General features: G+C 52.3%; 7 protein-coding genes across 17 annotated transcripts in view; 3 read left to right on the forward strand and 4 right to left on the reverse strand.

Moving 5' to 3' along the window:
• The first annotated feature begins 2,871 nt into the window (after nt 1-2,871).
• Nucleotides 2,872-5,481, forward strand: Ier5l (immediate early response 5 like). Its single transcript, XM_021156834.3, has one exon. It carries the CDS (start codon nt 3,019-3,021, stop codon nt 4,237-4,239), a length of 1,221 nt encoding a protein of 406 aa, XP_021012493.1. The 5' UTR covers nt 2,872-3,018; the 3' UTR covers nt 4,240-5,481.
• A 24,935-nt stretch (nt 5,482-30,416) lies between these two features.
• On the reverse strand, nt 30,417-62,473 carry Ptpa (protein phosphatase 2 phosphatase activator). The gene is made up of 10 exons (XM_021186251.2): nt 62,193-62,473; nt 52,018-52,115; nt 50,104-50,190; nt 46,337-46,462; nt 42,834-42,951; nt 40,896-40,995; nt 40,205-40,329; nt 38,940-39,040; nt 34,915-35,022; nt 30,417-31,823 (listed from the first exon to the last, which is right to left on the reverse strand). The coding sequence occupies exons 1-10, from the start codon at nt 62,221-62,223 to the stop codon at nt 31,746-31,748; spliced, it is 972 nt and encodes a 323-aa protein (XP_021041910.1). The 5' UTR covers nt 62,224-62,473; the 3' UTR covers nt 30,417-31,745.
• Nucleotides 62,474-62,798: 325 nt separating this feature from the next.
• On the forward strand, nt 62,799-75,987 carry Crat (carnitine O-acetyltransferase). Of its 3 annotated transcripts, XM_021156665.3 has the most exons (15): nt 62,799-63,218; nt 64,567-64,703; nt 65,336-65,599; nt 68,357-68,475; nt 69,606-69,659; nt 70,383-70,548; nt 70,724-70,898; nt 71,468-71,646; nt 72,127-72,227; nt 72,434-72,553; nt 72,649-72,771; nt 72,864-72,999; nt 73,349-73,411; nt 74,319-74,456; nt 75,131-75,987. In XM_021156665.3, the coding sequence occupies exons 2-15, from the start codon at nt 64,677-64,679 to the stop codon at nt 75,344-75,346; spliced, it is 1,881 nt and encodes a 626-aa protein (XP_021012324.1). In that variant the 5' UTR covers nt 62,799-63,218; nt 64,567-64,676; the 3' UTR covers nt 75,347-75,987. The 3 variants fall into 3 exon arrangements, with proteins under 3 accessions (XP_021012324.1, XP_021012323.1, XP_021012325.1); XM_021156664.3 differs by lacking the exon at nt 64,567-64,703 and having other exon boundaries at nt 62,801-63,218; XM_021156666.3 differs by lacking the exon at nt 64,567-64,703 and having other exon boundaries at nt 63,155-63,335.
• Nucleotides 75,988-77,368: 1,381 nt separating this feature from the next.
• Nucleotides 77,369-85,548, reverse strand: Dolpp1 (dolichyldiphosphatase 1). Its single transcript, XM_021156667.3, has 8 exons — nt 85,327-85,548; nt 82,098-82,198; nt 81,796-81,880; nt 81,605-81,704; nt 81,363-81,461; nt 80,746-80,874; nt 80,337-80,426; nt 77,369-78,756 (listed from the first exon to the last, which is right to left on the reverse strand). The coding sequence occupies exons 1-8, from the start codon at nt 85,400-85,402 to the stop codon at nt 78,720-78,722; spliced, it is 717 nt and encodes a 238-aa protein (XP_021012326.1). The 5' UTR covers nt 85,403-85,548; the 3' UTR covers nt 77,369-78,719.
• Nucleotides 85,549-92,367: 6,819 nt separating this feature from the next.
• Miga2 (mitoguardin 2) lies at nt 92,368-112,513 on the reverse strand. Of its 5 annotated transcripts, none has more exons than XM_021154840.2 (16): nt 112,450-112,513; nt 108,975-109,210; nt 107,672-107,882; nt 106,351-106,463; nt 105,528-105,645; nt 105,080-105,216; nt 101,720-101,837; nt 100,736-100,836; nt 100,061-100,176; nt 99,596-99,668; nt 99,379-99,465; nt 95,875-95,973; nt 95,541-95,675; nt 94,831-94,884; nt 94,145-94,261; nt 92,368-93,922 (listed from the first exon to the last, which is right to left on the reverse strand). In XM_021154840.2, the coding sequence occupies exons 2-16, from the start codon at nt 109,068-109,070 to the stop codon at nt 93,716-93,718; spliced, it is 1,782 nt and encodes a 593-aa protein (XP_021010499.1). In that variant the 5' UTR covers nt 109,071-109,210; nt 112,450-112,513; the 3' UTR covers nt 92,368-93,715. The 5 variants fall into 5 exon arrangements, with proteins under 5 accessions (XP_021010499.1, XP_029324685.1, XP_029324680.1 ...); XM_029468825.1 differs by lacking the exon at nt 112,450-112,513 and adding an exon at nt 112,331-112,439; XM_029468820.1 differs by lacking the exon at nt 112,450-112,513 and adding an exon at nt 112,184-112,439.
• Nucleotides 112,514-117,810: 5,297 nt separating this feature from the next.
• On the forward strand, nt 117,811-132,431 carry Sh3glb2 (SH3 domain containing GRB2 like, endophilin B2). 5 transcript variants are annotated; one of them, XM_029472988.2, is made up of 13 exons: nt 117,811-117,953; nt 121,695-121,836; nt 122,348-122,476; nt 126,529-126,662; nt 126,862-126,954; nt 128,643-128,705; nt 129,635-129,784; nt 130,165-130,188; nt 130,560-130,649; nt 130,796-130,896; nt 131,176-131,190; nt 131,300-131,540; nt 131,811-132,431. In XM_029472988.2, exons 1-13 carry the CDS (start codon nt 117,891-117,893, stop codon nt 131,916-131,918), a joined length of 1,353 nt encoding a protein of 450 aa, XP_029328848.1. In that variant the 5' UTR covers nt 117,811-117,890; the 3' UTR covers nt 131,919-132,431. The 5 variants fall into 5 exon arrangements, with proteins under 5 accessions (XP_029328848.1, XP_029328857.1, XP_021039733.1 ...); XM_029472997.2 differs by lacking the exon at nt 129,635-129,784; XM_021184074.3 differs by lacking the exons at nt 129,635-129,784; nt 131,176-131,190.
• A 556-nt stretch (nt 132,432-132,987) lies between these two features.
• Nup188 (nucleoporin 188) overlaps nt 132,988-138,154 on the reverse strand; it is a 59,236-nt gene continuing 54,069 nt past the window's right edge. Inside the window, exons 35-44 of the mRNA XM_085835042.1 lie at nt 137,631-137,831; nt 137,422-137,514; nt 136,604-136,762; nt 135,383-135,520; nt 134,790-134,864; nt 134,462-134,704; nt 134,201-134,332; nt 133,907-133,980; nt 133,666-133,795; nt 132,988-133,555 (exon numbers count right to left, since the gene is read on the reverse strand). Of these exons, the coding sequence (XP_085691168.1) occupies nt 133,379-133,555; nt 133,666-133,795; nt 133,907-133,980; nt 134,201-134,332; nt 134,462-134,704; nt 134,790-134,864; nt 135,383-135,520; nt 136,604-136,762; nt 137,422-137,514; nt 137,631-137,831 (1,422 nt within the window). The 3' untranslated portion in view covers nt 132,988-133,378. The remainder of the gene's footprint in view (nt 133,556-133,665; nt 133,796-133,906; nt 133,981-134,200; nt 134,333-134,461; nt 134,705-134,789; nt 134,865-135,382; nt 135,521-136,603; nt 136,763-137,421; nt 137,515-137,630; nt 137,832-138,154) is intronic.

Raw genomic sequence — 138,154 nt, forward strand, 5'->3', positions numbered from 1 at the left:
CCTCCACAAGGTGCTGGCCGAGGGCCCTGCTCACTCACAGGAATACATGCATGCACACATAAGCACACGTGTGCACACACATGTACACACATGCACATGCAAGCACACACACACACAGTCTTGAATGGTCTCTGTAGCATTCTGTCAAATCATTGTGTGCACAAGCAGAGGTCTGCATGCAGCTGACCCCACTCCATCCATATTTATAAATCCTTACCAGGTGCCGCCCCCACTCACAGCCACACCTCCCCCAGGATATGCCCCCCACACACACACACACAGTTCAGCTGTCCTTTGCCTCCTTCAGTGGGAGGTTTTCTGAAACATCTGCAGCAGCTCCCCTGCCCAAAGCTACCTCAAAAAAGATCAAGGGGTTTTATTAAGCCAAACAACTGCTCAGCTTGCTGACCCCAGAGCCCTCACTTGAGAAGGAAGGAAGACTGAGAACAGGCTGCAGAGAAGATCCCCCCATGGGGCTACACAGGGCCCCCCAAAGTGGCCACACTTTGCCTGTCTGCACCCCTCACCAATCCCATCCCCAGTGCTCACACACACACAAGTGAAAGGGCCTTAGAGTTAGTTCAACACTCACCTTGGTACCTGGGGGTGTGGCTCAGTGGTGGCTCAACTGCCTCAGAGCGTGAGACTTCATCATTCCCACTGAAAAGAACTTCACCTTTAGTGGTGGCTGGGGAAGGGATTGGGGGGAGGGGGGTACCAAGCCCAAAAGAGGGACCTGATTTCCTAGTCCACCACCCACTTCCATTCCCACTCTGATTCCCAGGCTGGTCCCTAGAGCTATCTTCTATGTCACAGCGCTAAGAATGACTATGAATGTATGGAACCAAGAATGATATTTGCCTCCACAGGAGCTCTGGAGAACTCTGGTCCTGGGGCACTTGGCAAAAATAAATAAATAGATGGGTGGATGGATGGATGGATGGATGGGGCAGGGGCATTACATCATTCATCAGGAGCTAGGCCTGAGGAAGTGTACTCAGCCCCAGTAACATATTTCCAGGCACCTACAGAACTGGGTTCAAATCCTGCCACCACCTCTTTCAAGTCTCAAGTTTCTTCACTAAATACTGGGAAAAGACAGCATCCATTGTGAGCCGCAGACTCCCCCGGTTCCAGCTCAGTCCTCCCGGCTGTGGGAGCATCCCACCCCCTTCTGAACCTGTACACTTCTGAGAGAGATATTCAGGAGGTGGGCAGAGACACGGCTTTATACCCCCAGGATTCCTGAGGGTGCATCCCCAATGCCACCACGTGTGCTTGTTCTGAGGTTCCAGCCTCAGCCCCACAATGTAATCCTGGCCTTGCTGACACAGGGTGAGGAGAGCTGTTCTAACAGTTACATGTCCCCAGATGGCACAGACGGAGCCGAGCACTGTGCCCGGAGCCTGTGGTCTTAGACAAAGCCTCTTTAGAGCTAGTGGCTAAGCTTCCTCATCTGAAAACCTGAGCAAACTGCCCCCCACTTTTGACACTTGCCAACACTTACAGAAACAATTGGTGAGTGATTTTCTTGAGACATTGGCCAAGGGGCAGGGTTGCTGAGAGGGTCCAAAGACAGAAAGTTTCAGAAGAGCTCCACCCCCACCCCACCCCCAGCCCCACGCTCAAGGGCCCAGCCCTGGACTCTGCCTGGGCCAGTTTTCTGACCTAAGTACTAAAAGGAACCTTAAACGCGGTGGATGAGGCTTGCGGCTGGCATCTTGGGCCCCCAACACCCACCCTTGCCCTCTTACTCTCTTTAAGCGTCTCAGTACAAAGAGACTCTCAGGCATCGTCTCTCTTTTCTGCTGTCTGTCCTCAATTGGTCAGAATAACTCAGAATAAGAATCTAAAAGTGGAGAAGTCCTTGGCCTGGGTACTCCTGGGGCTCAGGGTAAGGACCAAAACTTAACAGGTTGCTCCACTCAAGGGGTCTCAAGCTTGGCCTCCAAGAACCTTAAAGGGAGAAATTCAGACTTTTCTGGTAAGAGATCCAAGCTAGGCACTTAGGGCTCCTATTGTCATTGATATTAAGTCAGGAAAGAAGAGGTCTCCCAAAAGAGGAGGGAGCTTTGGGCGGGTTCATAGCCCAAACCCCCACCCCCACCCCCAACCCGGGCAGTCTCACGATCACAAAGCTTCTCTACTAGAGATCAAAAATCACTGGGATTTGAGTCAAACAGAAAGGGAGGCCCTTCCGTGACCATTCCCACAGGCCCCTGAGCTAACACATCAGGTAATCAGGCCCCAAACCCTCTCTTCCAAGACAGCACCCTAGTTCTCAGGTGCGCCCCCCCTCAGCTTTTCTTGGAAGAAGGCTCAGCTCGTCCAGGTTGCCCCCGGCCGTGGCAGGTGGAAAAGAGGAGGCGCCGCGTGGCTCGAAGCGGGGGAACCGCGCGCACCTGCCGCAGGTGAGGCCCAACCATGCGGAAGGGGGCGGAGCCATCTCCGCTGCGCTCAGGTGAGCCGACCCCCAGCTCGCAGGAGCCAGGTCCAGGAAAGCTACGAATTTCGACGTGGCTCCCAAGAGGTGACCCAAAGCTGAGAGAGACTACCTCGGAGGCTCCTAGTCCCACGAGGTGCCGCGGCCCCAGGAGAACATTCGAGGCAACGGCGGCGTTGGAGGCCCGGGGTCCGTTCGTTATTTGAATAGCACAAAGGAACCGCCTTGGTATGATTGGCCAGCCAAGTGGTCCCGGGGCGGGCAGCGGCTGTCAGTCGGAAGGCTCTGCACGCTTCTATTGGCTAATCTACAGTGGGGCGGGGTGCTGCTGCCCAGCTAAATAGTTGGGGCCGGGGCCGGCGGAGGCTCATTGCTTTGGCGCCGTCTGGGGAGCGTGAGCCTGCGGGTGGCGCGCAACGCATGGTGGCGACTTCTCTCGGAGTGTCGCCGACCCGCCGACCGGGGCTCGGTTCCCTGTGCCTGGCTCGCCCGGGCGACCAACTGGAGACGCACGCAAGGAGCAGCATTCGCAGCACCAGAGGCGGCTGCTCCGCCGCCCGCGTCTCCGCGGGAGCATGGAGTGCGCCCTGGACGCCCAGAGCCTGATCAGCATCTCCCTGCGCAAGATCCACAGCTCCCGGACCCAGCGCGGCGGCATCAAGCTGCACAAGAACCTCCTGGTGTCCTACGTGCTCCGCAACGCGCGCCAGCTCTACCTGAGCGAGCGCTACGCCGAGCTCTACCGGCGCCAGCAGCAGCAGCAGCAACAGCAGCCGCCCCACCACCAGCACCAGCACCTCGCTTACGCGGCGCCCGGAATGCCGGCCAGCGCGGCCGACTTCGGCCCGCTCCAACTTGGCGGCGGCGGGGACGCGGAGGCGCGCGAGCCGGTTGCCCGGCACCAGCTGCACCAGCTCCACCAGCTTCACCAGCTGCACCTCCAGCAGCAGCTGCACCAACACCAGCACCCGGCGCCCAGGGGCTGCACGGCGGCGGCGCCGGTGGCGGTGGCCGGGGCGCCCGCGGGCTGCGCGGGGGCGCTCTCGGAGCTGCCCGGGTGCGCTGCGCTCCAGCCGCCGCACGGCGCGCCCCACCGCGGGCAGCACTTGGAGCCGCTGCAGCCGGCTCCTGCGCCGCTGCCGCCGCCCGCGCCCGCCGCGCTCTGCCCGCGGGACCCTCGTGTCCCGGCCGCTTGCTCTGCGCCCTCGGTGCCTCCGGGGGCTGCCCCTCCGACCGTCGCTGCCTCCTCTCCGCCCGCCTCTACAGCCCCTTCCTCATCCACTGGCTTCTACCGGGGCGCGTACCCGGCCCCCTCGGACTTCGGCGTGCACTGCAGCAGCCAGACCACCGTGCTGGACCTGGACACTCACGTGGTGACCACGGTAGAAAACGGCTACTTGCACCAGGACTGCTGCGCCTCCGCCCACTGCCCCTGCTGTGGCCAGGGCGCTCCGGGACCCGGTCTGGCGTCCGCCGCTGGTTGCAAGCGCAAGTATTACCCTGGCCAGGAAGAAGAGGACGACGAAGAGGACGCGGGCGACCTGGGAGCCGAGCCCCCCGGGGCTACCCCGTTCGCCCCCTGTAAGCGCGCCCGCTTCGAGGACTTCTGCCCGGACTCGTCCCCGGACGCGTCCAACATCTCAAACTTGATCTCCATCTTTGGCTCGGGCTTCTCGGGGCTGGTGAGCCGACAGCCGGACTCCTCGGAGCAGCCGCCGCCGCTCAACGGGCAGCTGTGCGCCAAGCAGGCGCTCGCCAGCCTCGGCGCCTGGACTCGAGCCATTGTCGCCTTCTAGGGACCCCCGAGGGCATGGGGACCCTGGGCCCCGCGGGGCTGGGGCCAGACAAAGACTCGGCCAAGGGGCGATAGGGAGCGAGCGGGTCCTGGCCACTCGGGGCTGAGCTGGGGACGAGCAGAGGCTGATGTTTTATAAATTGTAAAATAAAAAAAAAAATCTAAAAATCTTGGACTTTATTTTTGCAGAGAAAAAGCGCCTATTTAAGTATGCTTTGTGTTTCTCTTACTCTTTTCCCCCCCTTTTTATTGTACTGATTGCAGTGGTGTTTAGCGAGGAGCCTGCCACGTGAGGCAGGGCTGCTGCCCGGAGGAGGTGCCGGGCCGCCGGGGGCGAGGCTGGGTGCCCGGGCGCGCCGGGGGCGCAACGCAGGAGGGCGCGGGGCCCCGGACGCCGATTCTAATCAGTTGTCAGAGCCGGGAAGCCCGACGTTCTGCTCTCCTGAGTGCCTTTCTGGGGTGAGGAACGGGTCTTGTGAAACCCTGAGCAGAAAAACAAAGGCAAACTCTATCTCCAAAAGGGACGTTTCGGTCACATTTCCTCTCTGGGGGCGGCCTCCAAAGTTCTCAAAATGAGAAGGCAGAAATGAAAACACTTCAACTTTTTTTTTCTTTTCTTGCCGGGTTGGGCGTCTAGAACCCCTCCTCTCCCCGCCCCTCTGGCTCCGTCCTCCTCCCCCTCCTCCACCCGCCTCGCGAACTCGGGCGGGGGTTGGGGGGGGGGGGGACACCCTGACACTCTCAGCACAGTTGGGAAAGGGGTGGAGGGCGAGCAGGGCGAACTACATTTCCCATCATGCCCAGCACTGCGGTCCTCACTAAACAAAAAAGGAAGTCGATTCCTTCACCTGGATCCCCGGGGGAGGGAGGGGCCCGGACCGCCGACTGCGCTGGAGACTTTTCGCTTAGCTCCTGGTCAGCTCTAGTGATTGTGCGCGCTTCTAAGTTACCTTGTGCTTTAGCCTTTGGTCCCATCTCATGAAACCAGCATTGTTCCAGCCTGTGAGAACCCTGTCTCCGTCCTCAGCGCGATAGATTTTGTTTAAAAGCCTTTTGTTGTGAGAAGGTGAGGTTCGCTTAGTGCCCCTCTGGGTCTCTGCCATCAACACCCCGAGGACTCCAAAACAAGTTGCCAACCTTGCCTTCCCGGCCCTTCTTCCTCCTGTATTTTTGTGCATAATGAATTGTATCTCACCGGGTAAAACTGTTCAGGTTATTTGTTTAAATTTATAATCTTAATAAAAAGTCGATTGTAGAGTGTATGGTGGTTCTTTGCTTTCACATGGGCTTAGAGGTGAGAAAATCTAAACACACACACACACACACACACACACACACACACACGCAAGCAAACTCCAGCTTTCCAGGGCCATGGTGGAAACCCATGGATACCCCCATATCCGCAGGGCCAGGGTTGGAATTCCGGGTGTGTGTGTATTCTGGGGATGGAGCTAGGGCTGGGAGTCGGTATGTGTGTGTTCTGGGGATGGAGGCCGGTGCTACAGGTCTTCTCCATAGGCCCTCCTCACCAGCGGGTCTTGCACCCTTGGGAACCCGCTGCCCAGCAGGAAGCTGAGCCAGCCTCCAACATATTTCCATGCACCACCAGGGTTGCAAGGGCCTAGTTGGCCCCTAGTTTCTGTACCAGGGATACTTCTGGGCCACCCACACTCCCTGACCTGCTCCTCAGACCGCATGTCCGCACGTCTCAAACAAGCAACTTGGGGAAGTTTTTTTCCTTTCCTTTTTCTTTCTTTTCTTTCTTTCTTTCTTTCTTTCTTTCTTTCTTTCTTTCTTTCTTTTTTTTTCTTTCTTTTTTTTTTAAAGTTGAGTTTGTTATCACTGCTCAGTGCCACTTGGTGGTGTGCTGGCGGCGTCTCCCTCCCTCCTCGTGCCCCTCCCCTCTCCTTTTCTGCTCCCTCCCGCCCGCCTCTCTCTTCTGTGGATGGAGCAGGAAGGCTCCAGGCGCGCGCTCCCCTCTGACCACCTACGGAATGACCTCAGAGTGGGAGAATGTGCCAAGGCACCGAAGGAAGCTCGGGTTCTTTCCACTGGAACCAAATTCACATCTGGAGCCGCGGCTCCGACCCCAGGGCACACGGGTGGTTCCAACCTTGCTAAGGGGATAGGAAAAAAGAACTGGGGAGGCGTGGAGGACGGTGGGGTAAGATAAATCGGCAGCCTTTGCTGTTTTGGGGTAGCGTCTCTCTCAATGTCTCCCGTCTCTGACTGCCTCCCTAAAGATCTCTCGCTCTCACTGGCTAGCCCCCATGCTCCCCTTCTCTGCGCCAAAGCTCTCAGCCACCGGCCAGGCGATTCACTCCGCCCCACCCCATAAGTCTCGCTGGGCGAAAGGAGGCGCTGTCGCCCAGCGCCCCAAGCCCAGACGAGAGGCGGATGCTATTCACTCTCAGGGGGCCTCTCGGCTCGCTGTCGCGCGTGGCTAAGTTCTTGGGGACACTCCAAAACGTGGGGGTGGGGGAGGCCGCGAAGGTCGGCGATCTAGGTTGGGTAAGAGGGATGCTCTGGAGGTGTGAGTTACCGGAAGAAAAGACACCTTCACTCACCCACACACCCAAAGACTTGCTCTTGCCCTCCCACGGGAAGAGACTGGAGCTAAGGAGGGGGTGCATCTTTCCCCCTTTCCATATCCCCCTACAAGTCCAAGGAAATAGCTGTTGGATGCAGTTTTGAGTCAATCCAAGTCAGTTGCCACGGCTCCCCCTAGCGCCAATTGGAAGGCGCTGCAGAGTGTGCGGATGGGAGTGGGCGAGGCGCAGCCGGGGGCGGGCGGGCTGCTGGGAGAGGCAACACACGCACCGGCGCACCGGCGGCCTAACATCGCATCCCCACCCAGCCCTGGTCTGAGAGGGACCCTGAGCGTGGAGCTCTCCCACTCCAGGTCTGCGTGGAGAAGGGCACATGGTCGGACGCCTTTGTTGGGAGCGTGGAGCTGGGAACAGCGAACTCCCAGTGAGGGGCTTGGGACCTTCGCGTCTATCCTTGGGACTCGTGTAGGGAAGACGCGTGTGTGTGTGTGTGTGTGTGTGTGTGTGTGTGTGTGTGTGTGTGTGTGTGTGTGTGTTGGGGGGGGGTGTTTGGGTGCGAAATAAAAGCTCTGAGATCAGCAAGACTACAGACTAGGGTTCTCTCCTCCCTATCGGCGCAGGTTTTCTGAGCTCAGGACGTATTGGGTACATTGGGATCTAGTGAAATTGGGAGTTGAGGGGACGAGCTCAGAGAGCTGCACAAGAGAGGACCCCCAGCTCCGCTTCTGTCTTCAGGGCCTAGGTACCCTGAGCAATAATACAAAGGGTTGAGAGCCTGCTCTACAGGGGACACAGACATCCCCCCTGAAATAAACAACAGCCCAGATACTAAGGCCGGGCACCACACTGAGGACCACATCTGCCCTCCCACTGCCTCGGACACACGAATCTCCAAGCATCCTCCTCCCCTCATCCCCTGCACAGCCCCTGGATTCCTGTGCAGCATACAACGTGGCAGCCCACAACTCCCCGGGAGAGACTGATGCTCCACAGACACAGCACCCCAGAAACACTGGGGGAAGAGGTGGGGCTGTCTAGCCATGAGAGTCCTAGGCATGGGGTCACTGGCGTGGATCCGTCAGGTCCCTTCCAGCAAGACCAAGGATGAAGAGACTGGGGCTCCGCATGGTTGGCAGAAGGTGCCATCCAGAAAACAGAGGCTCAGCCCCTGGTCATCCCCAGCTAATCGACTCTCTGCCAGCATAAAACATACATCCCAAGGCAGGCTGCCTCTGATGCTGAGGAAGGGCTAAGCCAGTCTCTAGCTATGCTTGGTGCTAGATGCCAGGATGACAGCTATAGAGCCTCACAAAGCTTTGAGCTGCCCTCCGGAGAAGACTGGGGCTGGGGTTGCTCCGAACTCCCGAGAGGGCAACTGTGCAGAGAAACAGGATGCACACCAAATGCTGCGTCTTACTGGCTCTGTCCACTGGACGCATATCTACAAAGTGTGCGCTGGTTGCTTAGCCCCGGGAAAGCTCTCTCAATACCACCAAAGCAATAAATAGCCAGAACAGCAAATACCTCTGTGGATTACTAATTTCAACTTCCCAGCTACCCTTAGAGGTGGATCCAGCCTTTTGGAAATGAGAACATAATGTCCAAGGTCACAGCATTTGGGAGCCAGCCTCTACCTGTTGGAGCTCCCAGCCTGGTGGGGAGGTATTTGTACCCTTATGATTGGACTGGAGCTGGCAGTTGATCTGGATGTGGCTTAAAAGGCCAGATTGAGAATTCACAATTGAATGTATACTAGGCTACAGCATCTAGTCATGTCTGAGCTGGCTGACTGGAAGCACACGTTCAATGCTTCCTTCTGCAGGGTATAGGACAAAGGCAGAGAAGACGGAGTGGTGTCTGTGATTCACCCTACCCAGGATTCTCCCATTCCTCTGTCCTTTAAGACTTTGGGTAAGTGACAGCTTGGGCAAAAGGAATTGTGGCACCAAACCATTCAGTGGCCAGGGGTGCCACTGGTTTCAGGCACAGCTGGATACAGTCAAGAGATTTCCAAAATGCACCCTCAGTGTTCGGAGACTCCCTACTCTCTTACTGCAGACCAGCTTCCTGCTGCAGAAGAAGGCAGACCTGGCCTCCCAGATCATAGATTTGCTACCGGAAAGGGACCACCATCTTTGCTAACTCAAAAAAATTCCAGGGAAAGACTGTTGGATTCTGAAAGCTATGGCCAAGCCTGACAGTAGTTGACAGCTGTCACTGGAAGCTCATGAGCAGAAAAGCCTTTTCTCAGACCTGGTAAGTGCAGTGCAGAAGCTGCCTCCTGAGACTGGGGGTGGGGGATGGGGTGTGACACTCAGGGCTGAGGAGGGATTTTCTGATGGGTTTGATAAGACCTGGGGCTGTGCAGGGACACTTGGGGACCTGGGTATGGAGAGAAATGGTCAACACAGCTTGGAGAAGATAACCTGCTCTTGGCATGAGACCATCCAGTACCTTCCTGATACCTCACTCAGGAATGACCAAGGGCAGGAGAACTGCACACCCAAGGCAGAGGCTGGATCTTCCTAGCAGTCCCTAGGCTTCGATCCCAGGGGACTGAGTCAAGGACACTGCTTGCAAGGAAGCCATAGAGGGAACTCAGGCAGGGTCCTCCAGGACTTTAGACAGAGCAGAAAAGGACTTTGACTGGTAGCCAAGGATGTCAGGCAGCAGGCCAAAAAGAAGAGGGACCCTACAAGGCCAACATGGCCTCCTGGAGGGGCCCAGGGACACCTGCAACTCAGTATGATCTAATCACCTGTTCAGATGAGCAAGACTGAATAGGCCCTGAAGAGTTGAGACCACAGTAGGCAGGGAGGCTACAGATGGCTCTGATTCTGTGCATCTTCAGGTACACATCTCTGTAGACCCTGAATTTCTACAATAAGCATGTTTTATATTTAGAAGAAAAAAATGAACACTGTACAGTAGCAGAGAGAGGTAGCAAGCACCGTTGTTGATGTAAATGAGCTGCCCAGCAGAGAGGAGGGCACAGGGGTGTCCGGGCCCTCTGGGGCAAGCACCAGGGCTGAGACACACTGGAGGAAGCAGAGCCCAGTCTCTTTTCTTTCCGTTTTCTGGAAGCTGGGGCTCAGCATGTGCTCAGCAAGACTCCTCTAGTGTCCAGCTCTCCCCTTCTCAGCCCTGCCCAGCCCTCTGTGACTGCTGAGTGAAATATGAGCCAAGAAGACAAGTTTGTGTTGGGGGTGTAGTAGTTGCCTGGAATGCACAAGGCCCTGGGTTTGATCGCTAGCTCTGAAAATAAACAGATAAACAAATGGCTGGAGAGATGGCGCCTCAGTTCAAAGCATTTGCTACTCTGGCAGAGGACCCGGGTTTGGTTCCCACAAACCATCTTTGACTCCAGTTCTGATGCCCGCCTCTGGCCTTTGTGTGTGGCAGGCATGCACACAGAGCACATACATGCATGTAATCACACAGTTAAAGAAATAAACAAATGGAGTCAGGCAGAGTGGGATACAACTTTAATCCTACACTCGCGAGGCTGACGTAGGTTTTAGGCTAGCTTGATCTATATAGCAGGCTCCAGACCAGCCTATCTGAAACCCTATCTCAGGGGGTGGGAGGAAAACATTTAAAACATTTATTTCTGACCAGGCAATGGTGGCACATACTTTTAATCCCAGCATTTGGCGGATGGGGAGCAGAGGCAGGCAGATCTCTGAGTTTTAGAACAGCCAGGACTACACAGAGAAACCCTGTCATGAAAAAAAAAAAAAAAGGCTACATATATCCTTCTTTTTCTAGCCAAGTATAGAAGCCTTTAATTCCAACATTTGGGAGGCAGAGGCAGTAGAATCTTTGTGAGTTAGAGTCCACATTAATCTACCTAGAAAGTTCTCAGGATAAGGGCTACACAGTGAGACCATGTCTCAAAAAAAAAAAGTTTAAAAATTATTTCTTGGAGCTGGAGAGATGGCTTAGCAGTTAAGAGCACATATTGCTCTTGTAGAAGGCCTGGGGTTGGTTCCCAGCACACAGGTGGTGACTTACAACCATCTGTAACTCCAGTTCCAGGGGATCTGCTGTCCTCTGGACCTTCGCTGTTACTGAACATGCAAGTGCACACAGACACACACATACACACACACACACACACTCACACACTCACACAAATAAAACATTTTTGTGCATAGGAATGTTTTGCCTGTATCACGTGTGCCTGGTGCCCATGGAGGCCAGAAGAGGACATTGTACAGCTCCTTCTCCCCCTCTTCACCCCAAACTGTTTAAGAATAAGTAAAACAAACCTGCAAGCTTATCTGATGGTGACATTATGGAGTCCCCTACAGAAGCCCTGTGTGTCTGTGTGGCACATATATGCATTTGTGCTTGTGGCAGCTGAAGTTGGCACTAAGTGTCTTCATCAACTGTCCTTCACTGTATTTCCAGAGACAGGAGACAGGGTAGCCATGCCCCCTTCCCGCCCCAGGAGCTGGCCTCATCCACCTATAAGGCTGACTTGTTATGAGCTGCAGAAATCCACTGTCTGCACCACCCTACCCCACAGTTCTAGGGTGGCAGGCTGGGTACCCAAAACTTATATGGGTGCTGGGTCTGAAATCAGGTTCTGGTCACAGCAGGCACTTTCCTAACAGAGCAGTCTCCCCAGCCGCAGGAGGGACCCTCCTCTCCTCATTGTCACCTTTGAGCACATCCTAGTTCCCAGTGCCAGGAGCACTGTTACTCAGTGCACTGAGGCAGGTGTTGGGGAACATGGCAGAAGCTCTGAGGGAGCCAAGCTGAGGAGGAGGAAGAACTATGGACTAGGTGTCTAGCGACTCAGGGAAGGTTCTGGCAAAGCCGAACACCTATCTGCCTTAGCACTGAGGAGGGGCCAGTGCCCTTCCTTAACCAATCCAGGCTGTTTCGTCTGTAAAGCTGTGCAGAGAGAACAGTCCCAGGCAGCCTTGACTCTGATGCTCCAGAAGTCAGATAAATAACTATAGTCAGGCAGTGGTCGTGCATGCCTTTAATCCCAGCACTCGGGAGGCAGAGACAGGTGGATTTCTGAGTTCGAGGCCAGCCTGGTCTACAGAGTGAGTTCCAGGACAGCCAGGGCTACACAGAGAAACCCTGTCTCAAAAAAGCAAAGGAAAAAAAGAAAGGAAGGAAGAAAGAGAGAAAGAAAAATATCCATAGCTTCTGGTTTTTCTGATGACATAAGGCTTTGTGTCCATTGAGAGTTAGAAGCACACAGGCAGCAACAGCACATCACAAAGATACCTCACGCGGAGCATAGTCAGCTGGCTATAACACTCACTCAATTGATGAACATTCATTCACTCATTCATTCATTCATGTGTTTCTTGGGCACCTACATCTGCCAGGCATGAGGCAGACAGCTGAGGGCTCTGCCTCAGAGAACCTGGTGTCTAGTGGAGTAGACTGAAGACAAGAAGTAAACTAACGGGCTGGTGAGATGGTTCAGTGGGTAAGAGCAGTGACTGCTCTTCCAAAGGTACTGAGTTCAAATCCCAGCAACCACATGGTGGCTCACAACCACCCATAATGAGATCTGATACCCTCTTTTGGTGCGTTTGAAGACAGCTACAGTGAACTTATACTAATAAATAAATCTTTGGAAAAAAAAAAGAAGTAAACTAACTGTGAAGCAACTGTTACAGCAAAGTGACATCGGAGCTCTGGGCTGTTTGGAGGAGGTGGATCACGACATTCGGTGACCTGAGAAAATGTCTGAAACCTAAGCATCTCAGCATCTCAGCCAGAACTGGACAGGCTGCCATGAGTAGTGAGATCGGACAAGGACAGGGTTATTTTTAATTATTTTTTTATTTATGTTCTATGTGTATGTATGCACATGGGTGCACATGCAGAGATCACAGGACAACTTGAAGGAGCAGGTTCTCTCTCTCTCTCCACCGTGTGCATCCTGGAGCCCAAACTGAGATTGTCAAGACTTTCCCAGACGAGTTGAGTTATCCAGATATACACAGGGTTTATTTGTTGACTATGCAAAGTCCAGCTAAGTCAGATGTCTCTCTCAGTGACTCCCTGTTTCCTTTGCTTCTGTGTCAACACGGCCGCAGCCACGGTGGCAGAAAGTGAAAGTAGAGTCCTGGGTAGGCTCTGTGCACCTCGGGCTGACAGTGCCTCACCTCACCTCCACTCCTAGTCATTGGTCAGAATTAGCCCTGTGGCTCCGCCTATCCCAGAGAGGGCTGGGTAGAGATGCAGAGTTTGTGGTCAGCATCAGGAATCTCTATCACACCAGCAGATGGTGGAGGGCATGCAAGGAGGGGCTGACAGAGAGGGAGAAGACGGCCCTCAGAGCTGCACTGGCATGTGGGCAGGAGCAGAGTATGACAGGTGGAGCCCGGGTGTCAGGGATGAGTCTGGCTAGAGGTGTCATCCACCAACTGGAAAACTCTTTAGGGGGAGTGGGGAGAATCCATAGCAGCTCAAGCCTCTGCTCTGCCAGGCTCCATGGTTTGGGGGAACCACTGGCCTGGCATTTCTGAGCTTGCTTTTCTTACACAGCACCGACTGACTGAAGGGATCCAGCAGTGCCTGGCATCCAACTAGCAGTCAGGAACAACAATTCTAGGTGTTACAGGAGACTTTTCTTTCCCTGAGCCAGTGGGAGGGGCTGAGGAGTGAGCAGTGGTCTGGGCAGCTGCCCCAACCAGTTTTCCTGGTTGTACCTGGCAGGCTGGGGCTCCACAGAAACCTTGTCTATTGCTTTTCCTGTTGGACTGAGTCTGACACCCCTATCTCGGCGACCTTAGAGGGGGGAGGGGGAGGCCCTGGCTGTGTGCTAGATTCCTGCTGGAGAAAGCCACATTCAAATATGTTCAATGGCTGATGACTGGCCACCCCCTCTAGAGTGCTGGCCCCGAATCCAGACAGGTGGTTCCTGGTCAGTCTTGAGCCACCCTGCGGACCCGCCAAGCTCTGTTTATAGTAGGTAGCAATAAGTGATTTACTTTCTTGCCCTTCGTCCTCAAAGCTGGGATGCATGTGTGCAGGGTCCTGCACAGTGGTGTCTCACACACAACGCAGCGCCCAGCCAGAGAGACCACCATCTGGGTGGCCATCTCTTCCTGGGTTGTCCCTCTCCTGAAAAGTTTTCTCCTCAGGTTCTCCTGAGGTTGCCCTGCTTGAAAACTGTGGCTAAGAACCAAACCTCTCCTGGAGGGCCGCAGCCCTGCTCTCTTGTCTGCCCGTGGAGGGCCACAGCCCTGCTCTCTTGTCTGCCGGCAGAGACACAGTGGGCTGGTTTGTCCTTCCTGCAGATTGGTTGGTTTGCTCTTACAATTTGCCTATGGTTTTGTTTTTATTTGTTGTTTGATTTGGGGGAAGGGAGTGTCTCGCTATGTAACCCAGGCCAGCATCAAACTTGATCTTTCTGCCTCTACCTCCCAAGTCTTAGGACTGCAGGTATGTACCACCACACCTGGCCTGGTACACACTTTAAAAAAAAAAAAAAAGATTTATTTATTTTATGTATATGAGTACACTGCAGGTGTCTTCAGACACACCAGAAGAGGGCATCGGATCCCATTACAGATGGCTGTAAGCCACCATGTGTTTGCTGGGAATTGAACTCAGGACCTCTGGAAGAACAGTCAGTGCTCTTATTCTGTGAGCCGTCTGTGCAGCCCAGCACACACGTTTTTTTAAAAAAGGTTAAGGGTGGGTGTTCAAGTAGAAAACCCTGTGACCCCAACAATACAAATAATAAAATCATCTTCAGATTATAACTTAAAGATAAAAAGTCTACATCCATCAAGAAACCTAGGGTTCAGAGCTGGAGAGATGGCTGTATTGTGCACATAAGTGCAGTGGCCACAGAGGCCAGATCTGCTAGTGTTGGTGATTCTGAACCTCCCCAATGTGGACACTCAGAAGCTGGGTTGTCTGTAGGAGCAGCACATACTCTTAACCACGGCATCATCTCTCCATCCAGCTTTTTTTTTCCCCCAAAGATTTATTTATTTATTGAATGTATATGAGTACACTGTAGCTGTCTTCAGACACACCAGAAGAGGACATCATTACAGATGGTTGTGAGCCACCATGTGGTTGCTGGGAATTGAACTCAGAACCTCTGGAAGAATAGTCAGTGTTCTTTACTGCTATGCCATCTCTCCAGCCCCTATCTCTCCAGTTTTTAATTCTGTCTTTACAAAAGAAATTTCAAGCTTGGTGGTGGCACCCACCTTTAGTCCCAATGCTCAGGAGGCAGAGGCAGGCAGATCTCTGAGTTTGAGGCCAGCTTGGTCTATAGATTAAATTCCAGGACAGCCAGGGCTATACAGAGAAACCCTGTTTCAAAGTAAACCAAAGACAGAACAAAACAAACAAGAAGAGGGGGAAGGGTGGAGGGGAGGGGAGGAGGAGAAGGAAATTTCAACCATGTATGGTGGTGCACACCTTTAATTCTAGCACTTGAGAGGCAGAGGTAAGTGGATATCTCTGAGTCTGAGGCCAGCCTGATCTACATAGTGAGTTCCAGGACAGGACAGCAAGGGAGAGGTAGGATGGATTTCAGGGTTGAGATGGCTCAAAGGTGCCTGAGTTTCAATCCCCAGCACCGAGACACCAGGGAGAGACCTGGTTCCTGCAAATTTTCTGACCTCCACATGCAGTGCTCAGAAATACACACCCAATAAAAATTTCCTAATGTTTAAAAAACTTTAAAAGAGAGCTAGAAAGACAGCTCAGAGGTCAAAAGCATGTATAGTTCTTGCAGAGTTCAGTTCCCAGCCCCAGCAGAAGGGCCTGTAACTTCACATCCAGGGGGATCCACGCCTTTGGCCTCCTCCAGCATGAATGTGTGCAGGTATGCATGTGCGCGCACACACACACAAATAAATCCTTACATTTTTGTCAAGATGTGTGATTGTGGCCTGACTGAACAGATTGTCCATTTCAGGATGTCTTGAAGAGGAAGTAGTTGGTTTGGGTGACCAAGAACCTGAGACTGGATAGGGCGAGGGTTTAGGGACTCTTCTACTTAAAAAAGCTAGTGCTGCCACACCGAAGGTCCATGACGCACCCAGTCCTCAGAGAGGTTTCTTCTCGAAGTAGGCAAGGACTAAGAGACCCACAACTGCTTAGCACACAGAGTCAAAGCTTCTGGATCTCTTGGTCCCAAATGTAAGGTCTTCGTGAAGCCCTCCCCGCTGGGCAGAGGGAGGTGGATGGAGGAGGCAGATAGCCTGTGAGGGCCAGAGGGAGGAGGTGACTCCATGGACACTGTCCTCCAGACACAACAGGATTCAGGACTTAGGAATTCAGTGTGGCAGCACGGAAGGCCTGCACAGGTTCAAGTCAGATGGGGCTCCAGTCCTGAGAACAGGAAATGGACACGAACTCCCATCCCTACCCAAAAATACTAGTAGCAACTGAGACCAGCTTGCAAAGGGAAAGTTTTCTCCAGCGCTCTCATTGTTTATACTGACACTTCAGGACAGGCCCCTGACCAAGAGTAGTTAGTTGGCCAACACAAAACAAACTCAACAGCATTTTTGGAGACTTTTTTTGTTTTTTTTTTGGTCTCAAACTGCTTTGTTTGGGCATTTTAAATTTTTGTCTACTAGTCTTTTGTTTGTATATTTTTGTATGTGTGTGGTTTTGTTTGGGTGTTAGTTTGTTTGTTTGTTTTGGGGATTTTTGTTGTTGGTTTTGTTTTGTTTGGTTGAGACAGGGTTTCTTTGTGTAGCCTTGGCAGTCTGAGAACTCGCTCTATCGATCAGGCTGGCCTCGAACTCACAGAGATTGCACTGCTTCTTAGTGCTTTGATTAAAGGCACACCCGGCTTGTTTTTTGATTTTTGAGACAGGGTTTCCCTGTGTAGCCCTGGCTATCCTGAGCTAGTTTGGCCTTTTTTTTTTTTTTTTTTTTTTTTTTGAGACTGGGAAATGTGTGGGCAGGCTGGACTTGGGAGGAAATGGAAGGCATTGAGGGAGAGGCAAAGTGTGACCAGAATATATTATAAGAAATAAATGTTTTTCTATTAAAAAAAAAAGCAGCAGCAGCATTCAGTGAGAAATATTCCCCTTGTTCTCCATGCAGGTGATGACGCACCCTTAATCCCAGCTCTCGGGAGGCAGAGGCCAGCCTGGTCTACAGAGTGAGTGCCAGGACAGCCAGGGCTCTATGTCTTAAAATAAAATAAAATAAAATAAAATAAAATAAAATAAAATAAAATAAAATAAAATAAAATAAAATGTCTGTTCCCCTTTACTCCCTATCCAGGCCCTCCCACTCCATCCCACCCCCATATCCACCTGTCTAGCTTCCCACCCCTAACCCTACATTTCCTGGTGAGTTCCCTGGGCTGAAGGTTGATGAGTCCAGAGCATCAGCATGAGAGGCAAGCACCTTTCCTCTGGGTTTCTCCCTAGCTGTTTTTAGTTTGAGAGAGAGAGAGAGAGAGAGTGTGTGTGTGTGTGTGTGTTTGTGCACACATGTGCGCGCATTTTATATATGTCTGTGCAACGTGTGAATGCAGTGTGGGCTTCAGCCAGAAGAGGGTGTCAGATCCCCTGGAACTGGAGTTATCATTTGAAACACCATGCTAGTGCTGGAAACCGAACTTAGTCCTCTGGAAGAGCGGCCAGCACATTCAAGCAACTGAGCTATCTCCCCAGCTCTTCTTTATTTTGGAGATAGGGTTTTGTCACATATCCCAGGCTGAGTTTGAGTTCACAGTACTCCCCCTGCCTCTGTGGGAACAAGGGCTGCAGTCCTGTGCTGCAAGGATTACTAATGCTCCCGTCTGTAAGTCCCAAGTACCTTCTGGAGCCACAGGGACATGCACATGTCCCTCTGCCGACTTGGCAGATGGCCCGGGCAGAACCTGAATGAGAGGGAAATGAGCTTTTGGCCTAAGCGTGCTGATGCACAGGACAAGTGGAGCTGTGAAGCGTGGGCTCAAGTCAGAAAGGAACCCAGAGCCAGCCATGTAAAACCCTGCACTCAAGGAGGAGGCAGGGGGATTGTGAGTTTCTGGGCAGTGTATGCAGACAAGTCTCAAAAGAAAAAGAAAGAGAGGGGAGGGGAGGGGAGGGGAGGGGAGGGGAGGGGAGGGGAGGGGAGGGGAGGGGAGGGGAGGGGAGGGGAGGGGAGGGGAGGGGAGGGGAGGGGAGGGGAGAAAAGAGAAAAGAGAAAAGAGAAAAGAGAAAAGAGAAAAGAGAAAAGAGAGAGAAGAGAGAAAAGAGAAAAGTGAAAAGAAGGAGGGTAGGTAGATGGTAGACGGGAGTGGGTAGCTGAGAGCTGGATCAGGCTGGGCATCTCAGGTTCACTATGGCCTGGCCAAGGCACTTTGGAAAACCATCTTCTCAGCAGGGAAATAAGGAGGTCCACCCATCGGTGTTTCAACCGAGTGCAGTTGGACACATGATCTCACCGGCTCAGGGTTCTCTTGGTACTTCAGCCTCTTCAGCCTTTTCTTAGGTTTTTTGGCAGAAGCAATACAGCTGTACAGCCACTTCACGGGCCAATGCTCTGTGGTTACCGTTTACAAACCACTGATCCAAGTTTTCAACTTGCGTTTTGTTAATGAGGTCTAGAGCGGTTACAGAAGTAGCTCAGCCAGTATTCTGCTTACAGAGAGTACAAGGAAGCCCTGGGTCTGTTCCCCAACACCTCATAAGAGCTGGGTTGGTAGGCATACCTGTAATCCCACTCAGGAGGTGAAAGTAGGAAGGCTTGGAGTTCAAGGTCATCCTTAGCTACATTGTAAGTTTGAGGTCAGCCTGAGCTACATAGAACCCTATCTCAAATGTATTTATTTGGCACTGGTCTCAGCCCTGAAGCTGCCACACAGAGCTAAGCTGGTAGCCAGCCAGGCTGTGTCTAAACATGACATGAGCCTCCCACTTCCCTCTGGCCTCAGCGGCACTGTCCTGTGGTAAGCTGGACAGAATTTGTAGGAAGAGGAGGTTCTGGGGCTTAGGACATCAGCCTAGGGGCGCTCACCTCTTTCTGTAACCTGGCTGGTGTTTGTCTGTTTTGGTTAGCCTTAGAGCAAGCCTCAGAATACAAACTGCATCATTTCTGCTATTCCACCTGAACATTCGAGTGAACTGGAATATTTGTATATGAAGCTGGTGGTGCACAATAGAAGGTAAGTAAGCTGCATAGATAATATTCTCCTTCAGTTTTTCCTAATTTACAATGACAATGAACAGATCATTTAAAACACCATAAGGATTTTTAAGCTTTCTGAGTCTCCCCTCTGCTTTGCAGAGGGTCTTTTTCTCTGGGTATCTGTTACATGTGCTTCCTCATCCCCAATAAATGCCTTAACTAGAAAAAAAAAAAAAAAGCACTAAAACAAGTTTTGCTGGAGATCATGGGAGTGTCATTCTCCTGCTTTTTGAGTAGCAGGCCTTTCATTTTCCTTTGCACTGGATGCCACACATCATACCCCTGGCCCTGCCCCTGGCATCCCCAACAAGCCCTCAGCTCAGGATCCCTGGCAGATGGGATGCTCAATGACTCTCAATGGTATAGCCTGTACCAACCACAGTAGTAAGCCAAGGTCCTGCTAACTGGCAGGTCTGGGCAAATGACCAGCCCTAAGTTCAGGAGGCTGATGAGCCCTTTTAATGGCTTCTCTAGGAAAGAGGCTTCTATGCCCAGGGAGAAGGGTCTGCAGGACAACAAACCCCACAGTCTACCCTTGACTCCCTCACATTCAGTGTAAACTGAAAAGAACAAGCAGGTTTCAGGCTGGGGGAGGGGAGACTACAGTCTATGCTGAAAAGGCTTAAGGGGCCTGAAAGACCATCCTGCAGCAGCTCAGGGTATGGAAGTCAGAACTGGGTCAGGCTAGCAGACAATGGATAGCCAACAAGAGGGGCTCAGCTGACCGTGGTGCAGGTCAGAGACAGGCAGACAGATCTGGTTTGTAATTTGGAGGAAAGCACGTAGGGTCTGCCCAGGGGCTGCATTCCTGGGGTGATAACTGGATTTTAGCCTGCTAGCAGATCCCCTGCTGCAGAGACATCTAGAAGTGCACTGCACATGCAGGCCCCAGAGTAACTGATCAGCCAGGCCTTAACCGGTCTTCCCAGTGCCACTTCCATCACCCCTGAAACAGACGTGGTGACACTTTCTCTGCCTGTTGTGGGGATCCCATGAGGGCACAGAAGCACATCTTACTGTCAGCAAGATTTATCACAGCCATAGCTGCCATCTTGTCACTCTCGCCTCTCCAGCACCTGCCTCCTGGAAAGGCTTGCCTCCTCTGAGGCCTCTCTGCCAGGACCAGTCTGCAGAGATGGCTGCTGAAGCAGAGGAGAGGGGCTGCTGACCAGCAGGGCAAGCCAGTAAGCACCATGAGCCAGCCATCTTGGCTCTTCTCTGACACATGAGGTCACTTTTGAGCACTTAGCTCTGTATCTGATATGTAGGCTCAGTTCAGGAACCACCAGCTCCCGACAAGTGCCCAGGGGTAGCAGGCTAGGTGGCTCATGACTATAGTCCCTCAAGGCTTAGGTAGAAAAATTTCCCTGAGTTCTAGGTAGGGCTGGGCTACCGAGAACCTGTCTCCAAAACCCAAAACAAACAAAACAAGAAGCCTCCAGAGACCAAAATGAGACCTTCCAGAGCCAGAGCACATGCACAGGGCAGGAGCTGCTCCAGACAGGTCTTGTTCCTCAGGGAGGAGCCTAGCCCAGATGGGATGGCAGGCCTGTAATCTACAGTCAGCAAGAGCCTTCCTGTGGTGTCGCTAGGTCCCTGTCCACAGAGAGGCCTTCCACCTCATTCTGTAGTGCCCACCGCTCTCAAACACCTTCCCATGTCCCCAGAAGGCCTTGAAGAAAGGAAGTACTCCTGCAATCTGCTCCCTCCTTTGCTCTAAGTCCTCCCTCGGAGCTTCACAAGAGCAAGCCCTCTGTTTTTACCCTGTGTGGCTCCTCATACGCTCACCTCAGGCCCAGAGAGATGAAATGAGCCTGTACCAGCCAAGCCCCTGCCTTCATACTGACACCCACAAGGCCATGCTTGCTTATATAGGAGGAAACCAAGGCGCTGAGTGACTAATGACGACGCTGGGTCATACATCAGCCAGCCCATAGCTAACTCCAGGGCCCAGAGCACCCTTCTTTAGATTGAGTTGATCTAGAAGGGTTATTAGCACATCCTGCAAGCCCAGCCAGAGTAGCCGATCAGGACAGCCACCGAGGTCTAGGCTCTGATCACCTGAGAACAAGCCATGCATACCCTGCCTTTGGTTTGGGTGATTTTTATTTCAGTTCAGCAACCCCCTCCACATACACCCCTTTTTAAATTTTTAATTTTTTTTTTTTTTAAAAAACAGGGCTTCACAACGTAGTCCTGGCTAGCCTGAACTTTCTATGTAGACCAGGCTAGCATAAAACTCCCAGAGGCCAGGCAGTGGTGGCGCACACCTTTAATCCCAGCACTTGGGAGGCAGAGGCAGACAGATTTCTGAGTTTGAGGCCAGCCTGCTCTACAGAGTGAATTCCAGGACAGCCAGGACAATACAAAAAAACCCTGAAGAAAGAAAGAAAGAAAGAAAGAAAGAAAGAAAGAAAGAAAGAAGAGAGAGAGAGAGAGAGAGAGAGAGAGAGAGAGAGAGAGAGAGAGAGTGAAATAGAACTCCCAGAGATCTGCCTGCCTCTTCTTCTCCAGTGCTGGGATTCCAGTGTCCCTTTTTGAAAAACCCTAACTTGGTCTCAAGCAAATAATGAGAGCAAGAGGATTTGTCTACACTTAGACCAGGAGGGTTTTCTGGGATGAGCAAAGGCCCCGTCCTGATGGAGAAGTTGCCACTGACTGAGGAGACAGCACTTTAGCCACATGGGGCATGGCTTCTGGCTTATCAGCTACAAGTGCAGCCTCTGTGTGGGCTGCCTAGAGCCACAGACAATCTGTGTCAGATCCTCCTTACCAAACAGCTGTTGGGGCTTATCCTGATTGGCTCTGGGGCAGAGAATAGTGTGGATGAAGCTGGACGCACCACAGAGTCAGTGTTGGATAAAGCAGCCATGTTGTCTTGGCTTCTACCCATACCTCCCACTCCATTCGTAGGCAAGAGCCCTCACCTTGCAGACTGAAGCTGTGTCTGATGGGTTCATCAGAAGGCTCAGGAAAGCCAGGCTGGGTCCCTGGGGACATGCCAGGCCAGGGAGGCTTCAGACACACACCAGAGAGACATGTCTCTCCCCGACAAGAGTGTGTTGCTCCTCAGGACTCTTTTTTTTTTAAAGATTTATTTATTTATTGTATGTAAGTACACTGTAGCTGTCTTCAGACACTCCAGAAGAGGGCGCCAGATCTCGTTACGGATGGTTGTGAGCCACCATGTGGTTGCTGGGATTTGAACTCTGGACCTTCGGAAGAGCAGTCGGGTGCTCTTACCCACTGAGCCATCTCACCAGCCCTCCTCAGGCCTCTTTATGGGAGTTTTCCAATCAGTTTCCATCTAAGAACCAAACTAATGTGTAGGCAGAGGTCAAAGAAAGAAAAGCAGCCCTGCATGGAAGCTCAGGACTCAGAAGGCAGTGTGAAGCCAGTCTAGTCTACATAGGAAGTTCTGTGCAAGGTAGGGAATACAGTCCAACTGGAAGGCCTGCAATCTCTTTCTTTGCTGGGTCAGTGGTGTTCAGCATTTTTATAAGCATACTTGACAGCACGAAGCAGGCAGAATCCCCAAACCCTTGATTCCACAGGCAGAGTAAGCACGCTGCCACCTATCTCCACACTGGTGGACAGTGACAGAGGCCAAGGATATGGATTTCCTTCTACCAAAAGGGAATGTGTGTTTCTTGGTCTTCTTAGCTGCTTGCCCGACTTAACAGGCCACAGGCCTGTTACCAAAAGGAACATAGAAGCCCATCATCCGACAGCCACTGTGCCTGCTTCACCAGCCTCTAACAAGCCCTAACTGTTCAACACAAGGGTATTTCCAGTGTTTGCTTAGAGTAAGTCATGAGTCAAGGGCGGGCCTCGTCTGGCTGCTTCACTGCAGCCTCCCAGCTCCTGCAAAGAGCAGGGAGCAGAGGGCTCTGCCCACACTGGGCCAGTGGACAAGCTCAGTCCTGGCCTACATCCCTGGCTCCATGCATCCTGTTAGTCACTAGCCAAGAGACACATTGGGGTCCTCTTTTCCCTCCAGCCCATATCACTTCCACTTCAGGACCCTGAGAAATGTGTTGTCTGAGGTTCCCGGGGGACAGTGACAGTGGTGCATATCGCTGCCTCTCCCTCTCTTCAGAAAACTGCTGTAGCTTCAGCTGGGAAAGGCGGCACAGTCTCCACAGCTCGGTGTGCCTGTGCGTGGAGTGGGAGGGGCAGCTTGGTTTAGAAGGCTACATGAGGCCTTTCAATCAACTGAAGCCTGAACTGAGCCCCAAAGAACCAGGGGGCTCCCCAATGGGTAAAAGGTCAAATCAACCAGTAGTCAGAGTGAGCAGAACAGAGCAGTCAGCGTGGCTAGAATGTGGAGAACAGGAAGGACGGCAAACAGCCTGAGAGCCCGTGGCCTGGCTCTCTCTCTCCTAGGATCGATGGCAGCCCTGCCAGCCCTCACCAGCCATGTCCAACATACTGCCAGCAGCATCTCAAACCCAGCGGCCCTCGCTAAGTCGTCTTTCCTCAGAGCCTACTCTTTCCTCCCAAAGGTGATGGGACCCAGGTTCAGTGAACCCCTTCCCTCTTCTTCACCACCTAATCTCCCCACCTCTCCCCAGCAGCCCAAACCTCTCTGGCCTGCATAGGGTACCTGTGCCAAGGCATTAGGTGATACCAGCTTCCAGGCCAGCGCCTACCCAGATGCCAGGGAGCTCCCCCACTTCCTACAAACCCACAGAGGCCCACTACATCACTTTCTTAGCCTCCTGGCTGGTTTATGCTGAGTGGGGACTGCTGTGTGACAGGCTCTCTGGTCGACATCCTCCTCCCCTGTAGCTCACCTACCGGAAACAGTAAGCACCTTGCAGAGAACTCATCTAAACGTAGGGTTGTTTTGTTTTGTTTTTCAAGTCAGGGTTTCTTTGTGTAGCCCTGACTGTCCTGGAACTCACTCTGTAGACCAGGCTGGCCTCAAACTCAGAAATCCGCCTGCCTCTGCCTCCCAAGTGCTGGGATTAAAGGCATGTGCCACCACTACCTGGCTTAAACTTAGTTCTGTTGAGAGTCATAGTGAGTTAAATGAGCTATGGGTGTCCCCAGGCGTGGCCAGCACTCGCACGCACGCCTTCACAGCTCTCTTACTACCTGCATGCTTCTCTGTCACAGGCTGCAATAATGACCATGGGCTGTGATCCCTCTGAGAGCCTTGGCACCCAGCTCCCCTGGTAACATGCCACCTCCTTGCACGACTGCTCCATCGTGTTCCCCACCTGTCAGTTTCCTAAAGCAGGGAACACTTTTATCTTAGGAAATGCTTGATATTGGGCAGATTCATGAAAAACTGAAAAGCTGTGGAGGCTGGAAGCAGGAGGCAGAGGCAGGAGAATCTCTGTGAGTTTGAGGCCAGCCTGATTTAGAATGAGGACAGCCAGGGCTACACAGAGAAACCCTGTCTTGAAAAATCAAAAGTAAAACTGAAACAAAACCACCTATGTTGCAAGCAGCCAAGCCTCCAGGTTTCTAAGAACCGGCTTTCTCTTACTCCCTGGAGCAGTCAGGCTGACACATACTTTTTTTTTTTTTTTTTGGTTTTTCGAGACAGGGTTTCTCTGTATAGCCCTGGAACTCACTTTGTAGACCAGGTTGGCCTCGAACTCAGAAATCCGCCTGCCTCTGCCTCCCGAGTGCTGGGATTAAAAGCGTGCGCTACCACCACCCAGCTACATACAGCTCTTAAACACAAGCTGCACAATCCAGCTTGTTCCAAAGGTCCCCTTGACTCAGGATGGCAGGCAGGGACATATCCACCGAGAGCTCCCTTGGACCCATGTGTCAGCATAGCAGTGTCCTTCATGGGTCCAGCATGGACTGGCAGTGTGAATCCTCTCATCCAGCTCTAAGGTTCGACTGTACCTCCCACCCACTCATGCCCACAGGTCCCCCACTGCCCCAGAGACCCCCTAATACCCTTGTGCCCTGAGGCAGCGGATGACCCTTCCTTACGCTCCTGGCTCAGAAAAGCCTGGCACAATCCAGCAGACAGCATCCTCTTGTAGGACAGGAGCTACCCGGGGATGGTTGCCCACGGCCTCAAGGGTTGGCTCCACCTCTCCTCTGCCTCCAGCATCACCTATGATGAGTCTCATGGCCTCCAGCCTCACACACCCAAAGGTCCTCTTGTCCTCCAGGCAGACAGGCTGTGGGGCTCAGGAGCACGAATGCGCACCCCTCCTTCCTCTGAAAGTGCTGGGCTAGACTAACCTGCTTCAGGGAGCTCTCAGACTGCCTAAGAAACACTGAGTTGTGGGTTGTTTCTTCCTTTTCTTGGTTATTTTATTTATTTACATTTCAAATGTTATCCTCTTTCCCAGTTTCCCCACCACAAGTTCCCTATCCCCTGCTCCCTCCCTCCACCCCCAGTTGTGGGGTTAATGCCCAGGGCCTGGCAGCTCCTGAGCACAGCAATCCTACCTTCCTGTTCCCAGTCCTCAAGTCCCCACCCCCAGAACTTGCCTTTGCTGCAGGGAAGCAGTCCTCAGCGAGGGTCGGAGCTCTGCCACCAGAGCCTCCTCCCCCCCTTCTCCTCGGGCGGGCACTCCTCACACTTGGCAAGGGTCTGTTAGCTATAGCTGACCTCTATGCCAACTGCTCCCTGATCACCTCACCCACTGTTGGAGCAGAGGCCCAGCACCTCCTCCCCACACTTTTAGAAGGTATACAGTCCAGGAGGGAGAGGAACTGGGAAATGTAAATAAAGAAAATATCCAATAAAAAATAAGGTATACAGTACCCCGGGGCACTCCCTTCTCCTCACACCAGAAGCAGTCAAGCTATGCTAGCCAAGAGCTTCTGACCAGATTACTTCTCTCCTCCCTCACCCTATCCCACCCTTGAGCCAAATACAGTTAGTTATTGACTTCCAACCAGGACACCCACTTATCTCATTCCAGAATTCTTTTTTTTTTTTTTTTTTTTGGTTTTTCGAGACAGGGTTTCTCTGTGTAGCCCTGGCTGTCCTGGAACTCACTTTGTAGACCAGGCTGTCCTCGAACTCAGAAATCCACCTGCCTCTGCCTCCCGAGTGCTGGGATTAAAGGCGTGCACCACCACGCCCGGCCCCAGAATTCTTAATACCTTAAACTAAAACCTAACCCCAAACTCCTAGTGCCTACAGCAACACCATGGTTCCATCACCTCCCCTAGGGACTCACCTCCATTTCCTTCAAGGAATCTACTCACACACACTCAACTGTAAACACAAAAGGATCACGAGGCTTTCAACTGTGGTGGCTCAGTGGGCAGAGTGAAAAGCCTGGTTGTCCCCTAGTGGGTACAGTGGTGCATGTCTCTCATGCCAGCACTGAGTGGGATGGGATGATCAAGAGTTCAGCAAGGTGTTTCTCAGGTACTTATCCAATCGGAGGCAGTCTGGGATACATGAGATAGTCTCAGTACATTTTTAAAAATGAGATTTAAAGTTCTGTCGTGTGGTGGTGGTGCACGCCTTTGATCCCAGCACTCAGGAGGCAGAGGCAGGTGGATTTCTGAGTTTGAGGCCAGCCTGGTCTACAGACTGAGTTCCAGGACAGCCAAGGCTGCACAGAGAAACCCTGTCTGGAACTACCCCACACTCATACACAAAAAGATTTTATTTTTAAGGTCTGTTTTTATTAGCTGGGCATGATGGTGCACTTTAATCCCAGCACTCAGCAGACAGAGGCAAGCAAATTTCTGTGAGTTTGAGGCCAGCCAGTGCTATGTAAAGACCCTGTCTCAAAAACCAAGTTTGTGCTTTGTCTGCATGTAAGCACACGTGTACAGTACCCTTGGAGGCCAGAAGAGGGCACTGGATGCCCCTGAAACTCAAAAAATGTGTGAGCCACCATGTAGATGCTAGGAACTGAACACAGGTCCTCTGTGAGATTATCAAGTGACTTTAAACACTGACACATTTCTCTGGCCCCTTAACTCTTTTTTCCCCCCCTGGTTTTTCGAGACAGGGTTCTCTGTGTAGCCCGGGCTGTCCTGGAACTCACTCTGTAGACCAGGCTGGCCTTGAACTCAGAAATCCATCTGCCTCTGCCTCCCAAGTGCTGGGATTAAAGAGGTGTGCCACCATGCCCGGCTTTTAAAAATGTGTAGCCCAGGCTGGCCTTGAACTCGTGATCCTCCTGCCTATGCCTCCTTCAGCAAATCCTACCAGCGTGTGCCACCACTACTGGCTAGCCCCTTAACTCTTATTTGAAAAGTTATTATGTGTATGAGTGCTTTGTGTGCATGTGTGTTTGTGTGTTACGTGCATGCACTGTACATGGAAGCCAAGAGAGCATCGGCTCCCCTGGAACTGGAGTTCCAAATGATTGTGAAACCCATATGGGTGCTGGGAGCTTCTGGCCCTTAGGCTGAGCCATCTCCAGGCCCAGCGTCATGCATTCAATTATTTACATGTTTATTTACTGCCTGCATGCATGTCCGTATGATGGTGTCTGCTTCTCTAGAACTGTAGTCACAGACAGCTGTGAGCTGCCATGTGTGTACTGGAAACTGAACCCCGGTCCTCTGGAAGAGCAGCCAGTGCTCTCTACCACTGATCTACCCCTTCAGCCCCCCAGCCTTTATTTTTAATCATATGTATACATATGCATCTGTGTGTGAGTGTGAGCATCTGTGTGAGTGTGTGCATCTGTGTGAGTGTGTGCATCTGTGTGTGTGTGCATCTGTGTGTGAGTGTGAGCACCTGTGTGGGAGTGTGTGCATCTGTGTGAGTGTGTGCATCTGTGTGAGTGTGTGCATCTGTGTGAGTGTGTGCATCTGTGTGTGAGTGTGTGATCTGTGTGTGAGTGTGAGCACCTGTGTGGGAGTGTGTGCATCTGTGTGAGTGTGTGCATCTGTGTGTGTGTGCATCTGTGTGAGTGTGTGCATCTGTGTGTGTGTGCATCTGTGTGTGAGTGTGAGCATCTGTGAGTGTGTGCATCTGTGTGAGTGTGTGCATCTGTGTGTGAGTGTGTGCATCTGTGTGTGTGAGCATCTGTGTGAGTGTGTGCATCTGTGTGTGAGTGTGTGATCTGTGTGTGAGTGTGAGCACCTGTGTGTGAGTGTGTGCATCTGTGTGAGTGTGTGCATCTGTGTGAGTGTGTGCATCTGTGTGTGAGTGTGTGCATCTGTGTGTGAGTGTGAGCATCTGTGAGTGTGTGCATCTGTGTGAGTGCGAGCATCTGTGTGAGCACCTGTGTGTGTGTGCATCTGTGTGTGAGTGTGTGCATCTGTGTGTGTGAGCATCTGTGTGAGTGTGTGCATCTGTGTGTGAGTGTGTGATCTGTGTGTGAGTGTGAGCACCTGTGTGTGAGTGTGTGCATCTGTGTGAGTGTGTGCATCTGTGTGAGTGTGTGCATCTGTGTGTGAGTGTGTGCATCTGTGTGTGAGTGTGAGCATCTGTGAGTGTGTGCATCTGTGTGAGTGTGAGCATCTGTGTGTGAGTGCGTGCATCTGTGTGAGTGCGAGAATCTGTGTGAGTGTGAGTACCTGTGTGGGAGTGTGTGCATCTGTGTGAGTGCATGCATCTGTGTGTGAGTGTGAGCATCTGTGTGTGTGCATCTGTGTGTGAGTGTGAGCATCTGTGTGTGAGTGCGTGCATCTGTGTGTGAGTGTGTGTACCTGTGTGTGTGCACATAAGTGCAGGTGCCCAGCACTAGAAGACTGCTTCAGACCAAGATACTTTTTAAACATGACTGCACAGCTCTCAGGTATTAACTTTGTAGGGAGTCATAGTGTAGTGGTCTGCATGAAAATGGCCCTCCACAGGCACAGAGGGAGCAGCAACAGCAACAGTAGGAAAGCTCGAGCCAGGCCCAGTCTCTTCCTGCTGCCTGCTGATGCAGATGCAGAACTCTCAGCTCCTTCTCCAGCACCTTCTTCTTCTGCCTGCACACTACCATGCTTCCTGCCATGAAGATAAAGCATGAAACCTCTGAACCTGGAAGCCAGCACCAATTAAGTGTTTCCTTATAAGAGTTGCTGTGGTCATGGTGTCTCTTCACAGTGTAAAACCCCAACTAAAACATAGTATCAAAAATTTGGACACGCCAATGTGTAACTCAAAAAGCAGCCCTCCCCCATTAATTTCTTAATTACAATCCACTAGATACTGTCCTTTCTAGTATGCTGTGGTCACAAATACACGGCTACAGCCCGTGAAATGACTAAGCCTCTAGAACACTGATTCTCAATCTGGGGGTCACAACCCTTTGGGGCCTAAAGGACACTTTCACAGGGTCACCTAAGACCACAGGAAAACATAGATATTACAAGTCATAACAGCAAAATCACAGTTATGAAGTAGCAACGAAAATAACTATCAGCCGGGCGTGGTGGCGCACGCCTTTAGTCCCAGCACTCGGGAGGCAGAGGCAGGAGGATTTCTGAGTTCGAGGCCAGCCTGGTCTACAGAGTAAGTTCCAGGACAGCCAGGGCTATACAGAGAAACCCTGTCTTGAAAAACCAAAAAGGAAAAAAAAAAAAAAAAAAAGCCTTTATGCTTGGAAAGGATCCCAGCATTTGGAAGGCTGAGATCCACCATGCTAAACCACAGTGCATTATGATGCCCATTTTTCAGATCAAGAAACTGGAGCTCAGAGAGGTAAAATCAGCCATCATGGATTTCCTCCATTGTAAGCAGCTGGCCTTGGGTTTGAATTCACACGGCTTTGGGCAACCAAGGATGTCCAGAGGAAGAGCAAAGTGACCGAGCTGCGGCTCCTCTTCCTGCCTTTGTGCAAAGTCTCCAGGACAGCAGAAAGGCTCCTACTTGAAGGCTCGCCTGGTGTCTAGGGAGTCACTGCCCAGCTGTACTCAGCTCTAGCATAACAGACCAGAAGGTGGGCTAAGGACAAAGAGAGCTATGTCTAACAAGGGCAGATGTAAGGTTCAATGTGAGCCTCGTCTTTGGGCCGGCAGGAGTGCAGAGCAGCTGTAGAAGGCTGACATCTGGTTCTTGCTCAGCCTGTGCCAGGTCCTAGGACCTGTGCCCAGCAGGTTCAGGAGACACACACACACACATCACAGTGACAGCACAGCATGTGTTCTGGGTCACCAGTGCCACTTGGGATTATACCCATTTTCTAGATGAGCGTGCTAGGTGGGGTCCAGAGCAGCTCAGAAACCTACCCACAAACTTGCCAGTAGGAGTGAGCCGGGGGGGGGGGGTGGTGATGGCTGGGATTTGAACCTCTTGCCTGCTTTAGTCATTGTCACATATCCCATCCCCAGAAAGTCAACTGGTAATGGGCTTTCCCAGGAGCCCAGGGCAGCTTCCATAGCTAGGCTATCCCCAGGAAGGGGAATGCTATGTTAACAGTCAGGAAACCTAGCAAAGCCAAGGGCAAGAGAACAAAGCCAGCATGAGGATGGACACAGGTCCCCCGGGGCCTAGGATGGTACCTTGAGAAGACCAGCCTCATCATCCATGGCCCCTACAAAACCACCTGCTGAGGAACGGTCACTCAGACATGTCAGGAAAAGATGTTTCACACAGGGGACAGGTGTAAAACAGAGGCTTTAATCCAAACAGCAAGGAAGGCGCAGGGCTGGGGACACAGGGACAGGGAAGGGAGCCAGGAAGGCAGTGGCCTGGCCCTGGAAGGAAGCTGGCACTGGGTCTTTCCTGGGGAACTGCCCATGACTCTGATGACTTCAATCCCCGCTCTGCCCAGACCATAGTTAATTCCTGGCCAAGCCCCTGAGTTGTGCTTCTCAGTGTCCACTCCACAAAGCTAAGCGGGCACAAACACAGGATGGGCAGTGAAGAAGGGCAGGCCCAAGTGGGACAGGAAAGCCTGCAGGTACCAGTTCAGCCACACGCTGGGAGAAAACTGGTGACTGTGGCTAGGTCCCCTTAGCAGCCCTACTCATTCTGAGTCTATGCCCAGGCCCAGGCCAGCACTTCCCTCATCTCACAGAGGGAAGCGGGAGGAGGGGGTTGCTACCTTCTTTGCTCTCCCACACAAGCCACAAACCGACCCAAGGGAGCGGAGCAGCAAGCCAAGGCCTCGGGTGAAGCTTCAGACACTCAGCAGGCAGAGGCAGCAGACAGCAGGCCTGAGACTGACTGGAGAAAACTAGGTTCTCCACAGACACAACAGTCCTACTGCCTCCCGGAGTCTCCCTCTCCCTGCTTGACAGACAGTTCTGGAAAGTCAGATCTCACCCAAGCAAGCCCAGGGCAGCTTCCATAGCTAGGCTATCCCCAGGAAGGGGAGTGTTAACAGTCAGGAAACCTAGCAAAGCCAAGGGCCAGGGAACAAAGCCAGCATGAGGATGGACACAGGTCCCCCAGGGCCTAGGATGGTACCTTGAGAAGACCAGCCTCACCATCCATGGCCCCTACAAACCACCCACCCCCCATCCCAGCCCTCCCCACAGCTGATGACAGCCTTTCCCTCCAGCTCCATAGCGGATACCCAGTAGAACATGGCTAGCGGGGAACCCACCAGCCGGCCCTGGAGGCACGGAACTCCTGCTCTTAATGAGGGAGCCATTACACCATGGGGAGGAAAGGGGGAGCAATGACAAGAGCAGGGTGTCCTTGTCTCCTCCACATGGGCCTGAGCGGGGGAGGAATCAGGAGCACAGGGATGGGCTGGGCCGGGGACCACGTCCAGGCCCCTCTCTTTTTACTCGGCCACCAGACGGAGGACAGTCAAAAACTGGACACACTGGTCAATTCCCCCAACTCAGGCCCTGCTTAGCACCCATCTCAGTAAACAGCCTCTCATCAAACAGAAAGAACAGAAGGTGGGTGGGAGGGGTGCTGGGTCACAGAGAGCACAGGAACCTGGCCAGGGTGGCTCTGGTAGTTCAGCCTCTCCTAGCCTGATGTGACTGGATGGATGGGCAGCAGGCTCCCGAACTTGAAGTGCTGGATCACAGGAAACTTCTCCAGGCACTAAGAAAGGAGGGGAAAACCAGGGAGGTGAGGCCTGTCTCGCCTCCTGCATCCCCAGGAACCCAGACAAACATGAGGTTTCCAACTGCAGCCACCTCCACGGGAATCCACCTGTGCTGGAGAGCAGCCCCCAGCCTAGGAGGAAGGTGATCTTGTTCACCTCGTCCCCACCTCCCACTCAAAGGCACCCATACTCAGCAGAAGCCAAGACAGGCAGCTAAGAGACATCACTTGACCCAGAAGAGATGCGAGCCATAAGAAATGACAAAGGTCCCCCCACCCCAACCCGGATCCTGACCCTAGCGGTATAGGGACATCTGAACACAACTAAGAGGCTAGGGCCTACTTTGTGTAGTCTTTGGCTTCAAAGACATCTTGACTCTTCAGAGTGAGACAACAGGAGTGGGCTGACACTCCTGCCCTACCTTGGCAGCAGCCTCTATGGAGCTCTGGCAGCCTGAGCACAGGCCCACAGACTCTAACTTTGCCTGTTACTGGCTTGCTCTATCTCCCAGGCAGTAGCTCCAGCCAGAATGTGAGGCTGGCCTGGCCTCCTCCTTGGGGTGCTTGGGACCTGTAGGCTGTTGAGGTGAGAGCCTAGCTCTAGCTGTGTCAAAGAACGAACCTGTTGGGCTCACCTTCCCTTACCCCAGACAGCAGCTTCAGAAGAAGTGGGAGGGGCACCCAGAGGAGCAAGTAGACCACAGAGACTGAACTCTAGCATTAGAGCCAGGCCTCAGCAAAGCAAGCATGAAGAAGGAGGTGCAGTCTGTCCTGGGGGAGGGAGGAGCAGCGTGTCCAGGCCTGAGGCAAGGCAGCTGCCACAGTGCTTATGTCATCAGGAAGCGGTGGGAGTTTGGAAGGCAACCCCCCCTCCCCTGAATTCCAGAAAGGGTCAAAGGTCAACCTGCTTTAGGCTCTCCCAGAAGAAAAGCCAGAAAGGCAAGTTGGGGGAAGGGCCCACAGGGCCAGCAGGAGCTAAGTTGGTAGGAAACTGCTGGGGGTGGAGGAAGTCCAAGGCCCCGGGGCAGCAGAAGCACCTAAGAGGGCCTTGCTCCCAGCAATTCTGCCCAGCGACTGAACCTGGGCTTTAGAAACGTGGCACTGCTGGCCCAGCAAGAGTCCAGGCTGGGTAGTTGGAGAAAATAAGTCCAGATACGGTGATAGCCTTCCTTATAGAAATAGCCCCATCACGCAAGGCCCAGAAAGCCCATGATACTTCTCTTCAAAAAATCAGGTCAGGGAACTTGACAGCTAATTGCATATCCTGAGGCTGCTTAATGCCAGGCCTGAGCAGACCCCTGTTGGCAGCTCAGGGGTCTTCCCAGCGGATGGAGAACTGGGCCTTTTCTGGGCCCTCTGAGCAGGGGCTTACAGTGCCCTATTCCCAGGGACTAGAGTTTAAGAGCACCAGTATGAACTGGGTACACCACCTAGAGGTGGTGGCGCACGCCTTTAATCCCAGCACTTGGGAGGCAGAAGCAGGCAGATTTCTGAGTTCAAGGACAGCCTGGTCTACAGAGTGAGTTCTAGGACAGCCAGGGCTACACAGAGAAACCCTGTCTCCAAAAACAAAACAAAAAAGAACTAGGTGCTACAAAGCCTCATGCTCACGCCTGTCAACAAGTTGCAGAATTACCCTACAAATCCATCCTGGCAAGGGGAGGGTCAGCTCCCACTTACTGCATACACCCCGTGAGATGCACCTGACCGGTCTTTAGTCACACAACACATCCTTTCAGGTAATAACTGCAGGGACACCTAGCATTTAGGACTTAAGGTTTAGATGGTGGCTTCCAAGGCCTGTGTGTTGTAACGCCACCATATTGTACCTTATCTGCTCCTCCCTCAGCCTGCAGAGCTTCTGCCTCTGAAAGGGGGACAGGGTCGGGGGTGGGGTGGGGGGCAAGGTTGCAGGCCTTCCTCCTAGAAGGCTGAATCAATCCAGGTTTGGAGACATGGGGTGACATATACCTCCATGCTGACACTCTAGCAGCAGGACAGTCTTTCCTGTGTTTCCTGCTAGGAACCAGAAGTAAGGCCGAGGAGACAGGACCAAGGGGAATGCCGGGCGCTAGAGCTGGCCTGCAGAGCAGGGAGAGGTCTGGGTAGCTCCAGGAATGGCCTCCCAGATGAGAGAGGGATGTGGGCTGAAGCCTAAACACAGGATGTGAAGTCTAGAGAAAGAGGATCCAGGAAAGAACAGAAAAATCTGGCCAGGCCCAAGCCCAAGCTTGACAGACCATGCTCTATTAACCCCTTCAAGGCCAGTGGGACACATCTTTACTACCAAAGCCAGCTGACCCTTCCTTGGTGTCCCTCCTCTGATGATGGATGGGGTGAGCTCTGGGCTCTCCTAAGAGATGGGATGAGGGGCCGGACGTGGTGGCGCACGCCTTTAATCCCAGCACTTGGGAGGCAGAGGCAGGTGGATTTCTGAGTTCGAGGCCAGCCTGGTCTACAAAGTGAGTTCCAGGACAGCCAGGGCTATACAGAGAAACCCTGTCTCGAAAAAACCAAAAAAAAAAAAAAAAAAAAAAAGAGATGGGATGATGGTCAGCAATCAGAGAGGGGCTGCTCCAGGGTGGGAGGTGGGGTGGGCTGGGGTGGGGGGAGACATGTTTGGGTCTCACGGCCCAAGAGGCACTGCACAAAAAGGCCAGTCAAGTAGCTCCAGATACTAGAGGGGCCAGGTAGAAAGGTAGAAAGATGTTCTCCCTCTTTCTGTGGAGAGTACGGGACACCCTAGGAAAGCAGGCACCTTACAGCAGGGGGCCCCAGCCCAAGGTCCTTCCCAGCAGCAGAGTCGTGAGCTGGAAGCAGAAAAGACCACCTACTCCATTTCCCATGCTTGATGTGCTAGTCACTTTGGGAAACTCTAAAGCTATTGAGAGGCCTCAGGCCATTTGACAGGTACAAAGAGAGCCCCTAACCTCTCCAGCAGCATAGGCTGTTTCAATCCCTAAGCTATGAAGAAATGAGCTGGGCCTCAGAGCTGGAGCAAACAATGTGATGAAGAATCAGAAGTCCTGAGCTCACCCTCAGGACCAAGCGCTGTCAGGGGCAGGCAGGCTGGCCAGCCCCCACTCACCTCTGCCTTATACATTCGAATGAGGCCCTGGTTCACTTTAGACCAGGAGGGGACAGCACTGATGTTCCACAGCTGGTTGGAGTGTTCCGCAAAGGGGCCAGTCTTCATCTGGAAAAGAAGTCCAGGAACTAGAGAAGCAGCACGCGGGCGTGCGCGCGCGCGCGCGCGTGCGCACACACACACACACACACACACACACACACACACACCACAGGCTTGACCTACAAGGCCTGTTGAAAAAACAGAACTTCTCTCATCCACAGCCTCTGCTTACCTCTTTCACACAGACAAAACAGAGGCTCCATCCCAATGTCTATCAAATTTAGCAATCCAGGAAGAGACCATCTCTACCCTAAGAAAGTAGAATGTGTTCCCATGCAGACAGCAGCCAGGCTTCCTTCTGCACTCTGTAGGTGCGTGGTCTGGACCTGCCCGGAGGACAGGAAAGGGGCTGTGGATGGGCCCTGATGGATCTGGTCCTCCGCACAGAGACAGAGGGAGGCTCCAGATCAGTACAGGAGGGAAGTTTAACAAGGGCAAGAGTAGGGCAGAAAAAGCCACAGCAACAAGACGAGCAGGCACATGGATAGTCTATCAGTGCTCAAACTCTGACTGCAGGAAGGCAGTGAAGCACCACCACAGGCCAGTGCAGTTCTGGGGCACAGGAATAGGGAAGCCTGTGTCCTGAGTGCGTCCTGCCAGTGAGAGTGCAGGGCCAGGCCATCTGTATTTACGAGCCATGCAGCCCGGCGGCACGCCCTCCCCCCCCCCAGGTTACAGGCAGCATGTATTTTGGGGAACAGGGCTCAGCGTCCAGCCCCATACTACACAGAAAGACTCTGGAAAGCTCTGTGAGCCTGGCAAGGAAGCAGAGACTTGGACCTCAGTGAACATAAGGTTCCAGAAGAAGCCATGCATGAAAGTGGGGTGAGCTAGGGGCTAGCTCCAGGAGAAAGGATAAGCCCAAATAGTCTATGATTCATAGAAGGACATCACAGACCGCTTTACTGCTTCGCCTGGGGTCCACACTCCCCCAGGCCTCTAGTTCAGTGAGGGCAACATCTAGATTTAAATTAGAAATGCTGCCATTTTTCCATATCACCTCCCTCCCCTGGCAAAAATCACCAATGAGCCTTTGCTCAATCAGTGGCTCCGCCCCAGTATTGAGGACAGGTTTCCAAAGCCTGCCCTGCTCCCTACACAAAATTTGTGGAGTCTTTCCTTGACCATGGGCACCAAAGTTTACAGTGCCCTCAGCTTCGGAGATATATCCCAACACTCCTGCAAAGACTCCACCCTCAATCTCTCTACTTCCTTGCCCCCGATCGATTCTGCACCCTTGCAGGCTGGAGCTATGAAGCAGGGTCCCCTACAGACCCCTGAGCGAATGACCACCTGCTTTGTCTCACAGCAGGTGCTCCAGGCTGGCTCAGCAAGGACCCTGCCTGGGGGACCAGCCTTGCTCACTAACAAGGGACATTCAAAACGGGCTGTCTGGCAGGCTACAGAGCTAGAGGCAGGCCCAAGTTGTGTAGCTCAGTTATGTCCCTAGAGAGGCCACCTCACCCTCAAGGCCTTCAGGGCCTCAGGTCCCAAGTCCTTCAGAAGGAGGTTCTGTGACTCAAGAGAAAGGAAAAAAAAATGAGGGAGAAAAAGAAATTGGGGGTGAGAAGACCCCCCCCCAAATCAGCTCATTCTAGCCACAAAGGGAGAAGAGAAAGAGCGAGAACAAGCAAGCAACTGCAGTCCCACAGTGACCCCAGGGGAATCGTGTGAGTCAGAGCAGCCATATTGAGCAGGAAATTACTCACAGACGCTGCGTTCCTGCCTCTCCACTCCCCAGAGAATCGGCCTTTTGTAAATGGTTCCTCTGTCAGTAACTGGGGGGGATGGGCAGGGTGGGGGAGGCTCAGCACAGCGCCTTCCTGTCAGCTCCTTCCCTTCCAGCTGAAATCTGATCCCTCCCTTCCCAAAACTCCAAATTTAGAAGCCAGATTGAAACTGAAATTCTTTTCCTGCCTGCCCTAGGCTCTTAAAGGCGCCAGGGCTACATTTCCTGAAGCAGTAGGAGCCCCGCAAGGTGGGCTTCCCCCGCTGTCACACCGTCCAGTACTAGCAAAGCGGTCCTGACACAAGACCCAGCAAAGAGAGGTGGTTTCCTTCCCTACTTCCTTGGGTTTTGTTTGACCAGTAAAGACTGCAGGTCTCCCTGACCAAAAGCCCTGAACACCCTGTAGGCTTCTGTGCCCTCTGGGTGAGACTGCTCACTTACTGATAGGGGTTATAAGTAAAAACTGCCAACTTCATCAAGTAGGGGTGGGGAATATCTATACATCTGTATCCATTTCTCTGTCTGTCTGTTTTGCTGTTTATCTGTGAACAGCAGCAGCAGCAGAGCGCTACAACTGCCCAACCCAGGCAGGCAGCATGCCCTTGCCACCACAGTGCCTAGCAACCAACCAGAGCTTGACTGACCGAAGAGCCTGGAACCAAGAGAAAACCAAGCCTAGCAGAGAAGGTGCACAACCACTAAAAAGCTCCCCTCCCACTTCCTACCTCTGTTACTGAAGCCACCGGAGTTCAGTGCACTTTAGCGCCTCCTTGTGGTTATTTGGACTACCGTCTATGGGGTCCTCCATTCCAAACTTTGGAAAAGGTTTTGGGGTTTTAAACCAGCCGAAACATACACACACACTAAATCTTAGCATGGGATCCATCGATCTCCAGTCCCTGAAGCCCAGTCTCGCTAGCCTCCTTGTTAGAATTATTGACAGGGACGCAAGGGGCTTGGCCAGCCGCCAGAGGAAGCAGTAACAGCTTAGGCTTTGGCCTCAAGCAGCAAGCTCTGCAGAATCTGCAGCTCCTTCCCATTCAGTCCTAGCTCTCACCCTAGATCCTCCCCAGCCCCTCGCTGCACACTCAAGTCCTGCAAAGCTATCTTTCAAGGCAGTGAGCCAGGCTGCCCCCAGTCCTTCTGACCTTGAGCCTGCCACACTGCTGAAGGCAGCATATCTCCAAGAACCAAGTAGTGGCCGCCCAGCCGTCAGTCCCCGCTCTGTTTGCTGACTTGGAAAAAATGTGTCATTCCCCTCTGGCCCCTGGAGCTTGGCACAACCCTGAGGCAAATGCTGACCAGAAAGAACCTAGAGTCAAGGCTGCTAACCAGACTTTTCCCTGCTCAGAGGCTCAGAACAGGGAGCCAAGAGAGTAGCATCCAGTCAGGAGACCACGTGTAATTTCACAGGGCAAACATGCAAGGGGCGCAGAAAGAGAAGCTAGGACCATGTGAACTTGGGGTGAGACTTGATAGGTATAGGCAGAGAGAATGACAAGTTCTAACACCTTCCAGAATTAAGGCCCTGAGACTCTGGGTCCCTTGATGAGCTCCTGGCTCTTGTCCACAAGATTCTGAGAGGGAAAGCTGACATGGGCCCAAAGCCAAGAGTTTTCAGAGTCCGTGGGCCACCTTGGGGAGTGTTCCAGCACTATACTGTAGGGACCCTGCCTCGGTGAGACAAGAGCTTCCAGTTAGGGAATGTGCTGAGTAGTGTGGGCCCAGTGACTGCCACCACAGGTGATGTTGGACCCAGTGACTGCCACCACAGGCTGCTTGTTCACCTCTCAAACACTGCTGAGGTACAGAGAGACAGAACTACTCCCAGCACTGCAGCTCCTCTAGGGATTTCAACCTGAGTCCATAACCTCTAACTTGATTGCACCCTAACACATTGCATGGCACCCTCTTAGGCCTGCTGCGGGGTCACCAAGTCTAACTAACAACTACAATTTAACCCCTCAGCCCGAGAACCCCATGGGAGCTGAGTATGGTGGCTTATTTTCTAATCCCAAACAGTCAGGAGGTGGAAGCAGGAAGACTGTCATGAATTTAAGGCCAGCTTGGGCAGCAGAGTGGAGCTCCAACTCAAGCCTAACAATGAGTCCTCCCGGTTCTGGAAGAAAGCTGGTGGCTGGGCAAGAGGGCCCAGTTGCCAAGGCTGCCTAACAGAGGCTGGCATGGCTCTCACCTCAGTGATGAACAGGATGCACTGGAGAAACATGTAGTCCTTGTGGTTCTCGCTCACCGCCTTCTCATCCACGAAATGTCTGGGCTCCAGGTGGGGGTGGTCTGGGAAAAGTAGAGGCCTGGGCTTCAGAACAGCCCTGACCCAGCCTGAGCACAAGGCGCCTACCTCAGACATTTTACAACCATTGAGATGGCATGGTAGCACAGAGCTATGGTAGAGTCCCTGCTTAGTGCACAAAGATCACAATGGGACTGAGAAATCCTTGTCACCTAGAGAGGCGCTTGCTCACTGTACACAGTTAGCCACCATGCATGTACCCATGGTAATAAGGGTGCACACAAACCTGATGTACTACCAATCAGCAGAGATGACAAACACACCTGAGCATCCTGTAACCATGACAACAGCTCTGTTCCTGGTTTGTCAGCAGCACCAGCCTCTGCTGTTTAAGAACCATTACCTACCTTAAAAGTTACCTCAGCTGGGTGTGGTGATAGATACCTTTACTCCCAGCATACAGAGATAGGTGAGTTCCAGGCTAGCCAGGAAAAAAAAAGTCCCCCTAGTGGAGCTAACCACACATTCGCTGTGTCAGAAAGGCATCATGGTGTGGAAGCACACACCACAGTGCTAGGTATCCTCTGCGGTCTCTGAGAAGACTGTGGTTAAAGTGGCTAGGATGGCAAGTTCTCAGCTATTTATTAGGTATCTGTGAGTACTAGTTAGCAGCAGTTCACTCTTCATGGAACTAAAGTGACCAGCAACCCTGTCCAATGGCAGATCCCAAGATGCTGATCATGCCTGGATAATCCCCTTCTGTAAGGAGCAGATAGAGCAGACTGGGAAGCACACAGGACTCAGCACTTGGCAGCAACTCACCTGAACCCCCACGCCCCCACATACAGAGTTCCATCCTAACTGAATGACACTGATGACCACAAATCACAAGAAGCCCTAGCTTTCATCGTCAAGCCCACAGCTGCTGCCAGGAGCAGGAGCCAGATGCACTCACCTGTCTGTCTGTCCTGCAGCAGGCCATGAGGCCCTGGTTCCTGCTCCCCCACTTCCCACTCTCTCAGTGGCATCCCACCATTACCTCCTCTAGCTGGCCACACTGGCTCAAAGCATTAGGTCCACAGCACACAACCTCCATCACTAGCTGGGCTAATCTGGTCTAATGTCCTGCTCTACAAGCTGTCATTGTGTGTCCCGAACACAACTGCACCCATTGGGTACGAGGCAGAGATGTGACCACTCACTAGTACCTATGAGCTGTGAACTGCCCCAGATGAAGGGCAGGAACTGGAAGTCATCCAGACCCCATACGCCCTGGCTGCCTGCAGGCTCCATCCTGTATGTCTTCTGCAACTTCCGCATAACCTCAAGATACCTGTGTTGGAGGGGCGGGGAGAAAGGAGAGAGAAAGGTGAGAAACGACATTTCTTCAGCACACAAAGGGTACGGAGAATGTGGGGCTCAAAGAGCCAACGGGCTTTCCTTTCCCCTCAGACGTCTTCTGTCAGGGAGAGGGACGAAACACCACCTGGAAACCAGGCTTAATGTCATCAATCCTGGCAACCTGTCATGGCCTGGGCAGGAGTCCCTCTCTCTAGTCTCAGGTGCCACTGGAAAGTGGGTGAGGTCCCTGGTGTCAGAAATCACAAGCTGTGCACATGCACATGGGTCACCTGCAGAACTGGAGGTGTGCCAACACCAGGACAGCAATGTGCCCTAGGGGCTGCCCAGCTCAGAGCAGGTCCCTGCACACCTGTGCCACCCAGAGAAGTCCACAGTCTTTGGTGGACTGTGATGTCAGCAGATGCCTGGCTGTTTCCTCGTCTATAAGAGCAGGCAGCTGTTACTGCATAAGGTTGTAAAAATTAGCCTCAGAACAGCGCCCGTATGTGGTGAACACCAGGAACCACATGCCATCTCCTCCACTCCACGGTGACTCACCTATCAAACACCTTGAAGACAATAGCCACCTGGTCGTCCACCCGGAGTACACCAATCTTGCAGAGACAACAGAGGAAAGCAGCAAAGGCAGCCTCATGCCCTAGGGAAGAAAACGGCCCAAGTTGACATCTTCTAGAAGGCCCCCACACCCAGCTCCCTGAGCAGGAAGGCCCACACTGAGGTAGAGACTGCCCCCCAGGCCAGAAGCCCTGAGCCTTTCAACAAGCACAAGCACTGCAGTCTTCCTGAGGGGCCTGAAGCGACTTCCTGCACAGGCACCTGCACCTTACTTTATGGGTTTGACCAATTAGAAACCCCAGCTTATTGAGCACCTACTATTTGGGCAGACACTGTCCATGCTGGATCCCAGTAACAAATGAGTCCTTGCCTTAAAGAGCTCATGATTAGTCAGAGACCACAGACATTAAATATTAAATATACAGTTACTACTTTGAGTTTAGCTATTTGGGAGACAAGTGGGTAACTGAGGCACATCCTAGGGGGACTTTAATTTCAGAGTTCACAGTTTTCTCCTAAGGAAATAATGTTTAAAATGAAAGAGGAACGGGGGGGGGGGGGGCAGCACAAAGGAGAGTAGGAAATCATTTTAGCCAGAAGCAACAGCACACAAAGGCCCACAGTAAGTAGTCAGTGTGTCCTCAGCAGAGGGCACAGAAGGCGGCTCTGACCAGATAGATGTGAACAGCCATGCTAAGAGCTTGCATGAGCACTGATGAGGGATCACGAGGGAAAAGAACCCTCCTCTCCTAGTCATACCCACCAGCAGTCAGCTCTGCACAAAGCACTGGCTAGACCCTAGACCCTGTTCCTTATGTAGTAAGACAACTGGAAGGAGGTGCAGCCAGGTGTTTCAAGCGACTTCTGCAGACCAGACAGTTGCCAGATATGGATGAACACACGCTCAATTATGGTCACCTATAAATTTCCAAATGGGGGGCTGGAAAGATGGTTCAGCGGTTAAGAGCACTGACTGTTCTTCCAGAGGCCCTGAGTTCAAATCCCAGCAACCACATGGTGGCTCACAACCACCCCTAAAGAGGCCCTCACTCATAATAAATAAATAAATAAATAAATAAATAAATAAATAAATGAAACTAAGCTAAAATAAATAAATAAATAAATTTCCAAATGACAGCTAGGGTACCCCATGCCCCAGAACTCTTTTCCTAGTTGGGTATTAATCAAAGCTCCCCATATTCCAGAGTCTCAGAACTGTTGTCAGCAGCAAGAGGAACAGAGGACAAAGTTCTCCAAGGCTCTGCCTCCAGGCACGCCTTCCCCAGGGCTTGCTGACACTCGTGCTCCCTCTAGCTCTCCTTCCCAACCAAGTGGGAGACAGCACATCTCTCAAATGCCTACTTTAGTGGAAAGAGGAAAGGAAGCCCTTATCACAACGGGTCTCCTGGACTATGGAGGCTATCTCAACCTAGAGACCACGTCTCTTAAATCCCTGCAACAGCTTAGCCAAAATGGATGACAGAGCCAAAGATAATCAGCACAAAGAAAATGGCTGAGAGACAAGAGAGGTGAGGAGAGAGGGGGCTATCAAAGGTTTTTCTTCTCTAGGCATCTGCCCTTAGTAAGTGCTCAATAAACTATCTCTAGAGTGATGAGGTATCTAAATAGAAGCCAGCTTCACCAAGAACAGAAACCAACTCTCAGCAGTGTCATGCCTGTGGCAATAGCACCACCTGGTGGCATAAGATAGAGCCAGCAGTCACTATCCCTCCCAACAACACTGCTGAAACCCATACATTCCCACACCCATACACCCTACACACACACACACACACACACACACTTCTCAGGGGCCTGACAAACTGTTGCTTTCTCAGAGACCCCCAAGACTGTATGGAGCATGGAGAAAGCAGCTCAGGCAACATGAAGAAAGCAGCAAGGCCCCCATCACCCAGATACCTGTGCCATAGTCAATTCGTGTGGAGTTCCCCACAGCCTCCTTCAGGTAAACTGCCACTTCAGGCACAGCAGCAGCCAGGTGGGTGGGGACCACTGTGGCCACCAAGTTTTCTGCTTCCTGATAACATAAGAGACACACAGTGGTGGCAGCAGATTAGGCAGCAACTGGGTGAGCAGGCAGCCACTGGGAAGCATCAGCCTGAGTCCAGGCATCGAGACTCACCTGCTTCCCAGTTCAGAGTGGCTAGAAAAGGGGAGGGAACTCCTAGGGTGACTTGGGAGCAAGATAAGGCATCAATGCTTCCAAAGGTCTACAGAGATTATGGGATGTCCAGCCTATTATCCCCATAGTTGCTGGGTCCACTCCTAGGGCAGTAAGCATGTAGGCTAGAGTCTGCCATGACATGCACAGGAAGGTTCCAAACAGCATTAGGTATACTAGTCAAAACAAAAACTCAATGACAATGTCCCCAAGTAGCAGAATAAATACACCGCACAGAGTCCTGCAACACAATACTACACAACAAAGAAGATCCGTCTCCAGTGACAGCATGGTGAACCTGACCGACATTAAGGTCAAGTAAAGGAGACTGCAGCCAAACATACAAATAAAACCCATGTCTGCAACAGTAATGGAGAGAGGCCGGGATAGCAGCGGTCCCGAGCGTGCCGGGCCTGCCTGGCAGAGGGTGGGGTGCTCTGCAGCTTGCTTGGGTGGTAGGAGCACTGCAAACACAGATTCCTGGGCTGCTGCAGCTTGCTCAGCTACTGCTAGCTTTCTTCCAAGTTCGGACTTCTAACTAAAGTCTATCTTCTGAGACACCAAGGCCACGGATCACTGGAGTGCAGCGGCGGGGCCCCTGAGGCTGCACCCTCCCAGACAGTGGTGTGCTCACGGAGAGACAGATCAGTTCTCCCACTGGAGCTGGAGGCATCCTTGCCGGGCCTGTGAGTACAGCTGCTCTCCACTGAGACCCAAAGCTCTATTTTCCCAGTGCTCCGAAGAGACAACTTCTTCCCAAGACCAAAACCTTGGGGGCAGAGTCTCACAGCACCCACTCCACAGCCCTCAAAAGCATGGGCTGGGGGGCGGGCCGCACAAGACAGAGACTTTATGGCGTTCATTAGAAACCCATTCAAAAGCATGCACATTTGTGAGTCCACAGTGTTTCTGACAGTGTTCTCCTCTGTTACAACATGTCAGTGCAGGCTCAGTTCTGAGCATACCACGTGCGCCTCTGTACATGCATGCTGTCATGTGTGCCATTACGCTACACAGTGCCAACAAACCCTGACTGACGCACAGGCTCAGATCTGGGAACTCTGGTCAATTATGAACTGCAGGGCTTTCTCTACACAAGGTGTTCTCTAACAAAAACAGAATGGCTTAACTACAGACAACACGGACTTCTAATGTCCCTGCTGCCAAGGTAATGGATCTCTAGATTGTATTGAGATGTTTGCCTTGTTTTTAGGTTTATTTTATAATCGTGTGTATGCTTTGTGCCATGCATGTTTTGTCACATGCATGCAAGTGCCCTTGGAGTCCAAAGAGGCTGTTGGAGCCACTGGAGCTGCAGTTACAAGGAGCTGTTAGCACTCAGCATTGGGCTCTGGGAACTGAAGTCAGGCTTGCTCTAAGGGTAGCCCATACATGGCTAGGCACGGTGGCACAAGCCTTTAACTCCAATACTCAGGAGGCAGAGAAAGGAGAATGTCTGTTAGTTTGAGGCCAACCTACAGAGCAAGTTCCAGGACAACCAGAATGAACTAGGAAGACTGTCTCAAAAAATAGTAGCATGTGCTCCCAACTGCTGAGTTCTCTCTCCAGCCCCAGAGGAGATTCCATTCTTTAAAAACCTCCATCTGAGTCACCAACCTGAGCTCAAAAAAATAAAAAAAAAAACAAAATGAAGAATGGATTCTGGGAGTAAAACAGATGTTTCTAATGATGTCAGTTTGAGTCTCTGCTGCTGCAATGAACACCATGACTAAAAGAACAACAGGTTCCAGGAGATGGGTGTTGAATCGATGGACTGGACCATGTTTTGTTGGAGACTGGGGAAGTGATTGGAACTCTGAGCAGGAAAGACACTGAGCGAGTCAGACAGTGGAGGGAGGCCTGGCTTGTCAAGTGTACAGAGGAGCAGATTCTGTAAAGGCTGTTCATGGATGGTTTCTGGTCAGCTGGTGCTGAGCAATTAATCCACTGTGATTAATAAGACATCAGCATCAAAACAGACAACTCTCCTGGGCACTACTTCATTCACCAGGCTCGGCAGACAGAAGCTGAGGTCCTGGGGGCAAGGCTGCATCTCACGCTGGAGCTGAACTTGGCAACGTGTAAGAGTCTCCACAAGGTAAGGCATGAAGGACTCATGGAGGAGAGAAGCTGAGGATGACACCAAGTGGTAAGGTCACAGCCCCTGAAGCAAGCTATGGGGAGGCAGCCTCCAAAGTGGTGGAAACCACAGACAGCAGAAGGCGTGGTGTAGAGCCAACCTGAGCCTACAAGACAAGCTGTGTGAGCTGCGGATGGCAGAGCAAGAAGCAGGGCTGCACAGCCCTTTGGAGCTCAGGAGATCAGGTGTGAAGTCCAGATGCTACAAGTCAAGTTTTTGCACTGTTGAATTTCAGCTCTGCTTTGATTTGATCAACACAACTCTCTATCTTGAACCTCTCCCGTTTTGAAATAAGAAAGTAAGTTACTTGGTTTTTGTTTTATAGGAGCCCAGCTAAGATTCAGCTTTTAAGGAGAACTGGGTCTTTTTAAGTGTTAGAGTTATTTAAAGACTGGGACTTTCTCAAGTTATGCTGGAGTGTTTTTTTTGTTGTTGTTGTTGTTTTGGTTTGTTAATATATAGCCCTGGCTGACACTTGTTACAGATCCAACTGGCCCCAAACTCACAGGAATCCTCACGCTTCTGCCATCCAAATGTTGAGATTGAGTGTGTGCCACCACGCCCACACTTTTTCTTTTTCATTTTTATTTGTTTGTTTTCTCTGAGACAGGGTTTCTCTGTGTAGCCCTGGCTGTCCTGGAACTCACTCTGTAGACCAGGCTGGCCTCGAACTCACAGGTAATGATTGCCTGCCTCTGCCTCCCCTGTGCTGGGACTAAAGGTGTGCACCATCACCACCACTACCACCTGGCTTCCTTATTCTTTTTCATGGTTGCATATTGCTCACAGATGGGTGGTCTAGAACAGTTAACTTGCCCTCTGATGATGGGGACCTGAATCATTTCCAATCTGCTGCTAATAAAACAACTTAATAAGCAGCCTCACACAGGACACTGGGTAACCACGCCTGCCATTCCCAGACGACTGGCTGGAAGAGGGTGACTTTGTGATCCAGGTAAATAAAACTGCCATTCTAACAAATTTCTTGCTTTTATGCTTGGAAGCTAAGCGGCCTGCTTTGAGCACAGGTCCCATCTGGGACCATAGTAGTCTTCCACTGGCCCAGCCCAGCCCAACCCGGGCTTTGACAGTCAGTCTCACCTGATCAAGTTTGGCATACCAGGTCCTGTAGGCTTTATTCCCAAACCGGGAAGGCTGGTCCACTGGCGGGGTTTCATCAATCCACCTATCCAGCGTATCAAGAAGTGCCACCAGCTTCTCGATGGCCTGTGAAGGTGTGACAGAGGAACCACACACCACAATGATTAGTAGCCCTGCTGGAGCCACAGAAGAAAGTCCCCTAGGCTGGCAGCTCTCCTAGCTATCCCCCCTCATTCCCAACTGCCCAGAATATGAAGGAGGGTCAGGGAACAACTTTCCCTTCGAGAAGAACTCACACTTGATGTGATTTCACACAGGAGAGTGTCATGATTCTTCAGCCAGCCTACTAGATAGGCACAAATACCAACCCTAATCTTTGTTAAAGCAGATACAATTGAAGATCTTTACTGACCAACACAGACACATGAATGGAAGAGATAAAAGCTCTTTGATGGCTAGTTTAATGTCATCTTACTGTAGCTAGAGTCATGTGAGAAGAGGGAACCTTAACTGAGAAAACACCCCAGTAGATTGACCTATGGGCAAGCCTGTGGTACACTTCCTTGATTGATGATTGATACAGGAGGGCCTAACTTACTGTGGATGGTGCTAACCCTGGACAGGTGGTCCTGGGTTCTACAAGAAACAGGGGGAGCAAGCCAGTGAGCAGCACTCTCCCATGGCCTCTGCCTAAGTTCCTGTGCTGACCCCCTCGGTGATAAACTGTGACCTCAGAGTTGTAAGATGAAATGAAACCTTTCCTCTCCAAAGTTGAGTTTGGGAATGCTGCTTTATCACAGCAATTAGAAACACTAGGTAAGCGAGTCTTCACTGTCGCCATGACCATTTCAAACACTGTACAAAGACCCCTCCCTCTGTGTGTGTCTCTGAGGACGTTCTGAGCTGGGCTGACTGTGTGGTGCTTCCTGGAGGTGTGCTTCCAGGGTGAATGCAAAGGATGAAAGCAGAGAGCGAGCTGAGCGCCAGCCTTCATCCTCTGCTTCCTGACCATGACGCCTCAGAGCCCAGTCTGCCCTGTCTTCCCTACCATGATGAACTGCCAGAACAAACCCGCTCCGTTAAGCTGTTTCCTGTCAGGTCCTGATCACAGCAACAAGACACAACCTAATACAGCCAGTAATCCTGACCTCTAGAAACCACCACTTACATCTTACAGCCTGGCTGGTTTTCTCTAGTGTCCTCCACTGCTCAACACTGTAAGAACTCTACAGGAAGATAGCCTGGCTCCAGTCCTCCATTAGAACAGCACTGAGTGCCGGGTGTGGTGGCGCACGCCTTTAATCCCAGCACTCGGGAGGCAGAGGCAGGCGGATTTCTGAGTTCGAGGCCAGCCTGGTCTACAGAGTGAGTTCCAGGACAGCCAGGGCTACACAGAGAAACCCTGTCTCGGAAAAAAAAAAAAAAAAAAAAAAGAACAGCACTGAGCTACATGGAGATTTGGGCTTCCCCAAATGTGAGGGCAAGGATCTATATATACCTCCTGAGGCACAAGAGCCTGTCATAGGGCAATGGGACATACTTATGCCTGCAGACCCTGAAACTGCTGCCCTAGCCTGCTCCTTTCCCCTGAACCTCTTTCCACACCAGTGAGGACTAATGATCCTCACTATTAAATGTCTGGGCTATCTTCATATTTCACCACTGCAGACAATACTGGGTCACAATTCTGCAACCCCATCTTGGTGCAAATCTGGGGTCATCCGTATTAACTTAGAGGGCTGGCAGCCTAAGACCCCATCTCTCCATGCCATGCCCACAAACAGCACCAGGGAGTGAAGCCGGTGTCATAGGTGTGGGAGGGAGGCATCAGCTACCCCTTCTTATTTACAGGTCAGGGATCTATCCTGAGACACGAGCCAGTGGGGTAGCTAGGATGCTCCCTCCAAGTGCAGGTGTGGCTCAGAGAAACAGGCCAGGCTTAAAACTGGAACACGATATGATGAGGGAACAACTCAAGGCCAGGAAGCCTTGGGAAAAAAACTGGAGATGCAGATGTGTTTCTGTGGTAGAGCTCTTGCTGTAAGCATGTGCAAAGGGCTGGACTCTATCCCTAACACCAAAAAAAAAAAAAAAAAAAAAAAAAGGAGGATGAGGAAAGGAGGAGGACAATGACAATGACAAAGCAAAGCCACTCAGCTGGAAGGCACCGTGCTAGCAAAGCCTCTCAGTGTAAAACACAGTCTGACCCTGCCAAAAGAACAACCCTGCAGCGGAAGCCGCCCTGGTCAGTGAGCATAACCCCCACAAGGAGCCTTGGGAGCAACTGAGGCTCCAGAGGGATTGGTAGCTCAGTACTCAGGGGTAATTATGGCATTCTCCTTTTTTTTTGTTAGAATTATTTATTTATTTTATATATATATGATGAGTACACTGTCGATGTCTTCAGACACTCCAGAAGAGGGTATCAGATCCCATTACAGATGGTTGTGAGCCACCATGTGGTTGCTGGGAATTGAACTCAGGCCCTCTGGAAGAGCAGCCAGTGCTCTGAACCACTGAGCCGTCTCTCCAGCCCGCATGGCATTCTCCTTAACTAGCTTCTCCTTGATGTCTACAGCACACCGGGCACTGCTGAGCTCAGCCAGGCAGCTTATGTCCAAAACCACAGCCCAAGAAGAACAAGCCCAAGGAGTCACTTGTGTGGGCTTGCTCTCAAGGGACAGCTGTCTCTCCCCACTAAAGCCCTAAATCCCATCTCATATAAAGAACCAGATTAAGTCACCCAGAAGCTAACAGGCCAAAAGTGACTGTCCTGGGACCTGGTATGAGGGTAAAAAAGGGCAAGCTCAGGCTGGGACAGATGAAGAAACTAGGCCAGGGCCTTACTCAACAGCCCAGCTGTACCCAGAGGGCAGAGAGCCAAAGTGCCAAGAGATAAGAGGCTCAGGGTGGCTCTGGGCCAACTGGGACATGAACCCAAGAGGCCACTAGAGGCCTGGGACCTACTTCTGGGAGATGGCACTGGAACAGAATGCAGAATGGAAGACTATACCTGCCAATGATTAGAAATAGCCCTGTCCCCTAGCTCATGTCTTTCCTGCATAATCAAGTCACTCTAAAACAACCAGAGCACCTATTACACAGGAGGAACCCAAAGCAAGAGCCTGCCTGTGCTATCTGCTCAGCACTTCTACTAGGAATGAAGGTTGTAGAAATGGGGTCTACAGATCTCACTGTTGGATGCCCAGAGATGCAGCTGCAAAGTGAGGACTGTTTAAACAAATGAGGGCCTCTCTCATAGGGTGTGCCAACTATGCCAACAGACAAGAGGTTCACATGCACACAGGTGCTGGGGTCGCCCTGGGCAGCTATGGAGCAGGGGTTTGAACTCAGGGCCCAATGCATGCCAAGTCTGTGCTGACCTACCACATTGATGCCATACATGCTTCTGCTAGTGATCTCCCCACAAACTCATCTACCTCCTTTGCTTTTCTTCCAGCACTGGACACGGAACCCAGAGCTGTGCGTATGCTAAGCAAGCACCTGGCCTCTAAGCCACAGCTCCAGCCCCTTTTGTCACGTTAATTTCAAGTTTAATAAAAATACCAATTAGAAAAAAATACAGATTATAAAACTGCATATTTGCCTTGATTTCAGCTATAAATATTATTTTATTCACAGATTTAAAACATTAGGACTTCAGGCCGCGAATGCTAACTGCACCGTCCTAGGGCAACCTACTGTCGGCACCTGCCTGCTGTGATCAGCCTGCTTGCCTCTGCAGCAGGCTCCCCACCTGTGCCTACCTCAGAGACTTTGTAGTCGAAGGTCAGCTTCTTCCCCTTCACACCTTCATTGAGGGTAAGGATAAAGCCAATGTAGTCAGCATATGCCTAGCAAAACCAGGGAGAACAGGAAGAGAGGGTGTCAGCTCTCATCTGCTCCAGTGCCACCCAAGCTCCCCCCAGCTCCCGCTCCTAACCTAGCACCAGAAGGAGACACAGAGACACCAAATGTACACACCCTTCCCCATCATTAAAGCCAGCAATGCAGAGATCACAAGCACCCCAACCTGCAGCCTTGGCCCTAGGTGCTCACGTGGCTGCTGGCAGCTTCTTAAGACAGCCCCACGGGACCCTACTGTCACCATTTTACCAACTCAGAGGCTAGGACTTCAAGGGAGGAGGTAATCTGCTCATGGTTTTCTACAGCCAAGGTTTCATGAGACATGGAGCTAGGACCCAGCAGGTGTTCAAGGAATGCCTCCACCACTGCCTTCCCCAGGATCATCTTCCAGCTAGGTCCCAGGTCAGGAAGGCAGAACCTCTGCTTCCCGCAGGAGCTGTTTCCTGCCTGCCTACCGACAGGTCTCCTGGACTACCAGTCCCACTTCCAACTGCACTTTCTTCCTGTTGGGCTACAGGTTACCCTAGCACAGGGAGGAAAACCCACAGGAACGCAGGTCCCCAGGGAAGCAGTTTCTGAGAGCAAGTGCCTCCATTCCATCTTTTGTCTTATTTCTTCTTTCCCATCTTCTTCCTCCTCATCCAGTCTATGGGGTGCTGGAGCACCCATAAGGAACCATGAAAGCAGACATTTGGCATCTAGAGGGGGTGAGTTACACCATGGGACCATCCTACCAGCCTATGGGACGGTCTCCAGCAGGCAAAGGGGATCAAGCACAAACATTTTCCCACACAAGCCAGGCCCAGGCCCTTGTCCAGAGCAGAGCCACTGCATATAAAAGTGTGCCATATAGTGTAAAAGGTGTGTCACAGACAAAATAGATAGAGCTAGATAAGGAACAGTTCTCAGATAGGAAGGTATAGTGTCTGGTGACATTTAGTGGGTAGAGCTTACCATTCAAGGACTGCCCCTACAAGACTCAACTCTTCCCAAATGTCAACAGTGCTGAGACCGAGCAGCTCAGAGATGGCGAAAGGGCTCTATCCACACAGCCTTTGAGCCACAGAGACTAAGGTGCTTAACCTGGTGACTACTCAGAAAAAGTCATGAGAGCCATCTGCAAATGTCAGAGGGCAGGCTTGTGAAAGAGGGACACGCTCCTGTGACTCTTCCTGCTCAATGAAGTAAGGCATACAGCTGTGGCATAGGCTTGTGTCAGATGACTTGTGTCATACAAGCCCTGTGCCTGCTGCCTGCGTGGCAGCTGCAGACCTAGCATTAGTGCCTGGCTAGAGCTGGACTCAAGTCCCTTCCTAAGAATTCCAAGTGGCCTTTCTCTTCCTCAGTTCTGGACTATAAGCCTTAGTTGTTTTCTTCTGCCTACCATCTGGGCTGAGCAGCAGGGAAAGCCAGTCCACTCCCAGGACACTGGATCTCAACTCCTGCCTATTATTAGTGTGGTCATGTTCATGGCGGAGGTGTCCACAAACTAGCCTCTTCTCCCTCTGTTGCACTGGCTCTTATAATTGTAGGAGACTTGTGTGTATCCAGTATAACATCAAAGGAACAATGAAGGATTTAGGCAGAGTGGGATGCTCCGGTCACACCTTCCTGATATAGCAACTGTGTGCAGTGCCTGGGAAGGAGTGAGACAGCCAGCTGCCCTCTCATCCCCCCCGTAGGACTGACAGCTCAGGTACCAAGAGCAGGAAAGGCCAGGGCCATATAAGCCTGGCCTGTCTGGAAAGTCACTGACTGAAAAGCCTCAAGTTCTCACCCCTGCTCCAACCCTCAGGTGCAGGGACCACTCATACCTGAGAGCGCTTCCATTTGCCCATATCTGGAACTGTGTGGATCTCCTTTTTTGGAATGATAAAGTTCTGAGTAGCTGGAGGGGTCTCTTCTGAAGAATCTTGATGAAAAAAAAAAGAAAAAGCAGACAGGTAAGTAATTCTTCCCTCTAGACCCTCCCTGCTTTTTTGGAGGAAGGGTCTATGTAGCCCTGGCTGGCCTTGAATTCAGAGAGCTCTGCCTGTCTCTACCTCTCAAGTGCTGGGATCAAGGAGTGGGACACCATACCCAGCTCGCTAGCGCTCACCACGCTCGCGCTCTCTCTCTCTCTCTCTCTCTCTCTCTCACACACACACACACACACACACACACTCACACACTCACACATACCCCGACAAGGTTTTTCTGTGTAGCCACTAGCTGTCCTGGAACTCACTGTATAGACCAGGCTGTAGACCTGGAACTCAGAGATCCGCCTGTCTCTGCCTTCTAAGTGCTAGGATTAAAGGTGTACACCTCTACGTGTAGCGTGAAGCACTAAAAGACACCATCCCACGCTAGCACTGGCTAGTCTCTGGCCCCTGCAGTCTCACCACCTCCATGGCTAGCCCTATGTAGCAACCGCACATCTAGCAGTTCTCTTGTTTCGGATTGTAACCCAGTAAAAAAACCCAAAAACTACCTACCTCTTGGGACAGGTATTAATTAAACTTCTAAAATTAAAATTATTTACGTTTAATGGGGAGGGTATGGGGGACTTTTGGGATAGCACTGGAAATGTAAATGAGGAAAATACCTAATAAAAATATTTTAAAAAATTATTTACGTTTAAGACTCCTAAGTAAAAAGCAATAATTGCCTACTATAAACAATATTTATAAATATCTATGACTCCAGGTTAAAAAAAATAACAAATAAATGATATAAAAATATTGACAAATAAAAGTCTATGACTGCAGGTAGAGAGCATAACAGATAGATAATATACTAAAGTCTACTTTTTTTTTTTTTTTTTTTTGGTTTTTTGAGACAGGATTTCTCTGTGTAGCCCTGGCTGTCCTGGAACTCACTCTGTAGACCAGGCTGACTTCGAACTCAGAAATCCACCTGCCTCTGCCTCTTGAGTGCTAGGATTAAAGGGATGCGCCACCATGCCGGGCCACTACAGTCTACTCTTACTCTTTACTAGTAGACACCATGACATTTTTGAGTTAATTTTCTGACATAACAAAATTTAAAAAAAAAAAAGCTTAAAATAAACTCACATCATACAATATTTTAATCAGATTGTTTTAATTTTCAAAATGGGTGTGCTTTTGAGTTATGTTACTCCTCTGGGAGAGAGGTTAAGCTAGAGGCTTTTCTGGTTCCTGGCTCAAGGATATGCTGATTTGGGAGAAAGGTTCTGTCTGCATTTTTAGTAAAGGTAATTAGTGTCTATAAAAATCAAAACTCTAGGGCTGGAGAAATGGTCAGAGGTTAAGAGCACTGACTGCTCTTCCAGAGGTCCCGAGTTCAATTCCCAGCAACCACATGGTGGCTCACAACCACCTGTAATGAGATCTGATGCCCTCTTCTGGTGTGCCTGAAGACAGCTACAGTGCACTCATATAAATAAAAGCAAATATATAAACCTTAAAAAAAAAAAAAAAACTCTAAAGGTTTGTGATTTATCAGTCAGATTTATATTAATAAATTCTCAACCCAAAAAACTGCCCAAACAATAAACTTAAAACTCAATTAATATAAACACAAGTTACACCCCTAGATGGGGCAAACGCACCCTACTTATTATTTAATCATCTATCTAAGAAACCCCCAGTACTTAAGACTCTCAAGACCACATAGTTCTGGCTCCTCTTCCTCTCCTGTAGGTTTTTTCTTATCTCTTCCTCTCCTTCCCTTCTTCTCCCCTTCCCTATGTCCTCTCTATACTAAATGTCTAAAATTCTCAGCCCGCCTTCCTTTTCCACTGCCCAATCACAGGCTCTTACCTTATCTTATGTCCGCCCTCCCCTTCCTATAGACAACAATCTACATCTACACCTTACTCTCTCATTTTAAAAGCAAGACTCCAGCCCTTGAGTTCAAGAAAAATCTAGGCAAACCTACCAGCTTCCAGCCTTTCATTGAGGAGTGAAAAGGCCAAGCAGACCAGGGAGGTGACTCGGCTGGAAAAGTGCTTGCCACAAACAATGAGAACTGAGTTCAGATTCCCAAAGCACACAAAAGATCTCCAGCCCCTGCTGACATACATACTGGCACACACAGATGTACACACACACACACACACACACAATGACTGACAAGTTTTCTAGTAGCCACTCCCTAACTGGACAACACTTAAAAAACCAAAACCAAGCAGACACAGTGCCACACACACATCTATAATCCACACACTTGCCTGTAGTCTCAAGATTTGGGAGGTGGAGGCAGAAGGAGAATCACCAGCTTGGAAGCTGGTCTGGGCTACAGAGTGAGTTCTAAGGGAGCCTGAGTCTCTCTTTAAAAAAAACAAACAAAAGAAAGAAAGAAAGAAAGAAAGAAAGAAAAAGAAGAAGTTGGCCTTTATACCTCCACAGAAAAAAATTAAAAATTAAATTGCAACTAACAGCTGAAAAACAATCAATATAACTGAATAAGCTAGAAGAGATAAATTATAGATTATGCGAGGTCTTTTTTCCAGATAAGGCTGGAAGATCCAAGCCATGTGGCACTAATGTGAGGAGGGAGCAGAGCTCTCTCCTGGGACATTCTGGGGGCGCCGCCTGGTCAGGGTGGCTGTGGAGCAGCGCCCCTCTCCTCTTCAGGTAAAAACTCAACAGTGGCCATGAGGCTCACAGCTGCACTGAGCAGTTCACCCTCCAGGAGATCAGAGAAACAAAATACACCCAAAGGTCCTCGCTGTTTAGGAAAATTAGAAGCACCCCAAATATTACCAGTAAGGATATAATGGAACGGCCTGTGATTGTTTCTCTGCATTTTTAATTTTGTTTTTATTATTTTAATTTTTTTTCTTTTTTTGGTTTTTCGAGACAGGGTTTCTCTGTGTAGCCCTGGCTGTCCTGGCACTCACTTTGTAGACCAGGGTGGCCTCGAACTCAGAAATCCGCCTGCCTCTGCCTCCCGAGTGCTGGGATTAAAGGCATGCGCCACCACGCCCGGCTATTTTAATTTTTAAAAGATATTTTATGGGGGCTGGTGAGATGGCTCAGTGGGTAAGAGCACCCGACTGCTCTTCCGAAGGTCCAGAGTTCAAATCCCAGCAACCACATGGTGGCTCACAACCATCCGTAATGAGACCTGACACCCTCTTCTGGTGTGTCTGAAGACAGTTACAGTGTACTTACATATAATAATAAATAAATAAAAATCTTTAAAAAAAAAAAAAAAGATATTTTATTCCTGGGCTGGAGAGATGGCTCAGCGGTTAAGAGCACTGACTGCTCTTCTGTAGGTCCAGAGTTTAAATCCCAGCAAACACATGGTGGCTCACAACCATCTGTAATGAGATCTGATGCCCTCTTCTGGGGTGTCTAAAGACAGCTACAGTGTACTTACAAATAATAAATAAATCTTTAAAAAAAAGCCGGGCGTGGTGGCGCACGCCTTTAATCCCAGCACTCGGGAGGCAGAGGCAGGCGGATTTCTGAGTTCGAGGCCAGCCTGGTCTACAAAGTGAGTTCCAGGACAGCCAGGGCTATACAGAGAAACCCTGTCTCGAAAAAACCAAAAAAAAAAAAAATCTTTAAAAAAAAAAAAGATATTTTATTCCTAGGCAACGGTGGCACACACCAAGAGTCCCAGCACTGGAGAGGCAGAGAGGTAGGTGAATCTTTCTGAGTTCCAGGACAGCCAGGGCTGCACAAAGAAACATTGTCTGGAAAAACCAAAATTAAAAACAATAATTTAGTATATTAATCATATTAATTTATACTATTTATGTGTGTGTGTGTGAATTCAGGCTCCTCTGGAGCTGGAGTCACCAACAGCAGCGAGCCACCCACCCTGTGCACTCAGGTCACCTGCAAAAGCCCCTAACCTGCGGAGCCATCTCTCCAGCATGCTGCTTTTTTTTTTTTTTTTTTTTTTGGTTTTTTTGAGACAGGGTTTCTCTGCAGCCCTGGCTGTCCTGGAACTCACTTTGTAGACCAGGCTGGCCTCGAACTCAGAAATCCGCCTGCCTCTGCCTCCCGAGTGCTGGGATTAAAGGCATGTACCACCACGCCCGGCTTTTTTTTTTTTAAGTAATTATTTATTTTTATTTATATGAGTACACTGTCGCTGTCTTTAAACACACCAGAAGACAGCATCAGATCCCATTGCAGATGGCTGTGAGCCACCATGTGGTTGCTGGGAATTGAACCCAGGACTTTTGAAAGAGCAGTCAGTGCTCTTAACCACTGAGCCATCTCTCCCGCCCTCCAGCATGCTTCTTACTTGTTTGTTGTTGTTAGCCCTGTCCCCCAAATGTCCATTTCCTAGTATACACATATATACAACACGCATGCATGCATGCACACGCGCAGACACACACACACTATGCTCTGTAGACCGGGCTAGTCTTTAACTCAGAGATTCATTTGCTTCTGCCTCCCTAGTGCTGGGATTAAAGCTGTGCCCAACTATGCCCAGCTTCTTTTTGCGTTTCGTTTGTTATTATTAGAGCTCTTTTGTTTTGGTTTTGGTTTTTGGTTTTAAGGCATTTATTGCCATGGTGGAAAGTGAATGAGTAAAACTGTACTCCCAAAAGATCTATTTTTAATTTATGTGTATGAGTTTTTTGCTCACTCAGGCGAAACCAGTTACAGATAGTTGTGAGCTGCCTGCCATGTGGTGCTGGCAACAGAGAAATGAAGGGATTGGAGCCTCACACACCAACTCGCTAACAGCTCTCTGGTGGGTTTTATTTATTTATTTATGGCTGGCCTGGGGCTGTCTATGCAAACAAAGCTAGTCTTGAACTCACAGAGCTCCACCTGTCTCTGCCCCCCCCCCACCCCCAACCCCCCACCCCGCCCCCAAGAGCTGGGAATAAAGGTGTGCCCACAGTACATAGATAGCACTTGGTGGGTTTTCCTTCAAAGATTTGACTGCAGTTTATGTTTAGTCTTCAAAGACTGTGCGCACATGTTCCAGCTTCATGCATCTCTGCTGTTAGAGGAGAACGGTGTTATTTCCCTTCACCTGGAACCAGAAGCCCTCCTCCAGGTGGTTAAAGTAATCAGTGTTGATGGCTGATGGCCAGGGTGCACCTGGCCAAGAAAGACTCACCTTCCTTCCCTTGGGGGGCTGGCCAAGAGAAGTCTGCTCGTGCTCCAGTGAGTATGTGAACAACACAAAATGAGCTCTATTTCCTTTCCTTTTGGGGAGAAGGAGGTCAGGGGAGATGGGGGGAGCAGACACGGGGGAATTGGGAGTGCATGATCTCAAATGATCAATAATTTTTAAAAAGATATGTGAAAAGAAACTCTACAGATGTTGAAAGTATGCAGCACACCACTAAATTACCTCTGGACCAAGAAAGAAATCACAAGACAAATAATGTTTTAAACTGAATGAAAAATGACAAAGTAGCATATCAAAATGGTGATCACAGAACTTCAAGACCTGAAATGCAAGGACAGTCACCACTTGGTAACGGGGAAGGCCTGCTCCAGCTCCTTCAGAGTGGCAGGCTCCTCAGACGAGTGAGTCCCATGTATAAAATATGTATGGCCTTCACATAGTCTCCTCTATATGTTAAGATTATACAATGTTTAATACACAGTATAATGCCACGTAAGTAGTTTTCATACCATACCATTGAAGTGACGGTGAGAAAAGAACCTGCATTTTGGTCCACAGTTGGCAGAATCCATGTTTGCAGAGTCCTCGAGAATATACAGCTAACTAGGCGAGAAGAAGGATCCAAATAAAAACAGAACCCAGGCCCTCTGAAAGAATAGCCAGTCTCTGAACCTCTCTGGGTCATCTCTCCAGTGCCTGTTTTGGTGTTTTTAAGACAGGGTTTCAAACAGGCTGACTTGGAACCCACTATACGGCCCAGACCAACCTAGAAGTCTCGGCAATGCTCTTGTTTCAGCCTCGTAAATGCCAGGATTGCAGGCACAAGCAGCCAGCTTCTTCATACCGCCCCCCCCCTCCCCCCCAGACAGGGTTTCACTATGTAGTCCTGGCTGTCCTGAAACTCATTCTTGTAAACCAGGCTGGCCTTCAAATCAGAGATCCATCTGCCTCTGCCTTCCAAGTGTTGGTTGGGATTAAAGGCATGGGAAGGGGTAAGCTGTTTTTGTCTTTGAAAGGTTTGTTTACTTTATTTATATAAGTACACTGTAGCTGTCTTCGCACACACAAGAAGAGGGCATCAGATCCCATTATAGATGGCTGTGAGCCACCATGTGGTTGCTGGGAATTGAACTCAGGACCTCTGGAAGAGCAGTCCGTGTTTTTAACCGCTGAGCCATTTCTCCAGCCCCCCTCTCTCCCATAGCTTTTAAAAGAAATAAATATCTGTATTACAGGCAGAGGAAGAACATCTACATACTAACAGGTGAAGAAAATGCAGTTTTTATTATCCTGTTCTTATAAAAACAACTCACATTCTTCTAAAGGATTAGACAGAAAAACTCTGCCGGTCATCTCTAGAGAGCACAATTTAAAAGCACCTTCTACTTTTTTTTTTTTTTTTAAAGATTTATTTATTATATGTAAGTACACTGTAGCTGTCTTCAGACACTCCAGAAGAGGGCGCCAGGTCTCGTTGCGGATGGTTGTGAGCCACCATGTGGTTGCTGGGATTTGAACTCTGGACCTTTGGAGGAGCAGTTGGGTGCTCTTACCCACTGAGCCATCTCACCAGCCCGCCTTCTACTTTTAAAATGATGTTTTCCACAGTCCCCCAAAGTCTGGAAACGCAGTTATTTTAAGTAAGTTTACAGACTAGCTTGTGGACATTCCTAGGCTCTGTGTATCTGATGCTTAGTGAAGGCATTTACACACTGCTGGAATGATTGTGCTTGGCTAAGAACACACCTCCCTTAACACAGAGAAAAAGAATCCCAAACCCACCCGCTGCGAGCGCCTCAGCCTGAGTCTGCAATTGGAGCTGTGGGAGTTCAATAAGCAACTCCTTTAGAACTGCAACCGTCAGGAAGGGTGAGAGACACAGAAGCCGGCCCTGCTGCCCTCCTGTAAAACCTAGCCAGAGCTACAAGCAGAAAAAGCCACAGGGGCCTGGAGCGCTCTGCACATGGGAGCCTGCCTGGAGAAGGGCAGGGCATGGAGACCTGAGAGGAGGCTAGGGAATGAGAGAGAAGTTCCCCAGCCTTGGCAGAACCCACAAATACAGTGCAGGGGAGGAGAGGTCATTTGGGTGGAGTCCAGAAGCCCCAACGTTTCCTCCTCCCACCCCACACACCTTTTCCCACAGACCCATCTGAGGCCCCTGGAAAAACTAAATTGCTACTTGAAGTAAGACGCTAAATAAAAAAGCTTTGAAGCCAGCCTGGTGAGCTAAGGACAGTTTATGGGGACACATTTTATGGGAAATGTCCTCCCCATCCCAAATAACCAAGCTGCAAACCAACCAGGATCCAGTCCTCCTGCACAGGACCTATTCCCTGCAACACACTGCCCTCCAGACATTATTTTACGGAGAACACGGCCTCCAGGCTACGTCCCCCAAAAAACAGTACATCACTGTGAGGCAAGAGCATGCCATTGTAGAAATACAGTTGGCAGAATACAAACCCAAATCAAAAACAAACAAACAAACAAACAAACAAAGCAAATAAGCCTTCAGAGACAGGACTATCACAGAGCTCACATTCACAGCCTCTCCAGTCTCAGGTTGCCTCTGACAAGGAACTCAGAGGCCCTGGATCCCTGCATTGACAGCTTAAGATCATAACACGAGGAATTTTACAAATGACCCTTGGGAAAAAAAAACCCAAAAGTAGCCCAGAAGCTGACGCTGAGCAGAGCTCGGGGAGCATCACTACAGCCCAGCACTAGGTGGGTGGAGGCAGAAGGACCCCAACTCTAGCCAGCCTTGGGCACATAGTGAGACCCTGCCTCAAAACAAAACAGCTAAACATGGTGACCCACATTTGTGACCCCAGCTCTTGGGAGGGGGGTGGGGGGAACAAGAGGATCAGACACACAAAGTCATTCTTGGCTATTAAGGTGATTTTTAGCCAAGCCCAGTGACCTTGTATCAAAAGCACAAGCTGGATACAGCAGTGCAGACCTTTAATCCCAGCACTTAAGAGGCTGAGACAGGTGGATTTCTGAGCCAGTGTGGTCTGTACAGTGAGTTCTAGTCCTAAACAAGTTCTAGATATGTGGCAAGTACAGAGAACAGAGCCTGTCTGGGGATGTCAGGAAGAAAATGGAAAGAGCCATTTGGAGATACACATCCATACCTGTCTCAAAAAACAAACAAACAACCCACCCACAACCCCCCCCGCCCCCAAGAGTGTGCTGGATTTATCACCTCCCATATATGACAGATGTGACATGTTTGCATCCAGTGAGTACTCACCACACCCAAACACTCTGCTCACATCAGACCACCCACAAACCACAACTCCATGAGGAAAGCTTGATAAACCTCATTTTAAATTTAAAAATTGTGTGTGTGTGTTTGAGCCACACACAGCATGTGAGTGGAGGTCAGAGGACAACATTCAAGTCAGTTCCATCCTCCCACCCGTGGGCTCCCAGGATAGAACTTAGGCTGCCATACTTGGCAGCAGGCAATCTTACTGAGCCCCGGGTGGCTCAATTTCAGTCTACTAAAGGACACATATGGTGACTTGCCATATAGTCTGGTTAACTCAAAAATGTCCACAACCTTCCTGAGGTTGTTTGTTTGTTTGTTTTTTCCCTCTAGTACATAGGTTCTGGTCCCCAATGTCCCTTCCCTATTCATCTTCAGAGACACTCATTTCAAAAGGAGTCTGCCTGCCTGATAGCTACTCTTTTTTTTTTTTTTTTTTGGGGGGGGGAGTTGGGTTTTTTGAGACAGTGTTTCTCTGTGTAGCCCTGGCTGTCCTGGAACTCACTTTGTAGACCAGGCTGGCCTCGAACTCAGAAATCCGCCTGCCTCTGCCTCCCGAGTGCTAGCTACTATCTCTTGATGTCAACACTAAAGTCGATTAAGACACATCCATAAGGCCAGGCAGTGGTGGCGCACGCCTTTAATCCCAGCACATGGGAGGCAGAAACAGGCGGATTTCTGAGTTCGAGGCCAGCCTGGTCTACAGAGTGAGTTCCAGGACAGCCAGGGCTGCCCAGAGAAACCCTGTCTCGAAAAACAAAAACAAAACAAACAAAAAAGACACATTCATAGAGATTTTGTATAACTTAAAATAAATGTCTGGTTTTGAATTCCACGTGCTCATATATGGGGGGGGGGGGCACGCCACAAAAATGGTACTTCTTTTGATTTTCAAATTTTCTTCCTCCTGAAACTTTCTTTGGGGTCACAAAAAAGGAAGTGTGGTGGAAGGTACATCAAACACTATCAAAGTACGAGCTGAGTTTGGCCAACCTAGCCACGCTGTAAGAATTTTCCAGTCCTTCTTAACTACACGGTGTCAGCAAACTGCTTTCTCCTCCGCCGGGAAAGGGGGTCTCTACTGGAGCATCTGGCCTCTGTCTCTGCCCTAGTTACTTGAGATGGACCACAACGAGGCCACAGTGTAAATAAAAGTTACAGACGACGATGCCACCAACCCTCTCATTTTGTACAAACAAGCCTTTTAAAATTAGTGGTTCAGACACCGTGGGTAGTTTCTCTCAATTAACTGCAGATACTGAAACCCCCAGAGCCAAGCCCGCAGGACGGAAGGAGGGGGACGGAGGGAGGGAAGAGTTGCAGGGTGGGCAGGGCATGCACGAAGGAGCCTGGCGTCCGAGCGAGGCCCAGGTCCACCGGAGCAGAGTCTCATAAAGAACGCAGCCTCCTGGATCCCTCTCGCCCGGACCCCAGGCAACTCTGCCCCCAGGTCCAGAGCCTTTCCCCTGCGCAGCGCTCTGCCCGCCCGCCCGGGCCCGGTCGCCCTCCCCGCCACCCGCCTGCAGCCCAGGCCGTCAGCCCTGCCTCCTCCGTCCCCGGAGCTCCTCAGACTCGGGGGACCCCCGAGCCACACCCCTTTCCCACCCGCACGCCCGGGCCCTCCAACCGCCCTACCTGGCGGCGGCTGCCGCTCGCCCTCGGCCATCTTCTCCGTGAGGAGGCGGAGCGGATGCTCGCCGGTCCCTCTCAACGTTCACCCCGCAGCTCTCCCGGGCTCCGCCAAGCTTCCAGCAGGGAAATGAGCGCTGACTGGCTAGGGCCGGAAGCCGAGAATTACAGTCACTCGCGCGAAGGCGGCAGCCATGCCGGTGCGAGGCACTCAGGGAGCATGCCCACCAACGGCCGTCTCGCGGCGGCCGCGCGGACCGAGGCAGCGGCCATCTTGGTGCGGGGCGCCGAGGAGCATGCGCACTAACGGCTGCCGTCTGCAAGCCAATTGCAGCGCTGGCAGCCATGTTTGTGCGGGGCGTCGGGTTCTGTTTGTTTGTTTGTTGTTTGTTTGTTTGCTTGCTTATTTTGGTGAGGGGTGATGGAGGGAATAGGTATGGCAGCAGTATTCTTGCGGAGCAAGGCCACCTGTCATCTTCTTTGTGCATGTCTCCACCCAAGCAATCAGACAGTCCCCATTCAACAGTTGTGTTCTCCTGCCACTCCAAGAGTGACGTTCAAGGACACCAGTCAGACTTGAACGCACGTGACCTCCTCGACAGCTAAGGTGGCTTTCGGAGGCGGAGAGCACGAGCAGGACAGCGCCTACCGTTGTGACCCCGTGACGGGAGCCCAGAGCCGGGCTGCTAACGGCTGAGCTAGAGGTCCGTCTCCGCAAGCCCCGCCCTCTGCGGCCACTCCCCGGCTTGGGCCCACCCCGGGATCGGGGAGAGCGGCGGGGGACTGCGAGCCACCAAAGCTCCGCCCCGTGAGTCCTGCCCCACCGGCAGCCCGCCGGGCCCGGTGGCCGCGGGGCCGCCTCTACTGGCTAGCGGCAGTGACTCGGCGACCTTGAACCTAGAACCGGAGCCGCGAACCCACTGACCCCAGCACCCCAGCAGTGGCGCAGACTTTACCCAGCGCGAGGGGCGGAGCGGACCGAGTGTCCGCAAACAGACTGGGACGATGTTAGCCTTTGCTGCCAGAACCGTGGTGAGTTCGCCCAGCAGGGCCATGGACGGGACAAGACGGGCGGGCCTCCAGCAACGGTCAAGAAAACCTCAGACCGGCTGGTAGGGTGCGATCTGCAAGGTGGATAAAGGAGACCAGGTAAGGGGTGGGTTCGATCCAGAAGAAGACTGAGAAACCTAGGTTCAAGTCTTTTGTACCTTTCCACTCCACTCCTCCCTCATGCTCCCAGTTATTCGGACTCAGACACCTGTCGGGGCTACTGGTTAGAGAGCTCAGCCCAAGGCTATGCTTCTGCCCGACTAGAGCCACTTCTCCAAGCCTACCCAATCTCCTTGAGTTGATCAGATGTTCACCCTCCCCATTGCATATTGCTAAGAGAACCTCAGGTGGAGACTAATACTGAAAATCCCCCAAACAGGCAGGAGGAGGCAGGAGGTGGCAGGCTGCCCCTCACCATCCTTATCTACAGCAGCTATCCTAATGGTGAGCTCCTGTCCTCTCTGATTCAGGCTGTCTATCCAGCTGTGAACTGGACTACCCTGTCAGACACTGGGTTGGCAGCTAAGACTGAGATTCTACTAAGAGTCCTGGCAGCACCTGAGACCCTCCTCACAAGCCATCCCACATCCAACAGACTGCCTTCCGTCATCCTCTGGGACCACCTTACTGCATAAGCACTTTAATGCTAGGGAGACTGAAACAAGGAGGCAGTCAGATCCCATGGTTGTGCTAATAAACTGAGCCCAGATGGGGTCTTTTGGCTTATTACTCACAGCAGAAGCACGAAAGCACTGCTGCCCTGCGTATCTTCCCCACTATTGATCCCAACCTGGATGATCCAGAACTCATTTAGAAAAAACAAACAAACCAGGTTTGGGTAGAGGGGTGGCCACCAAAGGCCCAGAGGTCTGGAAGGGAAACAGCTGGGCAGGTGTGTGGCAATCGTTGGTTGTCCACTAGTGGCCCTTCCCTGGCATCTCCTGTCTTGCACCATTCCCAAGCAGGGCTGATTTCAGGGCCACAGGTTAGCGGCCAGCCTGTTTCCACCCTCCAGCCAAGTTTTCCCACATCAAAAAGATCTATGAAGATTTTGACAGGTGGATTTTTTTAATACCTCTCTTGGCTTGCCTCTCTGGAACTGGGCCCATCCAAAGAAGACAGGAGAGAGCTCCCAGTCTCCTCTTACCTCAGTACCTACTTCCAGCCCACTTACCTGCCTTACTCCTCCTCTTCTGGAGGCTAGGGAGAGGCAGAGCGGCATCTGCAGCCCAACAGCTACCACTGCTCCAGCCTTAGATGCTACCATGCCAGTGGCTACTGCCTCACGACCCTTCACGCCTGAATTGTGAATCTTGTCTTCTCTTTCCAGTCCAGGCAGGTGGCTGCTCTTGCTAGTTTCTGCTCGTCCAATTGGTAGCACAGTTAGGCTTAGAGGTCCAGCCCAGGCAGACAGACAGGGCTCACATCCTCAGTCCTGCCATGGAGGACGAGCAGCAGAGAGAGAAGGTATGGAATGGCGCTACTGCCGCTTGCCTGCCACTGTGCCAGCAGCCTGGGCCCTTCCTGTCTTGCTTTCTGCCACCTCCAGAGTCTTCGGGACTCCCTCTCCTGCCTCTCTCTGCCACCTCTCATCCTCCATGCCAGGCCACTCAGCTCTCTTGCTGCAGCACTGCCCACACCCCTCACCATCGCCCCACAGTGGAGAGAAAGCACAGAGGCTGAAGCCTCCCCCAGAGGTGCTGTCACCAGCTTACCCATTTCCAGTTCTCTCTGATTTCTTAAGCAGGAAGCGGGGTGTGGGGGGGTTGTGGGTGTGTGTATGTGTGTGAGACATGGGGGGCTTTGCTTAGAGAGTCAGCTGCCACCTCTCTCATGCATCCTGACAGGTGGGAGGTCCCCTTACCTCTGCCACCCCAATAATATGACTCATCCACACCCCCACCCTTTCCTAGCCTTCCTGCACCTATAGGCCCCTGAGAGACGGTACTCTTGTACCTTGGGGGCTGGGCATCTAGGGTAGGCCCCACCCATGAAGCTGTCTTTGCCTCCAGGGGATGGCATATAAGGCCTAGGACTGTAGTTTGGAAAGAGCTGTGCTTCAGTCTGAGAGAATGAGTAGGCTGTTCTGCATCCCACAGGTAAAACCCCTGGGCCTCCTCAAGCCCTCCTCCTTGATGAAGGTTTCTGGTCGCTTCAAGGCCCACCAAGATGCACTGCCAAGACTGCCTGTGCCCCCACTTCAGCAATCCCTGGACCATTACCTCAAGGCACTGCAGCCCATCGTGAGTGAGGAAGAATGGGCTCACACCAAGCAACTGGTGGATGAGTTTCAGACCTCAGGGGGCGTAGGGGAACGCCTACAGAAGGGACTGGAGCGCAGGGCCAAGAAAATGGAGAACTGGGTAAGTGAGGTGGCAGCATCCTGGCAGTTGCCTGGGGGCCATGGGTCCCCCAGAACACCCCCAGAGCTGGTACCTAGTTAGGGGCATGGGGAGAAGGCTGGGAAGCAGGGTGGTGCATCAGCAGGTGAGGTCATGTTCAGCAGAGGAATTACATGAACATTTTTGAAAAGGTGCTGCTGGCTGGGACTGGGACTCTGAGGTAGAACTTTTGCCTAGCATGTATGAGACTCTGGGTTCCACTCTCAGGGCTGAGGGGAAAGGAGACAGAGCTATGAATGGCAGTGTCTGTCAGAGAAAGGGCAGAGGAAAAGGAAGCCGCAATATGGCCTGCTTTGGGATAGAGCCTGGGCTGGAGTGTGTTGAGAGCAGGATGGGCGGTCAGGGAAGGAGTGCAACTTAAGCTTGGTGGGACGACAGCCTGCGGTTGCTGAACATGTTCCTGGCTCTGGGTCTAATCAGTTAAATTTGTTCAATTTATAAAACACATCTACACTGGCACATGGTACACATTTCTGCATTCACAGGATACATAAAGATTAAGGGGGGAAGAGAGCCCAAGCTGCTGGGCAGGAGCCAGGGGCAGTGATGAGGCTGAGGCCTTCACCTGGAGGGGAGTGTTGGTGCCTAGGCCTGGCACAAGGAGACAGGGAGTCATGAGGTCCAATGCTGTTTGGAAGACAGCCAATGGCACTTGCTAATACAGTGGGACTGAGGGGTGGGAAGCGCCCTTTTGAAAGCAACTGGGAAGAAGGTTACCAAGATGAAGCTCAAGAAAGCTGGCTATAGGGGACAGCTGGGTGAAAAAGTCACCCTCAGGCCCCACAGATATCAAGAGCCACAGAGTCAAGTCCCTTGGGAGTTCAGTATTTCAGTCTCGTCTAAATACCTGTTCCCATGGACCCTAAGGCAACTCTAGATGAAGTTTTAACCATATAATTGATGGGTAAATGCATATGCTTATATGAGCTGGTGGGATCAGTAGACACAGACTCTGCGGGGACAGAGCTGTGGGTCTGGGCCAACTGCAGTGGGAAACGGAAAGTGCCCGGGGTTGATGGACCTCAGTGGAGTCTGGAGTCACAGGTGGGAAATAGGAACTAGGCGGGAGTTATTAGGGACAAGCATTTGCCAAGCCTTAGCAGGTCAGGGCCTTTGACTATGGAAATCAGAATGCTGGCCTTAAAAGGATTTTAGAAGCCAGGTGTGGTGGCGCACGCCTTTAGTCCCAGCACTCAGGAGGCAGAGGCAGGTAGATTTCTGAGTTCGAGGCCAGCCTGGTCTACAAAGTGAGTTCTAGGACAATAGGACAGCCAGGGCTATACAGAGAAACTCTGTCTTGAAAAACCAAAAACAGAAAAAAAAAAAAGACCCTAGAGATTCTAGGATCCAGTAGCTTTCTGACTTCATTGAGCCAAGGACTCTTTGAAGCCAAAGGCCCTGACTAGAGTTGGGTCATCGCAGGGCCCTGAAGCATTGCTGCCTCTGGCAGGAGGCACCTTCTCCCCTTGTCTAAACTGTAGCCTGCAATCCCTGTAGGTGTGAAGGTGCCTGCATGAGAGGGCACACCCTTGTCTGTCCGCTTCCTACCACTGAAGAAGCTAAGACCTAGAGAGGTGGACCAAAGTCTACATCCTCACAGTAGCTTTCAGGAAGACCCCGATATGTACAGAAGGCCTGCATGCCTCAGTGCCCAGTCCTTGGCTATGAGTCAGTAGGTGGCAGTCACATGTCTTCCCTGCCTATGGCAAGTCACCTTCCCTTGTCTCTTACCAAGGACCCTGGGTGAGTGGCTCGATGCCACAGGTTAGTCAATGTATGTGACGCAGATCCGTTCTGCTGCTGACTGGGACGGGCATGGAGCACACGGGGAGGTCTAGGAACCTTTAAGACATAGGGTATAGCATCGTGGTGCATGGCTAGCACATGGGAGACGACACAGGCTAGCCTACTCTGCAAAACTCTGGGCCAGCCAATAATACATAGTGAGACCAATAAATAAAAGTAAAGTAAAGTAAAATAAAATAAAATGCAAAGGGGGATATGTGGAAGTTATGGACAAACACTACTTATTGTAAGTTGTAATGAGCACAAAAAAGGCTGAAGTACTGTCCACACCATGCCCATGGCTGATCCATGGGGCAGAAAAATGACCCACCGCATGTTCTTACTCTTAAATAACTTACCCTCTCAGTGAGGTTGCCCCTTAGGATTGCCCTGATTTTGAGATGAAAGCCAGTGTCCACCTCCTAGTCTAAGGTGAGTGAGGAGCACCAGTCCAAGTGTGTAGTCCTGCTGCAGGCTGCTGCTCCTTGGACAATTCCCAGCTGTAGATGGTTGGAAGCCCACTTGCTGGGGCTTTTTTCTTCCATGTCATTCCTTGTGCTTTATTCTACATATCTAGGCATGTGTTTTATTTACTAGTGTATTATAATCATTGACAGGGAATTTGTAAGATAAAGTAAACGCTCAGCGACGGAATGTGAGCTGATTAGCGAGTGTGTGGAGTCGTGGATTCAAGCCTCAGCAGCACACATACACACAGAACCAAACAAGAGGAAAGCTGCTCACTGGTTTATTCCCTGGCCAAGTTTGCTTAGAGTTGTTTTCCCAGGTTTTTCTCTAGGCAGTACCAATCGCACAGGCTCAGGGGAAGATGATGTTGAAGAAGGGAGGGAAGGGGCTGTGAACCTCAGCACTCGCTGGGAGATGGTCCGCAGTGTCTGGGGTCCTGATCAGCTCTACTCTGTCCTTGTGCAGCTGTCCGAGTGGTGGCTCAAGACAGCCTATCTCCAGTTCCGCCAGCCTGTGGTCATCTACTCCAGTCCAGGAGTGATACTGCCCAAGCAGGACTTTGTGGATCTACAGGGTCAGCTTCGGTGAGTGTCTGAGACTGGTGCAAGGCTGGGCAGTGCCTGTGGACAGGGCTCTGTGTGTTTCCAGAACCCTCAAATCTGCACCCTAGGAAACTGGAAAGGCCTTGGCCCTGTGCTTTCATCTCACCAACAGCCTCATCTTACAGATGGGGAAACTGAGGCTCAGAGCAGTGAGGAGACCATCTCCCATGGACACAAGTCAAGAGGACAGGCTTCTCGTGCCAGGGCTTTGCAATCGTTCACCCTCCAACCGTGCCCTGAGTCCCTCCCACTCTGCTCAGCTGGCCACACAGTGACCTTTATACACAGTCCCCTTTTCCATATTCAGCCATGTCACCTGCCCTGGCCCCTGTTCCAGTCCTACCAGAGATAAAAATACTAGCAGCAGGGATCTCTTGCCCAGGAGCCTGCCACTCATTACTGGCACCAGCTTCTCTTAAAGAGACCAGGGCAAGAACAGAGAGAAGCTAGGAGGGGAAAGGAAGAAAGACATGGGCTCAGTGGTCTGGTGATCCTGGGCTACACACATACATGCACACACACACACACACACACACACACACACACACACACTCTAATAAAGGGACCAGGGCTTCTGGTTACAGATGGGACTCAGCCTGGGTTCTCCCACATACTAGATGAAGTATCTTTATTTTACATATCTTACTTCACCCATCCACACTGGGACGGGGGATGGCCTCAAACATTGGGGAATGGTTAGTGTGAGGCAGGAAGCCCTGAATAGCCCAAGGAGGAAGAAGTTGACCCTAGTGTCAGGGGGACACGAAGACTCAGAAAGAGAAAGGGGCCGCTGGGATCCTTGGGCCCTGGAGGGTACCCTTGAATCTCCAATCAGGAATACTTCAGGCCAGCTGGCCCTTCGTGGGAGTCGGTCACCGCCTGCCTCCTATCCTGCCATAGTGTGCCACTGCTGAACCCAGGTCCTTTCTGGTCCTCTCCTGCCAGGAGCGCTCCCCACTGGAGATGGCTCTCACTGCTGCAGGTCTACTCTGAACTCCTTAGGCCCATGTCTCTTGAGGGGCAGTGCTGATTCCACAGGTCCTTCCCACACTTGGCAGGCATCCCTGGCCCAGGGTCCTCCAGTGGCTTTAGATCTCTGCTTCATCCTCCAGGTTTGCTGCCAAACTCATCGAGGGTGTATTGGATTTCAAGTCCATGATTGACAAGTGAGTAGCCCACCCTGACCTGAATACCACCCTTGCCCACACCTGCCTAATACTATAGGTGCTCTAGCCCTGAGCACCCAGTGTGTCAGTGCGGGCACTTAGCGGGCCCACGTCATTTTCTTTTTTTTTTTTTAAAGATTTATTTATTTATTATATGTAAGTACACTGTAGCTGTCTTCAGACACACCAGAAGAGGGTGCCAGATCTCGTTACGGATGGTTGTGAGCCACCATGTGGTTGCTGGGATTTGAACTCTGGACCTTCGGAAGAGCAGTCAGGTGCTCTTACCCACTGAGCCATCTCACCAGCCCCGGCCCACGTCATTTTCACTTCCTGTTGGCCCAGCTTTGGAAGGGGTTGAGGACAGTGATCAGTGAGAGTGGAGACATTTAAGTCCTCTGCTCCAGCTACCAGGACTTCTCCTAGTGACATTGACATCCCAGTCAAAATGGATCACAGTTACCTGTGACAAACTGAAGCCCAGATAAAGGAGAAGGAGGCAGTTTGCAGGTGACTCATAAACAGGACTCTAATCCCTGAAAAGTCCAGGGATTTTTAGATTTTCATCTTTACACCCTGATAACACCTGCTCTTGCTGGTGGCAATGGCGACACCAAGGAATAAGTCCCTCACCCAGATCAAAGTAGTATAGAAGGTGTCTGTCCACCCTGGCCTCTTCCCCATTCACCCTGCCCAGTGGCCCCTTCCTGTGTCCACCCACAGTGAGACGCTGCCAGTTGAGTTCCTGGGAGGACAGCCGCTGTGCATGAACCAGTATTATCAGATCCTGTCTTCTTGCCGTGTGCCCGGCCCCAAGCAGGACTCAGTGGTGAACTTCCTAAAGTCAAAGAAACCACCCACACACATAACCGTGGTGCATAACTACCAGGTGGGCACCAATGCCCAGTCTAAGGGGCTCCAGCCCCAGCCCCAGCCCCAGCCCAACTCCAGCTCCTCCCTGGCCCGTGCTGCACTAGTTGTGACCTCCATTGCCAAGGCCAGGAGAGGCTGGTGGTCCTTCTCTGCCTGAGGTCAGCCCTTCTCTCCCTGTCTGGGCGTCACAGTTCTTCGAGCTGGATGTGTACCACAGTGACGGAACACCGCTCACCTCAGATCAGATCTTTGTGCAGCTAGAGAAAATATGGAATTCCTCACTGCAATCCAACAAAGAGCCTGTTGGCATCCTAACCTCCAACCACCGAAACACCTGGGCCAAGGCCTACAACAACCTCATTAAAGGTACTTCCAGGGCAGGGGTGTCCTTACATGCCAGATAGGTCCCATCCCAAGCTGGGGTAGCCACCACTTTGTTGGACCCTCAATCTGGAGCAGGTATACTGGCCCATTTTATAGATGAGAAAACCAAGGCTCAGGTTGACAAAGCCAGTTCCTCCCTGTGAAGTAGCAAGTTGGATTTAGACAAGTGTTCTGGCTGAGGTTCCCTTCTCTGTACACTCTCTGCTCCCAGAACCACTCCCATCAAGCCCTATATTGGCCATGGGCATTATCAGAGTCTGATTGCTGGTTTTGAATTCTGGACTGCCACGTCAGCTCTCTATGTGACTCTTGGACTTCTGCTTTTCTATGTCTGTAGTGTGCCAAGTGTTGTGCCCTGCCCTTTGCAGTATGGGGCATGCCTGTAGGAATTTGTTGAAGGCACAGCACTAACTGTGCACTCACAATTCTGCACACGCCCTGAAGGCCCCAAAGATGGGAAGTCCCCATCTTCAGAGGGGCATGAGGCAAGAAGTGCCCAGGGCAGGAGACAATGAGTTCTGATTCTCTCTACACCTACCCAACTCCTACAGACAAAGTCAACCGAGAGTCGGTGAACTCCATACAGAAGAGCATCTTCACCGTGTGCCTGGACAAGCAAGTGCCCAGAGTCTCAGATGATGTCTACCGAAACCACGTAGCGGGCCAGATGTTACATGGCGGTGGTAGCAAGTTCAACAGTGGCAACCGCTGGTTTGACAAGACACTGCAGGCAAGTGAGGACCTGGCAGGGCCATGGCCTCAAAGCTTGGTTCACTGAAGCTTTGAACTTCCTGCCCCGCCTCCCTTAGGCCCAGCGTCCCCAGCCTCCTGTTTGTAAAGCAGGCAGGAAGTGAGGAGGCTGATGCTGCTATAATTACCAGGCAAGCAGCCTGTCATTACCAGGCCTGCATGCCACTGACCCCCCCAGCAGAGCCTTTAGCATGCAGACGCTCACTCTCTGGGGTCAGTCAGTGTGGTACACTCTGGGTATGACGTCTCCTCTCTGCTCACACACAGGAGCAGTAGAACTGCCAGGGTGTGCCTCTGACATCTGCTCTCAGATATGCGAGCATAGAACGCTTGGGTGGATCTGCATATGCACTGGAGATGGCTTCAAGGGCCCTTCCTGTGAGACCCACCCGGAAAGCACATGGGTCAAGGATCCTCTCCAGGAATCGGGCTGACAGGACGGGTCCTTTGTCACCAACAGTTCATTGTGGCAGAAGACGGCTCCTGTGGGATGGTGTATGAACATGCAGCTGCAGAAGGGCCCCCCATAGTTGCTCTTGTGGACCATGTCATGGAGTATACGTGAGTATGGTTCCAGCCTCACTCCCGAGTTCCTGGTGACATACAGGTGACAGACTTAGAGAAATGTTACTCTCTACTCACAGAGTCAATGTGTCTCTATCTCCTACCCCTAGCTTCAGGGACTCCTCCTCCCCACCTCAGTCTCAGGGGCACCCCTGGGCTTCAGTGACACCAGCATGAGCCTTAGGCCTTCCTGTCTCGTGCAGAAAAAAGCCTGAGCTTGTGCGGTCTCCTATGGTGCCCTTGCCAATGCCCAAGAAGCTGCGGTTCAACATCACACCTGAGATCAAGAAAGACATAGAGAAGGCCAAACAGAACATCAGCATGTAAGTGCAGGGCTGGGCCTGTTAGGGGAGGACCAGCCACAGGGCTTCCAGGTCCTACTTCTCACCCATGCCTCCCTCTCGCATCGCCACCCCAGCATGATCCAGGACCTGGACATCATGATGCTGACGTTCCATCACTTTGGAAAGGACTTCCCCAAGTCCGAGAAGCTAAGCCCTGATGCCTTCATCCAGGTAGCCCTACAGCTGGCATACTACAGGTGCGCCTTGCCCGACCACCTGCCCTACCGAGGAGGGGAGGCGGGGTACAGGCAGCCCTGTGGAGACGTACTGAGACCCACCTCCCACGCAGGATCTATGGGCAGGCGTGTGCCACATATGAAAGTGCCTCTCTGCGCATGTTTCACCTGGGCCGCACTGACACCATCCGCTCAGCCTCCATAGACTCGCTGGCCTTTGTCAAAGGCATGGGTGACTCCACAGTGCCGGTGAGAGGGCTAGAGCAAGGGTGTGTAGACTGAGCTAGGGCCTCTCCTTCCTTTCCTGTTGACTCTTTGCAAATGGATTGTACCTCTATGGTATTTCAGCCCCACTGTGGGCAAAGGGAACTTAACAGAGGATGGAGCCATGAATTTAGTTCTAAGCTTTCTGGCAAAACCATGTATCCGTAAGAGACACGCCAGTCTCTGTCCACTCATGCAAGTGAGTGCCAGGCTCCAGAGAATGAGGGGATGGGAATGTAGTACTTGCTGTGGTGCTGGGTACAGAGCGAGCTGCTAAGGTGGAGAGGGAAAGGAAGGACAAGGCTTCAGCTTCCTTTCCCCCCTCCCCCCCTAGGAGCAGCAGAAGGTGGAGCTGCTCCGGAAGGCTGTGCAGGCCCACCGAGCCTACACTGACCGCGTGAGTGAGCCCTGCTCTTGTCCTTAGCCTGCCTGTCTGTCCTGTCCATCCTTCTGTCCATTCCTGCTAAGAACTGCCTCTTCCCAGAGTTCTGGAGCACCTGGAAATCTGTTTTAAATTAATAATGTCATTTGAGCTGGGCAGTGGTGATGCATGCCTTTAATCCCAGCACTTGGGAGGCAGGGGCAGGCGAATTTCTGAGTTTGAGGCCAGCCTGGCCTACAGAGTGAGTTCCAGGACAGCCAGGACTACACAGAGAAAACCTGTCTCAGAAACAAATAAACCAGAAAAAAAACAAAAAACAAAAAAGCCAAATAATGCCATTTGAAAGTGGGTACAACTAGGGTCATCCTAGTAACCCCCCTGGCCCCAGTTCCATGATTACAGTGAGCACAGGCCGTTGGGTCTGTGTTTCCCACTCTCTCTCAGCACCTCTCCTGTAGCAGTTGGGGCTACAGCCAGGAAGGTTATGGTGTGGCCATCACTGCATGCCCATGCTACAAGCCATGCACACACTGCCTGTCGTGCAGTGCACACTGGTCCCCATCCATGTCACACAGCTATGCAGACACTGCCCTGTTAAACACATGGACAGACACCACCTATCACATAGCCTGTATAAGCCCTGCCCTGTTCCATGGCATACACAAGCCCTGATCATGTTGCATGCATCTGTAGCTCTCATGTTTATCCTGCACTACTCTCCTCCCTGGGCAGAAGAAGGCTAGCCTCCTTAACCCTGGGTTTCCCCATCTCGGAGGTGAGGACAATTCTACCTAGACACCTTGGTCTCATGGTTCTAAGAGACCAGAGTCTGGAAGGGACAGCACTGTCACAGGGTTCCGAGGAGGGCAGGGATGCCCTGTGACCTTGTGGCACCTGCCTCTGACAGATCTCCTACCCACAGGCCATCCGAGGGGAGGCCTTTGACCGGCACCTGCTGGGTCTGAAGCTGCAGGCCATCGAGGACCTGGTCAGCATGCCTGACATCTTCATGGACACCTCTTACGCCATTGCTATGCACTTCAACCTCTCTACCAGCCAGGTAGGCCACTGGCTCAGGTTCTCCAGGATGCTGGTGACAGAACCCATTGGCAGGGGCTGGAGAGGTGGCTAAGAGCACTTGCTGTCCTTCCAAAGGACCCAGGTTCAGTTCCCAGCACTCATATCAGGTTGTTTACAATCACCTGTAATCTTAAATCCTAGGGATCGGATGTCCTCTGCTGGCCTCTGGGCACACACACACATAAAATATAAATAATCTTTACAGTCCACTGGCAGCTGGACCTTATCGGTGATGTGGCCCACATATGTCACCAAGTGGGTTCCCAAGCAGGAGCTTGGGGTAGGAACACTGCTGTAACAAGGGTGGAAAGACTTAGGCCTCTTAAGAGAGAGAATGTTCCATTAACTCACTGGCCAGCTGAAACTGACTACCTGCTGAGTACCAGCTGGCAGGTGCTGGGTGCTGGGACACAGCTCCACACAAGCCACAGTCCCAGGAAGCTCCCAGGCTTGCTTGTGGAGCACAGGCAAGGAGGCAGGCATGGCCTCGGGGCAGTGCTGGGAGCCCCGAGGAGGGCAGTGGGAGGACTGCTCCCTCCAGGAATGTGAAGGCAGGCTCATCCTGGGAAGAAAAGGGAAGCGCACAGGAGAGGAGTAGACACAGAGAGGCCACTGCAGGCCTGGGTGTGAAAGCTTAGCTCCTGCTGTCCCTAGGTCCCTGCCAAGACAGACTGTGTCATGTTCTTTGGACCTGTGGTCCCAGATGGTTATGGCATCTGCTACAACCCCATGGAGGCCCATATCAACTTCTCCGTCTCAGCCTACAACAGCTGTGCTGAGACCAACGCAGCCCGCATGGCTCACTACTTGGAGAAAGCTCTGCTGGACATGCGCACCCTACTCCAGAACCACCCCAGGGCCAAGCTCTGAGCCCAGGCCCAGACCTGCCACTTCCACAGCCAAACCCACTTTGGGATGGACACCTGCCATGGCTCACTTCCTTGGCTCCCGTGCCCTCCAGTTTGAGCCAGAAAAGCATTCTCTAGCAAGGCCCCAACGTCCACGCCAAGTGCCTTCCAGGCCCTGTCCTTAGCACCTGCCGGAGTCCATGTGCAGGGCTGAGTCCAGAGGCTGAACAAGACTAAGGCCCAGGTTCCCAGTGTACCATCCACTCCATGAACCACGGAGAAGAAAACCAGTCCAGCCCATCCCTTCTCACAGCAGGGGCTGGGAAGAGTTCCTTTCCTCAGCCTGGCCAATCTCTTGTCATCTCCACAGCCAGGCCAAAATCTGTCTTCATTGGTAAATGCCCAAGGACCAGGAGTGGGAGGATTATCTATCGATGAGGGCTCTCGACCTCCCCATAGCTAAGGGTTAAGTCTTTGTAGCCAAAGGGACAGCTGAGGCCCAGCCTCCACCAGCCCACCTCAAGGTGCCATCTCCCTGCTGCCACACTCTGGTGACTCTTGAGCCCCAGACTTCTTGCTTCCATTCATTGTGATTCTTGCTGCAGTCATGGTGGCATAATGTGATTATGCCAGGTGATCAATAAAGGGAAGAAGTGCTGGTGACGTTGATTCAGCTGAGGGGCGAGCAGGGCAGATGGCTGGCCCTGCCATTTGCTACCTGTCTCTGGTTCAGGGAGCTTGTATCCAAGCAGGCAGTGTGGGCCAGCAAGCTCCCAGAGACAACATCCTCAGGCTGAGCTGTGACAACTGAGGTGCTGAGGCAAGGATGTCACCAAACCCTAATGAGCCACCTTCCTGTCCCATGGTTAGTGCAATGCTATGGATCTGGGGTGGCACACCCCAGGTGCAGCTGGCCTCCACTGAACTCAACAGGAGGGGCAATGGAGCAGGGACACACTAGTGGCCCAGTCAATACAAACATGCTGACTGGAAGGGGGCTGGAGGAGCTATCACTATCAGAGTTCCCAACCTTGACACCTGCTAGAGGGTACATGTCCTGCGGAAGCCCCTGGGTACACATGTGCTTGGAATGTGGGGCCGGGAGGCTGGCACCCCTGTGAAGCGCTCCATGACCTGACTGGCCTGTGGTCACCTAAGGCAGGGCCTGCAACATAGGATGAAAGCACCTCAGAGAAGCTAACGTCACTGCTACTAAATGGCAGGCTCCCAAGAGTACATTAGTCATCTGTAAGGCAGGGAAGGGCTCAAGACTCTGAGGCTCAGCTCACCCAGGCTCACACATCCCTCAGCTATCCCAGGGCAGCAAGTATACAGAAAGGAACTGCCTAGCCCGGGTGCTAGCAGGGGCTAGCCAGATTTCCCCAGGATGTATCCTAGTTCTGACTAGGCCACAGAGAAGAGCTGAGCTCCACTGTAACTAAAAACTGTCAGTAATGTGAAGTCTAGAATACATTCTTTCTCCTGGGGGTCACTACTAGTTAGAAGTCATAATCCAGCTGCTTCAGCAGGCTTCCCACTGTAAGCGTGCATCTCCCACATACCCCCACCCAGAGGGTGTAGCACATAACCTGCCAGGAAGGGAAAGCCAGCCTGTGCGCACTCAGTGCTGCACGGCCTCTGGTCATCAGCTTGGTGGCAGGCAGTTCTTCTAAGGCAGAGGTCTCCTCAGTGAGGCAGACAATGCATGTGGAGTTGGATATGGAAGCCTCGTGAAGGGCAGACCTCCCCAGTCCTCAGGACTATTCTGTGGAGAAAAACCTGGCCAGAGGCAGGCTGGCAGGGAGGGAGGGCTTTTGACAGTAGCACAGACCAGACATAGTGGCATAGCTATGTACCAGAGGCTGGCAGGCCGTGGCAGATGTTGGGGCCATTCAAATCCTCACTTTGGGGGGCTAAAGGGGATAAAATATCCTGGAAATGCTTGTGACTTCATGGTCTTACCACATCCTTGTCCCTGAGGGCCATGTGTGCCCCAGCTGTCCCAGCCTCCTTTCAGAAGCTCAAGTAATGTATGCTCAGCCTCCAGAGTTTCAGATTTTATTTTAAAACAATAGTAAACAATTTCATTTGATTTCTTAAACCACCTCACACTTGGCTTGTCTCAGGCAAAAAGTAAAAAATAAAAATCCTACAGGGGAGGGGGGTTGGATGTGACTGACCTACCTCCCTAGAAACCAGCCCTGGCCCTGGCATCTGAGGGGCTTGGACACGGCCTTTAACAAACACAAAGGAAAGCACCAAAAACTTGTGCTTCAGCAGCAGGTTAGGGACCTCCAGGGAGAAATGGGGGAGGGCTCAACAGCTCCCCCAGGGGCTGCTTCAGTTCTGGAAGCATCTCCACAGCTGTGGCAGGGCAACTTGGAGAGAGTCCCTTAAAAGGGACTCCTGGAAGCTGGGAAGCTGAGATCAGAGAGCCCACACCCAGGCAGACCCCAGGACCAACCTGCACTGGTTTCCAGCCTCCAGGGCAGGCCAGGAAGGACAGGGACAAATCCAGAGCACATGGGCAGGCGATGGGGGAGGGTGTCTGCACTGCCACACAGCCAGCATCCCAGCTCCTGCTAACTCTTTTGTTCAAGTGGGGATGAAGACAGACTGCTACCCGATGGCCAGACAAAAGGAGCTGTAAACGCTTGGGTGTGCTCACCCGTATGTGCAGGCTCTTTTGTCAGGAAGGGATAGAGGACCGGAGAAAGCCCTTGTGATGTCGGGTTGGTAGAGGGAAGAACACAAGCCAGCAGCCCAGCCGACAGACGGATAAACAGGTGCTGACTCTGGGCCCTGCCCCAGACGAGGAAACACTGACAAGGGTTCTGGAATGGCGATGGTGGCAGGGACAGCAGGGGAGGCCTCGCTCCTGGGCCCTAGGCCCTGCTCAGGCCCAGCAGGAGGCAGGCTGTCCTGCCTGAGGCTCAGAGCACAGGGTCTGGGAGCTAACCTGAGCCCTGTGTACACAGGGCAGCCGCTGCAGAGTGGCCTCTTCAGCATGAACTCGACAATCCCAAAAGAATAAATAGTGCGCATTCTGCTACCTGCACTTTCTGATCTCAGGACCAGAGGTACACACGCTCTACCCACACACTGAGGCCCGTGCCAAGAGCACTTTCCACCCAGTCAGGAGCTGGCAGCAGCAGAGACAGGGGCTCTGGCCATGTGACCCACACACAGCAGGCCCTCCCAGGATCCTGGCTGAGGACCTGACTCAGCACTTTGGTCCACCGTGTCCATTGAAATTAAAATAAGAAAAAAAAGGCTCCACTTGGTGACTCTGGTCTGTAGAGGTCTCTGCTTCACCCCTCCATCCATCATTCTGTCCATCCTGCAAGGCATGGTGCAGGCCAGATTCGGAGGCTAGACCCAGCCACGCCCACCAGTCACTGCAGTTTCGTTCCCAGTTTGCGCTGTCTGTTCCTGCAAAATGGGGCTGGCTTAGATCCGGGGATGTCTGGTGCTGAGTAGCCAGTCAGTCCCACAGCTCCCTGCTTAGTCTCAACACCAAACCACAGCCACCCGGGGCCAGAGCCGGGCCAATCAGAGCCGCTGCCATGGACTGGAACCTGAAGAGCATTTGTCTGGGCTGTATCACGATGGCCTAGGTTTCGAGCTCAGGAAGTGAGCCAGGGGATGGGCAAGACAAGAAAGGTCAGTGGTCCTTGGCTGGGCCTGACTAATTGTGGACAAGTCAGCCCAAGGTGGTTCTGCTACTACCTACACCAAAGCAGCTACAGGAAGGTGTATGCTCTTCCTATAAGAGGGCGCAAGCAGAGGAAGGTGCAGTGAGGGGTTCCCAGGCTGGAAGCAAAACCTCTGCTGTTCTCTGGAGAGCTAGCTGAGGCTCAGAACAGCGCTTGGGTGAGATACCTGGAGAACTAGAAAGCTAACATGGCCCACAGGGTCCTGGTGTGATGGGGCCCCAGCCCTCCAACTTGCTCCCCGGGCTCTCACACACTAATCTGTCTCAAAAGATCGTGCATGCTGTTCCTCGACTGAGATGCCTCTGTCATCCCTGTGGCTGTGGCCTGCGTCCTCCTGGGAGGTCGGTAGACTGTCCTGCTCTACTTTGAGCTCCTGTCACTCTCTAAACCTCTGAGCTTTGCTCACTAACATGGATCATGTTGCTGGCCCGTCCTTCTCATGGTCCCTGCTGCTGTGAACACCAGGAAGGTGAGAGCATGGCTGTCTGTCTCTGCGCTCAGCCTCTACACACAGCCTGACCCGGAACAGGTGCCAGGGGGAGAATGAAGGCTGTGGCAGCTGGCTGAACAGGGCGAGACAGCGCTGGTCACCCTGGGAGCCAGGTGGAGGGCTGATGGGGCCTTTCTGCCACTAATGGGATTGCTTTGCCCTAACCCTCAAATCCCCTTTCCTCAGGGAGCCAGACTTTACCCTTAAGCTCATTAGGATAATGTGGACCTTGGCGTACTAACTAACACATTGCTTAGCTGCTGGACACCTACCCTGCTCTACCCTTCCCGATGTCTCCCATTACCCTCCCAGGCTTCCTCGAGTGCCTGACCTTCCTCAGCTCCCCTCAGACCTAGGGAGAAGCTGGTGTCCCCAGCCCTGAGGTACTCCATGCCAGACTGGGAGAAGTTAAGTAGAAGAGTGTAAATCAGGAGACGCCAAAGTCCAGCTTTGCCCCAGCTTGTACTCCGCTTCAAGCTGGCCCCCAGCTCAGTGGGCTTCAGCTTACCCACCTAACAGAAAGCTGACTAGAGCTGAGGATGGCCACACTCATGGCCCTGAAGACCCCTGAGGCCCAGGGCTTTAGAGGTAAAAGTGTACATACTGGGCCAGCAGCTTCCCACCTGCTCCCTCCCCCACTAACAGACGGAGCTCAAGCAGCCTTCTCTCTGAGCCTCAGCTTACCCACCTGAAAAAATGGGAGTACAACATACGTCAGTGTGAGAAACAGAAGCAAGTCTAGCTTCTGAGGAGCCTTCCAACGGGGTGGGGAGTAGGCAGTGATGACTGCTGTCCCCGTAACTCACCTGGCTTCTGCCCTGGTTACTGTGTACTCAAACCAGAGCACATTGGGAATGAGGCTCGTGTCCCGGATGAGGAAAAACTCGGAGATGGGCCTGTAGAGACAGATACCCAAGAACCAGGGCCACAGTGAAGGTGTGAGCAGACCACCAAGCTAGACGTCCCAACAGTTCCTGGAGCCCCACAGCCTCCTCCACAGCTCCACAGACTCTGGCTGCCCTCTAAGTCTCTAAGTGCCGGGGCAAGGACAGAACATGGCACTGTGGCTGCTAAACCTGGGAGACCCATAAGCCCCTGAGGGAGGTGGTAGCCAGGGCAGTGGGTTCTAAGCCTTGTGCCATCCACGACACAAAGCTCTCCAGATATAAGTGCAGGAAGGGCAGGGATGCGGAGCTGGGACGGGGAAGTGGTTACCAGGCTGCTATCCTGGGAAACAACGGAGTGAGGATTTCCTGCGTGATGATGAACCAGGCGACGGCCATGAGGCTTCCAGCCACGCCCCCATAAAACACCTGGCTCCAGGTGTGGTACAGCAGGTAGACCCTGGGCCAAGGCCAGAGAGGAAATACATGAGAGCCAACCAGGTGAGGCCTACACAATACCCCATGCCTGACTTTCCTAACAGGTTCCTCAGGACCCTGGGTATAGGTGTGAAGATACACATAGATAGAATGGGCATGTCCAAAGGGCAGCAGGCATGCAGAAACAAGCCCACCTCCACATCTGCTCCTTTCTGTCCAGCTCTTAAACCAGAGCTTGTCTGCATAGCCCCCACTCCCCACTCCACTCCCCACCCCAGAAAGCTGGGGACAAATGCCTAATGCAAGAAGCTACTGTTAAAATCACTGCTTATCTGCTACATTGGGAAGGGCAGTTGGAGCCCTGTCTGTTAAAATTAGAGACTGGATTCTTTTTCCAGTCATAACTTATAGTGTCCGGGCCCAGGTCCACAGAGGCTGTTCAAAAGAGACCATGACCTAACAGGACCCAGGTAGGCAGGCTGCAGGGTGGGGCTCTTCCTCCCTCCATACCTGCTATAGGAGACGAGAAAGGCTGCGGTGAGGAGCCCTAGAGACAGCACGTGCCTCCACAGCAAGTCCAAGAACCTGGCGTTATTTGTTTGGTGCATTCTGGGAAAAGAGGCCCATCAGACAGCCTCCGCCCACAACCTGTAACCAGGCCTCCCAACAGCCCCTGGTCCCATTCAAAAGCCTTAGTGCAGCAGTCCCCAGCAGAGCACAGGCACACGGCAGGGGTACGGGTGGGCTCTCACCTTAAATACAGGAAGAGGAAGGAGTAGACGGAGAAGAACCACATGAACTGGGAATGGCTGGAGGGCATCCCGTACTTAGTGCCCACTGCTGTATGTAGGCCTGGGGGAGAAAACGAACAGGGCATCATGGCAGATACAGGCTTCCTCAGTGTCCACCATGATGATCTGGATCCCCAAAGTCCCAGCCCTACCTCCACAGGGCCGAGGCTCCTGGATGACGTGTTTCATCAGCCAGTTGACGCCCTCATTCAGTGCCAGTCCCCCAAAGAATGAAATCTGCTGGCAAAGACAGGCACTCAGCTGGGCCTCTGCATACCTGCTGGCTGCCACCCAGTCCCTGCCACCCAGTGCCCGGAACTGTGGTCTCTCAATGCACAGGGCAGACCAGTGAGTGAAGGACCTGGGCCCAGCCAGGAGATCCCTACAGGCTTTGCAGGCAAAGGCACCATAGGCCAAAAGAGGGTTCTGGCCAACAGCTGGGGCCAAAGCTCACCGTGTGTAGCTCCCGCTTGAATATGATGAGAGTCACAAAACCAACAGTGACAAAAATAGGGCTGAGGCTCAGGTAGGCCAGGAGGTGGCCAGACAGATCACCTGTGGGGACAGAGGAACAGCATGAGACAGGGCATGGGGTCAGAAAAGGGCTCTCAGCCCCTAGAAAGTCAACAGGGCTTAAACAAAAGGGGAAGTCCTAGAGCCCAGGGCCACAGTCATGGACATTCCAATGCCCCACAGCTGTAAGGGATCCACACACCTTGAATTTCAAGAAGGTGTCTGTTTGTCCCCATTTTACAGAAGGAAGTGAGTCTCAGCATGTCTACATGACTTGTTCAACTTACACAATCAAAGAGACATGGGACCTGGCTGAAGGCATCACTCTGTCAGAGGGGAAGCCTGAACCCCAAGGTCTGGTCTAGCGTGGGGCTGGAGCCTCTGGTGAAGCCTGTGCTCTTCCAGACACCGGAGATAGAGGGACACTGGAGACTCCAGCAGAGCCACCCACAACAGTCAGCAGTTTCTCAAAGCTTCTCCACAGGCAAGGCACTGTGTTTCCTCTCCTGCCAAAGCCTGGACGGAGCCAGTGAGGACCACTGGCCTCTCGGAGAGCCAGAGGCTAAGATCAGAGGTATGTCTTTGGACAGGCAAGGCTGCGTCCAAAGGCCACTCTCACCACTGAAACAAGGTGACTGACTAAAAAGCTGCTCTAAGGCCAGGTGCCATCATTCACTTCCCATAGCAGCTTGAGTTGCTTGCAGGAACTAAGGCAAGTCTACCTCCCTAAACCTCCCCAACCTTTCCTTTGGGATGTATCTTCTCCAGAACTGTGTAGGAGTGATGTCAAATGCCTGGCAAAGGTCTCTGGCACACAGGCCACTCGTACAGTGGTGATCAGAGGCTGGGTGAACCCAGTATGGGAAATGGCCCACACCAGCAGTCTGGCTTTACACAAGCAGGCATGCACCCAACTGAGGGCAGAGAGCAGATTCCAAGCCTTAAGGGACAGATTCATATATACTTTATCTAGCCTTATCAGGAAAGACTGACTTAAGAGTTGGCCAGAAACCTAGGTTCAAATGTTGATACTCACACACACACATACACACACACACACACACACACACATCCTTCTAAGTAACTTTGCATGAGTGCCCTTCTCTAAATCCATGTCTTCCCATCCCTGAGATCCTGACTCTGTCACAGTTCAACTGATAACTGCTGGGCTATGGGGACAGGGAACAACAGCTAGGGTCCCTAAACCTCTGACCAATTCCTCAGGTTGTCTTACAGCAGATAAGACCCTCAGGCTTTCCTGAGGCCAGCTCTCTCTATGCCCCACACCTCCCCTGCCCTTGAGATACGCTTGCTTAGGCCCTGCTTACCAGAGCCTGTGCAGACCTGGCCCACTTCCCTCCCACCCTCTGCTCCAGTTGCAGGGACATTACTGCAGCTCCCTGAACACACCGTGCTGTCCTACTTCTCGACCCATACATACACACGTGGCTTCCCCCACCTAGGATGCTGCCTAGGTGAACTCAAAAAACAAAAGCTAAGAGGCAGCACAGCCACAATCACGGGGGTAAGAGCCTGCCATCCCAAAACTCTCGGCCTGACTGATAAGATGTGTGACTGGGACATGGTGACCCACTGGCTAGTGTAAGTAGCTGTGTGGGGCCTCTGTACTTTAGGGTAGTGACAAGGTCTCCATAACCTACTGTCTCGAGTGTAGCAATGCATGACACGCCACAGGACTCAGGCATGAAAGAAGCATGTTCAGTGTAGTGAGTGACATCAAGTGCAGGGGTACCTTGCCAGATATGCTCGGGCTCAACCAGGTCCCACATCACACACAGCCTTGTATGTGTTATGGTGTTCACAGCTGCAGGCTCTTCTCATCTGAAAGGCCATGAGCCCTCCAAGAAGCTACTCTGACGCCAGGGACGGAGAGTCGGGAAGCTGTGGAGACCCCAGTCAGGTCTCTCCCCTTCACCAGGCCTGCTTTCCCTCCTCTGGGGCAGAGACTTTCCATAGAACAAGAGTGCAGGGACTTCATCATTCCAAACCCTGAGCTGGCCCAGGGCCTAGCACCCGGGAGATGCTAAGGGAATGCAGAATGAATGGATGGATGGGTGGTTGGGTAATGAACAGGCACTTTGATAGGGCCCAACCCTGGACTGCCACACCTTAAGTATAACCCAGAACACCCAGAGCCAAAGTTCTCCTGGCCTGTGGCCCTGTGTTCTCAGCAGACCCAAGTTCTCAGGCCCTCTACCCAAGAGGACAGGCCCTTCCTGGACAACCAGAGGCCAGCAAGGGGGCCCCCCGGCTGCTCAGCAACAAACATTTATCCAGGGAGGGTGCTGGCAAGCTAGAGAGATACAGGTATTTACTGGGTGTCCACTGTGGGCCAGGCTCTGTGCCCAGCACCTCTTAGGCCTGTGGTCATTTGAGTCACACACCATTACAGAAAGGAGACACTGTACTTGGAGCCACTTAAGATGAAGTGACTGGAGGGGTGGTGCCTACCCTGGAGCCCGGAAACGTCTCACCCCAAGGCCTAAGCTCCACTCCACTCTATGGAGCCGAGCCGGAACTTCAGAACCGTGGCTAATGGACCTTCCCACCAGAGAGGCGGGCACTCCCAGAGGCGTGTCAGATGGAAGCTCTCACAAGTCAGGCTCCCAGGGGCTGCATGCCCCCTTGGCGGCTGGCCTCTGCCGCGCTGCTCAGGGCGTGGCGCCGCAAATTCTCCCAAACCTGGCCTGGGTTTGCACACTCCCTGCAACTGGGAGCTTTCTCCAGCGAGCAGCCCGCAGCGTAGTGAAGGAAACTGTCACTCCCTGCACGGCCGAGCAGGAGTGCGGCCTCTCAGGCTCGGGGGAGGGCGGGGCACAAGGGACAAAGTCCAGGCCCAGATCCTCGCCCGCCTTATCCAGACCCTCCCCCGGCCCAGGACAGCCCACCAGCACCCCGGGACCCCGGAGAGCGACTCGGCCGCGCAGCCGCAGAGCGCACGAGCAAGCCGCTCACAATTTCTCCCAGCTCATCGCCGCTTCACTGCGCCTGCGCGGCGCGCGCGCCGGCCGAGCCCCTCCAAGGCTCGCTGTTTGACAGTTCCCACCGCGGTTCCACGGCGCCCCGAAGGCGGTCCGCGCGGCCCGGAACGCTCGGGGCTGTGGCGGCAGCTCCGAGAGAACGTCCTCGGAGCCAGGGCAGGCTCTTACCTGCAGCGTATTCGACGTGGGTGAGGGTCACTGGCCGCCATGAAGCGGGGACCGAGCACTGTCCGTCCGCTGCCATCTTACCCGGAGACCGGGCTTGGCGGAGCAGCCAATGGGGAGCAAGGGGGGCGGTGGTCCTGACCTATCACGCCGGGGAGACGCCACGCACCCAATCCGAGGCTGATTGCAGGTAGTGGCGCAGCCATTCAGTGTGCAGGCCGTGAAGCTGGCCCGTGCGGCGAATCAGAGAGCGGGGACTCGCGCAGCTTTGCCAGTGCCCAATCCCGTGCGAGTTCAGGTAATTGTCTAGCCAATCAAGAGAATGGAGGACTCCAGTGCAGGACAGAGCGCAGAACAGCCAATCAAAAGGTAAGCTTAGCTCGGAGTGTGGGAAGAGCGAGCCAATCAGGCGCTATCTCGGGGGGCGTGTTGTACTTTGGTGGGAGCTTTGGTTCGGCTGGCACCTGCGCCCAGAGTTAAAGCTCATGAGAACCCAGAGCGCAGTGGAGGAGCAGCCTCAGCACCACCGGGTCTCAACCGACCCATTTGGAAAACAAAAATGTGTTGCTCGCTATGAAGGCCAGGCTTGCCCCAGCATCATTCTGCCTCGTCCTCCAGGTTCTGGCTTCCTATCCATAAATGTAAACTGAAGTCAAAGACCTAGTGCAGTATTTTATAGCCCTTTACTGACAGACAAGAGGTGCAGTTCCGCAAAGGACCTTTTCTGTTAAAAAATTATTGGTCCTCACTTCTGGGATGTAGCACATATTGTAGGTATCTTAGATGGGATGCTATACGTTTCAATTACGCCGTAGCGTAGTGAGGCCACTTGGGACCATTTTCAGTATAGTCCAGATGTTCCATCTACCCTTCTCTGTTTCCCCAAAACATTCTTGAAGAAACAGCCACACCTCCCACCCACGTCCCCTTTCTGAACCCACTCTCTCCAGACAGACCTACTTACAGTCTAGGCCAGATTCCAATTCCTCAAATTTCTCTGCAAGGAATGGGCACACACACTCCTGCCCCATTTGCCTGGCCCAGGCTGACTTATTTGTCAGTTCATAGCTTCAGGTTCTGAAGATTAAGAGAAGGGCCTCCACAGAAGCAGGGGAATTTCTGTGAGTTGGAAGCCAGTCTGGGCTACCTCGAAGGCGGTGGGGAGCTCCAGTGGTCTCCCACAATTGCACCTCCTTTGCCTACCTCATCTCTGGCTACACTTGACTGTAATTATTTCCTTGTCTGCCTCTGCCAGTATGCAACGGTTCTCTGACCTCTGACTAAGGCCCAGAGCATGTACAGTAAAAAAATAAAAATAAAAGCAGGTTCCGGGTCTGCCTGGGGCCTGGGGGTACCCAGTAGTTCTAGGTTGGAGCCTTAGGCCCTCCAGACTAAGCTACAGTGGCTTAGTCTGGCAGCCTGTGGAAGCCAGAATTGTAGGTTACTCTAAGTAGGCTGGGGACTCAGAATTCCCCAGTGGTGTTCAGCTTGTCTTCCGTCTCCCTACCCAGCCTGAACTTATCCAGCTGGCCCCACCTCCTAGTCACCTGCCCTTAGCTCTCTCTCAGGCAAAGTCATTATTAGCCTTTGAAAGAAAGAGGTGTGAGACGTGGTCATGAGCTTCCTAGAATAGTTCTCTGAGAGAGAGGGCACCCATGGAAGGTCAGGCTGCCTTGCACTTCCTCAGAGTCCCAGAAACACAGAGAGAGCATCCCTAAGGAAGTGACAAGATGAAGAACTGAAAATGTGTGGGAGTTATTGGGGCGAATCTGCAGCAGGAAGAAGAGCTGGATTTCTTGTGGTCCAGCCTTGCTGGGTGAAAGAATCCCAGGATGCTGGGGGAGGTGGGTGGGACTGGGCCATTGAGTCTCTGAGGGAATAGCTAGTGCTGAGGGTACAGAAAGCTCTGAGGGTAAGTAAATAATGAAGGAATCTTTTTTTTTTTCCCCCGAGGCAGGGTCTCAGTGTGTAAATTTGACTGGCCTGGAACTCATTATGTAGATGTTGTGCAGATCTCAAACTCACTGAGATCCACCTGCCACTGCCTCCCAAGTGCTGAGACTAAAGGTATGGGCCACCACACTCACTTGCTTTTGCTATTTTTTAATTATATAAAATATTTAAGAAAGGCGTGGTGGCACACGCCTTTAATCCCAGCACTAGGGAGGCAGAGGCAGGCGGATTTCTGAGTTCGAGGCCAGCCTGGTCTACAAAGTGAGTTCCAGGACAGCCAGGGCTATACAGAGAAACCCTGTCTCGAAAAACAAACAAACAAACAAAAAAATATTTAGCTGAGTGGACACCCTAAAATTGTAGCAACTGAGAGGCAAAGGTAGGAGATTGGAATTCCAGCCCATGCTGGAATTTGTCTTTAAAAAGGGGGGGGGGGCAGATGGAGCATGCCTGTAATTCCAGAACCTGAGAGAGGCAGGAGGATCAGAAGTTCTGGTAATCCTCGGGTCACATAGTGAGGTCTTGGCTAGCCTGGCATACCCAAGAATCTCCTCAAAAACAGAATGGGAGGGGGGGGGGAAACTAAACTAAAAACCAAACTGCATGTGTGTGTGTGTTTGGAAAGCTGAGGCAAGAAGATCCAGAGTCCAAAGTCATATGTTCATTATATGTTCATTATATGTTCATATGTGACATTATTATAGGAAGGTCCAGACACCATATGAATAGAGGTCAATGTGTTTCAGAAGTTAGACATTCTTGTGTAAGAATCCCCCAGATAAGGAACAACCGATGTGCCTGTGCAGTACCCTAGGTGACATCTAAGGGCATCCATCCCGTGTCTGGGTCTGCACCTGCTATAACTGTCTATACAGTTTCTCAGGCTTGGCACTGACTGTGGCAGCTGTGCGTGCTGTGGCGTAGAGCCAACCTCGCTGTGAGTGCTCAGCACTGTGAACTACTGCTCTAGTCCCATTGACTCCTGGAGGACATCTGGGACCAGGGGCATCTGGGACCTCAGGTGTGGGCTGAGTTACAGTGCCCATGTGGGTTAAGAGAGACCAAGTAAAGCCCTGGGTACATCCATCTTTTGATGTACCTGATGGAGGTATGCCCAGGAGACATTGCAGGGTCCCCTGACATGACAGAGGTGACACAGTGAGACCAGCTGTGTGGATGAGGGGCTCCTTCTCCCCCCTCAGAGCAGAGCTAATCAGTGTCATGTGAAGTCCCTGACTCTTAGTCCCTTGTGCCTGCCAGTCACAGTGGTCCTAGGTGATAGCACTTGTTTTGTTCATATTTTATATGTGTGGTGTTTTGCGTGTGTGTGTGTGTGTGTGTGTGTGTGTGTGTGTGTGTGTTTGTATACCATGTGTATGCAATGCCTGTGGAGACCAGAAGAGGGCGTCAGATTTCCCTGGGACTATAGTAACCAATCCTTGTGAGCCACAGAGTGGACACTGGGACTCAAACCCAGGTCCTCTAGAAAAGTAGCCAGTGACTTAACCACTGAACCTTCACCCCAGGTATTTTTGTTTGCTTACTGACAGGGTCTCGTGTAGCCCAGGATGGTCTTGAACTCACTGTATAGCCAAGAGTGGCCTTAAACTACTGATCTCCCGTCAGCACTAGGATTCTAGGCAAGTCCTACCACACTGGACTTGCGAGGCAAATCTTCTTGTGTCCAGTTTGAGTGAAAACAGAAAGGCCGGGTGCAGCCAGCTATTAGCCAAAGGCACCCAGCTGATATGTACCAGAACAGGGACTTGTGCCCACAACTACCTGACAGGTTCTTAACCACCCTGATTTTTAGAACCAAAGTACTGGCTGCCTGCTCCAGAGACCTTTTGTTTTGTTTTGTTTGGTTTTGGTTTTTTCAAGACAGGGTTTCTCTGTGTAGCCCTGGCTGTCCTGGAACTCACTCTGTAGACCAGACTGGTCTCGAACTCAGAAATCCACCTGCCTCTGCCTCCCAAGGGCTGGGATTAAAGGCGTGTGCCACCATAGCCAGGCTCCAGAGCCCTTTAGAAACCCAAGACCCAGGCTTCCCTATAGCCACAGGGTCTTCGGACAGGAGCTAATACATGTTCCCGCTGCCTCCTCCTTTGGCACTGAGTAGCAGGGCATGTCATTAAGCTTAGAGACCTGGAGCTCCACTCTGGACACACACCCACTACACTAGTTTGTGCACAAAGCCACAGCTGAGGAAAACATCTTCCCTGTCCTTGCCTCCTGAGAGGTGGCTGTCCTTCAACAGAGACAGGACATTAAGACCCCCAGAATGAAGAGAGAATGCAATCAGCCTGGTGCTGCCCTGGCCCTCAAGGAACTTCTGTTTCCTGGTGGTTGTGGAATTCCAAGGTTCCAAAGATGACAAAGACTGCTGTGTGTGGTGATGATGTACGGAAGGAAAGGGGGTGAGTTCAAGGCCAGTAAGAAGCACATAGCAAGACCCTCTCAAACAAAACAAAACAAAACAAAACCAGGCCCTGGAGCGATGGCTCTGTGGTCATGAGCATGTACTGCTCTTCCAGAAGAAACTTCAGTTAAGAAAATGCCTGCATAAAATTGATCTATACACAAGCCTGTAAGGCATTTTCTTTTCTTTTCTTTTTTTTGTTTTTTGAGTCAGGGTTTCTCTGTATAGTTCTGGCTGTCCTGGAACTCACTTTGTAGACCAGGCTGGCCTCGAACTCAGAAATCCACCTGCCTCTGCCTCCCAAGTGCTGGGATTAAAGGCAGTGCGCCACCACGCCCGGCTCAAGGCATTTTCTTAATTAGTGACTGATAGGGGAGGACACAGCCTATTGTGGGTGGTGCCATTCTTGGACTGGTGATTCTGGATTCTATAAGGAAACAGTGTGAGCAAGTCATGGGGAGCAAAGCCAGTGAGCGGCACCCTCCATGGCCTCTGCATCAGCTCCTGCCTCCAGGTTCCTGCCCTGCTTGAGTTCCAAGTGATGAAGGCACATAAGCTAAATAAACCCTTTCCTCCCCAAATTGCTTTGGTCATGGTGTTTCATCACAGTAATGGTAAACCTCAGACAGACAAACAGACAGACACACACACTTCAAAAAAATTATTTTAAACCAAACAAAACCTGGGAAGTGGGTGTGGCTCACCTGGCAGATACTTGCTTAGCATACAGGAGGCCTGGATTGGTCCCGAGCTGCAAAATGAATTTACTCTGACATTTTTCTAGTAGAATGAGCATCAACTCAAAGACCACATATATGATATCAAATTCACAGGAAAGGTCCAGAAAACGCAAGGAGGGAGGAAAGCTGTTGGCAGGCTTGGAGAGCTCAGAGGGCGACAGAAATGTTCTACAAGTCTATTGTAGTAGCTGGTGCATTACTCGGAACCCTTAAAATAACACAGTTATGGGAAACACAGCACACCTCGACAAGGCTGCCGACACACTGCTTGCCAGCATTGGAGTGACATCTGTTATCCCTTAACACCTGCCAAGTTGGTGAAGAGGACTCAAGCTCGCAGCCTTCCTCCTGTTTAATGTCTCAGGTGCCCCAGCTTACTGCATACTTCCTATGGAGCTGCTAAGGACCGGCTTGTCCTTCTGATCCTGTTCCCACCTCCACAGTGCTGGCTTCCCAGGTGTGTACCACCATTCCTAGTTTAGATATCACTAGAGTCTGAACCCAGGGCTTCCTGCATGCCGGGCAAGTACTCAACTGAGCCACATCCTCTGCCCTGTGTTTCTCCTTGAGAGAGGGTCTCATGTCGCCACACTAGCCTAGAATTATATAGTAGCCAGAGATGGCCTTGGACTCCTAACTGTCCCCGGCTCTACCTCCTTAGTACAAGGACTGTTTAAGTGGGCACCACTTTGCCTGTCCCTTTGTTTTTTTGAAACAAGGTCTCATGAAGTTCATGCTGGCCTTGGACTCTCTAACCCTACAACCAGAGATGGCTCTGTCATTTGGCTCTTCATACCTAATCTCCCTCTCCCTCCCCAAGATGACAAACTGCACCGCCATACCCATACCTTTTTACATAGGACTAGTTAAGTCCTGTGAGAATTCCTGCGCACACAGGACAGAGCTGCCGTTTTATGTGCCACTGGAATGTGGGTCCACAACTGGAAAGCTGCACTGGAGCTCTGCTTGCTGAGGTGCATATGAAAGAAGTTCGCACCTGAAGCTCGCTCTAAATATGCTGGAAACATATAAAGCAAACACGGCAGAATGCTAACTCAAGGCATCAGGTTTGCCGCTTGCTTTTTTTTTTTTGAAGAGTGTGGTGCTGAGGACTGAACTTAGGGTTTTGTGAATGCTGGGTAAGTGCTCGGCCACAGATACACTTTCAGCCCTAGAATTGTGGTAAGATGAATGTGGTGGCCCAAGACTAATCCCAGCAACTGGGTACAGAGCCAAGCAGAACTCTGTGGGTTCAAGATTAGCCTGGTCCACACACAAGGACATTCAGGGCTACATTGAAAGAAAAAGAAAACAGAAAAATCCTGGGTCTATATACACAGATGTTCTACAGAGGTTGATACTGAATGTCTTCTCTTACTCGCTCTCCATTCGTGTTTTAAGGCAGGAGCTCTCACTGAGCCCAGATTATGATTCAGCTAAACTGGTTGGCCCACATAGCCACAGAGAACAAGCCACTATGCAGCCTCTGCTCGTGGCTTCTTCATCAGCTCCTCCTTCCAGGAAGGCTCCTGCCCTTCCTGCTGTTGATGATGACCTGGGATATGGAACTGTGAGTGAAATAAACCCTTTCCTGCCCACGCTGCCATTGGTCATGGTCTTTCTTCACAGCAGAGTAACCTAAGCCAGATGCCTATGAAGACACATTAAGACCTGATGGGCTGTGAATCACCTGGCTGGGCACAATGCCCTTGACTTATAGATGTGGGAACTGAGGACAAGAGGTGCAGGCCACCCACTACACATCTGCATCTTGTCATCCCAGGGACACACACATCCTGTCAAGCTTTCACCTGGCCATATCAGGCTGCTCCTGACCTGTTCCTCCCGGAGCCTCTACCCACGGCATAGGGCAGGTGTCCAGCCTTTGGCTCAGCACTGGCCCCACCTCTACCCAGCAAGACACAGAGAAGAGTCGCTTCGATCCTTTATCTGACTCACAGGCCTTACACATACTCTACCACTGCTGGTTGAGTGCTAGAGGGCGGGGCATAGACACACGAACAGGACAAAATGAAAATACCACAGCTGTATGGGTCAGGGGCAGATCAGAGCGGGCCTTGGCCCAGGGTCACATTCACAGCTCAGGGTAAGTGCAAATGAATGGAATGTCAAGACAGTGCATGAAGGCTGCTCCCTTCTGAGCACAAGCCTCAGAGAGGACCCAGAGCCATGGCTGCCCTCTCTTCACTGCATCCTGCTGACCCTGGGGAACCCTTTTCCCTTCCAGGGAGAGGAACTTGGTTCCAGGAGCCAGTGCTCAACTCCAGACCAGGAGTCTTTTCACAACCTGGAAGGGATGGAACAGCCAAATAAAGTATTAAGGCAATAAATAAAAACTTCCCAGCTCAGGCAAAAGGAGGGCTGCCAGGACTACTGCAGCTGCCATGACAAATGCCAACTGTCTGCAGGACGTGGGTGGTGGCAGCCCCAAAGCACGTGTGCATGGAGTTGAAGGCAAAGTGCTGAGTCCAGCTTCCTGTCAGAAAGGGGAAGGGGGAGCTACCCGCTGTGCAGCCTATGCCCACCCTGGCTCACTTTTGGAGCAGTAGATGGCTACACAAGAGATGGGCTTCTGTGAGCTCTAACTGGAGCTCCGGGCTCACCAGAGAGCAGGAAGCGGCCAGCCCTGCCTCCTCCATCTTTGGCGACAGAGGGGATAAAAACTGAGTCTTTGGCAGGGCGTGGGAATGTGGAGAACAGAGCCAAGGGTTTGTGAAGGGTGAGTACCTGCTCAGATGTGAGGCAGCCCACCTCTGGATGGTCCAGACATGGCTTTCCATACTGGCCAGAAGCCTAGGTGCTGGGACTTATGTAGCTATAGGTGGCTGCTATTGCAGGACCCTGTGACTGTCACCACCTAGCCCTGCATGTTCTATCCCTCAACTATCCCTTGCCCTCTGTCAGCAGCAGGGGGGGACTAGGGTTCTGTGGTCCATACTCAAGAGCCATTTGCTCCCACACCTTTCTCTCTTGCTACCTGCCCCTGGCCAGTCCCTGCAGACTCTGGCCTGCCTCTGCTGCTCAGGGAACCTCAAGGGCAGCTGCTATCAGTGCTCCTAGTGGTTCCTCTCCATGGAAATTTGTCCTCTGGGTGTTGGGAATTCCCAGATGAGGAAGTGGAGCAAGCTCAGGGGCAATGGCCCTTGGCCACCATGGCCCTTGGATACCAACCCAAAGGAAGGGAGTGGCGGCTTTCTCTCTCCTGTCACCCTGTGTCTGAGGCCCAAACAGCCACCTCTCCCCTCCAGCCCATCCCCTGTTACTGCAGCTCTTCCAGGGGCCCATTTTCTCGAGGCAGTGGCCCATTCAGCCCGATGCTACTAGCCACAGGTGCCCCCAGGTAGCCCAATAGAATCTCGCTGCGACGCCGGGACAGCTGTAGGATGTCTTCTGCTAGGGCTGGCACAGATGTGTAGCGCACGTTGTCCAGGTCGAACATGTCCCTCAGGTATTGCACAATCTGGTGCTGGGGGTAGGAGACTGGTGTTGGGTCTGGGTCCTGAGACATTTTCTACATTCTACAAAGTCCCTTTCTCAATGACCAAGCCCCAGCCCACTCTCCCAGCCTTAAGCAACTGCCTTCCTGGGCTCATCCTATAGCGGTCACCTAGAGCAGCCCGGGCCCCACCCCTCTTCTGGCACTGAGGGGTGTCTGCAGTAGCAGGAAAGCAGGAATGTTGTCATGTACCTTGAAGAAAGCACAGACTTCCGAGAGCTGGGGCTTGGGTCCGAGGAAGCCAAAGGCCAACACAGGGCTAACATGCTCCGATACGGAGTAGAAATGGGAGATGAAGCCATCAGGCACCTGTGGTGAGTGGCAGGGCTAAGGAGCAGGCTGGGGTTGGGGATCAGGGGCTACCTAAAGGCCACTACATCCTGACAAGTGGTGAGCTTGTACAACCCTGATTTTTCACTTCTACAGAAAGGGCCAAGAGACTGCTCTGAGAGCTGCCCCTTGCAGGCCTTAGTGGGCAGAGTCTACTCGGAGCCCTGGCCACAGCCGCTGGTACTCATTGCCCAGCAGGGCCTGACAGCCATGGGAAGGGGTGGATCTCAGCTACTCCATCCATGGTGCAGATACCAGCGGCCTACTGGGAAGGAGAAGAGCTCTGCCTGCCGCCTGACTGCTGTGGCCACTGGCCAGTCATAGGCACTAGCCCTCCCACCTCTCCCAGGACATGCATCTCCTCTGCTGGGACATGATGTTTGCTCCTCAGGAAGAATCCTGGCCAAGTGGGGTACAGTGGCAAGATGGGTGGTCAGTGTCGGGTGCAGGAGCCTTGGTGCTTTGCTGCATCTGTCCCTCCCCACTCAGCCCAACTGATTAGGGGAGTTCTGGTGACTCAGGCCCAAGAAGCCCCACCAATCACTCACCATCAGGAGCCTCCTCTTGGCTTTCAGGACAGACCAGCACGCGGTGGCTAGGGCCTAAAACACAGGCAAGACCCCGTCCTGGAGTTAGACTAGTCTAAATCAGGGCCCCAGCCCTGGCCCAGAATGAGCTTTCCCCATAGCCCACCCACACCTAACTGCACAAGTCTTGCTTTTTATTTTCCCTACATTTGGCAACAGATGCCTAATTTACTGCTTTAGTACTCCATTTAGATGTGGAGGTTTCCAAGCCTCAGTTTCCTCTTCTGTAAAATGGTCATGACACAGCACCCCACCCCTCACCTGGTGATTGGGAGCTATCATGAGTACCTATGAATGGCCTAGCTGGAGAAGAGCTGTGGGCACCAGCACCACCATATTATTGGGGGCCTTGGAGTTTCTTGTCATTTTGTTGGGGGTGGGTGGGTAGAGGTTCTCCTCTATTTTAACTTAATGGGGTGCATTAAAATGAATGACTTAGTGCCTAACAAGAGTGGGGGCTCTGCCCATGTGAGGACAACACAGAGGGAGATGTGCACACTGCTGGAGCTGGGGCAGCAGGGAGCGCCCAAGTGCCTGCAGAGAGTCCCGGGTCTGACATCCCACATCTCAGTAGGCAGGGACTGACAAATGAACTCCAGGCACAAGAGGACCAGTGCCCAAGGTCCCAGGACATGTATATATGGGAAAGGGACGGGAGGGACAGGACCCACTGTTTCTTTGAAGCTGTCAGACAGCCAGCGGTTCCGCAGGACAGCAAGCACCGAAGACGGAGGGTTCTCTAGGTCCTCAAAAGCATCCATGAGGATGAAGTCCAGCACGATGTCGAAGAAGCTCATGCAGGCCACCTTCAGGGAAGAGGGGCATGTAGAGCTACCGTGCCGAGGCCAGGGGGGCCCATGCGCGACATGGGGAAACGGCTGGGACCCAGGCTCAGTGCAGTGACGAGCCCTCTCAGCTGCTTAGCACTGATGCAGAGCTGGGCACGAGCTCCCAACAAAATGATCTCAGTCCTGAAGAGTCCCAGGTCAGCACGAGCAGACTCACCCCTCTGCCCTCCAGCTCCAGCCGGGTGGTAGCCCAGGTCTCAGGCCGCAGGGCGTAGCTCAGCATCTCCTCATAGCTCTCCAGGAAGCCTTTGGGACTCTGTGAGAAGTACAGCCAGTTCTGGTTGTGGGAGAGGCCCTGTGACCCAGTTGGATAAGATTCACAAGCAGGCTGGGTTGTGGATAAGAATATGCCAAGCAGGGCTGAGGCCCTACACCAAAGAGGTGGCAAGGAGGTGTCTTTTGCCTGAACCTTCCAGAGAACCAGGGTGTGTCTGGGGCAAATTCTGCATCAGGACACCCAGCTATGTCAGTCTGACTCATTACTACACACCTGTAGCCTGTGGGAGCCAGGCACCACCCTAAGACATGATCTCTCCTTGGCGATGCCTGGGAAAAGGTGTGGTTTCAAGGGCTGTATGCACACCTGTGCTACCATTGGCCCCTGGCACAGAAACACTCCATAACCAGTGGAGGAAATTCCTGCAGGGGTGGGGGCTGTGGTTCAGTAGCATAAACTTAGTTAACATGCAGTGTGGCTGATACAGGACATGGAAACAACCCACTCAGAGAGAGACACAGACTTGGCTGAAGGCTGCGTGGTTACAAAATGGCCCTGATGCTACAACTGCAAAGCCTGCACATTTGCCATCTGGCCAGTGTCTTCAGAGACTGGCTCAAGGAATCCAGGCAAGGCTATGAGTGCTCCAGTCATGGGCTCAGGAGCTGCCCACGGGCCTTTTCCACCTTGTGAAGCAACAAAGCCTAAGATTGACTGGGCTCTGTTCGGCTTGGCCTGGCCTCAGGCCACCTCACTTCTATTATTCATTCTATTTCGGGGAGGCCAAGGAGAGCCAGCTAAGGGCATGGGCTGGATGTGGCTAATTGAACCATACAGCCTGGCTCTATCCACTTGCTCGGTAGACTGGGAAAGCCCCTTGTTCTCTCCACACTCAGTTTCCTTATCTGCTAGCGCAGACTGCAACAGAGCTGACCGTGGCGGGGGGGGGGGGGGGCAGGGCAGGGGTTGGGGACATGAAGAAGTAGCCTGGAGCTCATTTTGGGGCAGATGGAAGGCACTGGGGCAATCACCAGGCAAGGGTGAATGCAGCACTTGTTAGGGCTTACAATTCTGGCATCGTGGGCATCACTGTTGGACGAGGAGGACACAGGCACCATATGCAGGAGACTGGGTGGTAAAGCCAGAGGTGGGAATCCTCAGAGTTCATTTTCTTCACTATTAGACACTAAACAGACCTTTTCCATACTCTCTTCTATGTGAACTGTCTAAATAAACAATAACTGAGGAACAGTGTACTAGACACAGAGGGTCAGCACAGACAAAAGTCCAAAGCAGGTGGAGGGTCTGGCGTACCCCCAAGACCCCAGTGCCCCAAGCTGCACAGGGCAAAGTATGGCCAACATAACCACAGATCAGCACTCAGGCCATGGCTGAGGGCTGGCGGGTCTTAAACCATGGAAGACAAGGGTTTACACGGGTCTTTTAGAGCATTCCTCCAGCAAGGACGAGCAAGAAGGACCAGGGGACAAGCTTTGCTCCAGCAGAGCCTCAGGAAGCTGAGGCAGGAGCATTGGCATAAGTTTGAGGCCAGCCTGGGCCTCAAAATCAGAAACAAAAAAAACAACCAAAAGAGGAGCAGTGAGATGTTGTGGTGAAGGCCTCTACCATGATCCTGACAACTGAGTTCAGTCCCTGAACCCCGACAGTAGGAGAGAGCCAATTCCCATCAACTGTGCTCTGACTTCCACATGTGTACAGTGGTATGCGCACACCCTCACCCACACCTCTATACTCATGCACACCACACCAAATACAAATTTCTTTTTTTTTTTTTTTAATTTTTTTAATTTTTTGAGACCGGGTTTCTCTGTATAGCCCTGGCTGTTCTGGAACTCACTTTGTAGACCAGGCTGGCCTCCAACTCATAAATTCGACTGCCTCTGCCTCCCAAGTGCTGGGATTAAAGGTGTGCACCACCACTGCCCGGCCTCAAATACAAATTCCTAAATGCAATTAGCAACTCAAAAAGCTGGCCTGTCACGGCTATGCATGCTTTTTACCCCATCCCTTGGGAGGCAGATGCAGGAAGACAAGATGTCAGGGTTGTCTCAGCCACACAGCCAGCCTGTGTCACAGAAGCCCTATCAAGAGACTGGCTCCAATGCAGTAACAAAAGCACCGGTGGGTGATAAATATGAAAACTTATGCAAGCTCTTCCACAAGCAAAGAGCAAGGGAGCCGTGAATAGCGGCAAAAGGTCAGGATTACAGAAACCCAGTCTGAGCCAAGACATGAGGATAGACTCCTATGCTGCCAACAAGGACCTAAAGTGACAGTCCCTTAAAACATCCTCCTGCCAGGACCTGCGACAGAGCCTCCCAGGTCCCAGATGGGACCCACCACAGCCCACCCGCCCACAAGGTGAAGTGCTTTGTTGTAACTACCAGGGCAGCACACTGGTGAGGGGAGGTGGATGTACTGCCGTGAGATACCACTGAGCAGAAACTGCAAGCTGTTTGCACAGCAGAACAGGCTGGAAGGTGGGCAATGACACCATGGTCAGAGTGTCCATAGAGCAGAGGGCACTTGGGACTCCAGCAAGGGTGGCCATAGACAGATGCAGGGGACCCTTCTGCAGTCTGCATGTTTGTTTGTTTGTTTGTTTGTTTTCTTTTTCAAGACAGAGATTCTCTGTGTAGCCCTGGCTGTCTTCAAACTCAGTCTGAAGATCAGGCTGGCCCTGAACTCACAGATCTGCCTGCCTAAGGGATACCCCACTACCACTTACTTGGCTTGTGGTTTGTGTTTCATTATTGACCAATTTTACAAAGCTGTACTACTAGAATCACCAAGTAAGAAAGAGTTCACGTCTCTAGTTTTCCAAGTTGGAGCAGGAGCCAGGGACCCACAAGCCTTTCTCGGTGCCCATGGCTCTAGGAAGATGCAGGGACTCCTGTACTTGGTTTTAAAGTGTTTGTGCACGTGTGCAGGCCAGAGAGAAAACCAGAAGACGTTCCTCAGACAGGGCCTCTCACTGTGGCTGGGGGCTCACCAGTCAGACTGACTGGCCGTGGATCGGCCATTCCGCCTCCACCTCCACAGCACTAGCAGTAAACATATTCTAGCACACGTGACTTCTTCACAGATGGGTTCTAAATTCACGTCCTCAGGCTTACAAACAGCACTTGACCAGCTGAGCCATCTTCGCAGCCCAAGCCCTGTCTGAATTATCACTGTGTTAGCATGCATGATGAGTGTGGACCCATCTCTACCACAGCTGCTGTGGAGGAACTCTGGGGGCTTGGCTCTCTCTTTTCACAATGCGTTTGGGGATCTTATTCAGGGCACCAGTCCTGTACCCACTGAGTCACCTCACAGGCCCAAGACCCAGTCAACAGTCGACAAAACAAAACAAAACAAAGCAAAAGCCCAGCCTGAGGTAAGGTTCTGGAGGGGATTCTAAAGCAGGCCCATGCCAGCTACCTTCTCAGCCTTGGTCATCAGGCCCGTCACCATCTGCCGGCCGACCTCCCCAAAGAAGACCTGGTTGCTTCTTTCTTCTAGAAGCCCCTAAGGAAAGAAGAGGGTAAGGAGCAGCCTTCCAGAGCCAGTGGAGAGGGCAGAGTTATGGCCGGGCACAGGGTGGCCCTGTATTGGGCAGGCCCAACCCCTCCCTCGGTGGTCCTTGCACCACACCCACCTCAAAGGCCTGCCGTACACAATGCAGCTTGGCTAGGAAGTCCTGGTCACTGTAGCAGCCCAGCAGCTCTGTCCTGAGGAGAGGGACAGACAGTGTCACACCACCTGGTCCTACCTGGCAAAGACCCAGTGGAGGGTAGGGTGTACCTTGGGTGAGGTGGAGGGGACAAGGGTCCAATCTGGCCCTGCCTCAACCTAGCAGTGTGACCTCAGGCTGGTGCCAGTCTCCCTCTATCCTTTAACCTCTCCTCAACCGAAGGCAGAGGCTGGCTGGCTGGCTGTTCTTTGGGACAACATTGCCCCCTCTGGACATGGCCACAGTCGGCAGTCATGGCTATGGTACCTGGGCTAACACCTCACCTCCTTTGGTCACAACCAGCATCACTGTGCACCTCTGCCCCTTCTCCTTGGGGCTGGAGCTCCCTCCCCCCCCCACACACACAGCGCTCTCCCCCCCAACTCTCACCTGAGTGTTCGGCAAGGGACTCTTCCTTCCTTCACCAGCTGCAGAGCCTCCTCGTAGGCAGCAGCAGGCCTGGAGAGAGGAAGCGGGTACTCGCCGATCTGCAGGGACTCAAAGATCTGGGAAAGAGCCAAGGAGGCCAATGAGCATCGCCCCACAGAGGCCAGTAAGCATCGCCCTACACAGGGCAGAGCTCAGGGCCCCAGCAACAGGGACCACCCTAGGTGCCTTCCTTTGGCCCATCATGAAGCACACTGGCCCCATGAGACAGGAGGCCTAGGTTCATGTCCAGCCCTGGTCCTCAGCTCTTCTACTGCTAGGATCTCTTCCCAAAGAGAACATCTGCTGAACACATGCTCCCATCTTCCTGTCCCAAACACAGATACCATGCCCCCTGCCCCAGCCTGGTGGCAGACTAATGCTAACCAAAGGTCTAAATGAATTAGAGAAGCCAGAGGTGGGTGCAGTTTAGAGCCCTAGGGATGGGAGGGGATGGATATCTCTGCTTGACCATGTAGAACTATAACCTGGGCCTCTCAGGCCTCCTGACCTGGGAACTTCAGAGTATCTGGAAAGCAGGGCTTCATTCCCACCCAAGAATATAACCTTATTCCCCCCCACAACCCAGTCCTGGCCCAGAGGACCTGGCCCCCCAACTTGGTCTCCCAACCTATTTACCTCAGTGGCTGAGAAAAAGGAGTCTTCAGAAGTCAGGCTGTCTTCATCGTCAGCTCGCAGACGCAGTGAGCCCTCAGTCAGTGGCAGCATTAGGGTCCTCTCTGGAAGAGAGTAAGACTAGGCTGAGACCCGCCACTACTCCATAGCATTGATAAGACTGGCACACAGCACTGCTACCCCGAGGCTTTGTCTGGAGCAGATGTTGGCAGAAGTCACAAAGCTGCCCTGAGTTATGTGGTGACAGCGGGAGGTGGGGGTGGGTGGGTGGGGTGTCATCTCTATACCCATCCTCTAGGTGGCCCTGTGAGTGTTTCTCTTTCTAAAAGGCTATAACCGCCCAAGGGCATCTGCAGGCACTTAGTCAGCATTCCCACATCTAGGCTTTAAACTGAGGGGTCTAGACCTTCCAGGACACTTCAGAAAGGCACACCAAATAAGTAAATGCCAGACTTGATGGCGGCCACATGAAAGCCCTACCAAGCTGTGCCACAGAGGAAGACCCAAGGGAACAGGGCTCTTCTGAAAGTAGGCAAAGTCACACAGAGGCCAATGCCAAGTCAGGGAGGGTGTGGCCCACAGCATTAGCCCGACCTTTCTGGAGGTCAGGTGCTCCCACAGTGCACCCCGGAAAAGCTCCAACGAGTGGCAAGAGAACTGATTGGCCCACTCAGCCTGCCTTTGGGAAATTGTCACGTGAACCCAAGGCCTGCAGAGCTGTCCAGGAGACAGAGGCATGCGGCTCAAAGGTGTTCTCAAGAGGCCGGGGCAAAGCATACAAACTATGGACTCCGAGCCTCATCTTGCTTCAGTGTCTGTCTGCCATCTTTAAGGGAATACCTATCTCGGTCTCCCTATTTGTTCAAACTTGAATTTGTTTGCAGCTCTAGGGAAACATGCCCTGGCTCTCTAGATTTGCCCCCCCCCCCGCCCCCGCCTTCTATTCCTGCACTTCAGGCCCACAGCGGCCTGTGTGCTCCAGCTCACCAAGATCCAGCAGCATGCTGTCGGAGGGGAAGGTGGAGCCGAACTCTTCCTGCAGGTGGTAGGCCCGGTGCAGCAGGGACTCCAGCTTCTCAGCAAACTCCCTTCGTTGGGACTCTGGCTATGACAAAACAATGACCTTCAACCCAGAGCTGCAGAGCTCCCCATTCAGGTAGGGCCCTGAGGAAATGGAGCCAGTTCTGGGTCCAAAAGAACTCTAGTCTTGTACTGCCCGTTGCAGGAGGCACTGGCCACATGTGCTGTACATACACAGGCCATGATGCCAGAAACACATGCACGGTATCTGGGCAGAAGGGCATCGTGCCCCACACCTGTTATCTGTGAGCCCTACGGTGAGGCCTGACTACTCTCTCCATGGAGGTGGAGGTAACCAGAGTAGAGCTGTTGCTAAAGTAACCAGAGCCCTGGGAGGAAACAGATGAGGACCAATTAAGGCCAAGAAAAGACTAGAAGAGGTAAGAGGCGGCCATTGCTGAGGTCTCACCCTGGACCTTGCTGTTCAGCCTCAAAGCTTCTCTCAGGGACAGGACATTCCACAGAGATAATTCAAGGTGGTGAAGTGTCCCGGGACAGAGACCTGGACCAGCCCTCAGAACTCTCTCCTGCGTGACTGGCAGCTCCTGAAGATGTCTGTCAGCGCTCTGGGAAGTAGCTTTGAGTGGTTAAGGCTGCAGGGACTTAGCACAGAAGCTCAACCAACTCAAGAATAGCAGATGTGGTAAATTTCAGAATGTTTTAAAAAACTTAGTTTTGAGACAGGGTCTCATTTAGTCCAGCCTGGCCCCACACTGTGTAAGCTCAAACTTCTGTTTTATTTTATTTTATATTATTTATTTTATGTATATGAGTACACTGTCACTGTCTTCAGACACACCAGAAGAGGGCATCAGATCCCATTACAGATGGTTGTGAGCCACCATGTGGTTGCTGGGATTTAAACTCAGGACTTCTGGAAGAGCAGAGGGTGCTCTTAACCACTGAGCTATATCTCTCCAGCCACTTTGTTTTATTTTTTGACACATGGTTTCTCTGTGTAGCCCTGGCTGTCCTGGAACTCACCAAGCTGGTCTCCAACTCAGGGATCTGCCTACCTCTGCCTCCTAAGTGCTTTGATTGAAGGGGTGTGCCACCTCTGCCCGGCAGTACCCTGAAACTCCTGGTCCTGTTGCCTGTACCTCCCACGTGTGGCACTGCTGTCGGATCCCTGCTTCTGTGGAGCTGGGGATGGAACCCAGGGGCCTGACGCCCGATATGCAAGCTACAGCTAAGCTGTTCCTCCAAGCCAGAACTTAAGAGTACCTTCTGTGTCTCAATGGATGCCAGGAAGAACGTGAAAAAAATCTCCATGCCTTTAAACCCAGCACTTGGGAGGCAGAGGCAGGAGGAGCTCTCTGAGTTCAAGGCCAGTATGGACTATAGCTCTAGGACAGCAGTCAGGACTATGTAGAAAGACTCTGTCTCAAAACAAAACAAAACCACTCGGGCTGGTGAGATGGCTCAGTGGGTAAGAGCACCTGACTGCTCTTCCGAAGGTCCAGAGTTCAAATCCCAGCAACCACATGGTGGCTCACAACCATCCGTAATGAGATCTGGCGCCCTCTTCTGGAGTGTCTGAAGACAGCTACAGTGTACTTACATATAATAAATAAATCTTAAAAAAAAAAAAAACAAACAAAAAAAACAAAACCACTCAACACCACCATGGAAAGACTGGAAAAAAGCACGGCAGTGGTGGCGAACGCCTTTAATCCCAGCACTTGGGAGGCAGAGGCAGGTGGATTTCTGAGTTCAAGGCCAGCCTGGTCTACAGAGTAAGTTCCAGGCAGAGGCAGGTGGATTTCTGAGTTCGAGGCCAGCCTGGTCTACAGAATAAGTTCCAGGACAGCCAGGGCTACACAGAGAATCCCTGTCTGGAAAAACCAATAAATAAATAAATAAATAAATAAATAAAGGCCTGACAAACCAGATTCAGTGTTACATGCCCTCAATCCCAGCCTCAGAAGGCAGAGGTGGGTGGGTCTCTGCAACTTTGAGCCGATTCTATATAGTCAGTTCTAGGCCAGCCAGGGCTACACAGTCAAACCTAAAGCAAAACTAAAAAGTAATATAGCTGGGCACGGTGGCACACAGCTTTAGCCCCAGCACTTGGGAGGCAGAGGCAGACATACCCCGCTGTGGTTTGATGGTAGCCTGGTCTACAGTGAGAGTTCTAAGCCAGCTGCGGCTCCAGTGCTACCCTGTCTTATGCACACGTCTTGTGTGCCTGCCCTTGCAAGGCTCTCGGCTTAATTCCCAAGGGTTTTTTATTTATTTTGTTTTGTGTTTTTTTGAGACAGGGTTTCTCTGGCTGTCCTGGAACTCACTTTGTAGACCAGGCTGGCCTAGAACTCAGAAATCCACCTGTCTCTGCCTCCCAAGTGCTGGGATTAAAGGCATGCGCCACCACTGCCCAGCAATTCCCAAGTTTTTGATTTACTTCTTTTTATTTGAAACAAACGGAAGAGAAAGGTACTGTCAACCTAATGAAAGCCTGTTTACCTTTCTCTCCAGAACTCTCCACAGGAAACTACAGACTACATGTGCTAAAAATGGTCACCAGATGGACATGGTGGCACACACTTTTAATCCCAGCACTGGGAGGCAGAGGCAGGTGGATCTCTGTGAGTTTGAGGTCAGCTGAGTCTACAGAGTGAGTTCCAGGACAGCCAGAGCAGCACAGAGAAACCCTGTCTCAAAAATAACAGAGAATGAGGGGACAGCTAGAGAGATGGCTCAGCTGTTAAGAGTACTTGCTGTTCTTCCAGAGGACCTGTGTGTGGTTCCCAGCACCATTTGGTGGCTCACCCCTGTAACTCCAGTTCTAGGGGATCCAACACCCTCTTGTGGACTCTGTGGGCACCAACATGGTATACAGACATACATGCAAGGAAACACATAAAAAAAATAAATAAAAATAAATAAAAATCTTATAAATAAATAAGAGTATGAAATTACAATCAAAAAACTTAAGTGATGTTCTCCCCCCAAAAAATACCATAAACAAAACCCAAAGGCCCCAGAATCCAGTCACTAGAAGAGAGGCCCATCTCCTATAGTCCTGCATCAACACCCACACCACCCCCCACACCCCCAGGCCCTGAACAGAGTTGAGAGGAGTGATTATCAAAGTGGGACTTGCTCACCAAGCGTCACCAATGCAACAGCATCAAGCACATACTCGAGCTACTATATTCATTCTAAGTGGCACTTTTGTGGACGGGAACCCAGTGAGTGCCCTGGGAGAGGCACACTCACTTAGCTGGCACCTGGCCAAGTTTGCAGTGACTGGGGAACACCACCTACCTCTGACAGTGCTTCTGACGCAGTGTCTGGGTTCTGGAGGCTGTCGCCTGGTGTGGGGGTGCTGCCTCCATCCCCTCTCTGGCCCACACTCAGTGCCTGCTCCCATTTCTGCAGGGCTTCCTCAAACAGCTCCATGCCTGAGAAAGGAGAAAGGCTCAGCTCCCATAGGCTTGCCCTAAGGGGATGAACATAGCAGGGCGGCAGAGGGCCACAGCAGGATGAGAACTGGGCAGGACTCTACAGGTGGGTCTTGCCTCCTTCCGGCCTATCCAGTGCGCAGTGAGTGCGCAGGCTTTTATCTAAGCAGGATGTGTCTTCTGAGAATTGACAGGGATTTAGGGTGGGGCAGTACCTGAAGAAGTGACTTGCCTTAACCAGACTCCTGGAAGCTCATTCTTGCCTGCCACAGTTACCCTACCCCAAGCCCTGGGCTCGCCTCCCAGCCAACCTTGCACATAGAGGCTCTCGGCACTGCCATCAGTGGTGGGCACAGACTCTTCCATCCCTCTGGCTTCCCATGAACCTGAGCACGCAGCTGTAGGGCTGGATGAATTGACCACTACCATCTAGGGACCAAGTATACAGAGAAGAATGCAGTGAGCGCACCCCGACCGCCTGACCACAGGCCACAGGTACCTCTCCTAGATACCTCCTGAGGGAGCTGGGTCAGGACCCAATTCTCAGAGCAGCTCAATGATGCCCACAGAGACCCCCAAAATACGAAGAAACACAGAGGTCAATACCCGATGCCATGTGTGAGACGTTCCTGGGCCCGGTCCCTGCTTACTAGTCTGTCAAGGAGGACAGACAGCTGCCACCTTGTTTTGGGACCTCACAATCACAAGATGGCCTCCACCTTTCCGGAGGAGACTCAAGGGCAAGGGCACAGCACAGGGCTAGAGCTGAGCAATGCACTCACAGTGAGTCCATGAGCCCCGGGCCGGGCTCCACAGAGACAAAGCTCACCTGTCTCCTTTCTCTCTAGACCCTCAGCCCAGCCCCATCCTGACACTTCCCAGGCACTCGCTCCTCGTCTGATGCCCACGCCCGCTCGCTGGTAAGCTCCCTCTCTGGCACCTACACACCCATCTCCAACTGGTGCCTCCAACCATCATCAATAGGCTCTAGAGCCAGAATTCATGAATGAGGGTGGGAAGCAATGAAGGGGGCCTATCTCCCACCTCCCTAACAGCCTACAAGTTTCCTTAGGGCAGAGTCCAAGAGTGGCCTGGTGGCACCTGCCTCCACACATCTCCTCCCTGGCTTCTTACCGAGGCCAAGCTGTGGGAGGAGCCTGAGTGCTTGCTGGGCTCGATGGAGGAGATGCCACTAAGAGTGTCGTTGCTCTTGCTGCTGGGGCTCTGAACCCTCCTGCTGGAGCAGCCTGTGAGGAGAAGGGTGGGTCTCACATTCATCCTCCCACGGAGCCTCCCTCCCACCCTTATCTTTCGGGAAGTGTCCTGACCTAAGCCAGGACACCAGTGGATTCCTCTGAGTGTGTACACTGAACAGAGGACTAAGGTTCTTCCTTTGCCTGCTGGTTTAACACAAGGCCAGGCCCATACGGAGGGCCCCAAATGCTGGGACAAGCTGAGAGCAAGGCGGGTCACATCCCTACCTCTTACTCAGTTTGCCTGAGTGATGGATAAAGAACGCTCTTTTCCAGATGCCTCAGCAGGTGAGGGAACTTGCTACCAGGCCGAAGGACCTGGGTTCAATCCTCAGTGAAGGAGAGACCCAACTCCCGGTGAATCAGAGAGGCCCTCTGATCACCTCATGTACACCATGGCACAGAACATACAATAAATAGATAAAACAACCCTTAAACCTCATTCTTCTTAATTAGTTTTGTTTTTTGAGACAAAGTCTCAGTGTGTAGCCCACGGTGGCCTTAAGTTCTACACCTGCCCCATCTTCCCGAGTGCTAGGATTACAGGCACACAGTATCACACCTGGCTTTAAACATTTATTTTTCAAGGAAACTTGTTTTTTCCAAGTTGTGAACCTATGAGAGCGCCTTGCTTTGAAGGAGAGCAACGTGACAGTGACCTGTAGCAGCAAACAACTGGGTCTCACGAGGGCCGGCAAGATGAGCCCAGGCCTCAGCGTGACCCCAGAACCCACAAGTGAAAGAGGCAAGAACTTACACATGCAAGCTACCCTCTGACCTCCACAGTGCACTGTGGCACACCCACACACCTTTGCTCACACACAAACTCCAAGATCAACTTTTTCAAAGTTTTCCCACAGTGGCTCGGTTCTGTGATGGCACTGTCTCAAAGTTTTGGACACACCAAAAAGGCGAATCTTAGCACACCCAAATCCCTCCTCTCCCCTCTAAGAGGAGAACAGAGACACACCAGTGTGTTCATGAGCTCCGTATCTTTATTCCTGAGCTCGGGGAAATTCCCTATAGTAAGAAGGACACCCAGGACCAAGGCCGCACACCACACCCGAGCCCAGTGTCTGTTCTGCTGTCAACTCTACCGAGGGTAACTTAGCTGTGAGGTGGGAAGGCACGAGCCTGAGACCCACAACGAACGCTGCTGAGAAGTGACTCAGATGCCAGAGGCTCCCCAACCACATACCTACCTTTCTTCACCGAAGGAACCTTGCGGGCCATGAGGATGGGCATGGGTACCGTGCCCAGCTGCTCAACTCCCATCTCAGGGCCCACCTGCTTCTTCTTCCGCCGGCGCCTTTTCAGCTGGTGGGCAGCCAGGGCCAAGGCCACAGTCCCAAGGGCTGTGGCAAAAAGGACCTTCCTCAGGCCTGGTGTCAACCGCAGCTGGGAGAACGCGGACTAGAGGAAAGAGACAAGTGGTCTGGTTATGTTGCCCAAAGGGAAGCTCTGGGTGTGGCCACCGTATTCCTCTGCTGACCAAAGGGGTGACAAGGGGCACTGAAGAGTAAATCAAGTCACCTTCTCTGACATGTGAATCAGAAATATAAAGATAGCATAACTAACGCATTACGGAGGAGATGAATCCTGGGGTGGGTCCCGTGTGCCCCGACACTGCTAGCCACCATTCTGTGCCTGTCACTGCAACAGGGCTTGAACTGTGTCACCTGTCAGAATCTCTGCCAAACGAGGAACCTAAGGGTCACATCAGTTAAGGCGTGTGCAGGCAGTGACCAATATACAGCTCAAACCCTGACGACTCCATTCCCCAATGACAGTCACTACCAACCCATCCAAACAGGCTCATCCTGGCCACCCTCTGCTGCTGGCCAGGTGGAACTCTGTCCCACAAAAGAGAGCTTCGGGGCATGTCAAGGGACTTAGAGACAACTAAAGTCAAGAGGTTGCCTAGCCTTTGGGTAAACACTGGGTTTAGGGCCCCAATTCTTCTATGTACTCCTGATTTCCTCAGGGAAACGATACCAGATATACATAAGGATAGCTAGTGTTGCCTGTTAACCTGAGAGAACTAGAGTCTCCTAAGAGCCAAGCCTCCTGACACACCTGTGAAGAATTACCTATAACAACATTAGCCTCTGAGGCTGTCTGTGAGGGATATCTCAAGTCGTGTGGCGGAAAGATCATCGTGTCTGTGAAGGGGACCACTACTGGGCAGGGCAAGATGCCCTGTAAAAAATGGAGAAAGCGAGCTAAACACTGGCATCCTGTTTCCTGTGAACAGATGCTGCAACCGGCCAGCTTCCAGCTTCTGCTGCCATGCGTTCAACACAGTGGATTGTGACGCACTGACCCATGAGGCCAAATCACCTCCTTCTCCCTTAAGGTGCTTTGGTCTTTCAATGGAGCAATGAGAAACTAACTAAGACACGTGGAATTATAATAACACAGTAAGAAATTAAGCCACATAGCCTTGACAAGGACTCAGCTCTCTCAGGCAATGAGGACCCCTAGAGAGTACCACACCCACCTTACCTGACCAAAAGTCGTGTACAGGAACACTGGAATCTCAGCCACAGTCATGGCCAGAGCCTGGATCATGGACATACCCTCAGTCCTCCGGAATGCCATGGTAGGCCCACCACCCGAGACGGGACCTCCTGGGGTGAGAGCTTGCAAGGAGAATGTCTTCAGCTGGTCTCTGGCTGGGTCCTGGGTACCATCCACTCCCCAGCAGGACAGGGGCACACATAACAGGTCCTTCCACAAAGCTGACAGACAGATGACCGAGTGAGGCACAGAAGGTGCGTACAGGGCATGAGTGGTAGAACGCTCACCTCCCTATGTCCAATACCCAGTCCTGCCAACAAGCTTTGGGGCAGTGAGATAGCTAAGCAAATAAAAGAACCTGCTGAGCAAGCCTGACAACCGAGCTCCCCAGGATCCAAGGTTGAATGTGATGGATCTCTGAGCATGTCCACGAGGAATGAACTACGTTAATAAAAGTGAGAAGACCCATCCACAGTAGGTGGTACCATAACTAGGCTAAGGCCATGTACTGTGTAAAAGCATACACACATTCTTTGATCTCTGCCTCTTGACTGAATGTAACATGAACAGCTGTCATGAGATCCTGTCATTGTGACTTTCCCACAATGATGGACTGTCACCTGGGACTGTGAGGCAAAACAAAGCATTCCTCCCCTAAATTGCTTTTGCTGGGGTGTCTTATCACACAACAGAAATGAAACCAGAAGCCGGGCATGGTGGTGCACGCCTTTAATCCCAGTACTTGGGAGGCAGAGGCAGGTGGATTTCTGAGTTCGAGGCCAGCCTGGTCTACAAAGTGAGTTCCAGGACAGCCAGGGCTATACAGAGAAACCCTGTCTCGAAAAACCAAAAAAAGTTGGCTCAGCAAGTTAAAAACATTAGCTATCCTTCTAGAAGGCCCAGATTCAATTCCCAGCACCCAAATGCTAGCTCACAACTGTCACAACTCCAGCTGAAGGGGATCTGATGCCCTCTGCCCTCTTCTGACCTGTGAAGGCACCAGGCACTCATGGTGCACAGACATATACACATGCAAAACGCTCATCTATGGGATGGGTTTGTTTGTTTGTTTTGTTTTTTACAGAAAGGTGCACATGTCAGCATACAGAGATATAAACAAGAGAGGCCCCAGAGGTTGGGCACTTCAGGCTTGTGATCCCAGCTGAGGCAGGAGGATCAAAAGCTCAAAGAATGACTGGGCAACTTGGGCAGACCCTGTCTCAAAATTTTTTAAAGCACTTGTCTAGCATGTAGCAGTGGGGGAAAAAAACAGTGCCTCCAGTGGCTGAATGAACAGCAGGCGTGCATCAGGAACACCAAGCCCCAGCCCTCTGCCCCCACAGGCAGGCAAGCAGCCAGATACCCCACAGACACCTCTATAAGCCTGGCAGCAGAGGGAGACATGCGTGGCATGCTGGCGTAGAAAGAACCCCGAGACCGGGAGATAAATAGGTCACCCCCTAACTCAGGGCCTCCTGCACTTTCTCAGTCTTTCTAAAAACACTGGCCATCTTCTAAATAAAGATCTCAGGCTGCAGGACTGAGAACCACGACATCCTTTCACAGACCCAGGAATGCTTCACTTCCTGTGGCCTAAATATTTGTGCTGATCTTGGTGTGGTGGTGGGGTTTTTGTTGTTTGTTTTGTTTTGACTTATATTTATTTTTGAGACAGAGTCATATACTGTAGCACAGACTGGACCTGAATTCTAGAGACTTCTCTTGCTTTTTGTCCCCCAAGTGTTGTGCTTACTGCTATGAACCAACTGAATCATGACAGCTATATGGGCAGATGTTTCTCCCTGCCTCTCCCCACCTTCTCATGAAGAAACTGAGTTTTCTCCAACCTAAGCCAGGAGTCCAAAATAACTCATCGGTTGCTAAGGGGTGAAGACTGAGGGTATGTCAAGGTCTACTGGACTCTGGGTTCTGCTTAACACAGCAGGAACAGGCAGTGCACCCCAGCAGAGGCACAGAGAGAAAAGATAGCCCAAGACCCACTAAGACCCAAAGCCAGATGAGATGTTTGATCACATATTCTGAGACCCCAAGACCCTGCAGCAGGGGTCTTGTTCAAGTTCAAGGATGCTTTCTGAGATCTTCAGAGGAAGGGACACATAGGCCAGGACAGACAGACCCTGTCTCTCTGGGATGATGGCCAAAAGTCACTAGGCCAGCACAAGACATGAACAAGGAACAGATTATCCTTGGTGAGTGGGGGAAGGCACACAGCCCTATCAGGCTGGCCCTAGGGCTGTGGGGGGAGGGGAGAGGGCAAGAGGGCTGGCAGGCAGTGAGTTTCAAGGGCTAAAGAAATTGCCACACTGTCAAGGGCAGGGTACATTTTTGCCTAGAGGTTAAGTGGACTATGATGTGCCTCCAGCCTGGCAGGGCACTGAGTGAGAGACAAGGACATCAAATAGCAGGAGATATACTTCTCAGAGCATTTCAACAAGCCAGTGCACTAGCTCTCTGTGAGGCCTCAGTGGAATCCTTCTCAGAGCACGAAAGGATAGGAATACTGAGGCTTTGAGAGATGAGGACCAAGGCTGGATCGAGCACCCTAACCATTGCCTGCTGCTTGCTTGTATCAAACCTGAGAGCCTTGAACGTCTGGGAAGGCCACCTGGTATTAGAGGTGAGCCTATTCTAGGACCCAGGCAGGAGGGGGGCGGGGAGCTGGCATCTGTTTGCAGGTGAGTCCAGTTAGCCTTGTCTATGCCCAAAAGGAAGGAAGCGTCCAAGCTCACCATCATATCCTACCTGTCTCTATTCTATTGCTGGCCACCAATCCTGCTCCACATTCTTGAGCAGGTAGGTTATCTGCTCTTCCACCCTGGCACCTTAGGCCTGATATCCCGGCTTTCCAATCCAGGCTCTCCTCTCTTGTGCAAGCCAACCCTACCAATTGGCCTGAGCATTCTCTCGTCCCACTTTGACCTGGCTGTGTTCTCAGAACCAGGCAGCACTATAGCTCACTCTGCCTCATGTCCTGTTTGTCCCACCCCGGCACATCTCTGTGGGATCCCACGCAGCCTGGCATTGGGCAACCCCACAGTGAACATCAACAATATTCCAAGCTTCAGTATCTGCTCCTTGCGGAGCCTGGGCAGGGACCTTCCTGCTTTGGCCCCGACCTCCCTAGGACATCCTTGACCGCTGTCCACATACAGCGCTGCCCACAGCCGGCACACCTGGGGGGGTGCCCGCGACCATACTTTTAGATGCTCGCAGCGTTCCAGGCCCGGGAGTCTCCTCTCTGACCCAGGTCCTTTCTCGTTCCACCCACGGAGCCACGCATCCTCTCGAGCCGCCTGGTCCAGGGGATCCACTCATCCCACCTTGGACACCTTCGCGGGCTGGCTGGATCGCAGACCCCGGCGTGGGCCGGGCTCCATGCTCCGCAAGCCTCGCTTCTAGCCCTGCTGATCTGGTCGCCCGCGCAGTGGCCGTCACTCACCCGGAATCCCATCGCTGGGGAAGGGCAGCGTCTCCTTTCCAGGCGGCAATACAACCAAACCAGGCCGCTGGGTGGGGAAGGCGTGGCTTCAGTCCGGCCAACACAGCTCTGACCAATGAGCGTCTCCATATCGCTCCGCATCGGCTAGGCCCTTGGCCAATGGGGTGAGCTACGTGATCACGCCGACTCCGCCTACCTCGCTTTTCGCTCCGCCCCCTAAGTGTGGTTGCAGTGTGGAATGTCCTCTTCTCTCCTCCGATTGGTCACTAGGATTAGACAGACACACGGACACTCTAAAAAGGCGGTGGAGTTAGTGGATACCTGGGGCTTTCTGGGAAGCAGCTGCTTAGAGAGTCTCTGCCGCACGCTGGTCCTCAGCGTTGTTGTCACTGGGATGTCACATCTGATTACCAAACTCCTGCGCTACACATACTCTCACACCAACAGGCACACACGCATGCACGCACACGCACACGCACATCTACAACCCTTATTTATGCATGGTTTGGTTTGGTTTCTTGGTTTGGGATTTTTTTTTTTTTTTTTCTCGAGACAGGGATCTATGCTTTGGAGACTAACAGGTTTTGTATGTTTGTTTTTTTGGTTTGGTTTGGGGTTTTGGTTGGTTGGGTTGGTTTTTTTTGTTTTGGTTTGGTTTGGTTTGGTTTTCGAGACAGGGATTCTCTGTGTAGCCCTGGCTGTCCTGGAACTCACTCTGTAGACCAGGCTGGCCTCGAACTCAGAAATCCACTTGCCTCTGCCTCCCGAGTGTTGGGATTAAAGGTGTGCGCCACCACGCCTGGCGAAGTGCTGGAATTATATACAAGCATGTGAAACTCTGCCCAGCTACATCCAAATTCTAAATTAGTAAATAATCATTATTTGAATATCAGGGGGAAAAAAATAAAAGGCCAAAGTGAACTTTTTTGGTAAAAGGTGCAGGTAGTGCCTATATAGGCCAGAAGAGGGCGACCTCTGATCCCCTGGAACTGCAGTTACAACTGTGAGGGATTCTGTGGGTGCTGGGAATTGAACCCTAGTTCTCTGCAAGGACAATACACTGGGCTTACCAACTGAGCCATCTCTCCAGCCTCCAGTTACTGATCCTTTTCAGCCAGTGTGAGTTACTGAATGAAGACATGCAATTAAAATGGCTTTAACAGGACAGAGCTGGATGCTGTCTGAATGGTCACTGGCCAGCTACAGACAGATCCTGACAAGTAAGTGCAGAGTGAAGAGGAACAATTTTGTATACAAGACTGTGAACACAGACACTTGGGGCTTGTGACTTACCGGTGTGTAGTTACAGAGCCTGTTAATGTGAGGTCAATGGTAGGAGACTGGCAATCTCCTGAAGTTTTTTTGTTTTGTTTTGTTTTGTTTTCAAACTCCACATATCTGGGCCCCGCCTGCTCATAGGACAACACCCAGATGCCTGAACAAACACCCAGATGGCTCAGGTTCACCCCTGCACAGACAGATGACAAAGCAAAAGGACCAGCTGAGGAACAGTTCTGGGTGAAAAGATGAGGTTTTTATTTAATATTATTTAGTTATTTTATGTATTCAAGTACACTGTAGCTGACTTCAGACACACCAGAAGAGGGCATCAGATCCCATTACAGATGGTTGTGAGCCACCATGTGGTTGCTGGGAGTTGAACTCAGGACCTTTCAGAGGAGCAGTCTGTCAGTGCTCTTGACCACTGAGCTATCTCTCCAGCCCAAAGCTGAGGTTTTAACAGGTGTGGTGATGCACACCTTCAATCCCAGGACTGGGAAGGCAGGAGCATGTGAATCTCTAGGAGTTCTAGGCCAGCCCAGTCTGTATAGTAGCCAAGGCTACATAGTGAGACCCTGACTGAAGAGGAAGAGGAGGAAGAAGGGGGGAGGAGGAAGAAGAGGAGGAGGAAGAAGAAGAAGAGGAAGAAGAAGAAGAAGGTAGAAGAAGAAGAAGAAGAAGAAAAAGAAGAAGAAGAAGAAGAAGAAGAAGAAGAAGAAGAAGAAGAAGAAGAAGAAGAGGAGGAGAAACAAACAAATTTTGAAGGGTTGGAGACATAGCTCAGTGGTTTAAAAGTGCTTGCTGTTCTTTCAAGACATAGGTTTGTTCTTAGCACCCAAGTCAGCTCACAAAGGTCTGTGATTCCAATTCTACAGGATCCAATATCCAAATTCTGGACACCTCAGGCACTGCACACATGGTACACAGACATAAATGCAAGCAAAACACCCATACTCATAAAACAATAATTAAAAACTAAGAAAAGCTGGGCAGTGGTGGCACATGCCTTTAATTCTGAGTTTGAGGCCAGCCTGGTCTACAGAGTGAGTTCCAGGACAGCCAGGGCTACATAGAGAAACCCTGTCTCCAAAAACCAAAAACCAAAACCAAACAAACAAACAAAACAAACAAACAAACCAAACCAACTAAGAAAAAATAAATGTTATTTAAAAAGATGAATCTCTGAAGTAGGAGCAAGAACAGATGGAGTCAGATACCAAATCCTATTTCCTAAGCCGCAGGGGAACCAGTGGAACCAGGAGTATATGCAGCGCATCTTCCTGCCTTCCGGGGACTGAGGGACTGCACTCAGGGTCAGGGCATGCCCATGTTCTAGAGCAGCCCATTTTCTCCACCTGGCAGAAACACGAACTTCGACCTTGTATCAGCCAGGGTTCTCTAGAGTCATGGAACTTAAGGGTAGTCTCTAAACAGTAAGGGAATTTGTTATGGTGACTTACTGACTGTAGTCCAACTCCACAACAATGGTCAGCTGTAAGTGGGAGGTCCAAGGATCTAGCAGTTTCTCAGTCCCAAAAGGCTTATAGATTCCAACAGATGTGCTGGCAAGTAAATGCAAGCAGGCAAAGAAGAGCAAATCTTCCTTCTTCCAGTGTCCTTACGTAGGTCTCCAGCAGAAGGTGTGTACCACCATGCCTGGATCTGGGACTTGCTTTGTCCCAGGCTGACCTTGAACTCAGATATCTCTTTGCCTGAGTCTCCTGGGATTCATAGCCTCTATGCCTCAAGATCTCCAGGCCAAAATCCAAGTCAGAAACTTGTATCTCCAAATCCTCAAGGCCTGGATCACAGGTGAGCCTTCCAATTCTAGATTGTAGTTCATTCCAGATAAAGTTGACAACCAGGCAGGAATAGTCATTACGAACCTCCCAACTAAGAAAGCTCATGCTTGGCTTGAGAGCCTTCTCCCTGCCTGTGAGCTCTCTGTCCTGTCCACCCTTCTCTCAGCCAGGTGAGGAAACAATAGGGCCTATCCTTAGTTTAGTGGCCCTGCATTATCTATCACCAGGTCAAGGCAGAAGAAACAGGTCAAGAAGAAACAGGTTGATGTCTAGAAGCAGAGGAAGACAGGGGAATTGAGAGAGGGACCAGAGACAAACTTCAAATAAAGGGAACGTGATGGAGGGGGAAAGACAGTGGCAGGGGACAAGGGGACAGGCAGAGAAGACAACTGATATTAGAGCACTACCACACAGTGGTGGGGTGACAAGGACTAATCAGATTTCCCATGTTTTAAAACTGCTAAGGAGCCAGGCGTGGTAGCACACACCTTTAATCCCAGCACTCGGGAGGCAGAGGCAGGCAGATTTCTGAGTTCGAGGCCAGCCTGGTCTACAAAGTGAGTTCCAGGACAGCCAGGGCTATACAGAGAAACCCTGTCTCGAAAAACCAAAAAAAAAAAAAAAACAAACAAAAAAAAAACAAAACAAAACTGCTAAGGATGTAGACAGGCAATGTTCTTGTGAGGGGTCAAAAGTCGGCAGACATGATAAATGAGCTTGCTTTCATTATTCCACTGAAATGGCATACACCCAGTTATCACTCTGTGCCCTGTGCCTGCTGCATACATAATTTACAGCTAGGAAGCAACACCTGCCTGTGATTCCAACAGGAAGATGGAGAAGCCGTGCCTATCTTCAACTGCCTATTAAGTTTGAGAGCAGCCTGGGCTGCAGGAGACCTTGCAGCAAAGACCAAACCCAAAACCAAAAACCCCAAACCAATAAACAATAGCAACAAAGCAGGCAGGAGAAGTGCATCCAAGGTCAAGCCCACACACTGTTCTTTCACAGGACCAGAATTTGGTTCCCAACATCCGTGTGAGGCTTCTCAAAGCTGCCTTTAATTGCAGCTCTGCCAGATCTGACCCCCTCCTCTGGTCTCTGTAAGCATGTGGTGTGTGTTCACATACACACAAATAAAAACAGAAATAAATCTGAAAAGGAGGGAGGGGCTGGAGAGATGGCTCAGCAGTCAAGGGCACTGGCTGCTCTTTCAGAGGTCCTGGGTTCTGTTCCCAGCCCTCAGATGGTGGCTCACAGCCATCTGTAATGTCAGTCCCAGGGGATCCAACACCCTCTTCCGGTGTCTGTGGGCACTACACACATAGAATCCATAGTACATGCAAGCAAAACACCCTTACACATAAACACATTTTAAAAATTAACAAACAAAATAAAAGGAAGCCAGAGAGATGGCTCAGCGGGTCATGGACCTTGCCCCGAGTTTGACTTTCAGGACTACAGAACTCATACAAGAAGAAGAGGGGACTCTAGAAAGTTGTTCTCTGACCTCCACATCCATGCCACAGCTTGCTGTGTCCCCTGTCTCACATGCATATTCTTTCACACACAAACACACACCCATGATAAAACATAAAATTTAAAAGCAAAAACAGGTTTGGGAAGACAGCTCCATGGTTAAAGAACTTAATTGCACAGCCTTGAGAACCTAAATAAAATAAGTCATGTAAATTCCAGAAGCATGGTCCGCGGGCTCCCATGGCCAGTGTGATGGCAGTATCCCTGCAATGTCATGGTCACGGTGACACCCTGTGCTCATGCACACGCAAGCAAACACACAGACACAAACACAAATATACAGCCACACACAGAGGGAAAAAAATTAAAACAGGAAAGCAAACAAAAACAAAAACGGGTAGATGTGGTGCACACTTTTAATCCCAGCAGAAGTTTCTGTGAATTGGATGCCAGCCTGATCTACATTTGGAATTCAAGGCCAGGAGGGGCCTGGAGAGACCCTGTTTTAAACAAATATATTCCCAACTATTTAAAAAAAACACTAAAATTTGCATAAAGAATTACCAAAATAATCAATAGTATATTGTTACAGTGCGTCCGCAGAGACCTCGAGGGTGCACGGAAACCTTGGTTTAGTAAAATGTTGATTAGCGTGAAGAGCCCGCTAGTGTGGCAGGCGGCCGGCAGGGGCAGCAGTGCTCCCCAAAGCCCCGCCTCGCGCGCCTGGCCCCGCCCCGCGCTCGGCTCGGCCGCGGGCGCGCGCGCGCAGAGGGCGGGCGCAGGCAGCAGGTGGGCGGGGTGCGGCGGGGTGCGTGAGGCGGGGCGGGGGGCTGCCGGCTGCTCTGGGGCCGGCGCGGCGGCCCTGCGTACGGGCGCGCCATGGACTTCAACATGAAGAAGCTGGCGTCGGACGCGGGCATCTTCTTCACTCGGGCGGTGCAGGTGAGGCCTGGCACGACGCCGCTCATGGGGCCCGGATGTGGAGCGCGCCCCGGGCGGGCGGGCGGGCACCCTGCAGCAGGAGCCCCTTTCCTGCAGCAGCGGCTGTGCGCGCTGGGGACAGCTCGGGCCCCTGTTCTCTTGTCCCCGAGCTGCCCAGGGGAGCTCCCAGCGAGGTCAGCTGCACCCCACTATGGCCCGGAACCCATGGGGGCCTGGGCTCCGGTGCCTGGGCGCCTGGCAGTGCCCGTTTGCACTGACAGGTTTGCCCACTGCCCTGGTGCCTGCAAAGCCCGGGAGGTGGATGCCCACTGGGTGGTTCAGACCTCTCTGCACTAGTCTGCCTTCCTCCCCTCCCCCGCCCCAGGCCAGGCTGGCAGGTTGAGGGCCACACAAAAATACCCCAATTCCTTTTGCGAGCCTCAGTCTCCATACCCGTGCAATGGGCAGGTTGGTGCTATGGTTGCATCCAGTCCCTTTCACACGCTTGGAGAGTCAGGCCGGAAGCCAGGAGTTATTTCCTTTCTGCTCTGCGGGAGGCTTGTTTCCTTTTACTTCCCAGGCCTAAAGGATGTCAGAAGGCTAGGATCTGGCTGGCTCTTTGGGTTCTGTCCAGGCCGGTAATGCTGATATTGGAACAAGTCCTAAACATTTGGTAGAAGAAAGAGAAACTGAGGCGAATTCATGTCTCAGCAAAGGGCTGGAGTCAGGGTATGGATGGTAATGCTTCTCGTGACCTTGGGGGACAGGAGAGCTTTACTTCAGGGCCTCTGTTTCTCGCTCTGAGAAATGGGGTGAGTGGCCCTCTTTCCTGGGTTGGCTGCAAGTGCAGTTCCTGAGGCTAAGTGCACCTGTGCAGCCTGCAGTGACCTTGGACAAGCCATCTGAGCCTCACTCTGCCCTTCTGTAAAGCAGGTATGAGGTTCAGCTGGGAGGCCCTGTCTGCTCCAAGGGCGGGGATGGGGTTCCTGAGGTTTCTGCACCCCTGGTCTAACCCATCTCAGTACCTCAGGAATAAGTTCTGTATGCTGCCCTTGTTGAACTGCTAGGCGCAGCCCCCTCCCCTCCCCCTCAGAGGCCCATGTGGCCGTGTTTACTAGAAAGCACAGGTCTCCCCTGAGACTGAGTGTCCCAGTGCTGATTGCCACTCCCGTTCCAAGCTTGGTGGGCAACCCCGGCACTAGAGAGAATACGAGGGCCTCTGAGCCTCCTCCGTCTCTTGCATGAGGGGGAAAGCCTGTCCCAGGGTTGGCATGGCAACCACACTATCTCACACATCTGGGAAGAACCTGATCTGCTGCTTTCCTGCCACTGCTGGGTCTTGCCATCTGACCTGGCCAGGCCCACAGAGAGGGCTTGGAGGGAGTGGTTGCATACAGCTTCCAGGCCTCACTCTGCCTGATGGGGGCAGGCACACGGGTCACACTTGAGCTGCAGCCAGGGCCCAGGCCCAGGCTGGGGTGGAGGAGGGAGCTGGGAGTGTTATAAATAGAGACTTTCTGTGCTCCACACACCCACCCTCCTGCTGATGCCATCTTGCTGGTAACTGCCTTGGACTGTTTCAGGCACCATCCCCTTCCCCTTTGAAGAGAAGGAATTAGGTAACAGAGGCGGCAGGCACCTGTAGTGTGACCTAGAGACGTGTTCCATGGGAGGGAGGCATCAGGAAGATGGAGGTGTTCTTTATTACTAAGGCGTAACAGCTCCGATGGGTCAGTGTCCCTGTGCCAGGCACCAGGACACACAAGCACACGTTCCCTGTGTGGACCAGTGATGATTTTGAGAGACTCATCTCACCTGCATCCCAAGGGGAGCAAAGCCTCCCCAACCTGAAACCTAAGGACAAGATCCCTTCTCCAAGAGTGATTTTTCAGGGTGGCATCCCTCATAGAGGGCCCCAGCGTTGTGTCTGAAACATCAGCCAAAGACTGTGAAGCAGGTGCCAGTGGCAGAGTGGCCCCACCAGGGCAGGGAGGCACGGAAAGCCCGCCACACAGCACACCAGAGTAGTAGGAATGCTATGCTTGTGGGTGGGTGTGGGCGCCACCCTGCCGAGGAGCTTAGCAGTGACAGGTACTGTCGCCAGGGCTTCACCCTCAGCCAAGTCGAGCAGGTATCAGTGGGTCAAAGTGGACACCCAGGGCTCAGGAAAGCCCAGTAAATATGTGAACCTGTATGTTTGGCAGCTTTTGACCACCCCCCTCCATGACACCACGGGGAGACTTTATAAGTGATGACACTGGCTAACACTACCCCTGGGCCGGGTGTGGCTCAGCAGGAGTCTTCTACTCCAGGACATTTGAGGCTCCAGGTTCCATTCCCAAAATTTCCAAAAACAAAACTGTTTCTTAAACCCATGCTATACGCTGGCTGGATGTTCTGTGAGGTGGGTTTTTGCTGCTTTCCAGGGAGAAACTGAGGCCCAGGGAGCTGCTGCCGCCTCTCTGGTCCTTTTCCTCAGCTGGAAAGTGAGACTCCTCACAGCCTCAGATGGCTGGGTGCTCTGGGAGGGCTGGGACCTGCTAGGATTTGGGTCCTTGGAGAGTTAGGATCACACAAAAGGATGGACAGGAAGGGACTGTGAAGACAGGGAGAGGCTGAGCTGCACAGGGAGCTGAGGGAGGAGGGAGGCTTAAAGCCGGGAGAAGCCCAGGGCCTGCTGCATAATTGATGGCTGCTGAGAGACCTGGTGGCTCCTTGGCCGGCCTCTGTATGATTCATCCCAGGCAGTGGCTCTGCAGAGTCTCCTGCCCCCTAGACCCTGACTTCAGCACAGCCCTTTGCTTGGCCTCAGTGGCCATATCTGTGTAATGGGAAGCTTGACCCTGCTTGCTTCCAATACTGCAGAGACTCTGTGCCCCAGGCTGTACAGTGTGCTCCTTATCTTACACCTGGAGCAGATTTCACCTTTTGCTGCTGGCCAATGACCTGGGGCAAGCCTGGTCACCTGGCTGGAAAAAGCCTTTGCTTGGGGGATATCTGTTCCTGGGCTTTTCGACATTAGATGTCCAGGACTTGGACCAGTTTCCCATTATTCCTAGGTGGCCCACATGGCTCCAGCCAGCTCTGATGGGGGACCCGTGTGACCTGCCAGATTCTGGGTACACTCAGCTGCTGGCTCTGGTGGGCTGGCAGTGTTCTCTGTTTGCCACACCCAGAAGCCAAACATTTGGCTAACCTCCCTCCCCACACTCCCTCCCTAGACACACTGCCCATCAGCAATGTGTGTATTCACGCTGGGCACAAGCTCAGTTGCCAGCCCCCTCGTGTCTAACCCCTCGTGTCTAACCCACATCTCTTCTGTCTTCCCCTCTGTAGCCTATGAGAAGCATTTTTACTATCTGTTTTAAGGAGAAGCTGAGGCCCAGAGAGGCAAAGCCCTCTCTCGGTGTCATAGAGTCCCATGAGCAGAAATGAGGCATGAATAGGGTCTCTGTAAGCTAGAACCTAGATTCTTTCTGTTCTCTGTCCTAGCCCCTCTTTCCCATGGAGACCCTTGCCCTGTGCCCCATCTGTTCCCTAAGGACCTGCTACCAAGTTGCCTCCCTGGTGACCGTTTCCTCAGGGCTCACACTCACTGGAAGCACTCATGTTTTTGTGGAGAGAGGGACCAGAGATGCTATGGGGTTTCCAGGAGCCTCAATCCTGACTTACCCGTCCCCTCACCCTAGAAAAAGGCATGCAAGACCCAGGGTGGGTTGTGAGAGGTTCTGACCCAGGCCCTCGCCTGCACTTCTTCCCCAGTTCACAGAGGAGAAGTTTGGCCAGGCTGAGAAGACGGAGCTTGACGCCCACTTTGAAAACCTCCTAGCTCGGGCAGACAGCACCAAGAACTGGACAGAGCGGATCCTGAGGCAGACCGAGGTGTTGCTGCAGCCCAACCCCAGTGAGTGGGTGCGGGGCAGAGGCAGGTGGGCACCCGTCAGGCTCAGGACCACAGCCCAGGGCTCCACAGAGGGAAGGCCAGGCTAGCCCTCATGGGGACTACAGGTGCGAGCCTGGGATGGCTCGAGAGCCTGGAGATGGGAAAGGACCTGACCACAGTCAGAGCCAGCTCCTGCCAGAGAAACTTCACAAGTGAGGGCAACCTGCATGTCACCTGTAAACCTGCAGTGTGCCTAAGTGTCCAAAGAGGCCTGGGGACCAAGGGCAGGGCGTTTTTCTGATGTGTGCTACACACCATAAATCCTGTTCAAATAGGGGAGACAAGGAGGTGCTGACTTCAGCTCTGTGAGACTGGGAGCTGTTATTTTATGTCTTTGGGCCTTGGCATCCTGGAAGTCTTCAGTGCAGATGCTGGGGTGGGGGTAGGGCTGCCCGGGGTGTGTTCTCTCACTGGCTGTCATCTTTGGTTTAGACCAGAGAGCCCTGTGGTTTTGACTGCTATCTCCCTACAGGTGCTCGTGTGGAGGAGTTCCTGTATGAGAAGCTGGACAGAAAGGTGCCCTCGAGAGTCACCAATGGGGAGCTGCTGGCTCAGTACATGGCAGAGGCAGCCAGTGAGCTGGGCCCCAGCACTCCCTATGGTGAGTAGACTGTGTGTGGGGCACTCACTGTCTCTAGCTTTTGAAGTTCCACCTCCTTGCCTTGCCTCCCCCTCTTTCTCACTTTGGACTAGATTTTGCTATTTAGGGCTGGCCTTAAATCCCAGAGCTCCAGGGGCTTTGACCACGAATGCTGGGATTGAGGGCAGAGGCTGGCAGGCGAACTTCCTCTGTTTAAAGTTATACAGATGACCTGAGTTTATGCTAAATGTAAGCTCTTCTGTGGGTGTAGAAGAGAATAAAAGAATGAATCCTACCTTAACCAGTTTAGATGTATGTGTGAGGTGTGGTGAGTGTGTGTGCAAGGTGCCTGTGTGGTGTGTGTGTGGTGTGTGTGTATGTGGTGTGTGTGGGGAGGGGTGTGGGGGAGGGGGGTGTGGGTGTGGGTATATGTGTGTATGTGGGGGTGTGTATGTGGTGTGTGTGTGGTGTGTGTGTGGGTGGTGTGTGTATGGGTGTGTGTGTGTGTGTGGTGTGTATCTGTGTCTGTGTGTGTGTATGGGTGTGTATGTGGGGTGTGTGTGTGTGTGTATCTGTGTGTGTGGGGGGATGTCTGTGTGTGTGTATCTGTGTGTGTGGGGTGTGTGTGTGTGTGTGTGTGTGTGTGTGTGTTGTTTCTGTGGTGCTGGAGTTGGAACCTGGGGTTCTATGGATGCCGGGCAAGCACTTTACCCTGAGCTTTGTGCCAGCCCTAGGTTGTGTGTCGGCATGTGTGCTCATGTGTGTGTGCTCATGTGTGCATGTGTGTAGAGGCCGGAGGTCCAACCTTTTCTCTCACTAGGACATGGTCTTTACTCACTGGCTAGAGCGCGGCTGGCCGGCTCTGGATCTACCTTGTCCCTACTTGGGGAACACTGAGGTTCTAATGCCATGTCACCGCCCCTGCTGTACATGTGTTCTGGGCACTGACTCGGGTCCTCGTGCCTGTGTGGAGCTCACCTTCCTGACTGAGCATCTCCCTGGCCCTGACCTGTGCCTCTCAGTAGGATCCTCTGTACTCTGCAACCTAACTTTAAAGAAATGATCTAGTCTTCTGTGTGTGGACGTTTTGCCTGCATGCATACGTGTTGTATCACTTGTGTGCCTGGTGCCCAGGGAGGCTGGAAGAGGGCATGGGTTCCCTTGGACCTGGAGTTCCAGGCTGTGTGACCTCGCCAGCATGAGTGCTGGGAACTGCACATTGGTCCTCTGGATGAGCAACCCGTGCTCCGGATTCCAGCTCAACACTCATCTGCCATCACCTAGCAGATCTGCGTCAGGCTGCCAGTCTGTCAGTCACGAGCCTCCTCTGTCTCTCTTCCTTCGCTTCTGAATTATATTCAAATATATATCTTACAGATCATAAAATGTACTTTATATATATATATGTGTTTGTTTGTACAACTCTAAATTCACCGGAGTGAATTTAGAGTTGTACAAACATGTCTACCTCATCCAAATGTCTCCCTGTTATGATCAGTCCTGGTGTCCAGCTCACACTACCAGTAACATGCTTTTTGGTGTGTCTCCCATTGCTTCAGCTCCGTATCCAGCCTTTTGAGAAATTTCGGGGCTGCAGCTCTATCAGACATTGCTAAGGTGCTGCTGGGCTTGACAGGGTCTGTGGCTTGTGTCTAGCATCCCATAAGCCTGGGCTGCTGGCAAGGAGAAAGAGAGGGACAGCCAGCTTGTTCTTCCAGGCAGCTCTGTGGCTTTATATCCACTGGCAGTCCGCTGTTTGATCTTCAGCCTGGAGTTTAAAATTCGACTTTGTTCCTGGGCTACACGAGTGCTGCTCAACCTTCCTAACACTGAGAGCCTCTAATACAGTGCCAAATGTGCTGACCCTAACCATCACGTTACTTTCATTGCTTCATAACTGTAATTGTGCTACCGTTATGAATCGCAATGTAAATCTCCGTGTTCTCTGATGGTCTTAGGTGACCTGTGAAAAGGTCATTTGACCCTGGGGCTCTACCCGCAAGTTGAGAACCTCTTGCCTAGTATATGACCTGTGAGGGGATTGGTGTGTGTTATATTATGTGTTACCAGGTAAAGCATTGTTCAGGAAGGGCCGCTGCTGACTGTGTGCTCTTGCTGACTGTCTTACATGGCTATCGAGAACGAGCAGGGCCCTCCCAGCCGTTTGTTGCACCGTCTTTTCTCCTGCAGTCGGTGTTGGGTCCTTACACTGTCTTTCTGATGGATTGGTGTGCGGGTGCATGCTTGTGGAGGCCAGAAGTCAGGTTTGCATGTCTTCCTCCACTGTCCTCGCTCTTACCCTGTAGCTTTCTTACATCCTGCTTTCTTGGTAGCCAGTCTTCTGTCTCCACTGCCATCTGTAGTAAGGTTATAGATGCATGCCATTGCCCTGAGTTGTATGTAGGTGCCAGGGGTCTGAATTCAGGTCCCCAGGCTGGTGCAGCAGTTACTGAGTGACACCGCGGCCAGCCCTGGATTGACTGTGTTATCCTCACCATGTAGCCAGCGCGGTATAAGCTGTGCCTTCACTACTTGGGAGGCCGAGTAAGGTCCATTTTGCCTGATGCCTCTTTGGCTACTCAGCTGTCCACTGCCGTCTTTGCACAGCATCTTTTCCTGCTCTTCTCAGTCAGTTTATATCATAAAACCTCAAGTGTGGCTCTAGCCAATAGTGTTGAGTATAGACAATATTGTTTAGTCTTTTAAATATCCATTCTGATATTCATTACCTCTTCATTAGTGTGCTTATTAGTCCAGTTAATGTAATTATTGAGGTGTTGGATTTATACAAGTCTTTTTGTTTTTGTTTTGTTTTTTTATTTTTTTGAGGCAGGGTCTTCCTGATTTGCCCAGAATGGCCTCTAACTCTGGATTGTCCAGCCTCAGCCTCACAGTTGATGAGGTTAGAGGCCTGCCCACCATTCCCAGCTTGCTCTTCTTCTTCTTCCTTTATTTATTTATTTATTTATTTATTTATTTATTTTGGTTTTTCAAGACAGGGTTTCTCTGTGTAGCCCTGGCTGTCCTGGAGCTCACTTTGTAGACCAGGCTGGCCTCGAATTCAGAAATCCACCTGTCTCCCTAGTGCTGGGATTACAGGCGTGCGCTACCACCGCCTGGCTTCACTGCTTGCTCTTCTTGTTTCAAGGTTACTCCCAGGGAGTCGTGCCTGGGTCAGCACATGTTAGTGGCCAGCCAGCATTGGTCAGAGGTTGTTCTTTTTTTTTTTTAATTTTTTTAAAGGATTTTATTTATTTATTATATGTAAGTACACTGTAGCTGTCTTCAGACACTCCAGAAGAGGGAGTCAGATCTCGTTACGGATGGTTGTGAGCCACCATGTGGTTGCTGGGATTTGAACTCCGGACCTTCGGAAGAGCAGTCGGGTGCTCTTACCCACTGAGCCATCTCACCAGCCCCAGAGGTTGTTCTTAAGTATCTCCATCCCCTGAGACTTTCCCAGGAAGTGAGTGTGTGTGAGTTGGGAAACCGTCTAAAGGTTGAGCAGTTTACAGATCCAGCTAGCTTTTGCCTCCAGGGGGCAAGGCTTCCTAGTCAGCTAGTGGTGGGAAGTGGCTGGTGCGTTCTCCAGCCTGTCTCAGACATACCACAGGAATGCTTGCTTAGAGGTATCCAGGATGCCTTAGACTTTTCTGCACTGTGTTCAGTTCTGGTGGGGCAGGGGGATGCCCTTACCACTAGGCAGGTCTCCTAATGCCACTTGATCATTTGTTTTTGTGCTTTGAACGATTTCCAGGGTCTGGAAGTTGACATCTTTGATAGCTGCGTTCAGTCAGTGTGACTGGGGATACTTGTTAAACTCCTTTTTCTCATGCTGGGACTCCCCAGTCTTGTGTGTGTTCTTGAGACACCAGGTCTCATGCCCTGCCTACGAGGCAAGGCTCCACCCCAGCCATGCCAGTAGCCCCTGACTGTGTGTCTTGTTAGGTGTGCAGCTCGTCTGTCTGTCTCAGGTTGGCAACTCTGTAGGTTGCCTATGCTTGCTTGGCAGCCCTGTTGGAGGCGGAGTGGCTGGTGTTTGCCTCTCTCTCACCCTACAACTCTCTTGCCAGGGAAGACGCTGATCAAGGTGTCAGAAGCTGAGAAGCGCCTCGGAGCAGCAGAGCGGGATTTCATTCACACTGCTTCCCTCAGCTTCCTCACACCCCTGCGCAACTTCCTAGAGGGGGACTGGAAAACGATCTCGGTGAGGAGTCTGGGGCCGCTCCTCCGAACTCTATGCATAGGTTTTCATCCCAGGCAGGGAATCCAGACCTCCGTAAAGGTGGCTCCTGCAGGCTGAGTGACCAAGAATGACTGTCCATTTGTGGTTCTTAGTTTGCAAGGGGTCTCTGGTCAGATTTGGCCAGGTCTGGCCCGTCTCACTGTCCCTGTCATCCCTGCAGAAGGAGAGGCGGCTCCTGCAGAACCGGCGTCTTGACCTGGATGCCTGCAAAGCCCGGCTAAAGAAGGCCAAGGCAGCCGAAGCCAAAGCCACGGTAAGTGCTCCTGCCCCTCCTTGCTTCCAGGCACTGGGGTGGGGTGTGCAGGGACCTGGTGTTTGGCATGCTCTTCCTCCTTGGCTGGGGCTAGACTGCGCTGCCTGGTCAGGTCATGGTCTCTGTCCCCACCCCAGGGAACCCTAGTGGCTCCAGACAGACATGTATGAGGTGGGCAGATTCACAGTGACTATAACTGGGCTGGGCACTCTGCAAGCCTCTAGGACATTAGATGGAATTCTTGCATGCCTTTCCTGCCTTCGTGGGTGCTCAGCCTGTCCCTGCCTGGGCATGGCTCCCTCACTAACTCTCCACCTGCTGCTTGAACATGGGGTACACAGTGCCCTATGCTTAGGTTCCCCTAGGCTGTGGAGAGCACTAGAGCTGGTCAGCCCCCATAGCCCACACAGGGACTGTGTACGGAGCAGGGCCTGGGCCGGCCTGCTCCTCCTACACCAACCAGGATGGGACAGGCTGTATTAGAAGGGTCAGGCGCTGTCTTGGTATGCAGGCTGCTCAAGGGTGTAAGGGACCTAACAGCCAACATGGGTCCTGAGAAGGAAAGTCCTAGACCCAGGGTATGTTAGGGAAACTCCTATGCCTCTCAGCCTCTCAGCTGAAGAAAGGTGGGCCAGGCTAGGCGAGCCTGCTGGGCTCTCCACTGCCTGTAACTCGCCACCATTCTACCCTCCCTCCCTACAGCATGGTCACTGTGCTCACTGGGGCTGACACTGCCTCTGGTGAGAGCCATAGCAGGGTCCCAGGTCATCAGTGTGCTCCGTCCATATGTGAAGAGAATATGGCTCTTAGGATCACTTGAGCGAAGCATCCCCACTCCCTGTCACACTCCCTGTCACTTCTGCCTCTCCTTAGTCACTGCAGGGTAACCGCTTCCCCTTTGGGCCCAGAGGGCCTTGGGCCTGTGAGTCACATGAGGTATGAGCAGTGTCCCTAGGGCCTGCTCCCCAGGACTCCTGAGGGGTCTGGCTGTGCCTGCTCCCCCTGCTGTGGACTTACTAACTCTCTTGTTTTTGTTCCTTTCCCTTCTGCTTTGGGTAACTTGGCTCAGTGTGAGGGCGATGTGAGTATACCTGTCCCATGTGCTGTGCTGCTTCCAGTTCGCCCATCCCGCCCGAGGGCCCAGGTGCTGCGGCCAGCGCAGGGCATGCCCTCGGGCTTTTGCAATTGGCTGCAGAGTCTCTGGTTTGTGGGGATGCAGGCATTGGCCTGTGAGGCAGCTTCTTGCAAATGTTAAAAGCCTGTCACTGTCCACCCATGCATCCATCTATCTACTCTTGTGGGGAGGGATCTGGCCTTGACGGAGGAGCCAGAAACAGCGTGGTGAAGTTCTGAGCTGGAGAGAGCTGTGGTGGGGAGGGCTGCGGACCTGTTGGGCCTCTCTGTGTGCCTGCGACCCAGAAGAGGGGCAGGCCTAGCCTGTGGGTTCCTTGGGCTCCTGGCACATCTGTCCAATGCATCTTCAATTTGGACCCATCGAACCCCTAAGCCCGTCTCATCTCCAGCTAGCTGGAGTGGGCAGAGGGTCTGTGTGTATCTGTCTTTCCTCCTGTCCCAGGGGCCAGGGTTTCTTGCATCTCCTTATAGGAGACCCTGGGGCCACCTCCTGGCCTCAACATTGGTCCTGGCCCAGGGTGACCCCTATCCCCATGAACTCTGTTCCCTGCCAGACGGTGCCTGACTTTCAGGAGACTAGACCTCGTAATTACATTCTATCGGCCAGCGCCTCCGCGGTAAGCACCCCTCCTGCCATGCCTTGCCCCACCCTGGCCTCCTTGGCCCACAGCTCTTGTCACTGGCTCTGCCAGCGCAGGACCAGAAGACAGCAGGTGAGGCCAAGGGCCCTGCTCACATTGCAGGTTGTCCTGAGAGGCTGAGGTGCAGCTCAGAACAGGGAAGTGACAACTCCATGTGGCCCTGTCTGGTCCAGCAGGCAGGCTGAGCTGGCTTCTCCCTAGGCAAGGTAGAAGATATTTTGACTAGCTGTACAGAAGAACCCCTTCATGTCCTTAGTACCTTAGCACAGCGCCACCTCTAGGGAACCTGAGGAACTTTCCATTCTGTGCTTTCTCCCACAAAGTTACCACACTCCAGCCTCCTTATGGGTCTGGGGGGACCCTGAGGTAAGAGGGGGGCCGCCTAGGTCTGGCTTCCTGTCTCAGACTCTTGCCTTAGCACCATGGTATGTTGCAAGCTAGACGGCCTCGGAAGCTCCTGGAAAGCAGGTGGGAGGTCAGCCTGAGGAGCAGGTCAGAGGCAAGATGGAGGTAGGCAGGCTAGGCTGGCAGAGTAGCCTGGTTGAGTTAGTAGATGTCTATTGGCTGTGGGGGGTTGGCCAGCCACACCTCTCACCCTATGCCCTGGGTGAAACTCTCCCGCACAGGCCATCTGACCCCTCTGCTCCTGTTCTGAGCATGCCACTGTGTGATTTGTGCTGTCATTCCATGGCTGGCCATTGTCTTTGAGATGTCAATGCTCTGGCCTGTTAACTAGCCCTCCAACAGGGCACATGACAATGGTGCTCTCACTGTGGGCTGTGCATTCTGCTGGCCCAGTTCAACTGTCCATGTATCAGGGTGTTGTCCTAGGCCAGATTTCCACAAATGACCATAAACTGGGTCTCCTAAGTCATGGTGGGGGGAGGGGGGCTTTTCTTCCCTAGACTCTGGATGACACTTCCCGCTCCCCTCCCTGGGCCGAGTGGAAGGAGAAACATCCCGGAGGGTGGAGGCTGCCCTGTTTTTTTCTTTTGCCACTGACCCCAAGTGTGACTCTGGCCCGAGGCTGCCTTCCTCTGCCGGAGGACAGAAAGGTTCAGTGACTGGCCCAGGGTCACTTGTCCTGTCCTGCCTCCAAGCAGGAGTCAGGGTGGGGTGGGGACATTCGGTCTCTAAGACCCACTCAGAGTTGGGGGAGGCGTAGAAAAAGTAGAAGCAAGACTTGCAGCTGGCTGGCCCTGCATGCAGCATGCTAGAGGGATGCGTGCCACCTCCCTGCCCTTACACCAAACCTTGTTCCAGCCTCAGCTCCTGGTTGGGCTGGGGTGGGTTGTGCAAGATAGGGTGGGCAGAGGTTGGGTCCCCGGGAGCTGGGGCAGGCACAGGCTTTGGCCTCTGGCTGTCCCTGCTCTTCCACTCACCAGTGCCCACCTTGCCTTCCTTGCTGCTTGGTGCTCTTCTGGTCTCCACGTAGCTTTGGAACGATGAAGTCGACAAGGTGGGTTAGGGTTTCGGGAACTGGGGGGTAAGGTCCAGAAGGTGGAGGGGAGGGGCCCAGACATAACTGCTGCTCTAAATGGAGTCTTTAGCTTTACACTGGGGTACTGGTTGGGGATTCCAAGTCCCCCTATGGGAAATGACTGTCCCATAGCACATTAAGTAGTAGCGTCTCCTGATAGATTCTACCCTGTCAGGCTGGGGAGGGTCTGACACTGCAGCTACCCACAGATTCCAAATGGCTCTGGCTCCTCTGGATATCGGTTATAGGTGCAGAGCCGTGGTCAGGCATCTGTGTTCCTGGAGGGCAGAGGGAAGGCTGGTGGAAAGGATGCAGGGGGCACTGCTCTCATGACTGCCTTCCCCACCTAGGCTGAGCAGGAGCTTCGAGTGGCGCAGACAGAGTTTGACCGGCAGGCAGAAGTGACCCGTCTCCTGCTGGAGGGGATCAGCAGTACTCATGTGAGTCCTACATTTGTGTGCCACTGGGTTGTGTCACAAGCAGAGGCCACAGAACCAGCCCACAGACTGGGCATCCCACCCCAACCCAGTGGTAGCAGAGTGTGGATGGGGACAAGCCCTACTCAGGCTGGAGACCTTCTTTCCAGGTGAACCACCTTCGCTGCCTCCATGAGTTCGTCAAGTCTCAGACAACCTACTATGCACAGTGCTACCGCCACATGCTGGATCTGCAGAAACAGCTAGGCAGGTGTGGCTGGACCCAGGTCTCTGACGCCCCCTATCTCCCAGACCCAGTGAGTGGCCCAGTGCTTCTGGCCAAGGGCCTTCTCTTCTGAGCTCAGAAAGCCTCATGATACATGAGGTTGGACTGGAGGCTCTGCCTAGAACCTCATGTGGGCACCTCAGGTGGTGAGATCAGAGTCCCCAGGGGCTCACAGTGGTTTCTTTGTGCCAGGGAGGTGGGCAGGGACAAGCAGGTGGGACTATCTCAGCTTCCTCTATTTTGTTTTTTCCCTCGTGCTGCCAGCTCCCAGGGTGCCATGTAAGTTATTGAGGGTTGTGTGTAAAGTGGGCCAGTGTCTGGTCTGTCTTGTAGAGTACGCGGGGCTCTCACAGGCTAGCGCTGGCTGCTGAGACACTCTCCTCTCTAGATTTCCAGGCACCTTCGTGGGCACCACAGAGCCTGCCTCCCCACCCCTGAGCAGCACCTCACCTACCACCACTGCGGCCACCATGCCTGTGGTACCTACTGGGGCTGCCTTGGCCCCTCCAGAAGAGGCAGCCCTCTGCCTGGAGGAGGTGGCTCCCCCAGCCAGTGGGACTCGAAAGGCCCGGGTGCTCTACGACTACGAGGCAGCCGACAGCAGTGAGCTGGCCCTGTTGGCTGATGAGGTTGGTCCTGAGGGGCAGGAAGAGCTGGACAGACCAGGAACACTGAGTCTGCACAACTCTGTTCATTCTCATGGGACCCCTGGGCCCTGGGAGGAGCTGCGGGAGTCAGGGGAAGTGACGACAGGTCTGCAGGAGCAGTCCCTAATGTCTACGGCCAGGTACAGCCCTGAAGTGACATCTCTCACTGGGAGGTAGCAGCTTCAGCCCGGCTTAGTCCTGGGACTAGGCCCACCCATGTCTAGGGCATAAGTTTCTTCTCTCCTCCAACAGCTCATCACTGTCTACAGCCTGCCAGGCATGGATCCCGACTGGCTCATTGGTGAGAGAGGCAACAAGAAGGGCAAGGTTCCTGTCACCTACCTGGAACTTCTCAGCTAAGCAGCCCCTTCCCAGGCTCTGCCACTTACAGTCGTCTGCTGGCCACAGAGCTGCTTAGGATAAGGGACCTAACCCTTTTCTGGCTGTGCCTGTCATTCAGCTATTAAAGAGCCCACAAGACAGAATGGCCCCAGGCCCCTCTGCTAGTCCTGCTTCTGACCTGCAACCCTGCACACCCCAGGCTTCCCGGCTCCCTTAAGGCAGGAGGGTCACTACATTTGACACCACCATGGGCTCAGGATATGCTGGGATGGATGCTCTTGGCATGAAAGAACATCTGCCTTCTGGCTGTGGAAGGTTGAGGGGGACAGCAGCACACGGGCAGGGCTGGGAGTGTGGCAGGAGACCAGAAGGGTCAGCCAGAGCAGCAGCACCAAGTGCTGCCTCCCACTTCCCTCATGGTTCTGGCTGGGTACAGTGGCTACAGCCATTATTCCCTCAGTTTCTAACTAACATTCTGACTTCTGCCTGTCTGCTTGCTCTCTGGCAAATAAATCCTCCTTTGTGTGCAAATCAGGATCTCAGTCCATGAGCCACCCTGAAAGTGGATGGAAGACTTCACTGGTCTCTTGGGGTAAGGTTGCATGGAGCCATGGCACTGGCTGCTCCGAGTACAGAGCAGAGGAAAAGTCCTTATGGCATCCCAGTTCCCAGTGTTCGTGCGTACAATTTCACAACACTCTGTCCGTCCCTAACCCTGGACCCATGGGACAATAGTGGTTTGCCTGTCAGGGAGCAGGGAAGCTTCAGTAGCCAACAGTTACGGGGCAAGAGAGCATCTACCCCTTGGAGATGGCAGGCAGGGAGCCCTACATCAGCCTGGTTCTAGGAGCACCTAGTACGGCCATGTTTTATTTTAGTGGTCCCAGTGGGCATGCTGAGGCTCCACAGCAGGAAGAACTGTACACTGATTGAGATCTAGACTCTCCCTTGTGTGCCTGTCCTGACAGCCTCCTACGACTAAATGGGCAGGTACTGAAAGTCGGCCATCAGCAGGAATCCCACCATCTCCAGCCACCCCCCTACCCCCAACATCTGGGGCCTCTGGAAATTGCCACATGACACAGGCTCTATAAACAGCACTTTTAATATTTGTATAAATAGACCACAGTATTACCAAAAAAACTGCAAGAATAGATCATGGAAAACCCTCACTACACACAGGCCTCTCCTGTGCTGCCAGCACCCAGGGCCTCCCTGGCTGGTGAAGTGCCATGGGAATGCTCGGAGGAAAGGGGCCACCTTGGGATATTGTCAAGAGTCTGAGCACCCAGCCCCTTAGCTCCCTGCCCGTGCTGTTGACCTCTTTAGCTATATAAAAATAATGTCAGCGGATGGACAGGAGGATGACGAAGGGAGCTGCCTGCTCAGTGGCTGGCCTCGTGGTGGCAGCGCCCTCTGCCCAGGCTGCAGTGCAGGTTCAGGTTGGTAGGAGCAGCAGGTAGACAGCACTCAGCACCCTATCTCTGCACGTGCCGGACAAAGGCTTGCACAAGTTGGATCAGAGGCTCCTGAGATTCTGGGCTGGCTTTGGAGAGAGAGGTGGCCTTGCCCTGTGGTGAGGGCAGGACTCCAGCAGCAGGGGAGCTGGGGGTCCCCCTTCTGAAGTATCGTGAGAGGCTGGAAAGCAATGTGCTCTGCAAGAAAAGCAGCAGATTAATGAGGCCAGGGCCACTCTTCCTGACCCAAATGACAAAACCGGCAGCATCCTAACAGTTTTCCCTGCTGGCCAGCCCAGCATCCATACCAGCTCCGAGCTCAGCTCCTGCTTCATCCGCTGCTTGTCCCGGGGGTGCACAGCCGGGTCCCTGAGGTAGCGCACTGCTTGGGAGATGAGCAGGTAGAAGCAGTTCTCCATGGTGAACATCAGGAGGGACCTGGAAAGGCAGGTATGGGCAATGTTGCAAAAGTATTTGACAGACACAGCTGAGACGCAGATGGGAGAACAGCAGCCCACAGCTGCCCAGGCCACAAGCCTCAGGCCTTACTTTAATGTTCGGGTCCCTTCTGCTTGTGTGCTGAGTCCCACAGCCTGGGTGAGGGATTCCTTTTTCTTGTCCAGCTAGAAGAAACAATATAAAAATCAAGTTAGCAGTAAGAGTGGCCAGTTAGAGCTTCTACTTGGAGGTCTTGCATCCCAACTTCCCTGGTACCTCACAGGGTACTCGGTGGGAACTCCTAGCATGCCCCTGTAGGAAGAGGCCTAGGCTCCAGGGGCTGCTTATGTTCTATATTTCTAAAACAAGTGGGAAGTTATGTGGGGGGCCACCTCACCAGCTTACCTCTCCAAGCATGTTGAGGGCCACGTTCACTGTGGCCAAGAGGGTTCCGAAGGAGGGGGCCACTTCAGAGTCAAAGGTGGGAGTGGTGAAACTCAGGGCAAAGAGGAAGTTGTACTCAGCAAGATCCAGGGACTGAAAGACAAAAAAACAGCACTCTGGAATTCGCTGGGAGCTCTCCAAAGCACAGACAGTATACTGCAGAGCCCAGGTTCAAGGCTTATCGTGGGAACCTAGCCTTAGTTTTGAGGTGGCAACTAGTACCTGGTCCAACAGGATCTGGCAGACATCTGGAGTGAAGTGGCGCAGGGCTGCCAGGGTCCTGCTGAGAATCTTGAGAAGGCCATACTGGACTGTGTGTAAGGCTCGCTGTTCTGAGGCCTCAGTGTCAGCAGTAGGTTGCTTGGAGGAGCAGCCAGCTGGGGTAGCCAGAGCGGTGGAGGTGGTGGTGGACGGCCGCTGAGCTCGGGGAGTGACAGCCGAAGGGAGGCCATCGCCATTTTTGTTCTGAGGAGAGTCAAGAAATGAAAGGTGAGTCATGGAAGATCAAGGGTGGCACTGCCAGTGGTGACAGGCTAGGGGCCTTCATTACCTGTAGGTAGTGCTGCAGCATCTTGCGACTGTGCAGGAGGGAGGTACAGGCCTGGCACAAGTAACCCAGGTTCACCTGGACAAGGAGGGACAAGAAAAACTCATGGAGGCAGCCCTATAAACAAATCTTCCCCCGGGACCCAGCATGCCTCCCCTCTTACTGACTGATGCTCTAACGTAACAGCCACCAGCAGGGCCCAGGCCTGGAACATTTCCCTGCACTGCTGGCATTGTACAGGCCTCAGACATCAGCAAGATGGGATTACTACTATGTCCACTGAAGAAGGAGAGAGTTGATGTGACTGGCCAAGGTCATAGAGAGAGGTCTCAAGCCTGTGGGCTCCTCCAGCTTTAGGCCTTGTCCTGAGGATTTTGAACCTAAGTCTACCTCAAAGAGCCCAAGTTCTCAACTCATCCAGTCTCACTTCACTATGGAGGGAAGAACTAGCCTGAGTAAGCAGCCCGAGTCAAACCTGTGCCCCAAGCAAGAAGCCCACATTCAGAGACAGCCTCCAGTTCACCGAGGAGACCCACTGACTCCCTGCCCAGGTCTCATCTCTCCAGACCCTCAAAGAAGCAATGTCTGAGGCCCACCTGAACATCACGCATGAGCTGAGGCAGATGGAAGTGCCACTCCTTCCTGAAGTGGGACAGTTGTAGGATGAAGCCCACGGTGTGATCTGCTTCCTCCAGGCAGGCTAGACTCTGCACTGTCTTCACGGCATTGAGACACTACGGACAGGACAGTAGGGAATGCTCAGGGACCTGCACACCATGTCTACCTATCTATGAGGTTAGGTCCTGGGCCCACAGATGCTTAGGTGGCTGGCATTACAATGAAGGCTTCTTGGGGCTGGAGAGAGCACTGGCCAGGGATTCCGAGTTCAATTCCCAGCAACCACATGGTGGCTCACAACCATCTGATGCTCTCTACTGGTGTGTCTGAAGACAGCTACAGTGTAGTGTAGTCACATATACAAAATAAATCTAAAAACAGAATAGCATAATGAAGGCTTCCCCTTGGTCAGGTGACTCAAGTCAGATTTCTTTTTTTTTGTTTTGTTTTTTAAAGATTTATTTGTTTTATGTGAGTACACTCTAGCTGTCTGCAGACAAATCAGAAGAGGGCATCGGATCCCATTACAGATGGTTGTGAGACACCATGTGGTTGCTGGGAATTGAACTCAGGATCTCTCAAAGAACGGCCAGTGCTCTTAACCGCTGAGCCTCACCTCCAGCCAGTTTGTCTGTCTGTCTGTCTCTGTCTCTCTTTTGGTTTTTCGAGACAGGGTTTCTCTGCGTAGCCCTGGCTGTCCTCGAACTCAGAAATCCGCCTGCCTCTGCCTCCCGAATGCTGGGATCTTTCTTTCTTTTTGATGTAGAATAGTTTATTTAGGGCAAGGGGAGGGGAGTTAAGAGGGTAGTAAAGGCAGATTAAGGCAGAGAGAGGGAAAGAGTAGAGAAGTAGAGGCCGGCCATGAACATGAGAGAGGGGGAAGGGAATAAGGAAGGAAGGAAAGGGGGACATGCCCTCTTGCCAAGAGGGCAAGAGAGAAACAAGAGCCAGATTCTTTTTTTTTTTTTTTTTTTTTTTTTTTGGTTTTTTAGAGACAGGGTTTCCCTGTATAGCCTCGAACTCAGAAATCCACCTGCCTCTGCCTCCCGAGTGCTGGGATTAAAGGCGTGCGCCACCACGCCCGGCAAGAGCCAGATTCTTAAGACACCTCCAAGACGAAGGCATTGATACCCCAAGTCCTACAGCCACATGCTAAGTGGCTTTGAATATCCCTTTCTGTGTCGTAGGTAGCCGCTTACCTGCAAAGTCCGTTCTTGATGGACACCCACAAAGTCTAGAGCCTCGGTCAGGAAATTGTAGCGTAGAGTCTTGAGCAATCGCTCCATTAAGGACATGGACAGACGGTAGACCCCTGGCCAGGATGGGGCATCCAGGGACTTTCGAGAGGTGCTAGGTGTCTATGACAAATGGCAACAGACTCAGGATTGATGCCACAGGAACCCACTCAAAGCAGTAGAGCCTCCTTGTGGCCCAGTTGCTAGAAAGAAAAGTCTCTTCAAGTGGACAGTTGTCATTAGGTATGAGGAGAGCTAGGAGAGGCAAGGCTATCAGACTCAGCAAGAAGAGCGTAAGGTTTCAAATCTGGTCTGCCACTACCCAGACATGTCTGCTTGGCTGTATCCCTGCCCTTCTCTGGCCCTTAACATGGTCCCTGTAAATCGAGGGAGGCCTGGCTAGATGAAGAAGACTAAACAGGCATAAAGATTCCAATGAGAGGGGTTCTGATGGTGACTCCAGACTAAGACATACCTGCTGGCCCTCAGGACTTTGCGGGGGGGGGGGGGGGGGGGGGGAAGAGACACGATGCTGAGGGGTTGATAGTGTCTAGGCTAATAACCTGGCCCTGGTGGCATTTATGTTGTTTGGATCAGACTACAGCCAGGTCCATGCTAAGCACACACTAGGTGCTTTCTGGCAGCTGCATCCCTCTCATTAGCCCTGTGTCAAGGGCAGGAAGCTAAACGCTCCCAGGGAACTCAGATAGATATATAACATGAGGGAAGAGCAGCAAGGCGGGCACCTGAGAAGGACAAGACGCAGGGTACTGGGCACTCACCTGTCCTGTGCCATTGCTGCTAAGTTGGTATACACTCAAGAGGGGCAAACAGATGCTCTGGGTGATGCCAGCTCCAGCCACTGCTGTGGCTCCCTAGAGGAAAAACCCATAATTAGATGGAGCCCAAAAAGATTTGCCCAGGGCAGGAAGAGATCCGAGTCAAACTCTGGTTTACATGGGAACCATTCGGCACAAGCAGGGCGTCTTACTTGCTGGGTGCGAGCCAGGGTGAGGAGCAGGTGCAGCGCAGCCTCAGTAAAATGCAGGTTCTGCTTCATGCGGAGGCTCACCTCCAGCGTGGTGAGCAGCGTGGGCAGAATGGGGAGCCTTCGGGTCACCTGCAGCCATGAGTCCCCATCCTCATCCACCTCACAGAGCTCCTTAGCCAGATGAAGTCCCAGGACACATACCTGCAGGCATTCGGGGAAAGGTGGAAAAGGCAGTTGCGGGAAGGAAGAGGCAGAGTGCTGGCGCTGGCCTCGCTGCCCAGCGTTCCTCTCAGGAGTGTGACTGGGGCCATTCCTGCTTCTTGCCCCATACATCTGTGCCCTTCTCTCCATCCCACTCTACCACTGGCATTCTGAGTTGCCTGACCTTTTGCTAACCACAGCATCTCCCTCCATCGGCAACCTCAGGCTCTATTCAAACACCAGTGTTTTATACCCTTTTGTTTGTTTTTCGAGAGACAGTGTATCCCTCACTGTCCAGAACTCACTATGTAGGCCAGGCTGGC

The sequence above is a fragment of the Mus caroli genome, unplaced genomic scaffold (genome assembly GCF_978045245.1).
Source record: "Mus caroli unplaced genomic scaffold, Mus_caroli_1 scaffold_2, whole genome shotgun sequence".
NCBI lineage: Eukaryota > Metazoa > Chordata > Mammalia > Rodentia > Muridae > Mus > Mus caroli.

Excerpts from the sequence above, each read along its gene's own strand:
- Ier5l (XM_021156834.3), top strand. The coding sequence starts at position 3,019 with ATGGAGTGCGCCCTGGACGCCCAGAGCCTGATCAGCATCTCCCTGCGC.
- Ptpa (XM_021186251.2), bottom strand. The coding sequence starts at position 62,223 with ATGGCCGAGGGCGAGCGGCAGCCGCCGCCAG. Across the intron at positions 52,116-62,192 it reads CGAGCGGCAGCCGCCGCCAG|ATTCTTCAGAAGAGACCCCT; the intron begins GTAGGGCGGTTG and ends TTTTTCATCAAG. Across the intron at positions 40,330-40,895 it reads GTCTTCAAGGTGTTTGATAG|GTATCTTGAGGTTATGCGGA; the intron begins GTGAGTCACCGT and ends CCTCCAACACAG.
- Crat (XM_021156665.3), top strand. The coding sequence starts at position 64,677 with ATGGAGGACGAGCAGCAGAGAGAGAAG. Across the intron at positions 73,000-73,348 it reads TGGGTGACTCCACAGTGCCG|GAGCAGCAGAAGGTGGAGCT; the intron begins GTGAGAGGGCTA and ends CTCCCCCCCTAG. Across the intron at positions 74,457-75,130 it reads TCAACCTCTCTACCAGCCAG|GTCCCTGCCAAGACAGACTG; the intron begins GTAGGCCACTGG and ends TGCTGTCCCTAG.
- Dolpp1 (XM_021156667.3), bottom strand. The coding sequence starts at position 85,402 with ATGGCAGCGGACGGACAGTGCTCGGTCCCCGCTTCATGGCGGCCAGTG. Across the intron at positions 82,199-85,326 it reads CCACGTCGAATACGCTGCAG|GTGATCTGTCTGGCCACCTC; the intron begins GTAAGAGCCTGC and ends CTGTCCCCACAG. Across the intron at positions 81,881-82,097 it reads TCAAGCGGGAGCTACACACG|ATTTCATTCTTTGGGGGACT; the intron begins GTGAGCTTTGGC and ends CTTTGCCAGCAG.
- Miga2 (XM_029468820.1), bottom strand. The coding sequence starts at position 112,325 with ATGAGTGGATCCCCTGGACCAGGCGGCTCGAGAGGATGCGTGGCTCCG. Across the intron at positions 99,466-99,595 it reads GTGTACGGCAGGCCTTTGAG|GGGCTTCTAGAAGAAAGAAG; the intron begins GTGGGTGTGGTG and ends TTCTTTCCTTAG. Across the intron at positions 94,885-95,540 it reads CTGACAGCTTCAAAGAAACA|GCCCTAGCCACCGCGTGCTG; the intron begins GTGGGTCCTGTC and ends CCTGTGTTTTAG.
- Sh3glb2 (XM_029472988.2), top strand. The coding sequence starts at position 117,891 with ATGGACTTCAACATGAAGAAGCTGGCGTCGGACGCGGGCATCTTCTTC. Across the intron at positions 121,837-122,347 it reads GTTGCTGCAGCCCAACCCCA|GTGCTCGTGTGGAGGAGTTC; the intron begins GTGAGTGGGTGC and ends ATCTCCCTACAG. Across the intron at positions 131,541-131,810 it reads TGGCCCTGTTGGCTGATGAG|CTCATCACTGTCTACAGCCT; the intron begins GTTGGTCCTGAG and ends CTCCTCCAACAG.